Source organism: Anopheles ziemanni, chromosome 3 (assembly GCF_943734765.1).
Source record: "Anopheles ziemanni chromosome 3, idAnoZiCoDA_A2_x.2, whole genome shotgun sequence".
Lineage (NCBI taxonomy): Eukaryota > Metazoa > Arthropoda > Insecta > Diptera > Culicidae > Anopheles > Anopheles ziemanni.
The window spans coordinates 56419654-56542455 of record NC_080706.1 but is presented as its reverse complement, the minus strand read 5'-3'; the positions used below and the strand labels follow the sequence as shown (position 1 = coordinate 56542455).

Sequence of the window (122802 nt, the reverse complement as noted above, 5' to 3'; positions counted from 1 at the left end):
GGACCTTTTTCTTTTATCTTGCAGTTCTCTACCTCTACTCTCCAAACTGCACTCTCTAGTTTAGGAGCAGATAGAAAATAAAATCACATTTTCTCTACTGCACAGCAATTGCGAAAAAACTTACAAAAGTTCAGTATATTAGTTGGTTTGCTAAAAATACCTTTTGAAATAGGAGTGAAATATTTAGCATTCAAATTTCAATAATATTTTTCTACTAACTCAGCCATTTGTAGACACAAAAAGTGAAAGATTTTCCTGAAAGCTATTGAAATAAAAAAACAATCTATTATCCTGCAGGCAGGGGTGTGTTCAATTACAAGCAAAGAGATATCTTGAAGCATCAAACACTGCAATGGATGAAAACGACACAATGTGAATGCAAAAAAAAGCTTTAACACGTTTATAATAACTAAGCAAACATCAAATAAAGTTATCATTATGCGTAGCACTGGCGGTAGCATAAGTGTGGTATAAACATACATTTGGGAAATTATGATTTGTGAAAAATACATTCATGGTACGAAAGGCCGAAAATGGTTGACTGTTTTAGCAAATATAAATCATTATTTTATCTGTACTAATAGTCATTTGCCGAGTTGATTTTAGGAAATAATAGAATTAGAATAAATCGAATTATATTATATAAGGGGCAGGAGTGTGACACAAATAAAAATAATTTTTTGTTTAAACATTTTGATAATCCTTAATGTTTCGATCGGTTGCAAGTTACTCAAGCAAAATAAGGAGAAATTTTTCATGAGCCCATCAAAGCGCTAGCTAGAAACAATCATTCACACAAAGATTTGACTTTTCGATTAAATAAAACTATCTTCCAAAACTACTTAGAAGTGGAAAACAACAACGTGTTCACAGCTGTATTTTTTAAAATAGCTTGTAGCAGTTGGTTATTTTTTTGAACAATGTAATGTTGAACTATTATTATCAGTACCCTGTGTATGCAGCATTTATGTATCCTGTATTATTGGATACTGAAAGGTTTTACTTTTTAAACAGTAATAAAGGTTTATCAAAAGTATTTGAATTAATTGAAAAAAGAAGATTGGTCAGAAGTTCACAGACACATTAGAAATGGCTGCACTTACTAGTATGGGTAACCAACTATTTGGTTTGCGATCATGTATACATATTGCTAAGCTATTATCTTAAACTAAAAACTGACCAGCTAACATAAGACAGCTCTAGCTATAATCTAAAACCATCAACACCAATGCTATCGCTATGGGAAATAGTTAATAAGTAAAGTTGGTTTAAGGCGTAGTTATTTTTCTACAAACTGTCGCCAAATAAGCATACTTTTACAGGTATTTACTGGATCAGATATTCACTTAACTAACTGAAACTATTTTTAAATAAATCCATGCCATAACGCATTAAAGACGATGTTCAACAAGCGAGCACGATTGCGTAAACTATCAGATAGACAGGACAAAGTGAATATCTACTTCGTTATTAGCAGTTTTGTGACCTTTTGTACAATCAAAAAAACAATATTAATAGTAAGATATATACTTTCACAACACCATACTCAAAGGACACCTAGGGAATTATCTAGTCAACATTAAATAGCAGTTCAACGTGTAATAAGTTGATCCTACCAATAATCATGATTTTAAAAATGTAATCGACGGAAATTAAGCGGACAATTTTTCATGCACTATATAGAAATAAGTGCCATGCAACAACAAAGTGCAATTTCTCAAATAACGTGCACTAACACGAATGCTAACATCCCAATACACCTAACTTCTATCGAATCAGCAAAAAAAAAAAAACAAGTTGATTGAATTATTAATAAAAACTTTTAAACATTGAAAGAGTGTATATTCAATTGCATACTTCACGAGCTCTATTTTATAATAAAGATGGTATGGCTTTCTGAGCATGTTTTTTTTGTAAATGTCCGTGAATCGGTTTTCGTGTTAACTTGTTTGAAGAATAAATTAGTTTTTGTATAAAGAATTTTATTATAACTAATTGATACTACATCGCATTATCAAAGCATGATTTGTATAGATTTGAAGATTTGTTTTTCCTAGCCACCGAGAGAATTTTTCTGGCTTTATTCACCATTAGTTGTTGGCTGGCTTTATTCAGTCTAAAGATGTCTACTAAGATCAGGATAATGTTCCCTTGATGGTAAATCTAGGCATCTTTCGACAAATGTTGTATAGAGATCAATTCCGGGCACTTTTCGAGTATCGTCAACACAAATACATGGCCTATTCTTAATAAAGATGGTATGGCTTTCTGAGCATGTTTTTTTTGTAAATGTCCGTGAATCGGTTTTCGTGTTAACTTGTTTGAAGAATAAATTAGTTTTTGTATAAAGAATTTTATTATAACTAATTGATACTACATCGCATTATCAAAGCATGATTTGTATAGATTTGAAGATTTGTTTTTCCTAGCCACCGAGAGAATTTTTCTGGCTTTATTCACCATTAGTTGTTGGCTGGCTTTATTCAGTCTAAAGATGTCTACTAAGATCAGGATAATGTTCCCTTGATGGTAAATCTAGGCATCTTTCGACAAATGTTGTATAGAGATCAATTCCGGACACTTTTCGAGTATCGTCAACACAAATACATGGCCTATTCTTAGGATCGTTATTTTACTCAGAGAGAACATTGTAGAACATCTAAACTTTTAGCAAGGGTTGGCTTGTCCAAGGAATAAAATGGGCGAAGTAGACCATGTCCCACAGATGATTTATAATCAGTTCAATGTTTCCAGTTCGATTAATGGCCTCCGAACACCATAACACATACTCTCAACTACTGTGTTTTATAGTTGGAACAACGTTGCTCGTTATGATGATTGAGTTCGACGTTGTTGTTCATTTTTTTGGCAAAATTGCTTAATTTTGTCCGTATGAAGTCTGTATATAGTGTATAAAACAATGTGCCGACACGCCAATGGCATCAAAATGCAGCGATTTGCAAATCCCCAGTCTTCCTTATTCTTTCCTTAGAAACGAAAAATTTGCAACGTACAATTATGCAATGTTATTGTTATTTCCAAAGCACCTTCTTAAGAGTTGTAATACAAATCATATGATTCGTGATCTAGACACTTCGTTCGTCATGTTTGAGAACTCTAAGTATGGAGGACTTCATAGCTTTTCTAGCAACCACCCCCTCATACCGATAGAGTAACCACGAAAGATGTCTCTTTGCAGGGTTTAGTCTAGTTGTACCCTGGTTAATTCGACAAATTATAAGTTCCTGAGACTAAGCATGATATTTGCCACAGGGTTCATCAACTTGCCAAGTTAGGTTCCCTTCACATCACATAAAAAATATAGTTCTCTATCGGTTGCAGATGTTTGCTTAGTTTCACCGGCCATTTCACGTTAAATGATGATATAAAATTGTTACCACCATACTTTTAGATCCTTAATAACTCGAAATAATGGCTAGGTTGATACTTTGACTACTAGAACCTCACCAAACCGGTGTTTTTGGTCAAGAAACTCGGGTGTACGAATACTTTTTTGTCATCGATTTTGAGCCTTTTTTTAAGTTTCGTTAGAGCAAAGTGACCTACAAGTAACTTTTCCGAAATGTTAAGTACTCATTGGATAGAATAGAAGTTTATCTACGATATGTCGTTCAAACGGTTGTTCTAGGTCACGTAGTCGCTGAGACAACTAGGCTTAAAGTTGAAATTGGTGACTGTACGGATACTTTCTTGTCAGACTGTATGTACCGATTCCGCCAATCATAGATCTTGTAGATCCTTAATTACAGTTCGAATGCGGTTTGTTGATTGAATACCTTTGTGATTTTTGTTTCATTTTGCAGGTTAACAATAACTGAGAAAGCTGAGCTTATCATAACCTCCTGATTGCGTCAAATTTATCTTACTAATACCTTTTATCAACGGTTTGTAGGTCTCGTCAAAACACAGGACCTTTCATCAGCAGCTACAAACCAAAATCAAAACCCTTCTTATCTGCCAATGAGATGTTCCTTGAACATTAACTATGATCCTGACCTGCAGCAACTGCAATTAAAACGCATCTAATGGTTTCGCAATAATAAATCGTTTGAAATCAATTGTTTGGCAGAGCCTCTCTTCCTTTTCCATCAAAGGATGCGAATCAATGTGATATTTTCAGAAGCAAAGGAAGGAAATTGGACTAGATTTTTAATCTTGTATTTTCTACCAAAAGAACACATCACTAGTAATAAAAAATAATAAATAAAGAAAACATTGTGCAATGCTGCCAATAAAAGGGCAATACTATGTATGTGTAGAAATTTGAAATAACCTTGCTTGTTCAGAAAAAATACGACTCAAGAGCACCCTAGCACAAATTCACCTTTCCATTCCACCCAACTAGGGTCCACATACGTAAAGGAGAAGGTCTTCTAAGCCGTCTAGCTCTAAGGTATGGCCCAAAGCGATCTTTGCACCAGAAAAGAATAATTTATGGTGAATTAATAAATTTATGGTTATCGATGGGAGTAACGATAACCCATCAAACCTTCGCATCTGATTTACCAATTCAGTAATAGTCCGGTACAGGAGCACAAGCTACGCGCACAAAATCGCTATAACGGACGTGGCCACCACTCGATACATTCGCTTCACGAAAGATGTTATCCACCTATCACAAGAAAAAACACAATATTCATTATCAAGATAAGATACTTATTTCTAAAAAAATGAAACAATCTTGCTTACCTCACGGTATGAAAGACGTTCACCCCAATTCTGCAGTAAATGCCGCAGTTGTCGTGCTGGAATCGTTCCGCGACCTGCTTTATCACCAGCCTTAAAAGCTTGAATAACTTCATCTGGAAGATTTTCGACGCGCGAATGTTGATGCATCACTTCCAAAAAGTCGGCAAAACTCATGCGACCATTTTTCTTCTTCAGATACTGCGTAAGCTCTTGTATAGTAGGAGACAGACCTAGCGAGCGCATAATTACCGTTAGCTCGTCGAGCGTAGTGATGTGTCCCGAACGAGCAAATAGATAAAAGCATTCACGGAATTCTACAAAATGAAGATTGAAATTAGATTGAAAGAAAACGTTACGTTGAATCGCATTGCAAAGTCCCGTTTAATCATAAAATTGACTATCGACATACCATCAATATCTTGCTCCTTGAAATATCGTGCCTGTAATAACATAATTCAATGTAGAAAAAGACCCTGTTACACCGATGCACACATGATTTCGTTGAATAATCTCAATGGAAGTATACAAACCATTTTTTAGAAACTTTAAACAGCGCACTGTTTTGGAATGTGGAAAACACCTTTGCGCAACTTAATACTTGCTCCAAGCACCTGTTGCTTCAATACGATTCACACTTTCTATTGTACTTTTTCATCATTTAGGCATTCCCAAGATTTGTTAAGGTTAAGGTAGCCCTAACGAGTAATTTACAGTTGGCTCACTTGCGAATAGAACTGTCAAATATCATGCAAACATATATTATAATATTTCAAAACTAAAGAGTTCCTTCACGGAATTGGAGTTATGGTTTTTTCTTTTATTTTAATTTTTTTCTAGACTTTTTCTGCTTTATTTATAACACTATGATTCCTTTTCCTTTGAATGACCACACGCGAAACGCCTATATGACAACCTCAATTTACAGCAATCTTGGAAAGCTACGAATAGAAATGTCTTTTTACATTTTTTTTATCAAATGAGCTAGTTCCAACCTTCTTGACAGACTGGCGTTCTATCACATCATTCTTGAGGGGTTTTTGTTTTCTTGCAGAGTTCTCTTGCAGTCCTGAGGCAGTATTGAATACTTCTCGTAGCTGATTCATTCTAGAGCCCCCAAAAAAGTGCGGTACTTACCACTGATGTACCACTGATCAGAGAAACAAAAACAAGCGAAAAGAAAAAAAATGACGTTCTTGTAGTGGGCATTGCACACTTCACTGTTTAAGTGCGGTGCAACGAACTGGTGACAATATCTTCAAGAAGCAAACGAAGACGGTGCTGGCAATCAGTAAAGGTGCGTCCTGTGTTGGATCGCAGTCGTAAGTTACACTGGGGTTAAATATTCTATTCTAAAATTTTTCGATGATACAGTTTTAGGGGAATCTGGCAAGGAACAGGCATGCTTTCTAGAAAGAGCAAGGATAAATCCATCAAGGAAGGCGTTGTTGGGAAGTACGTCAAAAAAGATACGCCACCTGAAATTCCAAGTAAGTATTTGCTCAAGAGCTGAAGAAACTCAACTCGAGCAAAGAATGTTGCCATTTTTTAATATACACCGACGCATCTTTCTCTTTCCATCAGTAATTAACGTGTGGACTGCTGAGCAAAGTAAAAGCAAACTAGCAAAAGCTAGGCGTAGCTCACAGCAGGTAGTCTCTAACGCGGGACAGCCACCGGGGTTGCCCCTGACCGCAAATAGTAGTAATATCCAGAATATGCAAAAGTTTGGCAACTCGAAGGTAGTGACAAAAGTTGGGGGGCTTGGGCATGAAGGAAAGTACACACCAAGCAACAATATTCCAAATTTAGCTCAAAAATTCACGAACCTCAATCTAAACAACGACCAATCCCCTGGCCTTGCTTCGGTAAATGGAGGAATTAAGGGGCAAACGCAACTCCTACCAATGATAGTGACAAATGCAGGCAGTAAGCTCAGTAGCGCTGTGACCATAAATGAAGCTAGGAATAACAATAGCCATGGCAATTACGTTGATATTGATACAATCGATCAAATCTTGATGCAGCAAAGCGAGGCAACACAATTTCGTCTACAACAACAACAGCAACAGCAACTCCAGTTGCAACAACAACATCAGCATATACATCAACAGTATTTAGCCAACTTCGACAGGAAATACTCCTACAACCAACTCCATCACAATAACAATCTTCGCAATGGGTTCGATAGCTATGGTAATCTACTACGCAATGGAAGTCCTGTGGCTACATCCAGCTCAACTGGAAGCAGTCTGACGAACGATCAGACACTTTTCATTCGTCAGTATTCCACACGTCAAACCCCGCAGCCTCAGCCATCCCAGCAGCCCCAAACGAGCAGTCAACAGAATCAAGCACAGTCATCACAACAGGATCATCATTATCCCATTTACGAAAATCAATCCCAGCTTATCGCCCGTCCAGAATCGCCGATCTACAGCAATACGAACTCCGGCACCATTTACCAGAACTACAACAGTAACAACTCATCACACCAGTCGCTTTACTCTAATGTTTGCATCGCTGGGCAGCCCACAAGTTCATCAAGCACAACGAACTATTTAGCATTGGCACAACCGCAAGCACCATCACACCAGACTCAATCGCAACCTCTATATTCGAATGTGATAATTGGTACAAACGAATCCAATGGCATTACGTACGGGGAAGTTGTACTGCACGCGAACCATCACCCATCCGCAGTTGGGGCCGGCGCTGTAGTAGCGGCCCAACGGGCCATCGCGCAGAGTGCAGCTGGACAGCAATCTGCCGGTGATAGTGGCGACGAAGAATTAATGTTACCGCCCGGCTGGTCCGTAGACTATACGTTACGGGGAAGAAAGTATTACATCGATCATAACACTAAAACCACTCATTGGGCACATCCGCTGGACAGGAAGGCACTACCAACTGGGTGGCAACGGATCGAATCGGCACAGTACGGCACATACTTCAAGTAAGCTCAAACGCATTCATACCCGAACCAACGACGACTAATATCGTACTTCTATTCTTGTATTTTACTAAACACAGCTACATCACTGGACAAGCGGAGCAAAGTTTGCCATATTTGGCTTCTTGCTATCTAACACACGCTGCGCCCCTAGAAATTCCGCGTCCGATGGTGCCACATTTCCCGCGCCACAATGCTCTGGTGCCAGCAAATCCTTATAATACAGAAAAAGTACCGGAATGGCTTTTTCTTTATGCAAAATGTAAGTAAATCGTGTCAAACATTGAATGCAGAAAATGATTTAAATGTTAACCGGATGTTCTTCGATTTTTAGCTTCATCGGAGAAAGACCACATTATAAAATGGGATATGTTTCAACTACAGCAACTAGAAGATTTCTTAGGTATGATGAAGAAGTTATACCGCCAGGAATGTAATATTATTGTTGCAAAGTATGAGGTGATCAGGTAATTATTGTAGTGCCAAATTTGCAAAAACCATTTGGTTGAGTTACTAATGTTTCCGTTCTTTTTAGAATACAAATACACTCTCGGATGCAGGAGCTGCGTAGAATATGACAATCTATTTCAATTTTAGTCGCGAAACACGTTTATCCATATGTGCTTGTGCTGTTAAGAAATTGTGATATGAAACAGTTCCTTGTTCACCTATTTAACCGCACCTTTAGAATTTCAGTCCATCGATAGTGCATAATGTAATACTTAGGTCGAATTCATGGACGAAATGATAAGAATGGTTAGAGGCGTTCCTGAGATTTTCTATATTTCCAGCAGTGCCTTGATGTCCAATCATACATAGTTTCATGAATCCACATAGCTGCACTTTTATATTACAAACCTACATGCGCTCATGCAATGACGAATTGCAAATGAAGACAAAATATGCGACATTGTTCATACGTATTAATAAAGTTTAATATTTCAAACAAATTTAGACGCCTCTTAGCTTAGTTTTCTACTTTATCAGCACTCTCTGACGGGCGAATCACCTCCAAATCCTTCAGTTCATACTCGTCCTTTTTCGAAAGGCCACTAAACTTAAGCACCTTTGCATTTGGTAGATTTAACTGCTGAGCATATCGGATTGCTGGCGGAAGCTGGGCTTCCTCCTCCGTTTTGTAGCCATAAAACTTGGCCCAATCATTGCGGCCGGTGTAAACCATGTAGCACACTCCACCGAAAGCATTCCATGCCACAACGGCGTAGAATAGACTGAGCCGACGTTTCCACAGCTGGGCGCGATCCAATGGAATCGGATTAGTTTTGCGTCTAATCCACCTTCGAAGCCAACGAGGTTGTTGAAAAAGAGCCATTGGTCACCTTTTCACGGGAGAGACCGGTAGGTACAGCAAGGTACGAAAATGAAAACAACCATTATTATTAACATTTTCTATTGCATAAGTCAAGATTTGTTAAGCACAGGTGATGGTAACCAAGCGCTTTTGACAGTTTTATACAACTGTGCTGGTTAACTCGCAGAACTAGAGCAGATCTACTTCACAGCAGATTCGATGTATCGTCTTCTTCTTCTTCTTCTTTCGCTATGCGAGTCGGGGTATATCCTCCTACGCTAAGTCGAACGTTTGTTCCCTTACTCGTAATCAGAGGCGTACCGACTCTGTCCGAACTCCTATGAAGGGGCTCGTCCTTTAGGACCGGCTAATAATAGCCATATGTCCACCCGCCGGCCACGGGAGGGATAATTCCTTCCGTTGTCAGGACACAAGAACTCCCCGCTAGGCAGCTCGAAATATCGTTCTCAAAACGTCCTCCGCGCGAACAAACGTCCTCCATTTTTGTATGGGGATGAAACAAAAGGAGGACGTTTTTCGAGCAATCGTCCTCCTTGTCCTCCTCACCATACAAAACTGCTCGATGTTTGTGTCATGGAGGACGTTTTTGAGGACGATTTGCTCGAAATTGCCTAGCGGGTCGTGGTCCGCTTGATTGACTCAAACAGAACGAGATGTGCGGCAGCTAGGATTTTTCTGACCTGAGCTCCAGCTCGGCGTGACCACGCGGTCGTGCCGTAACCTTACTTTTCCGCTAACCCTTTCAGGAACTGCACTGCTAACCTCCGCTCTGATTCACTGCCGAACTGAAACTGCGATGTATCGTCAATCCTTCGAAACCGTAATAAACCAGTTAGTTAGTTAGTTAGGTAGTTAGATGATAGGAAAAAGGGCTCAGTTTTATAAATGCTTAAGTTACTCATATGCCACCATGGGTGCTTCAAACTCAATTCCCAAAAAATATTTTGCAAAATGACAAGAAAACACCTCGCATTGTGCCTCTTTGGTATAGTAGCAACAGTTTGACAGCACTGTCAAAGAAGTCATGACGATCTTTTTCAATAGATTTTGAAGAAAACCTTGTGATTGCAATCAGAAACCCGCAATGAAATTCATAGTTCATCATTTACTTTTCTTGCTTCTCCTTGGAAGTGTGGCTCTGGCTGACAATGGCGTTGAAGAGTTTGACGATGCAAACCGATATGCCATCGAGGGCAAAGTGTATCCGCCGGAGTTGTACGGTGATGCGGATCTAACTTGGCAGCTAGATACACAGATATCGATCAACAGTGGTGAATACAAGGGCTTTCTTCGGGAGGATGGCACCTTCGTTATCAGTTCGATACCTTCCGGTAGCTATGTAGTAGAAATTATTAATCCAGACTACTTTTACGAACCTGTAAGGGTAGAAATAAATCCGAAGGGGAAGTTCCGTGCTCGCAAGCTCAACTACGTGCAACCATCGCAAGTGCTTCCCGTTCCATATCCACTCAAATTGAAGGCACTTACCCGGTTCAGATATTTCCAACAGCGCGAGCAATGGAAGATTACAGACTTTTTGTTCAATCCGATGGTCTTAATGATGATTCTGCCCCTAGGCATTATGCTTATCTTGCCTAAAATAATGAGTGATCCAGAAACGAAAAAAGAAATGGAGAATCTTAACTTGGCCAAGGTAAGAACAATTAACAACGAAACAGGTACACATTCCTAGCGCATCCTAACATAATGATGCATTGATTTCTTTTGCAGATGACCAACGAAATGCCGGAATTTAGCGAAATGATAACATCGTTCTTTACTGGAGGCGCCACTGCAGCTGCCGCAGCGAATGCTGCTAAGGAAAAAGAGAAATCAAAGCCAAAGCAAAGCAAAAAGAAAAGTCAGAATTAGATGTCTGTGTTTAACCTAGTAAAAACAACACAAGATTGCTTTTAGTTGGAAATAAATTATTATCCTAATAAATTGAGTCACATCTTACATATGTTGTGCCTTCATTAATTGGATTATGCTATAAATTTGTTGTCTTTGACTTTCCTTGAACTTCAATCAAACACGGTCTTATAAATGTTAGGATAAAAATCATAGAAAAAACGAATTAAACATTTGCAGCATATATAATCTTCGTTTTATTTATTCGTTTATAATTAGATTTTCTTACGAACAGCATTGACCTATCTCTACGATATTGAAATAACTATTATGGGCACGACTACGTCGATTCAAGGTGGATTTGGACTAACAAGAACAGTTAATGCAATTAATGAATAAAATGCTGAAGAGTTTCGTTAAAATGTTTGGCCTTCTCGTCATGTGCGGATATTTTAGTGTATTTTGTCAAATTAGTAAAAATGTAAACTTGCTTCCAGGAAACCACACATCCGGAAAAACTGTCTTTTACCAAAAACCAGTAATAGCAGTAGTTATAATTCCATGTTATAGAAAAAAAAATCTTTCCATCAAAATTATAAGGAATTCATACTTCCCTACTTTACACGAAAAAGGTTAGTCAAGATAAAAGGAAATGCATAAATGCCAAAAATAAGAATGCAACCATGCAAAATTGCACTTTTGAGCTGAACAAAGAACATAATTTTCATATGTTCATTGCAACAATTGCACGTAGTTAGCTGGAAACAGTCCATACTTGTTGTTGCACCAACCTCTCCACCAGCCTTCGTCAATCTAGAAGAGAAAAAAGGGGATAAAATTTCATGGATCAAATATCAGAACAGAAACAGAAAAGATACAAACTAACCATTTCGATATGTGTTATCTTATCATCAGGATCGAAAGAAATTTCATCATCTGCTGCGGCCTGATAATCGTACAACGCTATCGCTTGAATACCAGGATTGTCGGGAGAAGGTATAAATTCTTCCACTTCTTCCGGCTCTACATCCACCGCAGCTTGATGTGTAGTTTGAGCGGGCTCTTCATATACTGTAGCTTTAGCAATCGTTACTGGTTCCGATACCGGCTCTGAAGCCGTTGCTGAGCTGTATGACGTACGAGCAATTGGCGCTGGTTCATTTGTGGATTGTACTTCCGATTCGTGTTCATATTTTTGTTCCTCTACATTAGTCACAGCGGTTGGAGTAACAGCTGTAGGAATAACATCCGGTTGAACCAGTTTACGTGGTTCTTCGGTTTTCGGCAACGTAATTGGATCTTTCTGTGTAAAATAAAAGAAAGATAAAAACGTAACGTTGAGCTTACTTCTGACAGCATATCGTATCAAACTCACCCTCGTTGATGAATCCGTAGGAGGAATTTCTTGTGGTTTGTTAAAGTTACTTATTGCATTGCTGACCCCAGTTTCTCTTCCGGTGTTGATTGGACCCTTGCGTTCAGGTTTTTTCGGTTCTGTTGATTCAGAGGAATAATTCTAGAAACGATCAAGTAGGTTATCCGTTAACAATTGCAAGAAAAACGATACTCATTCGATTACACACCACTCGTTTCGCCGCCTCTTCGCGATCCTTGCGATCCTTCTCCTCCCTTAGCCGTTTTTGCTCTTCCGCACGCTTTCGAGCTTCTTCCTCAGCAGTTGCAGCAAAGTTTTCAAATTTCGCCCTTAGATTAGACGGTTTGGCGGATCCTATGTCAGGTTTTACCTTAGTGTAGTTGGTACCAATTTTGTCTTGTTCCTGGAACCCAACAGCCGATTTATCCATTCGATCATTCTGAACACCAAATTTGCCTCCAAATCCCTAAAAGAATAAAAATAGATAAAATATGAGTTGACACATAGGAACAGCACAAAAATTGTCAGCACCATTGCAGCGATGTAACGTACTACATAGAGTAGCATTTGAAAATTATCTAGATTGCAAAAGCCTTCACCAGAAACAAAAACCCAACACCAAAAAAGCACCAGAATGAAGCCGTTTTCCAAAACCAAAAATTCACCACGTCCTTCTGGTAAAACACACAACAAATTACTCACTATTTTATGATCGAGTTGGCTTTCGTGCATTTGTGGTTTCTCAACATGGTCCCAGCCAAAGGCCGACTTGTCCTTTCGATCGGTCTGAACGCCAAATTTCCCTCCGAAGCCCTATCGGGCAAAAATCGGCACGATTAGGGAATTCCCTGGGAGTCTAGTTATTCTCTCTTATGTCTACATGAACATAAACTTACCACTTTGTGATCTAGCTGACTTTCGTGTTTTTGTGGCGCTTCCATATGATCCCAGCCGACGGCGGATTTATCCTGACGATCTTGCTGTACACCAAATTTCCCACCGAAGCCCGTTTTGTAATCCTTCTGCGATTCGTGTTTATCTACCTTCTCAACGTGATCCCAACCGTGCGCCGATTTATCGACACGATCCTTCTGCACACCAAACTTTCCCCCGAATCCCGAGGCGTAATCTTTTTGCGAAGCGTGCTTCTCCACCTTTTCAATGTGCTCGTGTCCAACGGCAGATTTGTCCATGCGATCTTTTTCTACACCAAACTTGCCTCCGTACCCGTGCGACGCTTTCGGGCCATCTTTACGCTTCTTATCAGCATCGGCCTTCTCCGTTTCCTCTCGTAACTGTTGCATATCGATTGCCGCAGCATTCCGGCCACTACCTTCGATTGTTTTCGAGCCCCACCGCTGTTCCTGTTCGCTGACATCGTTAACAAAATCTGGATCCGTTTCCCAGTCATCATCCTCAGCACTCTGGCCAACAATGTTGGCATCGATGTCACGCCCTGCTGTAGATTTCCACATAACGGAAGAGGGTTCCACGCAACACCGGTTCTGAACAATGCAGATTATAATATTTCTGCTGAACTGATATGCAGGGCGGTGGTCTCGGTTGATTTCTTATCTTTCCTTGGCTTGATGCTGACTCACCTTTTGACGATGACTTACAAATAACTGTCACGCACCCGCAAAGCTTGCACTAACGGACTGAACACACAAATGTTATGGGGAAGCAAATTTTTGCTTTGCCTCAAGCACATCAACAATCCAGAACGGTGGATTTGTTGGCAGTTTACAGTGATCGTTATGCGGAACTGCAGGTAAACCAAAACCATTTTTTTGGCATTACATTGACGGTTGCCGACAATCATAGAAATGCAACCCAGGGTCTATGGGCGAACCAGGTTTAACACGTACAGCAGAAATTCAATTCTTTTATGGCTAACGATTGCTGAAGAAAAACATAAGATCTACCGTTCCAAAAAGGACTTTTATAGAAGATTATTGAGTTTTAGTAATTACAATTTAGTCATTACTATGTTAATAAATTAATTACTGACTTTATTGTCAAAACAATAGCAGAGGATAACATAAATGTGAACAGACCTCTCGCTTGCATGGACTGGGGCAACAATCGCAAACAAAGCTTGTAGGAGCATCAAAAACCGGTCGCCATCTTAAAAATAACCAGCCACATGCATGGAATCGTCAATATCGGCGATGATTTTGTAAATTTGGAGCAAATGTTTAAGCTTATTCATTGCGCATATACTATATTCATATATTTAAGTATGTTATTTAGATGGGAAGAACTCCTTTGTGTGGAATGAGTTCAATATTATAAATGAAATCGAATGTTTCAATGTCAGGCATTAATGCTTTGAATTCAATGCCGGATCCCTGTCGGTCTGTATTCTTGAGGCTTATGTTATTGCTTCTAACTTGTTTTATTTTCGAATAATATAATATTATAATGAACTGTTGACCAGCTGATAATTGGCTTCCTCATGGATTACGTAAATACTTTTCCTACTCCACCTCAAAACTAGTTTACTAGGTTTTACTGATACCGATTATTTTTTACTCATTTTGAACAAGTTTTGAATTTTCAAATATTGTTGTAGATAAACAACGATCTATAGAATTTAGTAAATTGTACTTTACTGAGACTATTTTTAACCTTTCTGCTCATTATTTCCATATTCAGGCCTGCTTGCATTTCGTGTAAAAACTATTCGAATTTAATCTCCCATATTCAATCACACGGCTTTAACTTTAGTAACTATAGTACTACTTCAGTGCTGTTTGAACAAACGATAGGTGTGAGAAGCAATGGTATAAACAGTTGTTAATGATTCCCGTATTTTATGGTTTATCTCTTTTTCACTCCTCATTCACACCGATTGACCAACACCTGCCAACACCAGATTTACCACAAATCGTTATCAAATTCCCTACAAGATAATTCGCATACATATAAGTAAAATGTACAAGTTTGTGTTTATTACTCTTTATTAAAACCAATCTAATGATTACGCACGGTAAAACTGCTAATACAAATCGATCTTTTAAGCTTTTCTGTACATAACTGCTGTTTAACATTAAAAGAAATCTCCTATTTCTAAAATTGCATGTTTTGAAAATTATGGCCCCTCGTTTTTTATTACTTTTGATGGTCCGGGGTTGCAATCGATGTAGTTCACGTACTTGACGACATTTCTGTTGAACGCTCCCACATTTCCTGGCTCTAGAAGTTCCCTCGTTTCAACAATCGTTCCTTTCAAGGCCATAATGCTGAGTGCATCTTTTCCGTTCTTATTCACATTCGATGCAAGATACATGATGGTGGTGAGGTGTTTAATTAAATTGGCTATGTGCTCGTTCTTCACGCTGCCGTTGTTGTTCTTTTCAAAAATCTGTTCTGCCTTTTCGCGCGAATGTTCCCGCTGGTAGCTCGGAGTAATCATTGCCAACATTTCCGGATCTTGCGTCAACGTGCCGGAATACTCTCGTAATTGCTTCAGTTGCTCTTCGAGGTCACGATTCAGCTTGTCGATGGCAACCAGCAACATTGCATAGCGCTTTTTGAACTCATCTGGCAGTGGGTTGTCGTAGGATTTGTATATCTGTGCTTCAGATGTGATATTTTGCAAACGTAGTAACTTCATCTGTTTTGCGGAAAGTGTCTTTTTCGTGCGTACTATCAGTTCTAGATACTTCACAGGATAACCTCCGATGTTTGTGGCGTTACCCTCTTTTTTAACGCTTGATTTATGCGCGCTTTCTCCACTCAGCAACGGATCTCTATGCTTTCTCGGCGATTTCGCATTCGGCGAGACAAGATAAAAGGATGCGTCTTGAAAAGCTACACGGTAATCCTTTGTAATGCTGTTTACCTTGATCATCGGCAGCTTCGGTTCGCTAGAAAAGACCTCGATGTCAGGAATCAATCGAGAATCTCCACCCAATCTCTCGAATACAACCACGTAGCTTCTGGATTCGGGAATGTAGTTCTCCGCCGTTCCATTGAATACACCATCGTACGGGGTTCGCAATCGTGCAGTTACTTTCGTTCCGGGCGGTATCAACTTCGGAATATTATTGGGCAAGCCTTCCATAAATGATATGTCTCCCATACTGTTGGCTTGCAGAATGCGTATTTTCTCACGCTTTCGAGCAAGTTCCATCCGCTCCTGTGCTACAAATGCGGGAGAGAAAATTCTCGGTTTGCCAAAGGATGATCGAATTTTACGCCACTCTGCACGTGTGAGATTGTTAGCTTCAAGGTGTGGATAGTGCTTTCGCAATAATTGCTGAAATTCGTTCGGTGTTCCAAAAATGTGGCGATCGATGTCACTGTAGAAGAACTCGTAGTAGCAAAATCTGTGCGCTTTGGGAAGTATAAGAAAGTTTTTAAACTGCAGCCCGAGGCTATGGTTCCACTTTTTGTCCAATAACGACATCGGATTGACCACTTTCATGGGATTATGATTTGTATCATCGATGTCGGTTTTACGTTTTCTACCGCTTTGCTTGAGATTTGCGTAGCGAGAGGAATATTTCTTTTTGAAAACGGAGCGCGGCATCAGCTTCTGGGGGGTCATCGACAACTCACTGCGTGGTGTAGTTTGTGGGGTAGCCTTGGTACAGCTCATAGGTTTTTTTATCGGTCCTGGAGTTTTCTTCGGAGTAGCTCGCGTCGATGGCACCTTATCGTTGACGATATCATCGTCGTAGAACAATCGATTCTTTTTACGTATTCGTGCTGGCCTTCCTCGAGCATTCAATGCCTGCATGGGTGGTGCGCTTGATGTTTTGATGGGAAACTTTGTTCCCACTGGATGCAACCCGAGTGCTGCTGGCCAGAAGGTTGGTGGTGGCGAACTTTCACTCTCCATCGTCTCCACAGTTTTAATGGAACTTTAAATACCGATTGGGAAACGAAACTTGATACTTTTTATTCGATATTCGTTGAATTTTAATCACGAAGGATGCTTTTTCACCACGGCGTTGTTATTGAGTCATTGAACGGTCGAAATCTGACAGATGCCATCGCAGTAGTGTTGGCAGAATCGGGATTCGGAAGATTTGAAGATTCGATCCCTGGACGGATTCTAAAGATTCGAAACCCATCTGACAGATCCTAAAGATTTGTATCCCATTTGACGGATTCTAAAGATTTGATTCAATTATTTGAGAGTATTATGATCCAGTTCCGCGTTATTGCTCGAAAGTTTCCGCTTATTTGCTCGAATAGCAACCTGGGTATTTATACAAGTATTCCAAGGTATATAAATATATAGTTTTCAACAATTTTCGAGCACTTTGATTTTTAATCAATTTTCAAAACGATCGAGTTATTGGTGTGTTTTATACTATGGCTAAATGGCTAAATAAATCAAAGTGACTTGTCAAAATACAACGTTGATATGAAAAGTGCATCCTGAATTATCATGTAAATACCAAGATCTATAGAAGCCACATATGCCTCGGAAACATACGGTCTATAGAGATCCATCGACCAGGAGGTACTTGAAACTGCTCGACGATAACGACGCGCGTCGTTTCGTATCCGCGCATCTTCTCGACACGTAGGTGGCGTCGTTTTGGATCGTCGAGACGGCCAGCCATTTTTTCTCTTTTTTCAAAGTGTTGTTTACCTTTTGTATGGGCCAGCGTCGAGAAGTTTGTCGTTTCCGCGCTCCCAATCGTGATACCCTCAATTATTCGAATCAGATTTGATTGGTTTGGGACTTGATTTGATTCGATTTTGACTTGAAACTGTTTGAATCGAGTCACAATGATTTGAGTCGAATTAGTCACATAACTAGTCGATCTAGAGACAATGTAATTGCTTTAAGTTTACTCAAATCGAACGCTGGGTAGAATGGTTTATTGGTCATAGATTGAGTTTTTGCGCGATTTGCAAGTTACGCTCTAGAAAAATTCCTGGAACCTACTTTTGACAAAGAAATACAGTAGAATGCCCAATGGCTGGCCGTCTTGACGATCCAAAACGACGCCACCTACGTGTCGAGACGATGCGCGGAAACGAAACGACGCGGCTAGCCATTTTTTTGCTTTTTTCAAAGGTGTTGTTTACCTTTTGTATGGGACCGCGTCGAGAAATCTGACAGTTGCTGTCGTTTTCGTCCTCCCAATTAAAATACCATCATATGTTTAAAACCCAAGTGTTCCAAAGAGAAAAAGATTAGTTAACGGAATAAAATGAATCAAAATGACTAGACCTGCGCTGGTTTTGAAGAAAGCAAATATAGCTTTGGTCCAGTAATCTTGAGTTCAATAGTCCGCGTAAAAGTTGGCGAAGTAAACAGATTGAGCAGAACATTTCTAGCAATCAAAGGTAAGACATATTTAAAAAAACATAAGTATGCAATTTTACCATCAGAAAAGTATTCAAAGTAGTGCTATTGTTCCACAGGACACGCAATGAGGACGGATACACAACGCGGCATGGAGCAACAAGAGCTAGTTGATGTTGATTGTTATAGAAAGTTGGTGAAAAATTTTGTTGATTTGGTAAGTATACTTTCTTCACTTTCTATTTACGAATGTGATGAGGTTTCATTGAACATGTTCTTTACCATTTCAGCGCCGTTATCAAACGGCATTATTTTGGGCCGAAAAAGTAACTGTCCTCAGTAATAATGACCCTCTTGACGTGTACTGGGAAGCCCAGTGTATGTTTTTGTTGCGCCAGTTTCATCGAGCAGCTTATACCATTCGCAGCAGGGGGCTGGAGAAAACGAACCTACTCTGCCACTATTTGGTAGCGGAATGTTTGACCGAGGCAAAAGAGTTCCAGTCTGCACTGACTATTCTTAACTCGGTCGACTGCGAAAAGCTACCACTAGCAATGACCGGCGGGCGTGGCGAAGAAAATGAATCAATCAAAATCAAAGACGAATCTGTGGCACATGAAAGCAATGATGGTAGCATTTGTGAAGATTCGTATAAAAATGATATTCTTGCATCAGTCTATTTTCTGAAGGGAAAAGTACTTGAAGCCATGGATAATCGTGTCCTTGCAATGGATTGTTATGTGCAGGCACTGCACAAATCCGTTCACTGCACAGAAGCGCTTGATGCACTTGTGCAGCATGATATGTTGATGGCCTGGGAGGAGAAGGAGCTTATACAACACATTCCAATGGCACAGCAATGCACGGAATCGGAGAAGAAAATTATGAAGCGACTATACGAAAGTAAATTGAAGAAATACTACGAATCGATAGCGCCGGTAAGTATACAGTAATTTATCGTTTGAATGTTCCTACAGTTCATGTTGTCACTATTTTCATTTCATAAAATCCTTTCTCAGAATCCGAACCTGGAACATCCGCCCGTGCCATCCATGAATACCAGCTTGTGGCACGAGATTAAAGAGAAAATGAAAAACAGCAAAAATAATGAAACTCAAAAGCCTTCAGTCTCCAAGTACCTATCTCCGGCGGTACGGCAAAGATCAAAGCATCCACAGATCATGTCACCGGCGAACAAATTGCTCCAGGATCTTAAAACCACACCTTCGTATCTGATACATACTTCATTGACCAAGGCTTCACTTCTTGGGACGAGTGTTTCGGCAGGGTCGACGATACTTAGTTCTGGTGGGCCCAATTGCTCCCGTCAGGAAACTTCGTTCCGGATCCATCGCCCACCGGTTACACCAGGCTCCTCGTCCGTTCTCACGTTGGCGCAATCCATGAGTAAGCTAGAGCTTAGTATCGATTTGATGATTGCTCGTGCGGAGAAATACTTTTACAACTGCGACTACCGTCAGTGTATGAAAATTCTAGAAGAAATATTGAAACGAGATCCGTACCACAAGCGTTCATTAACGGTACAGATCGGTTGCTTGGCAGAAATGAAAAATTTCAACCGAATGTTTTACGTCGCTCACAAGTTGGTCGACTTCCATCCGGATGATGCAATTGCATGGTACGCCGTGGGATGCTACTATGATATAATCGGAAAGAGCGATCCCGCAAGGCGCTACCTCTCCAAGGCAACTTCACTCGATCGTCTGTACAGTCCGGCCTGGCTAGCCTACGGCCATTCGTTCGCGAAGGAGAACGAACACGACCAAGCGATGGCAGCTTACTTTAAGGCCACGCAGCTAATGCGCGGATGCCATCTGCCGTTGCTGTATATCGGGGTAGAGTGTGGACTGACGAAGAATCCGGAAATGGCGGAGAAGTTTTTCTACCAGGCAATGTCGATCGCACCGCTCGATGTGTTCGTACTGCATGAACTAGGTGTGATTAAGTTTGACTACGAGCAATACGAGAGCGCAGAGGAGATATTTCGTAGCACGCTGGATATGGTACGCACCATGGCGAAGCAGAACAACGAACAGATTACCGCTCGATGGGAACCTCTAATCAACAATCTGGGACACTGCTGTCGCAAGAATAAAAAGTATGAGGAAGCGCTAGAATTTCACCAATGGGCCCTCTCATTGAAACCCCAGAATGCCGTAACTTACACGGCTATAGGGTTTGTTCACGCCTTGATGGGAGAGTTAACATTAGCCGTTGATGCTTTCCACAAGAGCTTATCCCTCAAGCGAGACGATGTATTCACAACTACTATATTAAAATACGCCATAGAGGACTTGGCAGAGGAGCAGTCACTTCCATTCTACTCGGTGGATGACGTTGAGGTTGATGTTGACGCACCAAATATTGATGAAGCAGAGGAACCGAAGGGTGACGAAAATCTCGTCGATGACCCTTCCACGGAACGGGATATGGGTAGTGCAAACAGTGCCAACGATGATGCTCATGGAACAAGTCGGCCAACGTTACGTATGCAGTTGAACTTTGACGACTGGTACAACAAAACTCCTCCAATGAGCGACACTAGTGCTGATGATATGAGTATCGATATCTAGATGGTAGTCGATTGGTGAAATTCCATCTGTCGCTCAGCTCAAGGGAGACACAAAATCTCTGTACTGTTAGTTTTGTGATTTCAATAAAGATCCCATGTTCACCATCGAAACAATCAAAATACATGGGGTTTATTTTAAACATGACAAATTCTATTTAATCTTTAAGGATATCCATAACAGCCATCCAAAAGTGGTCGTTATCGCCACCCTCTTCAATAATTACTAAACGTATTTCAGTTCTCATTTCGTGTACCTGATGTTTTAAAAAGAAATGGTTTGTTGTATACAAGGACAAACAAAACTAAACCTACTACTTTTTATATTTTAGGATTTATCTTTGCCGTCGTTACAATGAATAATGTGTTGCAAAATGCTTAAGGCCCGAAACAAATGCTATCAGATTCTTACATCGACAATCCAGCTTCTTCGTACGATTTGAATATCTTTTCCACCGACCAGATGTACGCCGCCGTACGAACGTCCAAGCAAAGTTGGTGCTGCGAGGCTACACTCATGATACCCTTCGCGGCCGTTTCCATTACGAACTGCAGTCCGGACGTTACCACGTCCGCCTCACTTGCATGGTCAAAGTAATGCTTTAGATGTTTGCTGGGCGAAATGGTAACGCACACACCGGCACTACGCAACGATTCCTGCACTGAGGCGAGTACTTCACGCAGATTTTGTGATTCGTGGCGGAAGGAAAGCTTACCAAACGAAATATGATTAATATTCTTCAAGTATTCGAAGTAGGATGCCGTTACGCCCCCAGCATTGCAGAAAAGATCCGGTATGACAAGGACACGTCGGTCCTGGAGTATCTTGTCCGCTGCCGGAGTGGTGGGACCGTTCGCACCTTCGGCAACGATCTTCGCTTTTATCTTCTTCGCGTTCTCTGAGGTAATTGTTTTTTCCATCGCGGCCGGAATGAGAATGTCGCAATCCTCCAGCATGAGATCCCCGTTGAATTCGTTCGCCTTCGGGAATCCTTTGATAGTTTTCTGCTGGGCCTTATATCGTCCGAGTGCGATGATATCGATGCCCGATGTGCAATGCAGTGAGACATCCTTTTCGATAATTCCGACTATCTTACAGCCTGCTTTGTGAAAGTGTTCTGCTGCATGCTGTCCGACGTTTCCGAAACCCTGGACGATTACTGTTTTTCCTTCTAACCCCGGTTCGAGACCCACTTCTCGCATCCAGCCGGCTTCACGCGTAAAACATGTGGTCGCTAGATAGACCCCCTTTCCTGTGGCTTCGGTGCGACCTCGGACGCCGCCCTGGTTTAACGGTTTCCCCGTAACAACGGCCATTGTGTTGATATCGCGATGGCCGAAGGTCTTTCCATACTGGTCCGCTATCCAGGACATTTCCCGCGATGTAGTACCCATGTCAGGTGCCGGCACATCGATGCCCGGTCCGATAAAGTTCTTCTTCGCCAACTCCACCGTGTAGCGCCGAGTGACGCTTTGCAGCTCTTTCTCACTATACTTTGCCGGATCGATGATGATTCCGCCCTTGGCACCGCCGAACGGAACATTCACGCAGGCACACTTGAACGTCATCAAGGCAGAGAGTGCTTCCACTTCGTCCTTACACACATCCAACGAGTACCGGATACCTCCCTTCACCGGTAGCCGATGCAGACAGTGATGCGATCGGAACGCAGTCACCATTTCGTACTGTCCGCTATCGCGGATGAAGGGAAATCGAAACTCTAGCGTACTTGCGTTGCTCGATATGATGCCAAGGATTGCCTGGACTCGGTGAGCTCTATTCTCGGGACTCATCAGCGGGTATTTGTGCATGGATTCGATCAGCCTGGGCTCGAGAACGACACACGCTTTGTGGAAACAGTATTCTACCATCTTGGAAAATGGTGGATCCTTGTCGGTGGGAATGCTCTCAAGATGCTTCGGAATGGTATGAGCCGAGCGACGAAAACTCTTCAAAAACCCCACGTAACGTAGCATCTTCTCGATTCAAGAAAGAAAGACAGACAGACGATGGTTTCCAGCAAAATGGCAACTGCAACTAACTTTCCGCAGCTTTGGAAGATCCCAATGGTTCCTAAGATCTACTAGATCTAATTATGTTTCTTATGATCATTCAATTCACTACCATTCTGATACAACGCAAGAGGACCTCAACGAGCTGTCGTAGTAGTCAGCGCTATTTGGAATTTGAAGCTTGTGTCGTACGCAGCGATTGGGGTTGCTCTCGTGATGGCGGAGTTGACAGCATTGCCCGTATTTTTCGATGCAGCCGAAAATCTCACTGCAAAGGAACGCATTGAGCGAAAGCGACGTGAAACTGCCGAAATTATACGTTGGAAGTATCGCATCCTCAAACTAGATGCCGTCAAGCCGAGTGCAACAGCCGAAGCGTACCAGATACGATGTCTGAACAAGCGTTTGGTTCCGCTTGAACAAGAAAAAGCCGCTAAAGAGCTGTCGTTGAAGATTTCCAATGCGTCAGTCCACCGGCGGGAAGCGGAATCATCGCGGCGCCAAATTTTGCACCTCCTGGATGAGGTTGCAACTTATCAGTCGAAAATTGCGAGCGCCACAACCGATATGAACGAATTGGAATCTCAAATCAATCGTGCCTCCCTCGAGCTGGACAATTCCTCTAAGGCCGTTACCTCCGACTACAACTATGCGGAGGCACTGGTGAGATCTCACAGGCAACTGGAGGCGATGGAAGACAGGCTTCATCATGCACGAACTCTCGAGGGAAAGCTGCATGCCGAAAATCGGAAGTTTCGCCAGCATATCGAAGACATGCTAGGCGAGAGGAAACGGTACAACATGCTTTGGATGGAGTACGTGCAGCAGTTGAATCGGAATCGCAAATTTCTGCACGATATGACCGAACGCGCGACGTTGGCGTTCAACCAGGGGGAGGATCTGTGCTACCGTGTTGAGGCACTCAAAACGCAGCAGCAGCGTGAAGCTCGTTCCCGTGTGCAGGAAATGGTGGAGCTAGAGCGACAGATCGTGGGAACACGGCGTACAAACGAATTTCTTCGTACGAAAAGCTGGAATCGTCCGGTAGCCTCGCTAGATCCGTTGCTGGTTCGAAAGCGCGATCTAGTCAAACAAGAGCATCTAGATAAGCTTCACCGCTATGGAGCAGTTATCGATCATACGAAGAACTCGTTGAACGTGGAGACCATCCAGCAGGTATTATTTGAAATCGAAAAGCAACAAGAGAAGTACATGGCGCTTTTTAGGTACATTAACGTAACAAACGATAAAATCGAGGAAGCCAACCAGCTCGCTCGTGATCTCGAATTGGACAGCGAACGGTTGCAGGCTGCTGAGCGGAGGAAACGATGTTCCGATGCTCAGAAGATGAAGCGAGACTTACAGCAGTTACAGGATCGTGGGCAACAAACGGTGGCGATGGAAAAAGAACTAGCACATCAACGCGCAAGTCTCGAAATAAAGCTGACCACAGTTGAGCACGCACTTTCGCTGGTTGGCTACAGCCGTGAGAAGATCCTTTTGCTTATGGCAGGGACAAGCAGTATCGACCGATCTCGAATGACAGAAGACAACTTGAAGATGTCGCTCGCCGCAATAGAGCATAGAGTGTTGGCGATGATCCGAATGGCTGTTGCTGACAATGAGGACGGACGGGACATCGCTGTTGAAAGTTTATACGCAAGCCAACAGTGTGCTGAATGCGCCGAGGGTCAGGACGTAAACCAACACGACGAACGTATAGTTGCTCCAGTTCTGTATGACCAGCTGGTGGAAAATGTTCTGAAACGGAGTACAGCTCCAGAGATGCTCTACCGGCTTCACACACTGAGTCAGTGTAAACTGCCCCGTTCTCGGATGTTGGTAAATAAGAGATATCAATAACAAAGCCCTGGAAGTTCTTCGTTTTACAGTCTCTTTTGGTATCTGCCGTGTATAAAGTGATATGTGGGAGTCACTAACATGGGTTCGTCATTTTCGTTTTGGGATGCTTCCCTATTTTGGATACACGCCATACCCTGGACCATATCCATATGGATACGGAGGGATCGGTGCTGGTCCCATTGGTCCATAGGGGTATGGTGGCCCCATCGGGCCAGCTGGCCTCATTGGTCCCATTGGTCCACTATGGGGGAAGTAGGGGTTGTACGGTCCTGGTCCTGACGGTGGGAAATAAGGGATGCCTCCTGCTCCTGCGGGTCCGGTGGTAGGTCCAACTGCCCCAACCGTCGGAGGCCGTGGTTGGACAGGCTTGCCAGTTGCCTTGTTGTCCTTACATCGGTACATACGATTCAGTTTCTCTAGGTCGTTCCAGGAAAAACCTTCACGTTGACCCATTTGAGCGTTTCCTGTAGGTTTCTGTAAATGTTCATCGGATGGTTAGACTATAGCTCGCGCAGCTCAAAGTCATGCAATGTGTTCTATGAGATATGAGTAGTTTTATTTGTGTTTATAAAAAAAACGAGAAAGATTTGTTCGTGTCCGCTCGTCAGAGGTAGTGTGGATATCAGTTGAGCGTTCCCTGCGGAACACGGAACATTTTCAACGACGTGCGTCTTCAATAGCGTTGCTGGTTTTGTTGGAGTCTTCCTCGCCAAAGATGGACCCGATGAAATTTACGATGGCACTCGCCACCTGCGCTCCATTGCCGGGGCGATTGTTACCGGCAGGCCGGGACGGTCGCACTGGTCGCTGTGGTGTGGCGTTGCCCGTGGCGCTGCCCGTTGATGGTGACACCCCGCTGGTACCCTTGCACCCGTACATGGCGTTCAGCTTTGCCAAATCGCTAGTGGAGAATCCGCTTCGTTGGCCCATGTCACTGGCACCAGAGCGCTAGAAATAAGTGATCCAGTTTGATGTGATAAGGCGCGAGATGTGACACATTTGTGCAGGGCGGAAGATGGGGCGAGAGCCAAAGGACTGCTAGAGACATGTTAGGTTGGGATGATTGACGCACACATTGACGACACGCAGTTGCTTCCCTCTTAGCCGTCTCCTTGCAAGAGGACGGCTAGAACGATGAAATGAGCTTTATTTTAACACAAAACTGCACATTCGGAGGAACACCCGATCGGAGGACCGGGGCCGATTCGTTGGATTGATGGATATGGTTAGTTCTATGGATGGATGTGTTCGAGTCCCGAGGCCCCACCGTTCGCGTTACTTGCAATTGTACATGAGGTTAATCTTGGCAAGATCCTTGCTACTGAACTCCTTCCGCTGGCCCATCTCACCGTCGAATTGTTTCTACGAGTGAAAATCGAAAAAAGTGAGGACGATGGAGTATGAATCCGCGCGTGATGACGAGTATTGTGTCCTATGTGTATGGGCGCTGCAAAACACCTGCTCGCACTTACCTTCGCCTCGATCGTGGGCTTTCCGTTGACAGAGAACGCGTTGGCCGAATAGTGCATGATGCTGCGGTAGTCATACTCTACCCCCAAGTTGTTGGTTGAGCCCGGCTTCGCTTTCGAGAAATTGTTTTCCGTACCTTTCTTGAGATTTTCGGTCCGAATCCGCACATAGGAGTCGCGGTCCTCACGGTTCTGCTCGTGCAGGAAGCCGAGCGCGTGCATCATCTCGTGCATCACTGTTCCGACGAGCGTGGTGCAGCCAGGAATCTGCAGATTGACCGTCTGTTTGCCACCGATCATGCCCACGCTGGACCAGCACCCACTGCCGTCGCTCTCGAAGGAGACATAGTTCCACTCACCCATGCGGGGTCTGAAGCGAATGCACGTCTTCGTATGGTACTGTTCAATGGCGTCCTCGATGAGTTGCATTGCCTGGGCGTCTGTGTGGAGAGGTAAAGCAAGTATTTAGTCTGGTTAGTCTGGCTCGAGGAAATGGCACTGGCGATGGTACTTACTGAAAGCCCCGGAAATAACGAACGGCACTGCACCACCTGGCCAACGTGTGGCCGTATCTGCCAGCCCGTTGCGTCCATCCGGACGATCGATCAGCATATCGCCCTCGACATACGAGCCTAGCTCCTCCACATTGCCGGCGTCGGTTGCCGGGTTGAAGTTGGCCACCAGCTTACCGACCGCTTCGTCCGGTTCACCGTACAGTTCGGGTCCAAGGTGTGAGAGGTCGATCACGATGTCGTCGTCATCACGCATGATCACGTTCGCCAAGGATCTTCCCACAACAAGGCAACTCAGTGCTATCGTTGCAAACGTGAGGCGACGTGCGAAGATCGTCATCGTTGAAATGCGTTAAGGCTATGTATACGATCGTTGAAATGCGTTAAGGCTATGTACGGTTTACACTATGTATACGATCGTAGGTGATCTCTTCGCCTCCACGGTCGAGGTTTGTAGGAAATAGAACGAGCTGCGGGAGCAGTTGCACACTGATTAAACCTTTTCGCCGAAGGGTCTCTATTTATATTCACCTCCCTTGGTGCTCCTTCAACTTCGCCAAGGCCAACGACGGGCTGACGGGGAAGTTCTTGATGGGTCATATGGGTTGTCTTTTAGTTCGTTCTTTTTTGTCGTTATTTGTTTGTTGCTTCGTTACCAATGGTTGGGTAGGTGGGTGGATGGCATGAATCAAATTTGCGTTTCCAGTTCTGCCAGGCCGGGTGAAGGTGGTTGGTTCTGTTCTGCCATTGCCCTACCACCCAACGTTTGCTGGTTCTACCTTTCTTCCACCTTCTGCGCCGCGGTTCGATACCACGCTTTTCCGTGACCGATAAGAACGGTTGCGGTTCGTTTGACGATTGCGTTCTCGCGGTACCCTCTTGCAACGGGGCTGTAAAGAAGCGACCTGTTGTGTAAATAGATCAATCAAAAGGCGATTCCTGTAACCCCTTGCATTATGCCTACGGGAGGACAGTCGCTGCCGCAAGAATGTTTCCTTGACCTTGGACTTGATTTGGCTGAATGACATGGCAGCTAAGGTAGGAATCTTCCCCCCAAGGAGTGCAATGTGGATTTATGAGTCTGTTAATTTACTTCACCGGGGGTAAAATATTGGGACACACATTGGTTTTGAAAATCATGACAACGGGGGCACAGAATGCATCGGACTCGACCCGAATTATTGCACTGTTTCTATCGTTGGGTTTGTGTGTGTGTCGGCTAAGACGACTGTTTCGTTGACCTCATTGTTTTATGGCAATTTAATTAGAAAATGTTCCCCGGAAGCATACCTTCCCCGTACCACAGTTGTGCATTATTTTCGCACCTATTTTTACACGCGAATTTTAAACCCAATTTAAAGCTGACGTTGTAAAGGGTACCCAACCGAAACCAAACAGGTATTTTTGACAAAATATAATATCGCAACCATACTTCCCCGGCTAAGCTCTGAAACTGCCGCTGAATCATCTTTGCTCGAATGATACAAATATTGTATTTGTACGCCTAATCTACTTTAGCCTAGTTTTACTTCCAAAAGGGAAACTTATGCTTGGATGACAAACAAGCTGTTTCGCCTGACGAAAGGTTGCATATTTGGAGACGCGCTTTGATCCACGCAAACCAGCCATTACTTTTATTACCGACAGCACCAACGGACGACGCAAGTTATAAGCTCCACTATCGTACAAAATTATCGGTGTAAATGATGCAAATTGAATTAATTCGTCACTATCGGGGAAAAACTAAAAACATGTCGGTCGGCTAAAACATTGAACCGGTTTCCTTGTTATTGGCTTCATTCTATGGGGTGGCAGGGCGTTAGTGTATTACGCCATTTGACCCACGCCCATGAAGCGCATACTCAAACACAGAACCAAAGTGGATCAAATTTATGAATCAGTGAAGTTTCTTCGAGAAACTCCATTGGTTTTTAAACAAAAATAAAAAGGCTATCACAATAATGTAAGTCTTGCTAATTTTAATGTAAGCTCTGCTTGGTATCTCTGTTTTATAGTTAACTAAAATATATATTAGATACTCTCTGTCTCTCAGTACCTTTTTCTGACATTTTTATCAGTATATCTTTAGTAACGTTTTATTTAAAATGTACTTTCCACTGTTCTTCTTACCGCATGTTTCTTTCAGCAAAAACGTTGAACATTCTACTTTTTTCATGTTTGAATAATGATTTTCCGTGTTTTTATAATCTTTTCTTATGACTCACAACATTCCATTCAGGATGTTCATAGAGTTGTTTCACATGTTTATAATAATTATAAATGATAATAAAATAACAACACGGGAATAAATAAATTCAATTTCATATTTTCAAATTGCATATTGTGTGAAATACGAAAATAAGAGCAATTCTTACACAACAGATGTTCGTTTCATTTTTGTATATTTCAGATTGTTTGTTGTTCTTACACATTTTTATACTAGCGTTTAGAAAAAGGAAATAAAGTATTTTTTAACATAGTTTAAAACCATAGAGAGGTCAAGCGGAGCTAACAAAACATTGGGTGGCCCCACCTAAAGAAAAAAAAAACACAAATCACTACACTTAATAAAGTCTACCTACGGTCGGGGAGAAAGGGATGGCTGTCAAATGTTTGCTTATTGAAACTGTGCGTGGTGGTTTTGTGTGGGAGGGCGCGTTGGTTGTAAAAATAATATTAAAAATAATAATAATAAAATACATACCAATATAAACTTATCACAAAGCTTCACAAATTGCTTTAACTAACATATATTTTTATATTTATATGTATATATACTATAAAAAAACTAACTTATCTCTGCGTTATACATAAAACTGCTTATGCTTTGTCTATCCACATGAAGAATCGATATTGTATCAAAAACGAATAAAGGAAGTGCATGTCTTGCTCATTGAATTGTCCTGCAAACTTTAGGAAGAAGAATGCTACAACAACACGTTTTCTGTAGCTTCACTACTCACATGATGGTATGATGCTGCTCTCTGGAATTTGACAATTCCTAAATGAAGCTTGAACGGACAATGTGATCGTGGTAAATTTGATCATCCATTGTCGCCACCTCCCGTTTTGAAGCTTTTTAAATGTTCATTAAGTAGACGTTTTGTAAGTTTGGTTTCTTACGCTTTAAACTTTCTGGCTATGTTTCGATATTACATTTGTCACATTTCATTAATTTATTTGCACTCAGCACACCCTAGACAAACAAACTAGCCGTTCGCATAGGATTAGGAAGATTTTGTGTTGCTAGTTTTACATCTCTTAAAACCACCCCTGTAATCATTCAGACACACCTGATGCCGAGAGTGACTCTCATTTCTTCTGCTTCCCCACAACGACCGCCACAGGATTGGTACTTTGCGAACACCTTGTTTTATCGCAAGATCACTCACACTCTGGGGCAAGGGGAAGGATGGACTAATATAACTAAATAGCTTTAAGGATATTACACGAACAGTTCCTAACCCGTGGTTTAGGGACACCTTGGGGGTTCTCAAGGAACCGAGTACACATAGTTTGTAAAGCATCCTCAATTCAAATTTGTAGCAAATTGAAAAGGACCGTTTGTATGCTTACTTTTTGCCTCCTTATTCATACGGACATGTTGACTGATTTCGATTGATTTTATGCGCACGCAAATCCGTCGTATCCCGAATGCCTTTGGGATTTTCGGGGGAGAAATCTGGTCTTCCTTTTGAGCTCACACCCTCCTCGCGCGCGTATCGCTTACGGGTTTCGGCCACATGCACCCATTAGCTCAACGGTCAACGTGTGGTGGGATGTGAACATTGAGGCTTTTAACGTTGGCTTTTCCTTTGCTGCGATCGGCCAAAGTGGGAAGAGATCGAGTTGAACGAACGACAGAGCGACGATCGAGCGGGAAAGCCTGCGCCTGCAGCGTGAAGCGGCCGGCAGGTAGTGGAAGGAACGGGACAAAGCTTTGCTCGCGTGCCAACCTATTCGTCATCTTTTTTGTCCGGTTTGAGATCAACCATTTCGTGCACCTGCTTGGCAGAGTATCTGTCGGGGCGAGATGGGAAAGAAAAGAATCCTCCTGTTAGTAAGCACAAATTCACCCAACTCCGCCGGACGGAGAAGAACCTACCCGAGCAACGTTTGGAGATCGCACACGAAACGGTACACGTAGCGCTTGCCGGCCGTTTTGTGGATGATGTTCTTGTCGTAGTAGTACCGGAGGCCGCGACTAAGTTTTTCATAGTTCATTTTTGGTTTGTTCTTACGGACACCCCAACGGCGGGCAACCTTGAGTGAGGGAAGAGAAAGAAACGAGCGGTGGTTAGAGACACGTGTTTACATTACAGTTCACTTCGTACTAAAAGGGATGTGTTCGCTGAACTCTAAGGATCATCATTATAACGAAAAAGTAATACACGAATCGAAAGAAATTGTTAGACGCTACTTAGTTTATATGAATATAAACTTACCTCATCGGGATCGGTCAACTTGAACTCCCACTCGTCCCCGGTCCAGGAGATGAAGCTCTGGCAGGTTTTGTCGGTCAGCAGCTCGAGCAGAAATTGCCACAACTGGATGGGACCGGAACCGGTAAAGCACGGTGCGCCACCCTGCGTCCCGTACGATCCGAGCATCGTCTTATCGAAGCCCATCGTTGTGCCCATGTATGCCGGATGCTGAAAGTCGAGCAACGGGTGGTGCCCACCGGCATGGGGATGCTGCGCCGAATGGTGCATGCTCCACGGGTCCACTACGTGGCTACCGAGCAGGTCCCCGTTGTTGTTGTTGTTACTACTGCTCCCATTGCCGACCGCTCCGGCCCCTCCCGCACCGCCGGACGCAGCAGACCCCTGGGGCGATGTGGTATTGCTTGGCACTGTCTGGAACGGTGGCGTGTCGTAGGGCGATCCGTACTCCGGGTAGCCACTGTCCGCATGGTGCGCCGCCTGATGGTGGCTGGCGGGGTGATGGTGCGGGTTATGATGCGGATGGTGGTGTGGGTGATGATGTTGATGCTGCTGCTGTTGCTGCTGTTGGTGTTGGTGGTGTTGCTGCTGCTGCTGCTGCTGTTGCTGCTGCTGCTGCTGTTGTTGTTGAGGATGCTGCTGGTTTGCGGCGTTACCTCCTCCACCGCCTCCGCCGCCCGTCCCACCGCTACCGTGATGGTGGGGTTGATGGTACCGGCCACCTCGGCTGGTGTACGGACCCGACTTGTAGTGTGGCGGCATGTACTTCTGCTCCATCTGGATGGCTGAGTAGAACTCGGGGCTGTTTTCGAGGTATCCATGTGAGGACGTTTGCGCGTCCGGTGCCGGTAGCGAGTGGTACGGATCCGGATCGTCATAATGGCCTGGCACGACTCCGCCGTAGTTCTGCAATAGAAGGCATCGTAGGTTAGAATTTGTAAATTTGCTTCGTGGAATGTGTACACCTTACCGGTAGATCGTCGATGTTGATGAAGTTAGGCTCCTGCTCCTCCTTCATAGCTCCACCGGAACCACCGCTCTGCTGCTGGTAGCCTCCACCACCACCTCCTCCTCCTCCACCACTGCCACCGCTGGCCGCTACTCTAGACCCCAAGGCGGACAGATAAGACGTCATGGAGGGTGTGCTATTGCTTCCGTTGGTGCTACCGTTCGCTCCGCTGGACGAAATATGTGGCGGTGGTGTACGATCGTTAGCGCCACGATCATGCAGAGACCCGTAACCTGTCGAGGGAAGAGGAGCAAATTTGAATTAAAAATTGAAAAACAAGAACAAAACATCTCAAAACACACACACGTTTTACGCACGAATGACAATGCATCGTTTGAGAGTGCCATTACGGTGCCAGAGTAAAAAAAATCAATCCATTCACACACATGCACATCCGAATCCAACTTCCTCCCCCCTCTTCCCTTCCCTTTTTATCCAGTTTTCTAGATTCACCCTTCACCTCTCGTCTCGAAGCGTTTCATTACACAATGGAAGAAATTATTTTTAATAACACTTCCGTTTCCGCTGCACCGCAGCACGTGCACATAAAAATGCTATCCACCAACATCATCAAGGCGGCTCAAATCTATCCGCTGGAACCACTGGAAGCACTGGCGACCCCGGAAGCACCGTGCATCGTGCGCTCGATTATGAAAATATAAACAAATCACCCTCGCCAACACCCTCGGAAACCTTCTAATCCATATGATGAGGATCGATCGACTAGATCGCGCCGGAAGATGGGTTCGGTTTGAGGGATATACAACACCATTATGATTTGTTTGTTCGAAGAAAGTTTAACATGAAAATTTCCCTTCTGTTCCTTTACTTCCGGTACGGGCTTTAACGACAGTTCTACGATGCTGTGTTGAATCAATGAAATACTGTGAATCACATTGAGCATATTTTAGAGCTCGTTTTTAATCAAATCGATCGGCGATTGTCAACATTACATCCAGTCTAAAATCAACATAAATTAAAAATGCAACACCGTGTTTTACTCTTTTTGATGTTGCTAAAATTGAGCTCAAAATGTTTAGAATCGCTGTTTTGGGAAAAATGCATTATATCTTATTACACAGGTCTGAGTAAGAATCACTTTCCTGGCGGCATGATTATGATTAGAACATTACCGGTCGTCAAACACGTGAAGAAAGAGTTACACGGCGCAACATAACAGAGAGTGAAAACACAAAACACAAATTAACACCAAAAAACAATGGGAATCATCAAGGGACCCGGGGAAGTCCGGGACGGAGTGGCGTACACCCCACGGGAAGTTTAGTTTCCGGTTTCCGGAATAAGCTAGACAGTTTTCCCGCGACCAGAGCAGGCTTGTGCACTTGTGTTCGTGTCTGCTGCGACTGCGAACATCTTCATCATCGAAACCGACCCGGTTTGCGGCCCGGTCAGTAGTGTGATGTCGGCGGACACTAATTTGATATTCTTGGCGTTTGTTTATTGATGTACCTTTGATGGATCGACACCGTGGCACAATGGTGCGCGGGAGGGTGGTAGGGAAGATGGGTGTCGGTGGCTTCATGCAAATCTAAATATAAAAACCATCGAACATGATGTGATCAGAGCCGGCTTCTTGATGGAAGAGTGCGAGTGCTTGTTCACATTATTTTCGTTGCCTTCTGAGTGTTCTTCCAGCTCGAAGTCGTTTTATTCTTCAGTTCTTTAAATTAACCGCCCTGCCAACCAACGTCTTCCCGCCGGTCTCGGGCACCGTTTATGTGTTTATGTTAATGAGTTCTTAAGGTGATGGCAATGGGTCTTGTGCACCCAAGAGACGCATGGGGCATGGGACGAAGCGGTAACGCGTTTTGCGGCACGTGGCTGTATTTTCTTGTTGTGTTTTAACTCTCTGTGGCCCTTTTCGATCACGTTCCTTTCGATCGATCTTCTTCGGGCTTGCGTGGTGGCAAAGTTAGTGAAAAAAGTAAGAAAAATCAATTCCATGTCGGTAAATATGTCAAAACACCCATCGTCTCTGGCTCACTTCACGCCGCCCGAAGACAAATAATCGATTTGAATTGGCTTATAGTGTCGTTGTTCTTATTGCCTCGAGCAGGCGTCCGTCCGGTGAAAGGTAAGCGGACCGGAAACAGGAAGAAACAGAGCAACAAAAAAAGGCAACAAGTGAACGACCATAACCAAAAACAAACGGGAACTAAAATGAACTGAACCTCGTCTTCGCGAGGTGCTGTGCCGAACTTTCCCCATCAAGATAACCGGAAACATCTATCCGATCGGATGTTTATTGAGCCCGTTGCACCACATTCTTAGGGAGGGTTGGTGTTTATATCGTTATGTCGTTTTTTGTTTTCTTACTTACATCAATCAAGTGAAAGGTTCGATGCAACAAACAATTCATTCGTTAGTTTGAGCAGATTATTACTGTTGCGTTTTAGCGCTGCTTATTCGCATGGCTAATTGAACTCCCAAAAATAAACTCCCTGAACAGAATTAGACATCAACGTACTAATTAGTACTTATTAGCAGTTCGCAATAGGTGCCATGGCTGGAGGAGGCTTTCATGAAGCTTTTTAGAATTTTTCCGCTCACGACCATCGAAGCGTTTGGTACACGATCTTGAGACTTTCTCAGACGCCAAACCAAACCCGAGCTTCGGCACCTTGTCCCTATGTGTGCCGTGGCGTTGTTAAGTGTTTGTTTGCACTTGTTTTGCCTTTTATGAATGAGCCTTTGAGCAAGGATCGGTGCTGTGTTCCCCCGGGGTCGTTCATTCATAAAATTGCTTGTTCCGACTGTTGTTTATTCAGCGACCATCTAAAGGCTCTTTGAGTGCGTGGCGGCTTCGACGTTTGATTCGATGTTCCGAAACAGTTTGTCCAAATATTGTTCTTGTTCAAGCTCTTGGGATGTGAAGTGTTGTTTGTCGTACTATGCGCGGGCGTGTTTGACAAGGGGAAGCAAATGGGCGAGATGTGAAGATGGTTTTCCGGAACGGTACTGTGGTGTGCGGCGATTGTAGGCGGTCAGTTCGCTTCAATGAGTGAATGGTGCTACGAAGGACACATTTCGGTATGGTACGAATTTTCCAGAGACTGCTTCCAGGCAGCGTTGTCGATGCCGTGTTAGGAAATCGTACATTCACTGATTGTCCATAACAAACACTTGAAATTATGCAGTACACATTATGTTGAAGATCGATAAATCGATTACGCTTATTTCCCTGCCAAAAAGGGAACACGCTCGATCGGGAAAGACTTAGTCTGCGACCGAAACCCAAAGTAGGCGTGGTGTACGCGTCTAATCCGGTGTCCCCACCGCATCAGGGCACGATGCTCCCCCAACACCTCAATCTCAACCTTAACGCAACAAGCCGGAGACGCCACAAATACGCACACTCACACACATGTACTCCCGCCTCCAGCTCCTCTTGGGGGAGGAAATGTTGGCGCATGTGCGCGTCGCCGTCCTCGTCGTCGTATAAATTCGTGTTTCCCATCATCATTCGCGGGATTCGAATCGGAATGTGTGTATCGGAACGTTCGGATGTTGTATCGCGGCTCGCGTCGCGGCCCGAGATGATTTGTTTTCGATTTTAGATTCCGACCAATCGCAGCTGCACGGCCCGGCGGTTTGGTGACGGCAAAGGAAAAGGGGAAGACAACAAGGAAGCAGTTCCAAGCGCGCAATAGAAGAGACGCGTGGAGGAACGAGATAAACACATTCACGCTACGTTAGTTCCCTCGACGGGCCGTGAAATAGAGGTAATAACAGGATGATGTATATGATCTTCTCTTTCTCGTGGGAGATTATTCTCGCGCGATGATTTTCCACTCCATTCGTTTCGTCGCGAAGTCGATAACGACACCGGAAGGAAGCATCGGAACACGTTGATCCCGAGGATTCGCGTTTCCTCTGCAAGGTTTACGGTTTTATTTTTAGGTCAAGGAGATTATTCCAGCTTTTAGTGTGAAACGCTAGGAATCAGTGTCCGCGAAAACAATCTCAAAGAAAGAGCCCAGCGGAGATTTGTCACCTTGGCAACGAACAAACGACGCAACGCTCCATTGTTTAGTTGGAGCTTGGTTGAACCGTCACATTCGAAGCCTTGACCAATGGTCAGCGTCATAAATGAAAATTAAAATTCACCCAAGACTCATGGGAAAATGCGTGCCCCTGAAAGAAGATCTGCGTTCCAAGCAACCAATGACGACCTTGCACTCATAACGACGGTTAAGCTTTACGATAAATGGTGGTCCATTAAAAATGTAAAAATGGCGAACAGAAAATACTTTAATTGTTAGTTTCTAAATTCTACTACCCCAAAAATGATGCTGTTTGTAATGATGCGAAAACTTGCTTGTTTGTTTAGGTTTTAATTTATCAAACAAAGCTTATGTGTCCCGATTCACTGCTGTCGAATTATCTGCAATGATTCCGGGATGTTGGTTAAGATATTGTAATTTTTGAATTGTTTTATAGAAGACTGGGAACATTGGCTTTGTTAGCTAAGCTTCTTTTTCAAACGTTGATTTAAACTATTTTGTTAATTTTTTTTTGTATCTCAAATTATACAGCGATTTGGAAACATCCAAACATTGGTTAAAGCTGACTTTATCAGTTGGAAAACCAGGCTCACAAGCCTATAACGAAAAGGAAAATGCAATGGAAGGATAACTGGGCGAGAGCTAAATCTACCGAACTGATATCAGAATAGGCAAGCAGATACTGATGCCCCGTCTGCTTTTTATGGATGTAATGGAAAAATCATGCTTGCTAGCTAAAAACACGCTAGACCTGTTCCGATCTGTCATCAGCATGATGATCGTCCGCAACTTCCCGGTTTCGGCGCAGCCAAGGCTTCCGCGAGCTGCTCGAGCATAATTATGCATAACTGTCTGCAAAGGTGGTTCCGATGCTCGAGCGAGTAAGCAAGGGCTGTTGGCACGGTAGTAGAGTAGTCGATGGGTAATCGATCAGCTCTGTGTGATCGGCGAATCCGTTGATTGAGCGATCGAATTTGTCCAACTCATGCGCCTCCATTCTCCATATCGAGCAGCTTCTCTCGGTACTTTTCATCCCCATCGATTATCGGAGCTTGCACCCTCCGATGGCGTCAGCATGCTGCACCACTTCCCCTTACTTTTGCCCTTGTGGTGAATGCGCCCACCGGAGAGGCTGGTATGAAAATTAATTATAATTTTCCTTCCATAATAATAACTGTTTAGGCGACAATTTTCTCAAGCGCCCGTAGAAAAGGGGAATGGCGGTTGTGTCGAGCGCGGTGTAAACGAGTATTATGGGAATGCGTACTTTTCGTGCCATCTTTTTCCTGCCTCCAAACTGCGTGGCTCCCGCTGCACTCGTTCCTCGTCCCTGCTGTTAGATCGCGTCGAAGAAGGAGGAGGGAGAGTTGGCGGGGAAAAGTTTCAGGGTTGGCCTGCGCGCTGCTGTGGTCCGCAACAGTCGCATGGAAAATGTATAATTATCGATTTTATCGTGTTTTGCTGATCGATCCGATCCAGCCAGCACAGCTTCCCATTTTCCACCGAGTGTACACACACGCTGCACTAATGCAACGGAGTGACATTTTAAGTGCATCTTTCTCTCTCAAGTGCGCTCGTCGGACACGTGATAAACGGGCTTCAGTGGCGGTCATCACACATGCACACGCATTCATCACGCACACGAGGGGAGGGAGGGATGCGAGGGGGCTCCATAGTGGCAACGCGTTTTAAACTCTGATGATCAGTAATTTCCTGGTTTCTTTGTGTGCAATTATAAATCTGCATCACATAACTGCACCACAAAAATTCTTATGCCACATAGCACAGAGAACGTGCGGGCAAACCTTTGCTAGCGAAACCAGGGAGGCGGAGGATTGCAGTGCGCAGGGAAGGACATCGAACCAAACGAATGAAAACAAGAGAAAAGAAAACCAAAGAGGGAAAATGCGCAAAAGCGTAATGCGTAACGACGCAAGAAAGCGAAAAGGATGAATGAACAGACACAAAAGGGAGCTGGCGGCCGGCAGGTTGTGCGAAAATAAAAGCGACATGCTAAAATACCCAAAATGCAACCGAAAACAAAAACAAAAAACCATGCTGCAACAGGACCATGGGAAATTTTACTGCGTCGTGGGCATCATCGTCATCATTGCTTGACTCTCCTCTTGTTGTTCTTGTTCGCGCGAAGCCCCAATCTTCGATCCCTTCCAGCCAATATCGATGCACACCTGTTGCACTTCCGCTCGGTTCCGTTCACCGGATCCGTAACATCCGGAAAGTGTGAACGGGCGGGTTGTGCGGATGGGGGATTATTGTGAGGATGTTTTTGTTTCAAGCCGAAAGCCTCACAGGAAAAATAAAGGTTTAATGGTGTTTAAGTTTGTGTTTTTGATTTTTGGAAAGAATGACAGTTATTTCACTATCCGTTATTTAATGGCATTGTCCTACTAAATGTATAGACGTTTATCCATATATCACCAGAAAGGATTAAAATTGGGAACACATCGAGATCTCTCCTTAACTTCCGGCACATCCATCTGGTAGCTGGTATGGATGTGCTTTCCGTCATAATCCGATGAATGTACGATACAAAAATAGCTTACTTTGCTGGCCCTTTGACAAATCAGTTCAACTGAAACAATTGTCTCGAAAAACAGTACCAATCTCCCAAATGGATTGATGAAAATCGACTGAAGACCGGAGATGAAATACAAATTTGTCTCCCTCACCCCGAGTGTCTCATCGGTGTCCGTTCTTTCACCTCATCGCCTTCTGCTTCCGCTATTCTTCTTGTCACCGTGGGGACAGGAGAACAACTTGGCCTCCCTTCGGGCGCGTCGGAAATTACACCGGAAACCGGAATTCTACGGAATGAGGGCAGGGTCTCCTCGCGGGCTCTCACCACCACCCGGGTAGAGAGCGCCACTACTGTTCTGCTGCCTTTCGGCGTCCAGTGGTAGCGAGGTGGGTAATGGGAAGCATTAAATACCCCGCTTTGCGCGACCTTTCTTCTTTCCCATCTATGAGGGCAGATTTTATAGAATGTTACGTATTTTATTTACTTTTTTTTCTACTCGTCGGAGGGAAAAGCCGCCAGTAGGCAGAATGTCGCAGCTAAAGAGAAAGGGTGAGCAATCAATAAATGTCTTGCAGTGTCGGTCGGCATCGGGAAAAGCATTTCACGCATTTCGCCAGCAGGCAGTAAAGTTGGCGCAAAAATCGTTTGCAATGTCACCAAACAGGAGCAAACGTTGCGCCAAAAGATCACCAACGTCGTATTTGTACAACGGACGAGAGGCAAAGGCAGCAGAGATCGGTTGCGAAACGTTACTATGGACAATTTACTTTGATACTGAAGTAGCCGCGTATGCGCTAATTTAAGTTAGAGGTCACATTTTCAATTTTCTATCGCGCCACTTCACAACCAGACCTCCTGACGACACCCCCGTCCGAGCCTGTGTATGGGCTGACATTGAAGATTCGCTCTTATCGCTTGGAGAAAAGCAACCACCCATCACCACCACCCACCCACCCGTTGACCCCATGTGCGCTATTATTGTGGAGATTGTGCTCAGGGAGGCGGAAAAATTATGGACGATACTTTTCGTCCGTTGGTCAACGCGGATTATTTTATTTCGCCCCATCAACAACCGAAAGTGTGCTCGCAACTCGGTTGCAGCTCGGGCCACACGATCCGATCCTCTGAGCCCGCGTGAGGTCAACCGTCGTTAATGGGGTCGCGCCTCGCACGATAAAAAATGGGTTGCGCAATTCGCGTTTCCATTTTTATCGACGCGTGGCGATCGGTTTTTGCGTAAAAAGTGTCCTCGCAGCTCACTTTCCTCTACCTCGGAGTGCGCCTTCTCATTCAGTACCACATTGCGCCGAAATGTGGCGTGACCTTTGAATTCGTGTATCTCGAACAGTTAGGGACCCTCTTGCGAATGCGGTATTGCGAACGCAGCGTTTGGCATCGCAAGGAGCTTGGTGCTAACCTGCTGACTGGTGATTGACACCGCTGGAGCTGGTCCCGTTCGTGCTGTTAGATCCGGCCGTACTGCCAGTGGTGCTGGTATTGGTACTGTGGCTGTTGCTGGCACTGCTATGCGGAAGGTGATGTTGCTGGTGATGCTGGTGCAGATGATGCAGGTGGTAGAGGTCCAGGTCGGTGTAGTAGTTGGCAGGTAGCGTGCTCGGGGTGACCGAGGTGGACGTGGACGTGGTGGTGGTGGCGGCCGCTGCTGCCGCAGCCGCAGCTAGCAGGGACGAGGTGGGCGCATAGTCAGCGGCGTACGGGGACACGTTATCGCTTCCGTTCAGGGCAACATCGTAGCTTTGCAGCACCATGTTGTGGCCGCTTTCGTCGAGGTCGGCTGAGATAGACCCCGATCGTCCCGGACAGGTTGTTGTGGCGAGTTGGTAGCTGTTGCGATTCGGGACGCTGCTGTTGTTGTTGCTGTCCCCGGCCCGCGGGACGGTGGTAGTAATACTGCTAAGGTGGTGCGTGCCACTGCTGAAGTAAGTGGCACCGGGCGGATGATGAGTAATACTGGCGTGGAGCAACGCGAACTCAGGATCTTGTCCCAGGACGTGTGTGTCACTCTGGACTAGGTGCTGGAGCTGCTGCCTGTCGTCATCGTACTGATGAAACGGGGGGACGGAGGACGCAGCGCTCGAACCGGTCACTTCAGTACCGATACTACTACGAATGTGTACCGGTACGGACGGTGGAGGCCTGACCGGGACGGGAGACCCGGCTTCCAGTGCTAGACTGTCTGACGGAGGACAGTTCGCAGCATGAAGCTGCTTTTGCAGTAACGTACACACTTTGCTGCTGGTTCCTGATACCGTGGCCACCTGGGACACACACACCCAGATTCACAAAACCACACTCACAAGGGTACGCGAACTAAGTTTAACTTATTTGGGGCGAGATCATTAGTCGCCACCGCCAAATCAAATACGAACAGCACAACGATCACCGCTTACGCTTCTAGACGAGATTCCACACTGAGATCAACCGGCAGATCTCCAGCAAACAATTTTCCGGCCACGAGCACAAACATTAGCACCCTTGCAAAGACATCGTTTGCATCTTTACATGCCATGGATGAAACATATATTTTACAAATCCCACAAAACTGCTCCTGAGATCGAACCTCCCGAAGGACTTTCTCGTAAGTACACAAATGATATCACAAATAACATTATCCTCCGATGAGCGAAACACATTTCATCGGTTTGTGGATGTCGTTGTCAAACGAAAATTAATCCTTCACTTGCTCACTAGGAATTGATGAATTTGTCCACAACGCCAAAACTGAAACGATCGCTGGAAAACACACGCGGCTCGTCCGTCCAGCCAGGCGACCGCTCCACTGTCGATCCGTTCTGAGACTAGCCTGCATGTTGTTCCGAGACTTTCGAACGACGCGGATCGCGGAAACGGACCACTCACTCTCACGCCAACTGCCGGAGAGTCACTCAGAGAGCGGAACGGCGCGCTGTAACCAGTAGTTATCTCTTTCGCGCGCATGAAAAGATTGTGACAGCGTATCTCTCTTCGATTCCCACAACTGTTTCGATCGCCCTTTCTCTCTTTTCTTGCCCGAACGAGGATGAGCTTCGACATGGAAACAAGTTTAAATGGTGCGAAATTTATGGGTTTGGCAAAGGATTTATAAAACGATACAACGTTATTTTTATTCCCATCGCTATGCTTAAATGGCACAACGGCTCTCTCAAAACAGCTATTTTTTAAATAAAAATGCTCGTACTCCTGGTTAGAGTCCTCTAATAATAATTAACAACCTGATGGCATGTCGCTGCCTGCAGCCGTCGCCGGTGATCGCTAGGAACGACGCAGTGTCCGGAACGGAAATAAACGAACATTAAACTTGCGCCCCTCTTTCTCCGTCCCACACGGCCAACACTCCCTCGCAGTCTCCCTCTTTCTCGTTCACTCTAACAACAACAACAACAAGCTGCGTTCCGAAGCGTTCGCCCGTTTTCCCACACCCTGTTGAAAATGTTTGCTAACGCGGGTTCCGAGTGGTCTCGCTTTTGGTAGAACAGCTTCGTCCTGCCACGGCAACAACATTACGTGACCATGTGAAGCAATTTTCCATACCATGTTTGGTTCTTTTTCCCAGGACATACGAGGGGTGGCTGCGGCCGCCGTAGTGTGCGCTATTCCTTTTTCACTTTCCCGGGTCGTTCTGTTCGGGGGAACAAGACACCCGCGCAGCACTCATCCTTTCCCATGGGGACCCGGTTGGGCGCGTTCACACAAATTTATGTATTCACCACACGACAACCACCTGTCGTCGTTTTCCCGTCTTCTTCGTGGTGTGTTGGCTGGTGAGCGAGCGGAACTGCGCGCATATACACACACTTACACATGCACACTCGCGTAGACGCCAAAGGACACGCGGTGGCACACGGATGGAGGACGATTACTTTCCTCCCTTTCGCATTCTCTAATCTCCGTAAGATCGCATAAGATAGATGAAAACAAAGCTAAAGAGAGCTCTCGTATAAGGACGATCATCAGCAGTCGGCGCTTTGGTTTGCCGGTGTGGTTGTTGTTGGGTTGCCTTACCCTCGACGTGATTTCCGTTTGATTCCTCTACCATTCGGCCTCTCCCCTTTCTCCTCCGGTCGGACTCTCCATTCTACGGGCTTCCGTTTGCCGAAGGAACAGCACTTGTGGGTCCATGCCTTTACAAAAACATGTTAAGGATCGTTGGTTGCATATGAAATGTGATGTCTCTATTTGACTAGGCGCTTCGGCTCGTCCTGTATCGTGTTGAAGGCAGGCCATCTCATAAAAATTAAATGATTTATTTTACTCTATGTTTCCGCCAGACCTAACATGCACAGCTCCGTGCAGATCGACTTTGTTTCTCATAACTCTCAGCGACATATGATACTTGAGAAGTGGTGCCAGAAAAAAAGAAAACCACAGAACACGGCACAACAGCGGCAGCAACATTTTGTGAGGGTGCAATTTTAGCATCTCATTTACGTCCCTTTTTTAACGTTCCACGCGACAGGCAATCCTCGGACGTAAAACATAGAGACGAGCATAGAGAGAGAGAGAGAACAAGGAAAAAACGCTACCGAAAGGACACCGAACCATCCAACATGTCGCCCCCTTGACTTGGGATAGTATCTTGTTTAACGATCCCACGGCGGTCCGGCGTTGCCTGACGGAATGATCCCGCTAATGAACGAACGGATGGATGGTGGGGGAGAAAAGGTTTGGCCAAGGAAGAACGGCCACGAAAACAAACCCGATGACGTCATGTACGCACGATGAAGGCAACAGGTATAAGGAAGAGGAACCCGCCGTCTGCAAGATATTCGCCCGGCGAACCGCACCCTAATCCTCGGGTGTCCTTTGAGTGCGTCTTATTGCACTTTCGTTCCCTATCGATCGATCGTTTCCGCTCCCTTTTTATAGCCAACCGAACAAGTACAGCACACAGAGGATCAATGCAACCTGCATTCCCTGGGACAGCGTGCCGATACTCGATATCGAGATTCTATTCTGCAACAAATACTCGAGTTCCCAAAGCGTATGTGCAAAACAAACTTGTAAAATGATACATGAATGGAATGGAAAGCGTACAAAACAGGAACCCAACCGGATACTGTAGGAAATGCGGTTCAATGGTGTAGCACTACGATGCACCAGTGTCCGATAAGGGTCAACCGGAACACTACCAGCACCAGTTCTATGATCAACAAAAAGGCCCAAAGCAAACGCTTTTCGCTGTCTCCAGGCAATTGAAATACTTCAAATTCTTCAAGTGTGAGGTAATTGGTTTATCGCAAACTTCGTTCTAGACACAAGAAAAGGACAATATTCCATTTTCACATCGTGTCCTTGGATTTGTGGCGGCTACCAGCATGATCGAGAAGACGAAGATTATTTCCTGGGAAAAAAACAATTCGGTCCCTATTGCACATACAAACACGCTCCCACGATCACTATCACGTGTTCTTTTCAGTCAGGTCTACGAAAGGGAAACTGGAGGAAAAAGTCGCATAATTTTTCACCGAATTAAAAAACGAACATTCCCCATTAATTTTATGACATCAAGCGCTCCCCCTTGTGCGCACCGTTCCGTACTCGAAGCGATCGTAGTCGATCATCAGCGTCATCGCGGTTGCTGGTTGCCAGGAGTCCCTCGAGAATTGACTTACGAGCTGCCAGTTCGACCCGGCACACCTGTTTCCCGAGCTGACCCCAAACGAATGTGGTGTGGTGACTTAGAAGGACCTCGCCCTCTCACACTCCCTCGCAATGCGACACACACATACACACACGCTAACACGTACAGTTTATCTACGATCGTTAAAGGGTGGCACCATCACGCCGAGGACCGTTGATCACTGATGCGTTAAATGAATATATAGCTGGGCGCAGACCGAGGGACCGGCGCACAGGGACTTTACTCCCTCATTGTGAAATTGAACGGCGATCTGCGGGCGTTTATTATTACTATTTGGTTGTTCATTTTCCACTTTTCCACCGGTCCCTCATCGATGTAGCGAACGGCGGGGAATTACAACGGTTTGTGAGAAAAGCACCCCAAAAACTAAAAGGGCTACAATGACTTTCAGTGCCCTGCGCTCGCTCCAGGGACGGCTGGCGGTGGTCAGTGGTACGACGGTGCAAAATCACCAGCAACTCCCTCGTACCTTTGTGATCCATTATTTTTCCCCTTTGTGTTCCCTTGGAGTGGCAGTTTTCCAACCTGCACCAAAGGTGGAGCGACGTTTAATTTTTGCGTTAGCACTTCCTCAATCGATTTCGCCCCTAAGCCCTCGTTGGCCGCGAAAAGAGCTTTAATCGCACGACGAAGTGTGGAGAGTGGTTTGCTGATTTGACGGTGATCGGCCTGCGGATGTGTATGTGTGTGTGTGTGTGCGTGTGTGTATATATGTGTTTCTCTTTCTGACATTGAAGGAGAATCAAGGGGTGCCAGTTTGTGGCGGGCCGTTTTCCCACGGTTTATTTTTAATTTGAATGCTAAAATGTGATGCATTTATCTTTTTTTTCGTTTGTTTCGTTCTTCTCCCGCTTTCCTCGTGCCACCCCCCAGTTATCCATGTGCGCGACCATGTAGCGTAATGTCCTCCGAGACCCCTATGCATCGGCTGAGCAAAGCTTCCATTTTTTACCCAACGGACCCTCTCCGACGTTTCGAAATGAAGTGTCACACGCCGATATAGTAGGCTGGGTCCCATACTCTCTAGCTTCTATTTTGCGTGTTTTTACCCTATTTTGGTTTCTTTGAGCATCAGAGCTAAGGCTCCTTCGCGGGAAGGTTTTGTTTTGGAAGCAGGAGAAGTAGTAGTAGTAGTGGTAAACGTGTTGAACAATGGGAAATGTCGTCCATTTTCGCCGTCATTCACCACTGTGCGTCAGAGAGATGGTAATGGGTTGGCGTAAACAACATTTTGGCGTCACCATACCCTTTAGACATCAGCCAGGTGTGCCACACAGCGTGTCCAGCCTCTCTTCTTTACACAGGTTAGCGATTAATTTGGACGAACATTAATTAGCTTAATAGGACATCCTTTGCGCTCAGTTTGGCGCAAAGGGGTTGAAAGATAGGGCGCATCATACTAAAGAGTTTTTAGTTTCGGATGTTAAGAGGTATCGATAAGGTCAGTTCACTGTTGAGATGTGCTACAAAAGATGCTTGATGTCTTTCAAGATATGACACCATGACACCTTTTGTTGAAATTGTTTGCGAAGAAAATCTATTCTCATTCTCGGCTCTCCGATCTAGGAGGAACAAGAGCCAGTCTCTTTTCGCTAGATGCAATGGTTTCGTCTCTCTCCTTTCGCTCCGTCCCCGAAGGCTACGCCACCATTGAGAGTCAATTTCCGGTGCGGTAGACGCCCAACCGACCATCGAAGACAGGAAACAATAAAGACAGGAGATGGTAATCCAACACCACTACCATCATCGCCACCTTCCTGTCCAACGCACTGGGTTACGGCATTTTTTTTGTTTTGTTGATACCTTCTGTTACTTCTCGGTGTGCCGTGTCGTCGTCGACGGTTGATGTGGCCCCTGCGGCGGCCCTGCCCTCCCGCCCCCTTTCGGGAGGGCTTAAAAGCAAATCGCGGTCCGAGCCTCCAACCCGTCCAACAGGGGCAGTCAATTGGTGGAGACAAAAATCCAATCACTTTCCACTTTTGGCTCGTGGATTCCGTCGCTCGCTCTTGCGCGCTCTTCGAAAAAGTGGCCGGAATTGCCGAGACGCTCCAGCATCGGGTGTCCCTTTCCGACGGATTGAGATGTGACCAATTAAATCAGTGCTTCCGGTGCAAAAATCTTTCCCCCATTAGGGGACCTCTTTCGATTGAGGCAGCGCTTCATCAGTCCTGCTGTTTGTGTGTGTGTGTACGCGAGGCTGTGTGCTTGAAAGCATGCGCTATCGTAACACTGTAGGCCGTACCGGAAGTGATAGTAAAGAAGGGGTTGTTGAATGAACGGAAGATGATCGAGCGAGCGCAACCCAGCCAAGAGAACCCTTTCTTTCCGGAAGAAATGATGATGGGAAGGAAACTGATCCAATCTGATCCATCCTGTGTCGTTGCGTGTGTGATACATGATCCACAAGGATCTGCTTTCCGAGTCCTCGGCCAGCGAGTTCTGAGGGACTCCGGGTCTCGTGATGTGTCCTCCACTCATCGGCAACCGCGTTCATTCATCATCATTAAATCTCAAAAGCTCTGCGACTGTCGGCGGAAATAATGATAATGTTTCTGGCGGTTCGTCGTTAGCATTGCACCCGGGAGATGCACACCCGGTGCCTGGTCTAGGTATCTTAAAAAAAAAACATACACACAATGGCTCAAAAGCGGCACAAGACACGAAAGATGCATCCGAATGTTACAACTGCCACAGACACAATCATAAAGTGCTAATGTTCATTATTATATGTGCTTTTCCGTCATGTCTACATCATAAAAAAGCGGTTTATTATTTTACATTTTGCTAACCGTACCTTATAACGGCCACCTAAAACAACATATGCATAAAAAGCCGCAATTTTCTAAACCAAAATAAGTTGCCTAACTATGACAACGGTTGTGGGCAGAAACACAACTTTACACAATTATAATATTTTGAAAATGATATCCCATGGAAGCACAAAGTGAGGATAAATATTACTCTTTGAATTACACACATAGCAATAGTATGATGATCATTAATAATATAACCGCCTCTCAACATGTCTTCTTTTTTTTTAACGAGACATTCTCTTTTTAATTTTCCAACCCGAAGGCACTTCCGTTCCGTGGAAATACTGTCCTCATTCTCGCCCCGTCCCTTCCTCCCCCTCTCTCTTTCTCTCTCTCTCTCTGGCAGTTCTCCAGATTTAAAACACTCCCTGACCTGGAGGAGTACCTTCTTTTTCGAAGCGAGTGTCCGGGTCGCCTTTACCTTTCTCGAGCGGAAATGAAACCAGATACCTACGACCGGATGGTGCATCATAGATTTTTCAGTCCTTTCTCTCTTGCGCCTCACGTCGGCTCATCCGTTGCTCTTTCTCCCTTCGGTTAGCTACGTGCACACATACATCTTTTTTTTTCTTTAACATAACAATCTCTCAATTCTGCTTGATATTATGTGTACGGTGTACACTGCGTGTTCTGTACAACAATTTGAACACTTGCGAGCCGGAGAGGAGGTTGGGTTTTCCCTATCCTAACGAGTATGAACCATCGAAGACTTCATCGTTGTCAATTCGATCGCTTGTCGACTCAAAAGCGAGCTCAAGCGAAAACTGAAGCACGAGCATCAATTGTTCAGCAGACGAAGAAAAAGAAAAAAAAAACACACAGGGACACTTCCGCCCGCTCGAAAACGCGATTCGATGTTGCACCGGGAACACGTGCGCAAAAGGCAAGTTAGCGCCCCGTTTGCGCACGTGTTCGGCGGTGGAAGACGCACTTGGCAATCGGGATAGAAAGTCTTATCCTTTATTCAACGACAAATTCAATGGTTTGATGAAAGTGATATGATCCTCAGAGGGATAATTGCACCCGCAACCCGGGAGGATTTCAGGATCGTAAGGCCCTCTTCTCTTCAGGATATTTTCATCCGTCCCAGGTGTTTACGGTTCTTCGTTATACACACTGGAGACTATAAAAAATCAACTTCCGGCGAAAGAAATTTATAGCACACGCATTGTTCGATTTCTTGATAAAAAAAGAAAAAAATCGACAAAGATCACCTCTTTCTTTTTACAATCCCCCTCTCAATCCATAGGCTGCTTTCATTAGCCTTTTCCTTCGGAACCATATTTCCATCAATTAAGATTTGCATACTAATCCCAATCCGCCGCCAGCGACCGGACCCCGGGGGACCGGGGGAAGATTGGGAGCCTGTTTAAGAAGTCGTATTCTCCACAAACGTGATCATTTTCGCACACTCTCACACTCGATCCAATCACATCCGGTGCTGGCCGGCGAACGGTACACAACCCGATCAAACGGTACCGTTCGCTCGAAGTCCCCGAAGTCTGGAAGGAAACACTTCACGCGGCCCACCTCCGCCACACCACGAGCGGCGCCACCTTGGCAAACCCCCACCCGATTCATTCATCCATTTCATTCATTCAACTCTTCGGACCCTCGCGGCGTGTGATTCTAGTGGTAGTGATTTAGTTTCATTTCCTTTCCCATGGATTGGGCCGAAGGGGAGCCACTTTTACCTAACCGACCGGACCGAACGCCATGACAAACTATCAAGTCGGTAGTTTTATTTTTTCTTATTTTCATTGTGTTCGATTTTTTCCTGCCCAGCATTGCGGACAGGAAAAGGTAATAGGCAGTAACATAAAGAGAAAAATGAAAACGTATTTGAGAAGGAGATAGCCGGACCGATTACGAAAGGGTGCTTCGGTGACCGATGGGCAAGTTTCCTTACAGCCGATCCGAATGAAATAAGGAATACATTTTTCGCAAAAAAACCGGTAACACACATTCGAATATCTGCAGCCCGCCAGCAGTTGGCCAATTTGAAAGTATAAGCATATGACCGAGGCCATCTTAACAGGTAGCGCACTTCCTCTTCTCACGGCAGTCATAACAGATTAATGAGGCAGGGTGTTATACGGCTGCTGGCAGTCCGGGGGAGTTGCATCAGCTTCCTTTTGCCATCTGTATATCGGGGCCATCCCGCGAGTGAGACCAAGATCACAACAAAAAGAAACGAACCTTAATCACCAGCGGAAAGGTAGCGCCATAAGAAGGAGTGGTGAGGGGGGGGGGGGGGGGCGGTGGAGGAAGCGTGCAAATCGCGTCTCTGGATGCACATTCGAGCCACATCTATCGGTGGATTTTGTGCAAAGACAGCGCCAGCCCATGGTCTTTTCCCGTCAATGGCACGAGCAGCAAGCGACGCAAATCGCAAGACCACGCGTCGTTATCGAATCGTTCAATCACTTAATAAACGACTAATTAAGGCCTTTTTGAAGCAAGGAGCACAAATCGTAGGCCCACGATTATCTCGCTTATGTCCACCACAACAAATGGGGTGGCGTGTACGGGAGAGTGCATTTCCTTCCTCCTTTCGGCTGCAAAAGGAAACCGTGGCTGGGCCGTTAACAGGTTGCACTTTCTACCTTCGTGCTTGCGATCGCTTCGAGGGTTAACCTTTTTTTGTCACTTTGGTTAATCTTCGGCGGAAAGAAACTTCGATTGCATTTAAATTAACGAGATCACTTCATTATGACGAGGAACGAGGATGCCGCTCGCCCCAGTGCGGGCTGTTGCGTGAAAAATTATCATTTTCCTGTTTCTGCAAAGCAGTGAAAGTCCTAGCAGAAACAGGCGACAGCATTCGTCTCGATAGTTTTTCTTAGCTTAAAATGTTGTAAAGCTTGTTTTGTTCTTATTGTAACACATAGTTCGGTAAATTGTACCACATTATTCGCTGCTGTAGCAAATTTAACATCACTTATCGGAGTTTGATTTTGTTTTTAAATGCATTTGCACGAAATAATTGTCATGCACATAGATTATCTTCAAATTCAACAAATAATTAAAAATTCCATTAATTTGATGTTATTTTATAGACAAAAGACAACTCATTTTAACATTTGGTTTAGGTCAAAGAAAACATTCCAAGCAAAATTAATCTCGATTATGATATGTGAACGTTTCAGGGAAGAATTTGTAGTTCCACGTTATGGAAATATACGATCTACTTTAATAATTTCCACAAATTTGTTTTGTAAAACCTAAGTCCAGTTGATTGTCTTTTAAATTAATCATTTGCTTTTCGTGGGTCGCAGATGTTTTTTTAAACCAAAACACTGGAAGGTTTAAAATGAACACGTATTTAGGCATAATCTACCAGTTTGTACTAGCTTTAGCTTATGTTTGAATAAGCTTATTTCTATTTATATAGAAAACAAGCTTGGTAAATATTAATATAGACACCATTTTATTTCATGGAAGAGATTTTCTTTAAAATAACGTACCCATTTTTGGCATTCTTAATGGAATTGCAAAACATTACTTTTTAATGTTTACTGATGCTTTAAATGTATGCGGTTTAAAGCGGGATTCAGTGCGGATCTGCGTTAAAACACCATTTGAAACCTATGTGTTCCATAGAAAATCAATACACGAAGCTTCGAGCTGCCACCGTTCAACGGACAGGACAACTATTCCGCCAGCAGTAGGGCGAATCAATTCAATTCGATTAAATGGTTGTTTCTCTGCACGAGGCTGCACATGCTTGTCAGACTAGTTTTGACCGGATGCAGACATGTTTCTCCCTTTCCACCCGATTGGCACCGTCATGTGTGGTTAAACGACCGGAAGAAGGTTCAAACGGCCAGATAGCGTGAGATAGTGTTGCGAGCGAGGAACACTGGTGGGAACGCACAGACGCCACAAACTACTTCCGATCCGATCCTGGCGGACGGAATCGGTCGAGTCGATTGGTCGATCATGTCCGGCTGATGAGGCTCCGGGGAAGCGCACCTTAAACATGATGTTTGGTGACATTCATTCGGACGATCGACATATTGTATGAGCGCACCGAAAGCCGCCACTCGATCGCCAGGCTTTGCTGGCCGGGCGGAAACACGTTTTCATGCGTGTGCACACTTTACACTCCTCCTCCAATCACGCGATGTTTCACGGCTTGTTTTCGAAGCAAAGACTTGCCTGGCCTTCCCTCCCTCGTGCGAGGTTCTAGTGGAGATCTTTTCTTCCTCTTTGTTCTTTGCTTTCTGCCATCCTTGCTGCCCTCCCTTCGTTACTATGCTGGCGACGCGGTTTTGCCCGGTTCCTGCTTGAGTCGTTTCCCTTTTACCATGGGCCGCGCGATGATGATCGCGACCTATGATCTTCTTGTTTTGCCACTTTCTTCTGTTCTTTTCGTTGTCTCTCCACACTGCGCTTCCCCGTACCCTCGTGCGATCGCTCGATCGCTTACTTTATGCGGCGTTTAATTTCTAACATCCGCTCTCCGGCGAGTGCTCTTAGGGTTCTTTTTTCCTTCGCTTGCTCCAGCGCGATTGTCTCTTTCTGCTTTTCCTGTTTCGTTCTTCTCCCATTCCCTCGGCGGTACTATCCCTGTCGGATCACCTCCCTCCCCCGTCAAACGGATCCACCCAAACACACTGGCGTCTTCTCACCCGGCCTTCCTTCTGGTGCCTTTGGGACAGAACGTACCGGTTAGGAGGTAGATAAAGTGGGGGAAGTTGGAGCGAAAATGATTGTAGTTGCTAGCAAAACGCGAAGTTAAAAAAAGCGGACCAAACAAAATAGGAAGGACAAGGACAAAAACAAAAAGAACATGTTCCATCATAAGACAAAACGCACCAAACATAGGCGTGTGCACTCGCGCGCGCTCACTCCCAGGCACGCCAGGCATTACTTCTGCGACCCGCAATTTTCCTCCAGTTCCCGCTTGAAGTAAGAAGCCGATCATGGATCGATCGACCGTCTGATCGATAGGCCGGCCGCGTGTGCTGTGCCTGGTTCGGTGGAAAGAAAACCAGGCATGCCACAAAAGACACCGGGACGCGAAGAAGAGTAAACAATTTAATTGAATATTCATTATAGATAAAGCCTTCCGAGGGCGCTCGGGCTAATAGCGCTATGTGTGCGATTGTTCCGCCTCAACCTGGTTTGGGGTTTGGCGGCATGGAAAAGGAAGAAAGAACACTAGGAAGGTTGAGGAAATTAAGTGAAATGTACAGCCAACAACCACTGGTGCGACAAAATCGAAGTTCTTGTCAAACGCTTTTACAGACGGTAGACATTTGACGGCGGAAAGGGGAGCTCCAGTACTAACCCATTGATGAGTAGGTGATCGGCCACGAAGAGGAACTTGTTTTGAAAGACTGATACACACCAATATAGATGGCGTTTTGCACCATAGATGAATGAGAATATCACTCGGAAACATCAACATCTGAATAACTGTGTATCACGATGGTATCCACGAGGACCTACGATCAAAGCCTGCCTACACTATATTCAAGCTGCGTAGCTGCCGTTCTTTGATGTCGATCGCTTGCGTATCACGGAAGCGGTTGAGTAGCGATGAAAAAATGTTTCCAGAGATTTAAGAAACGAACATGATGGATGGCCGTCCGGGTTGACGTTTCAGCTATCTGATTATCTTACGATCTTGAGGAATCGGTAAACAGGATGATCTCAGCGTGGAAGCGACTGGTCGATTTAATCTAATACGAACTTCTGCAAATTCCCAGGAGGTTAAACAATCAAGTGGAACGATGCTATAGCCCGTGTTGTGCGTTTACATTTAATTGACTGTATACGCCAGGAAGACAGATAACAAAGTACACATATCGATGTGCTTAAAGAGCCGAGAGAACGAAAACAGGGAAGGTAGTACGTTATATTTCCGCAACTTGGGAACCTGGCAACATATAATTTTTTGACAGATTAACGACTGGCTTTTGAAATCGATCCGGGCGCCACTTGAGAGCGGGCAGTTGGGTCGTGTGGCTCGAACGTTGACCACCATTGGATTAGCATAATTTATCCCTGGTTCCCTCCGGTTCTTCCGTTCGGTTTGGCCTTCCTTTCGAGCCGCTTTCCTACTTATTGATTATTTCTCTTACCCATCGCGGAGGCTGCGCCGTGAGATCCGGTGAGTTTCAGGCCACGCATCAAATGCGTAGTCTTTCCAATCCGATCATTTCCGAGCCTCCGAACGGAACACGGCTTCGGACAACCAAGCACGTGAGCGTTAAGCGCACCTTGGCCGCAGCGAATGCTTATGCTTTGCCTGAACCACCGAACCACCGCCCGGAAGTATGGACCGTTATGCACGCACGCCTGCTGTAGCATATAGCGGACGGGTAAGAGTGACACACGACAGGCGCATGCTCGCTTGACCATCGCACAAGGGACGAGAGAAGAGAAGACAACAACGGCCCAGAGAAGGGGCAACGAAATTGATTGAGTCGCGTATCTCGCCATACACTGGCTCGGGTCCCGGACTTCCTTCCCGATCCGGGCCCCGATGGAGGATGGCGCTTGGGAACTGTTTAAACATGCACAGACACATTTATATTCAAATGAGTCCTGCTGCAAGCGTGCAGCGTGCTTCACCTTCCGACCTTCTACTCCTGCACGTACGTGCAACGGGCCAATCTTTGCAAGATAAAGAAAATCCTACAAAGAAGCTATGAGCTCGTCGTTTGAAAATACGCAAAAAGGAACGCGAATTGAAAATATTAATATGATGATTGACTTAAACCGTTCAATAGGGTTTACTACGCATAGTATGTTTTATCTATCTTTACTTCAACTACCATATGTTCCACTGGGGTTCTTAATGGTTTTTTTTTCAATTTTATAACCTACACCTGAAGAGCATTTTGCACGCTAAAATTCTACAACTCCATCATGGTTGATTTATTGGCAACCGAAATCGGTCACAGCATGCACCACACACTTCCGGAGTTCAATTAAATCTGCTTCATCTGTGAATGCCACCACCACGGGAGCCTCCGGGAGACGGAAAAGCCACCGGCAAACTAGCTGAAGGATAATTGAAACTATTAATGGCAACCTGGGCGTCCAGTCAGGACGTGTGGCTTCTTTTCTGAGGTCCAATGGTGCGCAGGTCGCTGCACTGCAATTATGCTAATGCGTGCGCACCACAGCCCAACACTCGCACTCACCCCTGCATCTTCCAAAGCAACCTCCTGGCGAGCGCGCGCGCCAGCATTGGTACACGTTTTTCTTCACGCTAAGAAACCATCGACAATTGCAAATACGTAGTAGTGCACTAATTCTCTTAAACGTTTAAGGCTGGTGTGGCATGTCAAACGAGGCTTTTACTGATGCCGGAACTGGAATAAAGTGTCAATGAAAACTATGTGCTGGTCCATAGTAGCTTCCGGTGGTACCGGAAATGCAATTCGATATGTAATTGTTCTCTCTGAGAGGAAGAAAAAAAGTTGATTTTCTAATTCTTACAACCATGTTAACAGTTGTACAGCCATTTAGACTGAGGAATTTGGAAAATGAATTTTCTCTCAGTTTCAGAATTCTCTATGGAATCGTTACGAAGAAAACTTCACCACATTCGATCGGGATTATTGGATATTGCATTAAGCGCACCTCTGGGAATTACAACTTGAATTCCTGGTTCGGTTACGTCTTTGGGGACAAGATCCAAACTTACTTCAACGTTTTCCAAACAGGGCATGGTTTACGGTTTGACTAAGTCAAGCTTTTGTTAGAAGACATGAAAAATTAACATAAGCATATTACGATGCATCAAACTATCGATAACGCAATACGTAGAATGAAAGAAGACATTTTTGGAACTGACTGTGCATCATAAGGTTATAAACATGCAAATTAAGTGTGCACATCTGCCCTTGCCTGTATCACACCTGCAACGGATGTGTCGCTATCGGGTTATGCCACCGGAAGTGACCTTGAAATTGTGAATTTAGGCGAAATTGCACCATACGCTTTGAAGTGGAGGATCACCAAAGCATATTTCCATAATGATTAGCCATGGATGCTTTCAGGAGCAATCGCGTCAAGCTGTTACTGCGCCCCCAGTTGGGTTGGGTTGGTTCTTAAGTCAAATGGTTGGGACACGACGATAAGCGCTACGGGATAGCACTTCTTATGTTTTTTCCGAAATGGGTGTATGTTTTTGAGTGAATGCTCACGAAAGGCGAGAATTTCGCGATTGGCCAATCCAAGGGGTGGTATTTACGTCCGAAGTGGAAGTAAAAAACAAACATTTCGATCGTAGCACAGATTTATCGCTGTTCGAACCAATCAGCGCTGGTGCTCTGTGGGGTTGATTTTTGTTTTCCATGGTGGGAGAAAGCCAAAGCCAGCAGTCGCGAGGGGCCTTGGGATTGTCTATTTGGAAAGGCGTGACATGTATCGTGCTGGGCCGATGGACGATCTCGTTCGCGAGCTCTGGCGCGGCGCAGGCGTAAATGCTGCACGACACGATCCTTGACGTAAGGTGAGCATCGGAAGGGGCCGAAAATACGAGCAAGTCTGTGCGTTTATGTGTGGGAGCTTGTATTCGCAACATCTCTACTTGGTGTGTTTTGCCAATTTTAATGTTTAATGCATTTCATTCGACACACGTATTTGCACAATTCGATGATCGTTACTTTCTGAACGATCGTCTCCTTATTACATCAGACCGCGTGTCTCATGTTTTCCGAGCGCTAAATTTATGGAACTGGCCGCGTCTACTAACCTTCACCTGCATTCCACGCCCCGGGGCGTTCGGCACTAGATTTGTAGACGCACTTCTCCTTCACGATGATGCTCATGGTCGAGGTTTTTTGATCCGCGCATCGTCGCCACGCAAGAAGGCTCCCGAGAGGGAAAACTCTCGCTCTATCGGCCATATCTGGTGCACACGAAAGCAAAAGTTCCATCTTTTTCTTTTGTCTTCCTCCTCACAGTCGGGCGCTGGAGTGTGGCGGCCGGTGAGATCTTCCAAAAATGTGAGACAACTTCAATCGAAAGCGGTACCTAACAGGCTACCGGTCAGGTTAGCCGCCTTGTAATCCGTAATCTAGAAAATTAATTATCATAAATTATGACAGCTGAGCTTCTTCCATGGCAAGTGAAGATGGCAACGTTGAAGCTGAAATAAATGTGCCTTTGAAAATCGAGAGCGAAAGTAAATTAAAAAAATAGTGTACAACAGAAATATTTTTTAGTATAAACATGTTTGTGCTTCAACTTTTTTTTTGGCGAAAAATGGAATTAATTTTAAAATGTTTTCCTTCCACCAAGACAATAATATTGAACTTCGCTTAAGTTGTCGGAGGAGCAAGGGGGTGGGGGTTCTACCAGGATAAACGTGTGAACTTGAACCTCTGCTAACGGACTTTGGTCCTTTGCACCGAGGTGAGAGAGTGTGTACGAAAATCAATTCCAAGTATGTGCGTGGCCAAGTCTCTTTCGATTTCGACACTATTGCAACCCGCGACGCGTCCAACGATGCGCGAACCGGCGGCAGCAAGTCGCTTTTGTTTTTGTTTCGGTGTTTTTTATCTGCTGGCACACATACGCACAACGGATGGGTCTTGACGAGGTGTCCGTCTCTCGGAACGCACAGAGCGACATTAGCCTACATGTGCCGTGAACCGGCAACACCGGCGCAAGGGAGACACAACACAGGTGCGATTGTTGTTGTATGCGAGGGAGGGCTCGGAACAAAAGAGGGCCCAAAACGTTGGACCCAAACGCACCGAAGGGTAACGACGCCAACGCCAACGACGACAACGACAACGTACTTGCGCAGTAGGATCCACCACGATCATGTCGTTCGTTCACACAGCAGAACGTTCTTCTGACCGTTGGGCGCCTCAGTGTGTGCCGGCATCAAATTTGGAGAGACGCCATCGGTCACGCGTGGACGTTCAACAAGTAATAGTGTCAACCGTTGGAGATCTCCGTGCCTTCGTATATTTCACTGTGGGAAGGGGTTGGAACTGTAACCCTTTATGACAGGACAATGAGTTTCGAACGAAGATTTTGCAGCAAGGGTGCGTTTTCTCGGTGTGGAAGAGCAGGCAGCAGTATAGCCACGCAATGGTGGACCCTCGGTTGGTAATGTTTTGCAGCAGAGGACCAACTAAACCAGATTTTAAGAGCAAACAATCGCCGAACACCAGCGAGATTCGAGTTGCTTCGATTTTTCAACGTTGGGTGCGGACAACGGTTTTTTTTAAAGCAATCTTTTCCTTTCCCAAAAGGGGAGGAGTATAATCGAGTTTACGGCCGAGCCTTTTGATGTCGTCATGTTTTGATGCTAATATGTTTTTTTTCTTTTCTCTGTTTATGCTTTTGTTATTGTAAGTGCCGCTCTAGAAACCTAAATGTAGAATACCGAGAGATGGGAAGGACCGGCACCGGCCAAGGCTCGAGTGGCAAAAAGGATAATGGGCAGGTAGGGACATCATTCTGGTTTTCCCCCATTTCATTTTGTCTAACAGATGGGTTCGTGCTCTTGGATCACTTACGCGACCAACAGGAATCGCAATGAGCTCTTCAATGGGACCTTCGTGCGGGAATGAACAATAACGCACCTCTGAGATGGCAAGGAAATGTGAAAGAAAATGGCAGCCATCGGGCCAACGCTAAAACTGAAACATTAACGCCATACTAAGCAAACAGCACCACACACTTATGCAAAGGAAAGGCCTCACAAGTACAGCGCCAAACGAAAGCTGATATAGTTTAGCTTCTAAGACCTGATCATGATACTTGTAGCATCAGTGATTACTGGTTACAATAAGCAGGGCAAGATAGTACATTCTCCCATGCGGTCAGGGAATGAGAAATGTCCTTGAAAACGACCATTCCATGCTTACATAAAAAAGCGCGACGAACATTACGAACAATTTATGCATCTCACACCCGTTCGTATGCGAGTATATCTCGTACGGTGCGCTTCTCGCCTTATCACGCTGGACTCGATCGAGAAGAATACACTAAATGGAGTGTGGGCCGCTCCAAGTGGCGACCAATCGTATGCCGGCCCACAGCAGGGTCGACCGTTCCCCGCCAAGAGCCGGCTTTTTCCACTTCATTCATGCTGCGGTGATTCAACTGCAGTCCCGCCGGTTGTCAGGCGTTGGCCAACAGTCAGTCAGTGCACGCTCATTCATTCCCGCGCACTCATTCATTCATCCATTCCATCCGTCGGCGGAATGGTGCTGCGGTTTGGGTCTATTAGGCCGTGGGTCCATCGTTGTATGGGAAGGGGGGGGATCGGAGGTTCGTGTTGGAGAATACGCGAAGCGGAGACTATGTAATCAACGATCGCAGCTTCCACCGCCATTAGCTTGCACTCCCGCCTGTCCTACTCATTATTCGCTCGTGCGATGTTAGTCGGCAACAGAGACCCATGCCGACACACATACGCACATCCACTTCCCAGGAGACCTTCGGTGGAGGGTGGATTCCGTGTGTCCGTTCACTTGACATTTTACGAACAGCATAATTTTGCCACCGCCAAAAAGGTCCATTTTCGAACGGCCCACTCCGTCAGGCTGGCAGCAATAACCAGCGCTCGGTGTGTGGCGGTAGAACGCCTGTGGGTCGAGGGACTCCTCGTTGGATGGGTGATTTTTCAAATATCTACACCCGACCCATACACACACACACACCCATCTACCCAGCCTGATGGAGCTTTTCGGAAACGCGACAACAATCGCAAAGTTTCGTTGGAGAAGCACCGATTTGCCCTCTCAGTCGCTCTCCGCTCCAACACCGGGATAGTCCAAGAGCCCTTTACGATCCGCGATCAAGGTGACACGCGGGCGCCAAGAAGGAAGGGGATGGATTCCATGAATGGACCAACTCGACAGTGACGCCAAACAGTTCGGAGTTCGGTGGCCACGAGGTGACCAGCAGCGAACGGCATAGTACTGGTGGCATGTTTTCTCCCAAACGCGGGAACACTCACGTACGTGTTGTAGGCACACGTGTTGCGCCTGTCAGGAGGGGAGAATGGCCATGGTGTGTGGTGCGGTCTTTGTTTTGCTACCAGCTCGAGCGTGACCACCGTTCATCGCGAATCAACTGAACGGTGGCGGGGGGAACAACGGCTGAAAAAAAGAACGCCACCAACGATCGCCGTCATCGGGGACTGCACGACGGACTCCCGCATAAGCATACCAAAACTCTCTTTGCTAACGGACATACGGGCAACGATCAGTTCGGTGCATAGGAGACTGCATGGAGGGGTGCTGCTATTTAGAAAGAGGCATTGCTGTAGCCAGCTCGTTCTGATTTGCTTGGGCTTAAATTAAGCCAAAAAGTATTTTTGAATCCACCTCAATACGTCATTGTTCTAAATTAGTGGTTCTCATCAAATTTGTGACCAAAGCTACTACTATCGGCAAAGCTGTTCGGTTTTAATCATTAAAAAGATAAGGAGCTCTTGGGACAATGTCTCGTAGCAAGCAGTAGATCCTGGTTTCATCATTTTGAATTTGGCCCAACTGCTAGGTGATTATATAGCAATCTTAGATATTATGTTATTTATTTCACACCCGCAAACATATTGGGTTCAACATTCAAAAATGTTTAATCATTTACACAAGGTTTTGCAAGGAATGTAAAGGGAAAGAAAGACTGAATTTCCTTTTGTTGCAAATGCTAGACAAAGCTAAAGTTAAGCATAGAGTCACGCACCACGAGTGCACACGTCATCGCTCCATTCTGAAAATCGGAAGCCTAAAATGGGTACAATTAAAGGTTTCCAGCAATGTGTTTTTTTCTCTCCTTCATGGTCCACGATCGGGACAGGATGAGGGGCAACACGATCAATCGATCAGACGGTATTCACGGCCGGTATTGGTTTAGATGCTTTATTAGAGGGCGCGCGCGCGCTCGTACTCCCGCGTCCATTCGGACCGTTTCCAGTACGGCAGCATGATCATAATATTTTCCACACGGCAATCAAACGAAATGGAAAACACTCTCCCTTCGCGGGTCCCCTCAACCCGCCGCCCACTGGCTGGCGGTGCGCGTTTGAAAGGGATTGTCGCTCGGAGTATTCTTTCTCGGTTTCCCCTCCAACGGCCAGCGTCTGCCGAAATTATAGACTCCCGGTCCAATATAGCCACCAATCCCGCGGCCGATCCGATTGCTGTGGCAGAAGGGGGTGACTGGCAAGGGTTGGGGAAAAAACCTTTTTTCGATATTTTCCTCCCGATAGCCACCAACCCTCCACCAGCACCCTTGTTTCCTTCTCGCCACGCATGATTACTCATTATTCCCCTTTGTCCCTCAAGCGTTACGATGCTACACAGCCTCCTTCGGGAAGGCTCCTTTTTTCCGCCTGATGTAACTAATTATATGGTGCCGTTTTCTTCCCTGCCGAAGCGTTCTCTTGCCTCTTGCGCTTGCCGGTGGTGCGTTTTAGCGACGACAAGCTTTTTGGGAGAGAATGTTCGACCAACTCCTGACGACGGCTTTGTTAGTTCCGCCGGTTTCGACAAGAAACACAACAATATTTGGCGCTAAAGTTTCCCCCGCATGTTTCGTCGATGGTAGAATTTGTCTAGCCACTCACCTCCTCCGCTCGCGTTGCTGTGATTGCTGGTGGTGTTGGTCGTGCTGCTACTGTTTGGGGTGGTCGTGCCGGGGGTGGGAGCTGACGAGCTGGTGGTAGAGGCGGGTGTGTTGCTGCTATTGTTGCTGGCGCTGTTACCGTTCGAGCCGCTGCCTCTGCCAAATTCTGACTGCTGCTGCTGCTGCTGGCCACTTAACCGTTGAAGGGCACTGTTGTACTCGTTGAGTTCGTTAACGCCGACTCCGCCCGCCGACTGTCCGCAGCCAGCATCGTACAGTCCTCCGCTGACCGACGAACCGTGCTCCAGCAGGGCCTTTTCGCAATCTACAACAGATAATGGCATACCAGATCAGAACATTGAAAAAAATAATAATTGAAAGCAAAACTGAAGTCAACTGATTAGGCACACATGCGCACGTACATACACACAGAATATACTTTCGTTTTTCTTCTTTCCCTGTTCCGGCTTTCATTGCATCTTAACCGAACGAGTGAGGTTGAAACCGTGTACCCTTTTGGTATCGGACCCCTCACCATGTCACCATTAACCCATGACTTTAGACTGGTCCTTTTGTGTGTACTTTATGTTTCGATAAATCAATCTAGTGCTGGCCCGCACGCATAGCCCGCACACTCAACCGCCCATCGCGCACGGAGAGCTATATTTATCAGTCAATCAACCAAAAATCAGCACACAACAACAACAAAAAAAGGTTTCCAGTACGGGGGGACGTGCCCATTTGATTCGATTTCCTCTACCGAATTTCCCGCGTGCGGAACCACTGCCAACGCCGCCCGAATATAAGTGTTTTCCTGAATGGGCAATATGGTTTTTCGTTTCCAAGCTTCGGTTCAGATCGCTGCGAATAGGACGTTGCAGCAACAGGACGATTTGGTGACTTTGAAATTCAATTTGTTTGTGTCTATTGACGTAGCGCAGCCGTTAGGTCAAAGATGTGTTTCTGCTCAATTTAGTTTAGCACGGGGATTGGCCAGCACCATATGTTTGTTGTGATGTCTGGCTACGAGGGGTTACGGAACTTCGTAGGAAGCGTTGATTTATTTGAATCAATCGAATTTTGACCGAATCTGGCAGAAAGTGGGATTGAGACAGGACTTTTGGACCAGGAAGGACCGACCGGAATGAACGTAAAGGAAATTTGGGAAAAATTAAGGTTTCGACGATTCAATTTCCAGATCGTGAATGGACGTGATGTGGCGCATCATCAGCGCTCAAGTGACATATTCTAAACGGGTTCACAATTTTCCGTTCCTAATGTATTTATAACCCGACGCACAAACAACTATGAAAGAGCGAAAATGGTTCGACCCATTGACGTCAGTAGTGTCACAAGGCTGGGCTTCACTATAATCGATTGACACGGCAATTGGATTGTAGCGGAAATCAGAGCAAATCTCACTGCAACACGCGATCGCATCAAAATAATTGAAACATTGGAACATGCACCCTCTACCCTTCCCGCTGCACCTCGAGCACGGCAATTATTTGTGAGCTTCCCTCGTTAACATTAACCACCCAACAATCAATTAACTCCTTGCAGTCCGAAGCCCGGATTGGGAGGGGTGTTTCGTGAACGTTAACTCAATTAACCCCAAACATAACCGATTTATGGCAATCGCGTCAATTATCCAATCTCAATCACGATCGGTTTGCCGGCATCTGCCACCATCACCATCAGCAAAGACCGCAACAGTCAGTCAGTCTGCCAGCCAGCCAGCCAGAGAAAACCCCGGAGAAAATTCCCTTTCGCTGTAACGCGTCCGCTGCCCTTGCTTGCACAGCGTTGCAATGACACTGATGGGGATGGAACAAGAAAGGAAAAATGGATACAACAGTAATGCACATGGAACTGTCTTGTTACGCATGCTTCCCAGTTGACATTGTGATCATCGGTGGCCTTTATTGACCTCAACCGGCCATAAGCATAAGTGGTTCTGGTTTCTGGAGCAGGGTAGCGAGGGAGCTCTGATGATTTATTGTGATTGCGTTCTATTGCGTGTACTCGTTAAAGAAACCGCCTCCATGCTGCGGTTCATGGCGCAGGCCGCCATTCCGAATCACACACAGGCCACACGTTTTATTGGTGTGCGCCGGATGGGGCTTGCCTTTTATTTTGAGTCGCTGCATACAGCCACACGGTGCCACACTGCCCAGTGAGTGGAAACCGTATGCAACGGTCACTCCGCAAACGAACTGAACTTTCTTGGGGGGGAGGGGGTGGAGAGGAAAGAACATGATGAAGATCACCATCAGTAGTGAGGTTGATCTATCAACGCCGTTAATCACCGATGATGAGACCTGGAGCAGGCGAAACGGTCGGCGAAACGCTGCTAAAGCGCCACCACCCTTGAAAATGGCCAGAGAGCGCGCGGAACTGTGATGAAACCCTTCAGAATTGCAAACACTACTGTTGCATCGGTGTATTGATTAAAATCGCATTACCTCTCTACTTTACCCCCTACCCATCGTTGACGTTCACACATGGTTTTATTTGCTAAGTTTTGGCACGGAAGCACCAACCATGGCGTACCGTGTCTTGCCCAATCTAGGTGCTAATGGCAACACGGAGGTAAAACAACATCAAAAGAGTGACCACATTAAACGGTGAGATATTAGATACTGTTCGGGAAATCTCTGTTTGTTCTAGGAAATCTAATCTATACTAGTAAAAATCCAGCTATCACTCTTCGTTTCTTCACACACACAGAAACTAGACAGAGAGCGTAATAGATCTTCTGCATCGTACATTGCGGGACCCTCATCACGCTTACTATGGTTATTATTTTATCATCTTCTCCGTTTGTCAAAATCAGAGGGCTCTTGACATAGCAACCATTCGAATCATTCCGAGAACACCACGAGTTGATGTAATACTCCCGCATGGGAGGGAACCTAACCGCTATGACTATGGAATGTCGAATGGTAGCGTTCGTCGTCTATTTAGTGAGCTTCTAAGCGCTTCAAAATAATGAAATAATAATAACGTTTGGAAAATCGCCTGTAACTTACCTTTCTGGAGGATCTCCAGATGCTCCCACAAGATGTCACCGGTAAACGGTGGTGCGATGGCAAGGAATCCTTCCCGCCCGAGACCGACGATATCGCGGCCACTCATCTTCTGGAACGGTTCCTTGTTGACACCTTCCAGCGAGAACTCTTTGATGGACCAGTTCAACCAAATCAACACGTGCTCCGCCGTCCATTGTCGAGGATCTGTCGATGATGAAAGATAGAGACCAAGAAGGCATTGGTGAAGGAGGTGTTTATAAGAATAAAGCTGTATGATACCAGAACAATAGCGTCAACAGAGCGGCGAAGTGCCAAATGGCAGAGAGAAACAATAGATCGTCATCAGTGATCGGTTGGTCTACCGTCCACGGCCGGAACAGTCGATCTTAGCATTGGTCAGCCAAAGGTAGTTCTTTCTCACCCTTCAAAATCAGCAGATTCTTGTCTTGTCAAGGACAGTCTATAGACCTGCTAGCGACTCGCACACAAAGGGTCATAAAATCTTAATTGTCGGTCAGTTCGATGTTCTTCCACCTGGGTGATGCTGACCAACACAAAAATGCACCGAGGCTGCTGGCAACTGCAAACAAGAGCACAGCATTTTTCACACGGAATAGTAGTGTTTTGAGGATTTTGGGGAACGTAAAAATGTTTCCTCCGACTTTGACCTTTGCATTCGTTTGCTACTCTTCCAAACCACGGCCATGAGATGGCTGTAAGTAGGTGTTACTATTACGCGGTACAGGTTGAAGGTCATCTAGGCCACTACGCAGCGAGTGGTGAGAATCAAAAGATGGCGCATCAGAATTTATTGCAATTGATTATGAGAACATATGAAGGCAAAAAAACGAACCAATCCTGAACCTGCAGTGAGTGTATGGTTGTCTTTTTTGCCTTCGCTGAGAACCCACTTACCTACAACGATTTCGCTAGTGCAGATAAACTACAATGGAAAGCCACTTCGAGAGGCGATTTTCGCCTTACATAACCGGAATTTGATTTTCGTCTCAAGATAGAGTTCGTTGCTATTACGTATATACATGCGCATACACTGATTATTATCGATACGTATGAGGTCAGTAGCGCTAGGTTTCCATACACATAGGTGAGCTACTCGACCACGGAAAATAGACAGCATTATCCACAAACAAACAAACATTGGCATCCATAGAGTGAAATCGTTGGCAAACCAAGGTTTAAAGATTACATTTCAAATTTATATCTGACTCAAAAGTAGTATGAAATCAAGGGATTCAGTAGAGTTCTATTAACGGAAATCTTCCAGACAGCTCCTCTGGGGGGCTCCTCCTGTTGCACATGTTTAGTACGACATTTAGCATTTCCTCTTCCTGTGGGAATTCTTACATTTCCTACGTGGGGAAACATAGGATAGGAAAACATTCATTCTAGTTGTGCGAAGATGAGTGGCTATACCACCCAGAATACATACCTTTGGTGATTTTGAACGTTTGCACTTCCTTCTCCCAGGAAGCAAACGATGCGTACAGAACTTCGGTGAGCTTCTTGTTAGTTCCGGGCGTCAGCGGTGGCATCTGCGTCGGGACATCTGTAATAGGAGGACATTCAGAAAACAAAAAATTACAAACAAAATCATGACCACATATCCGGCTTCGGCAAGCAAATTAATACACATATCGGTTGCGGCCGCGAATGACTCCAAAAACGGTGGCCGCACGATTGGATGACGGTGGATGAGATATTGGACACCCTTTCGAGATTAGCACACCCTTCTAAGCGCGTGTTGGCTCGTGGACTACATTCGCGGTAAAACTATCATCCACCATGCCCTCCTACATCCGGCTCTCACTGTGGACGTGGAGCGAGGTTAGCAAAGAAAAGCGGAGACCCACGTCGCGAACGATCGTCTGCATCCAGTGACACTATTTGCAGCTATTAAGTGACTTGCTCCCAGTGGAAGAGAACGGAACCAACTGAACGGAAGTATTTAATTTCACAGAACACACACAATGCCCCTCAGGCGGGCAGCGGTAAGATTTAGACCACAGCAGTTGACTGAGAAAACCCCCGAGCGCTACGAAAATACCACTCAATTCTTCCGATTCCGGCGGCAGCGTGAATTTGATCAATGAATCTTCAAAACTCTCGTTCGGAGTTTTCCTTTCGCCGTTCGCTTTCGTAAGTGCTGCTTCCTGCTGCTCGTCGTCAGTCCCAAGGCCCGTGCCTTTGCAAGGTCCCACAAGTTGAGGATGATTAAAGGTTCAACCCACGATGAGGAGGACGAATCTTGAGGGACGGACACGAGATCAAGAAGCTGTACGATCTCAGCCGAAGATTACATTCTGACGATTTGACCGTAATCTTTCGGTAGGCCCTACTTCTCGATTGGGGATAGAAAATTGAAATTTTCACGGATTATACCACACCGCCGCCGTGCTTTTCGTTTAACCACTTTTTTTACATGAGTTTTATTTTTTGTTCACTTCCTTCACTTCCCTGTTCCTTCCGTAACGCGAGGAGCTCGATATGCGGAGGGTTGATGAATTGGTAGGCATTAAATGTGATCGTGTCGTAGACAATTGGATTTTATTCTTGCTCTTGCTCTCGTGGAAGCAAAAGAACTAGTTCCGTCTTGGCGTTTGAACCGATTTAGTGTTTAGAAATCCGGACTTCCGAGCCGGCAAAAGCTCCATTCGTTACGGAGGAAGTGAACTTCATCTCGATCGATGAAGAGATGACCAATCCGATCGGCGACGTTCGATTCGTCGTGTCAATGGATAAGAGAGCTCTTAATAAAACTGAACACAAGCAAGTGACTGTTTTTTACTTTTTGTTTTAAACCAGTCCGGGAAAAAGGAAGACTTTCCCCGGTGGGTGGTGGACCCGTTGATTTGTAGTTGATTTTGTTTTCCCTTTCAGTACAATTTCCTGCCCTTCCTGGGAGGTTTGATTCTCCTCCGTTGTGGCTGTCTTTTTTAATTAGATCGGTGTAGTAAATAAAAATGCGCTACGCGCCATCAACGGTTCTTATTCTCGCGGTTTAGACCGTTGGGCGTGCTTCTACTGGCCGATGGACTGGGATAAAACATAATCACGTTCCAAGCCATCATGTGGTGTTGTGCGAGATTTTCGCTCTATGCCGGGCACATTCGTCTCCGCCCCAAGATTAAGAGCAACGGTCGCCCCCAAACTGGGACCACCTATCGCGGCGGGATCGATTCACGAGCATGCCCATCATCAGTCGAACGGTTGCCAATCCCCGCGATCAACACGCCCGGAGACCATTTGACTTTACATCGGCACTGTTTACTCGCCGTGATTGATAATCAATTTTCGTCCGTGAGTTGGTGGGCAAAGTTTGGTCGCCACTATTTCATCATCGGCCTTCTCATTTCGGCGTCGATCGATCGAGAACCCGTCGAACCGCCCCCGGGGGCCAAAGTCCGAGTAGTGGGCGGCGATGGGCGGGAAAAATAGTGCGGACTTCGGCGTCCGCAGGAGGAAAATTTCGGGAAGATAAAACACCGAAAAACGGCAAAGGAACGCGTGCGCCCTCACACATCATGCCGACGATACCACCTGTTTTGCGTGTAATTAAATTTTGTATTTCCTTTTTGAGGTCGATTGTTTTCTTTGCCGCGCATTCTCTCCGTCTATTTGTTTTATTTGTCGTCATCAGATAAACACACACACCCATGGATACTAGCTCATCTTCGCTCATGTCTTCGGTGCTTCCCAACCGCGAAGGAAGTGCGGCTGCGTCTTTACGAGCCATGTTTCTTTCCTCTTCTAAACATCAAACCGATTCGTGTGGAAACCCGGGCTGTTGTTGCCCAACTCCAATCGGTCAGAAAATCATTCGTTGACGTCGCTGTTGTCGTCCGTGGAGATCGTGAATGATGATCGTGTTACTTTTATTAGTCATTGCGTTTTTTTTCGATAGCATGCCGAACTGCCGTTTCATTTGTTTTGATGTGTACCGCTTTGACCAGATCAGCCTGAACTGCTAATAATGTAAGCCCGAAAAGGAAGATACATTTTCAATTTTGATACTTTGAATCGGCCAAATATTCGAAAAACTTTATCTTTATTCACTCGCAGATTACTTAACGAACAACAAAGCAAATTTTATATTAAAGATTTTTAAATTACTTGTATTTTTCACTCAATCGGTTGCTGTTGGAAAATGATGTCGAAATTGTTGAAGATAACAAGAAAAAATTTTTTTAGTGCGGTTTAATTCACCCACTCCGTATTTTGTGCTTTCATCCCTGTAATTACTATGGACAATTATTCGTCAAGTACTGTTCTTATCACTGTAGAACGTTAGAAGTTCCGAAGTATTATATGTCTTTTCAAGTTAAAACACGTCTGGTCATATTTTTTAAGAGAAGTTCGCTGGAGTAAGTAAATTCTGCGTATGGGCTAATTGCGTATAGTTTTAGATAAATGCGTAACGAAAAATGTAGAATCCCACCCAATATTCAAGACCCTCCTTGTATGCCTTGCCTAAATGTTTAGAACTGAAATGACGAGTCTTGATCGTTGCACAAAATATATTTCATTTCCATGTAATTGGCAACGTAAAATGTTGGTTAAAGCTTTTGCCAAGTGACCGCCAGGTACGGTGCTCAGCGCGTCTACGGTTGGTTGGATCGATGGAATCAGGCAGCCACGACTCCATCTCACACGGTTGTGCTTCAACAAGTCAGACGGTGAGCTCACTGGCAGGCACACACGAAAATTATACTAGGCTTCCAAAAACGATGACCAGCCAACCGGAACGAGGCCCCATTTAGCGGCTGCAGTGGGCTCGGTGCGTTCGTCCCTCGCAAAGAATGGAATTGTGGCTCCTTCTTAGCTTTGGGCGAAGTGCATGTTTTTGAAGCTCTGGCAAATATTCTTTCTCTACCACCAGCCGACGTTTTTGCAAATGTAAATTCATCTGAATGCATTATGGACGCAGGTTTGGCCACACGCTGAACTTTACAATTTCTTTAAAAGTGCGAAAAAGCTTCCAAGTTGCATTCGCCGATTTAATCAACAGTACGACGCTTTGATTTGATTCTGTGGTGTCGTTGCCTGCGCGGCATGAGGTGTTAAAACACACTTGATTCGAGATACACAGTGCCACCGTGCCTCCACAGTACTGCTGCCTGTTGAGGTCCAAAACAATGGCGATTTATTCCACGATTTCTGGAAAGCTTCACGGCTACGCCTGGCGCGATTTTCTTACTGAGCGAACTGAACCACCGCCCTTCGAGTGGCTGCCGAGGCGAAGAAAGGATGACCAAGGCACACCATCACCCCATGGTCAAAGCACCCAGCAAATGGGTTCAAGGTGCATCAGATGCCACCGCCATTGCGCAGTCAGCACCGATGCGCTTCGGTGGGTCACATTGTTTCGGAAAATGTTCGCCATTTTTGGTGCAGCTTTCGCTTTCTTGATCGGCTACACAATCGTAAAAATAGTTTATTATTTAATCGACCGTCGTGGTTGGTCTCATACCTGGGATTTTTATGTATTTATTTTTTGTAACATATGATTTTCGACTAAAACTTCAAAACGATTGCAAGCGATGTTTAAAAATCAATTGCCAAATGGCGCACGGTGCACGATTTTTTTTGCTAGCATGTGTGTATGTTACCTCTAGGCTTCTGAAGACCCTTCATCAATGGGTGCGACTTGAGCCCCATTCCAACAGAGGCCAGCTTGTTCAAGCTGTAGCTGTTGAGGAAGCTGTGTTGGTTGTTGTTGAGAAAGCTGACGTTGTTGTTGTTGTGGACGCCTCCTATGTTGCCTCCGCCTGCCATTAGCCCCGCTGGCCCACTGGCCAACGACGTCGTCGAGCTGTGGTGATGGTTGGCGCCTCGCAGCGGAAATCTTCCGAGAGGACCGCCGCCGCGCCCAATCCCAGGATCATTCCACTCCATCCACTCGTTCGTCATTTTCGCTCGAGGATCGAATCCTTCGAATCCTCGCAGCTCATTAATGTTCACCTTTGCCGCCACCTTTCCTTGCCTCGTCACCGGTGTTATGAGGGATTTGTATCTTCACTTTGTAACGATCTTCTTTGCTCAATTCTTAAAGTAGAAAAAGTGCCTCTTTTTCTACGGACGTTGGCGTAATCAACTGCACCGCGGTTCGGATCGTTACGAGCTAGCTGTTTTCACTACAGAATGTTTTCCCAGTGGAAGGTTTACAGCACGGATGTTTTCTTGAGTTTCACGATACCATAAATTTCACTGCATCGGAAGGAGCACTTATTTCTTTGCCGTGCTTGTCTCGCGGCTGGAGGTGATCTTTTATTTTGCACTGCTGTTTCTTCGCTTTCCGAGATGCTCTTCCAAATGTCGCCGAAGGGCAGAATCATAAATCACATTTGTATTTCATTTAGTTTATCGAATACGTGCTATGCGGTACTGGTAGGAATACGGAACACTCGTTCATTTTTTCTTGGGTAACTGCTTAACTGTGGGAAATATCGTTCAAAAACATTCACAACGTCTTGAATAAATTCGGCAGCGAAGGAGAAATTTATTCTCTGTCATTAATTTCATCGAAATCTCAACTAGTATTGTATATTCCTTTTTTCGTTATTTATCGAGTTTATTTTAAATTTAAATATTTTGATCACTGAACAAATGAGTACATCGTATGTATCGCCGTTTTCGTGAAAAACTCAAATGTATGTGACTGTACTTTGTATTGTTTCGTAAGCACATCAAAACAATCCAACAAAAGAACACCACTTTGAGAAAAGACACGAAACATTGCTGCAGCGAGAACACGACGGTGTAAGAACCCAAATAAAACCGATGGGAGGATAACGTGCCCAAATTGCCTAAGGGTAAAGCAAGTAAATAAATCATATATCACTTTGGTTTGGTTTGATTCATAATGATGCAGCAATGTGCACTGCGGTAGCTTTTAATCGGTGAGGGTGTCAGAGTTTAATTGAATGTGTCGAATTAAATTCATTACAGTACCCCCTGCAGATGGTCATCTTGGGGCAAGTTAGGAAGTCGGAATCTGATGACGGTTGATACGGACTCGTCGTTAGACGTTAGGAGAGTGTAGTTTAAACCGACCGAACGAACTCAGAGTAACATAAACACAGTGAATCAGGAAATTTTACCAGCACTGAAATGCGCACTGCGTCATAATGGGAATCGCATCAAATGTTGAGAAAAAACTGCCAATACACATATCAGCCAAGCCGGACGCTTTTAGGGCCCACATGTCGAATGACATGACATGGATATTGGGCAGGCTGGCAGCAGGATCGGACTCGTCGAAAATGTCCACTTAATTAACATAAATTATTAAATTAACATTTCATTTACTCCAATTGTCATTCAATTCCTACCAATTGATGTGTCGCAACAGCAATAGTGCTGTGAGGAGCGTTGCTAGCTCACAGAGTAGCAGGCCGTTGCTTTCTAATCTCCATTAGACTGCTTCACCATTAGAGCATTGGCAAAACCGTGTGCTGCGGCGGAAATGGTCATTCGAGGGGAAACGGTCGAAAAATAAGGGAAAAAACGCATAAACAAACAAACGCCTGTTGCAAGTACGCGCGTAAACGCTGTACAAGATAGGCTCGGCCTAAAGGGGCTAATAGACGGCATTAGCTGCTGGTACTCACTTTCTCACTATTGAAAAAACTCAAAATAAATGCTGCCATAAGTCAAACAAAATCAACATAATATGGACGTTGTGGTATGGACCAAATTCTGATATCGTTCGCAGCTCCGTCTGGTGTGTTCTCTACATGCGATGTGGACATTTCGTCGGTATTCTATGGCCAACATAGCAAAGTAAATCAATACATGCTCAAAAAGCGATAATAAACGTCCTTTGACAAGGTTTCAGGTTGAGCTAACACTTGATTGGTTGTGCTTTTTCAACTTCATACCGATTGCTTCAGAATAATAAAATGGCGCTTATACATTTATGTGCTCAATCCAAAATACCTCCCAATGCCTATAAATATAAATCAGCGGAAATCAACTAAGCATCGCTGGGCTTCCAAGAACTTAAGTAGCTGTCGGTAACACGATCAGGTTCATTTCTATTGGATTTTATAGTTTCGCTCTTCCGTAAAAGGGCGTTAGCATACAAGGAGGACCGCGATTGGGTCACAGAAAACACATGAAATCGATCGCTCTTTAAGGTGATGATAATTCTCGTAATTCCCTTGTTCTTTGGTTCAATTACGGTGCGGTCCACAGGTTATCCATCGCCGTGCGTGGTCTGGCGTGTGCGGTGGAGAGTTCGTTGTAATGTGATACCGCGCCTTGCCTCACAGGGTTTTTTTTGTCTTCGATTTCGTTGGAAGGTGCTGAAAACATGGAATCACGCCCTTACCCGAAGCTCATAACTCGGTTGTGGTTGAGGGGAAGTTAAGCGGCTGATTGAACGACCCTTGATCGGAAGTACCTGTCTAATGTTATTGATTATCCGGCTAAATGCATTTTCCACAGTGACCTTTGGTTCCTACAGGGGGAAAGGCAACTAGGAGGACTTGTTTCATAAAAAGAAGTAATCCCATATGGTGAGCTTTATATAAACTGCAATTGGGCCCTATTTCATATTAATTTTAATAGCCCTCAGTTCTTTCACCACAATTCAACAATCGTATTCTTTTCCTTCTTGGGAGGGATGATGCAGATGCGCAGGTAGAACGATCAGCCACCACACCTTGCCACCACCGGAAAACTGTGCTAGCCAATAGAGTCATTAGCGTGCGTCCCAACGAAGTCCGGATGTGTTCCGGAAATGGTAACTTCCACGCCGGTGGCACCTAATCACACACCTGCGCAAGGCCTCGCGTATATTTTTAGAAGTAATGTCGACTGCTACGGGTGGCACTGAGATTGTGGCCGATGAAGCGACCTACTGGCGAAGATGTGGCAGCAATCAACGGCAAGACGGCTAAGAAAATGAGCAGCCACTTGATGATCGTCGGTAGAAAAATCCCCCTTTTAGATCGACGCCCAGATACGGTTAGGTCGCAGCGCTGGAACTGATAGATGGATTGAAATTATGGAGCCGCAGGAGGGGTAGAGGGTTTTTCATTCAAGAAAATCTCAACATTCCCCGACCCACCCCGGCCAACACTCGACGAGCGGCAATTCACAATGAAATGGCAACGAAAATGACTTTACCCCCGATCGAACCGAGCGACGAGAAGGAACGTCACGATTATGGAGTCGCGTTGTCATCATCATTTCAGGTGCTCCCTTACTCCGTGCATCACGCGGTCACCTGGTTTTGTTGTGTTTTAACCACTTTTCGAGGAAGTTGACATTGTGTAATTACATGTGAATGTATCTCCTTCGCCAACCCCATACGGTTTCGCCAAACCCACGTCGGCACGAGAATAGCTATACTCTCTATCTCGTTTCCTTAAATGAAACCTCTGCCTAAGTACTAATGTATTTGAATTTATATTCCAGGATGCTGCATTGCGCGTGCATTTAGCTAATGCTCCACTTTATAGAATGTAATGCGGTGTGTTTTATTAAACTATTGTCACCAATGCATACACAATAACATATATTTTATACGATGGAAAAGGCAAATTTTTTTATTGCATTCAATTCGATTCGGATACAAACATGCTGTACCATGTACCATCCATAGATCACGTGGCTCCTTTGGGTGGAACTTACGCTACTGTATGTTTATAGAGGTTCAATTCGTTTCTGTGCAAAACATCAGCCATGAAAATCACAAACTTTCGTTGTTTTATCCACCATATATAACGAACAATCACTTCGTATACGAAACATTGCATCGTCACCTTGGTGGCCAAGGTCGAACCCATCTGCTCAGGATTCGAACCATGCATTTTCGAGCGGTTGGTTACCAGCTGGGCTAGAAGTTGGTGCTTGCTCGGGCGTTTCGATTTTGCTTCCATGAGTTGCACGTTGCGTAAAACGACCAACATGTGTATGCCGCCGTAGACAGCCGCCTACCCCCAAAGCAAGAGAAACAAAAAACCTGCTAGAAATCATGGCCAGTCAAGTAAACCGAAAGAAACCCGCGGCTAAGGCTTAAGGCTAAGGCGGTATCGGCTAGTGGTTGTGGTGGCGCCTTTAGCGACATATAATGATTCAATTCCGTAGAACGAAACATAAAGCCCGCCCGACGCTAGAACATACTATGTGGGACTTTCTCTTTCGCGGATGAGCTCAAACAAACAAGCATTTCGCGTTATGTGGAAAGTGGGGATGATAATCAGTAATCCTCCAACGGTCGGACTGTGGTCAAGAATATTACTTTACACTTGTCAGAGCACGAAGGCAAGGATCAAATTACTGCCAACACAGGTACGGGAATTAGTTGTGTAATGACCGAACAAATTAGATCCGATATCATCAGGCGCTAGGATTTAATGAGTGTTTATCAGATCACAAAAGGACGTTTTGAATTTTGAACAAGATGGAAAAACTGATACTCAACAATCGTCCCAAATGTTGATTATAAAAAAAATTCGAATTAGTTACGCAATCGGTTATTGAAGCAAATAAAATTAATATAAAAAATAAGCTCAGTTGATTATACAAACATGAAAAATGTTGTTGTCTTATTGATCGTGATATGATAACTCCGATTCCATCAAGGACATTACAACCTTTTTTCTATAGTTGTGACCATCCAAACAAACTATGGACACTGTATTCATGTTTCGATTGCATCCAGTTTTTCATGTATTCTTCAAACCGAAGTGGCGTATGCTGATTAAGCTTTCGATCTTTATTTTAATTTATTAACACAAATTCAAAATATGAGCAGTAAATGTTCATACATATTTCACCAAAGTCCCGTTTTCTTCGACGAGATGTGTATGAAAATTGACAGCTCGATTCGATCGGACGGTGCTCAGTGTCTTACGAATATTATATTGTACTTCGAAACGTTGATTTTCTGGCTCTCCTCGTCTAGCGTCAATACTAAAACCCGCATTGCTCAAATGAATCGTTAAACGTTCTTCTTGTAAAAGGAAATGAAGATTCTTATCACGTTCTTGGCACTATCCATATCGTGCGTAAACTATGGACAGAGAGGATCGTAAAATAAAGATATGAACTAACAGCTATAATTGGTTTCATTGAACCACACAGAGAGAAATGTGAGAGTTAATCCTCCATAAGAAACTCTTCACTGAACTTAAAATTCTTGAAATTGTTTCCTATATGCGAATACTAGTCGACTGTCCAATCTAACTGGTACTCCGTCGGACTCGAACATCTCTCCCCAATAGCCGCCATGGGGTCAGCTTGAAAAATAAAACACTTGCGCCTCTCTCGGAGGACCCACACCAATGCGCCATTAGCATAATGCGCGAATGATGATATTGCTCCACCAGGCCAGCTGAAGGAAATGCGATGTGCGGTGTGAAGTGGTGTGAAGAAGCACGATAAAAATCACTAACTCAAACGAGCCATTCCATCGTGCGACAAATGCCGCCTGATCCCCATTGCTCGCCCCACGCTCGCGGGCGTCCATTACGCGAAAGTGTGCTCAACTCGGAGCTCCTAGCCATGACGTGTGTCGCTGGTGAATGTGTGCGTTTCCCTTTGCTTCTAACGATTACGATAGGATCGGTTTATCAGTCAGCTCGTGTAGTTTTTTGCTTGTTTTTCCTGTCATGTTGGACCATGTTATCACTACTCATCGGAAAACGGGCCAGCCACTCGCGATTCGAGAGGTATGAAAATGATCTTTCCCGTGATCATTCAAACGCCATATTTGTTAGAAGGATCGTTAGAAACCACACAATTGCCTTAGAGTTAACGCTAGACTGAAATGTTTTCACTGTCGCTATTTGGAGTACAAGTGTTTCACTGTATGCTTCTTCAATTGAAAGTAACTTGAGCCACTTCAACTTCACAGAATCATTTACCGAGCGCCTCGCGTTAGCACAGTACTGCCATATTGCACATTTGATGAATGGAACGTGAAAAATCGCTCGAACCCTTTACAAATGACGTCGTGCGTTGGAAATAATATACGGCAAGGCACAAATGATACACGTCAAGTACACACCACTAACGAAAAATCGCACTGTTTACCGCGATCAGTACACGCACTAACAGTTCACACGGCGAAAGAGTAACACACACCGGGTCGGTGCAATGTATTCTTGAGCACTGAAAACGCCAAACCCTGCCGGAGAACGGACGAATGGAATAATGTGCTTAGTGTTTACGAACGCGCTATGCTTCTCGTTCACTCCAAACTACCAAGGCCTACGGTTCGGCCCGTCTATCTCTCGTGATCACTCTTTCGCTCTATCTGCTTCACTTGCTCTTCGCAGAACCATACACTTGCTATCTCTGCTCGGCCAGTCGTTTGGCTGTTGTTCCGTCTTCATCCGACCATTCGCAAGTGAAATCAATTGTGCCGAAGGGGATTCCCATTTGTGCTCTACACATATGTGTGGGCAGCGGGCACGATCGTACACATGCGTATGGTGTTCTCTTTTGCACTTCCGCGAAACAATCACAGTTGCACTCACTCTCAGAGAGAGAGAGAGTTGGCGCGATCACGCGTGAGCGCGTGAGTTACTCACGATCGCTGAGAACTCGATAAAAAAACATCGATTTTTTGCCGCGATCAACTATTTTAGTTGATCTCTTAAAATTTAGGACTTCAACAAAGCCCCATACTGTTCGAGGATCTAGAAAAACTGGTAAACACGGTCCTCTCTTCTATGGGCGTTGTAAGCGAACCTTCGTCTGCGCATTTGTATCGACCATCAACATCTTTCGATCGTTTCAAGTACGGACGGAAAAGCCAAGCCCTACCACGAAACGCACTCCTCCGTAGACGCTGCGGAACTGACTGCGCTGTTGGGAGTGTGTGCGGCTTGTAGCGAACGGAAGTGCTGATCCGATGGATGCCTTCGCTACCGAAAGGCTCGTCGCCGTGCGCGCGATGTTTAGCTTTCCTTTTCGTTCCCACCCGACCGTGATCGTCGGCAGGCGCTGGGAGGAAAAGCGAGATGGCACGGTACACCTGAACGCAGGCTACTTTTGGTTCGAACCAGCTGAACAGCATCGTAGCATGCCGGCAAGTCTGCAGAGAGTCAAGGGCGCGGAAGGAACGTACTCTTTTCTAGCTGTACGTACGCGAATGCAAGTACCGAGTAGGGCGAGTTCCGTTGCCTTGGCACAGGTAGTTCCGGTTCTTATCTTACCCTGTCATGAGGATAAGATTGCCCTTTTTTAACATAATAAAATACAAAACATTGGTCTTAACCTCAGGCAAGTGTTGGATATTGGCAATAATAACTATAGTTTGGTGGTTTTGCAGTTAAAATGATGTTTAATGAAAACCAGAAGACTGAAACGATAGAAACATTTGCTAAACGAATTCTCATTCTTATATCTCGAACATATAGTACATCCCCAACTCAAAATAGACGCTCACTTCGGCATAAACAATCATTTATCTCAATTCCCGCACGGGCGTACATCATTTCTAATCACGGTTTTGGCGAGAGAAGCTACAAACGTTGGAAGGGAATGTTTTAAACAATCGCTTACACGTGTTCTTGTGCCGGTGGATTGCGGCTCCCTCTTTTTCGCAGGGTACATTAGATCGCATCATTTTGGCGCTAGGCGAAGCCATGAATGAAACTGGCCAGAAAGGTTGCTGCAAAGCGAACGACGTAATGTCGAACTGCGTAGTATCTACTCTAGTACAATTGTACCGACCATCGTATGCCGTGTAATAGCAGCACAGCAGCAAAGAGGACAGACGTCGATAAAATAGACGATTGTACGGTTTGGCCGGAGCGGTAAATGAGGGAAAAATACGAAAAAGGTAGTTGCGGTGGCGAGCTGGCAGGCGCAGGCGAATGTGGAAGAAGCAGACTCTTTTCATGAGGCTGGAGCATAAAAGAAACCCAAACGAAAGACAAATCGGAAAACAATTTACCTTTTCCGAGCTGCAAGACGTTGCCGGTGGTGGAAGAAGCAGCAGCGATGGCAGCAGGAAAGAAGGTGCAACGTAGCTCGAAACAACCACGAGCATAATATACACGGGTTGCAAGCCAGCGGGCACAAGAAGAGGAAGAAATTCATTCATCGGACAGAGAGATCACCCGATCGGACGCGTTCGAGCGAGTGGGCCAAAGCAAGAGGACGGAAGGAAATCGCTTACCAGTGCGCCAAAGTGAGACCGTGCGGCCGGAAGCGAACGAGAAGGAACGAGACTTTCATTCATAAAACTAAACGAGCCCTATGCTGCCTCTGAACCGTTGTCACGGTACCCATTTCGATTCGTCCGTTGACGATCGGAATCCCTCTTACCGCACACGGTACGGGCCGTTTTCAGGTGGCTCGAGTGCGGTGGCGTTTTCACGATCGGTCCGAGGCTCGAGATGCTCTCTCTACCCCGACGTTCATTCACAAGTTTTGCTGTTTTGGTTGTTGACCATGCGAACACTTAAGTGAGGGGTAATAATTCGCTGTCCGGTGGTAAAATTTCCCCACCGTTAAATTCTTCGGTCGCGAGGTAGAAACACAAACAGCATCACTTCCAGAATTTGAAGGGTTTGCGATTTCAGGTTACAAGAATTCATTTTTTAATGGCAGATCAGTCAGTGACCTGTGCCTTCAACCTGCTTACCTAACGAGAACCCGGGATAAGCGTGAAAAAAAACGAATATACAAAGAGGAAAGAATCTGCAGTGAAGGGGTTTTCCGAAGCCCAAAATATTGGTAGATTTTTTTTACCCATTAGAAGTATCATTCACTAACCCCTTTCGGTATTTAATCCTGTTATTGATTGAGACTGGCCAGAAAGGTATCGAAGGTAGACAGGTCAGTGTAAACGATTTCTACCTTTTACTCACAAATAAGGACATGGCATGCGGAGAAAGGGCGAAGTAAAACTCACACAAAACATTTTCCACTGCAAAACAGCGTAGCGTCCCTAAATACCTTCAAATCCGCCACAACCTGCAGATCAAGCAAGGCTGTGTTCCCTACTCGGAACTCATTTCGAGGATTTGTGACAAATTACTGATCCTTTCTTCCGGATTCTCTATTATTTTCAAAGCATCCCGACCCTTGCAAAAAATAGCAAACCTGAAAGCAAAAGCAAAAGAAAAACCCCATTGGATTATTCCTCTCAGAGGAAGAGTCAAGAGGTTAATGAATTTCCAATCGTGGTTTCGTGCCTTTTCGCTCACACCTGTCGAAAATCTTTTCCTCTTCATCACCCCGGCCGGCTTCAACGGGCCAACAGGGGACGGACACTTTTGTTGCTCTTCTTTTAGACAACAAAGTCAACAATTTTAATCCTAATTTGCATTTTTTGCAGTCCCTCCATCATGTCCTATACGCAAGGATTTGCGACTCCGAACAACTGACACCGTCAATGGTGGTAAGCTATGAATGAGCTTCATTTTAGCAGCACAAGCGTCGTCACTTGGATCACGGGATAAAACACCTCAGCGAGACCTATTCACGCAGCCTGAAACATGGAAAAGGTTCAACAGGACCTCCGGCATTCGGGTTCGAGGAAAGGAAAGCAGCACTCTGGTGAGGGTCTTCTGTCGGATGCTGATCACCACCCGCTGGGCCACAGTGTGAACGGTGTGAATGTTTCCGGAAATAATTCGGCTTTGAAAGCCGAAATAAGCCGAGGACACACCCATACGACGGATCGGCCTGACAAGCGAGGTGTAAAAAACGGGGGTTAGAACACATACATTTTCAGTAAAATTATGCACGAAAGGATCTTGCTTTGTTCTCAGCCAATGAATTAAAAACTAAATGTTACATCTGGGCAAAGTGTAAGCAGTGGAAATGGCATTGAACAGTGATGGAAAAGGATGATAAACTGGCAATTCCTGTAGGCTCATTAGAATACTAAAGAATTTAAGTAACAAAATTGAATGACACTCTCAGGTTGAATTTCGCCAATGCTTTCCATACGATCGTTTCAAATAATGGATACACCTTACTCGTAGCGAAAACACCTGACATTAATGGGTAATGGGATCGTGAGAGTTTCGTCCGTGGCCATTCCTCAGTTTGGAAACAAGCGGCACAGAAAACACCCCTGTACAACCGAACTGCCGATGAAACGAAGATAGAACGACGAAAGGCAAAACACAAAGGCACGTAGATCGAATATCCATCTGGTCGGAGCAGCGTAGATCGTTCAATAAACCAATCGTTTATCCTCATCGACGCTTTCGGGATCCTTTTCTGCTCCGTGGAATGTCCTTGCCGGAGCGCTCGACCACCGCATCACTTCGGTACCTGCTCTTTGCGCTCTGCTTTCAAGCCAACTGCGCGGAGACCAAAGCGAAAGGCTACGTCCAAGGAAGAGCAAGGAAGTGAATGAGGAAGCGGAAGGTCAGGAGATGCACGAACGAAGGATACGCTTCGACGAGAACATCGAAAACTAAGAAGACGTGTTTACTCTCCCATGGCCACGGCGAGCCTTCGGTTACGTATGCTTGGAGTTTTTGTTCCGTTTTCCCTCGTCCTTCGGTTTCGACTGAACGGAAGTATAAAATTACACCGAAAATGGAAGAAACGAAAAGAAAAGAAGGAAAATCGCCAAAAAGCACAAACGATGGGAAATGAATAGTGGAATCCTTTTCGGGCCACCCGATCCAACCTGATCGGGCGACATGAAACGCGTTACACTCTAATCTTCCACTTTCCACAGGGTATCACTTGAAGAGTGTGTAATTGTACATTACCGACTATGATGCTGAATTCATTTAGGTACCATGGTCCTGGATGCGACGTTCGAACGATGATTTTTGCAGCAAACCTAGCCGCAGTCCGGTCCTTAGATCTCGCTTTCAGGATCTTGCTCCACTACCAACAAATCAACCATAGTAGACAACATGAGCGCGCTCGAGCAGATGTTTGTTTCTGCCACGATTTCGTTCGCTCAAGGATACAGGGATCACACGATCCAGGACAGATGAGAATTGTGAGAAAAAAGAAATGTACATACGAGGTGCGGATGTGTATGTGTGGTGTTTGTGCCTTGTATGTGTACGAAGGTATGTTTGGACACCACCAAACGTGTACATCGTACTGCCGCAAGCTTTAGCAGCGCGCGATAGCAGATCGTCTTCTGAGCGGTTTCGGCTGCGTTCGCTTTTCTGCCAGTGTCTTTCATCTTCAGGTTCTGCGCTTTCGTGCAGCAATTTTCCACCGTCGCTTAGCTTCCCACGGGCTTCGGAAAGATCGGTCGAGGGTGTGGAAGATCGTTAAACAGATGTGCGTTTTTGACTGCTGTTGCTGGTCAGCCTCGCTATGGTTGTTTACATTTGGAAAAGGGCATCCAGCATGGCCGGCTTACAGGAAGAGCACAAGCGTTGCGATCCAACATTAGATGTTGGATATTTCCCAAAGTTCTCCAAATTTACCGGTAAAGGTTGAAACTAGCGAATGCGATCTAGGGAACGTTTTATTTCCAAAAGTGAAACGCAAATTCCCCAAACATCCAGCAACACGCTTGAAAGTAAATGTTAATTTATTTCATATGAGCTTTATGCATTTGTTGCTATACGTAAAATCAATTACTCGCTCGATTTGCGATCTGAAGCCGTTCGAGCAATAACCCAGCAACTCAGAGCGAAACGCGACGGTTTGTGCCCCAAAACCTCACGCACCATCGCCGGGAAAGGGTCCCGGCAACTGCTGTGCTGCCATTGAATGAAAATACGCACGAGCATGTGTAGCAGGCGCGTATGTGGTCGTGTTTGAAAGTTGTCTTTCCGGTTGCACCAGGCCGCCCTTCTCCTTCGCCGTACGCGCGCCCAACACACAGCCGTGTGGACCGGCAAGCGAGTAGCGATGCTGCGACCCGGCGGCTCGGAGTCGTATCTTGCCGGACGGTTTTATGAATGAATTCGTCCCGTTTCGCTCACGCTGGTCGTATGCTGCGATGACGCCCTTTCGCTTCGGCTTTCGCAAACTTTGCCCCGACCGCAGAAGAGGTAGTGTAGAATAATAATGATAAAACAATAATAAACAGTGAAGAAGGAGTGTGGAAAGAAACGTTGTAGCGGCAGAAGCAGCAGCAGCAGCAAGCCGTTCTGCGCATTGCCAAGAGACTTCTTGCACCGTAATGACGAAGCCTGTTTGGCGTAGAGGAAAGAAATGGGCAGGAGGGTGGGCAATATGCTTTCGAGAAGATTATGTTCACTTAGGAGCGTGCGGCCAAGACTCGAGTATGACTGGCGCAAGGCTGCTCTTCTCCGATGTTGTGGTAAGTTGTGCTATTTTTTTTGTATTAAAACAGGTTTTTATTTTTGCCTTCTGGCGATTGCGCCAACGGTCTACGGGCAAGGAAGTTGTATAAAATTTATTCCAAAACTAGGATTAAGTAAAAAAATTGAGATAATTTAAATAAAGTTCACTTTTCCAATAGTTTATATAATTTAAGAAAATTTAAATAGCTAATAATGTTACTGATTGTGTTCATTAACTGTAAGATAAGGTTCGACCAACTAAATAGCCTCTAAAAACAATTTCATTCATAAAATCCCCAAAAGATAGGGGAAACGGTGCTAACATTATATCTTCGCGGGAAAGAAGAACAAATAGAAGGGGAAGTAAACCCTATGGCATCAGTTTGTCTGGCGTTGCTGTGGTACTGTCCGGGTTCTTGGGGCTGCACATCGTTGTGGATGCGGCAGAGTCTGCTCCAACTTCTGTACCGACGCGGTAGTTATTTTCGGAGAAATTACGCAACTCATGAATTTTATCACATATTCGATCCCGGGCTGGTGATTCCGGTTGGAGTCGTCGATGGGGTTTTCGGAGGTGGTTTCCATGCGTGTGATGCCGAGCGGGTGACGTGAATTTTGGGGGCACCTTACTTATGCTGCAGGGTACGGTGAAAAATTAGCATTGTACAGGAGGCCAAGACCAGCACTGATCTGAAGGACTATTTTTAACAAACATATTTTTAGCATTGCCCGGATATAAACGCACATAACATATGATGTCATACGCACACACACTAAGTAGGGGCCTCTTGCACCTCGCGTGCGGATAGAGAACCTCTAGTGGGGCTTGTCTAGAAGCATTGCGTACACCGTAACGATGTCGCGTTTTCCTGACTGGCGTACACACCAACTTCACTGAATATGAATGAAAAAGATCCGAGCCGCGTGGACGCGGTGGACAGCAGTCTTTTACGGTACCTTTCCGGTGCTTACTCCCTTTCCCAAGACCACGATTTGTGGTTCACGAAAATGTGACCTTCGTATTTTATGTTCCACCGAGATAGGCTTCTGCAGAAAGGCAGAAAGATCGCTTGGCACCAACTGGAGCCGGGTGACAGTGAAAGCCGATTTCCGGCTGTTTTAGATAGTGTCTTCATCGCGGCGGAGTAAAGATGATACCCGGGAGTTCGACAGGCCGGATGAAGTGACTAGTGAAGAGATGCTACGATAAACGTTCTACTATACCGTTTTGGGCTTCCTTCGGTGGATCAAGTTCACACTCTTCATGTGTGACTTGGTTTGTCAGCTTGAATGTCATTCCCGCGATAGCTTAAAATTGGATATGAGGGATCATGAAGTGTTAAAGCATTTAAACCGTAGGGTTTATCTATCAGTTACTTCCTGTGTTCAGTAAAATAGAAAACGAGGTAACAAATTATAGCCTAAGACTTGTATAGTTGTGCCTTTCAAAGACAACTTGTCTTAAGAAGAACGTTTGCCGGAATCTTCAACATGATTAATACAAAATCATGGACCAATATTTGTTTGCGTTCCTCGAATATTAGTTTTCGAAATTAAACTTTCATTTGCCACAAATCTGTGAAAAACGTGCAGTTTCCTTTTCTGGCACTGATAAAGATAAATGTTACGTGACTTCAATCACGAAGCAAATAACGACGCATATCTAAAGATTTTGCTTTGGTACCGGCGAAGTACAGCATACTTCCACGTTCCGCTATCGTTCCTAAATAAACTATTTTCCATTTGCAGGCGGAAATGTGGTACAGTTTTCACGAAGATATCTTGTGCGATGGTTTTGTTTGGTTTGCCAATCTGTGCAAACTATTTTCTATTCCCAATCGAAAGTGTGTTACAATTTCCTACCGTGTGTGCGGATTTTGGTGTTGCTTTTGTTTTCTTGTGCAATTCCGTCTCGCACACTCACAGCTTCTTGGTGGTCAAACACGGGTAGATAGACGTGCACAGGAAGCAGTGGGCGAGTCAGGACTGCACAAGACGCAGCAGAGATCAAAGCGTAAGTTGTATGGATGATCGGCGATCGGAGCATAATATTGAACAATCAAATACTGCGCACAGGAGCGGCCCCAAGAAACATCTGTACGGTTTGGCGCTTCAATGGTTGCAGACAGATTTTCCTGGACTGTTTGGTTGAGTTTTTTCAGGCATAGATATACTAACCTCCCATGCTGTACTCCACCAGCGCGGATGGCGACTTAAAAGGCCGCCATCTGTGTTTGAGGAACACGATCGTTCGTTGGTTTGTCAAACATTCCCTCAACGTCGTGTTTCCCCTGGTGGTTTTGTTTTGGCCCGGTCGGAAAGTTGGGCGTTGCGTTGCGTTCGCGATTCGATTGTTATTTATTTTACCACCTCATTACAGAAAGAATGGAGGTGTTCGGTTCAATGCGTCCGCCGGCACGTCGAAGAAGTCACGGGACAGTTTCTTTGATCTTTCTTCGCGGGACTCCGAATTCTGGCGTGCCGGCGGTGAAGACTGGCAACAAAGCGGAAGCACCGTGGCGGCATGCTTCAGACCACGGCCCAGCGGGAGTCCCACCCTAAGCTGCAAGGGCCAACGACGCTGGAAAACACGACAAGGTGCCGAATTTTACGGCACTTAATTGAGTGGTAAATGGAGACGATAATAACAGTAACAGTAAACGATAAATTTACTTCATCAGCGACGGATTTAGTCGGGGGAATCGGACCGCGGCGTTGTTATCGTAAGCGATGGTTCAACTTAAGTGTTTGGTTATTGGTTTCACAGCGGGATCGGGTGTCGATGGATTAGGCCAATGGAGCAACATAAACGAGCCCGTGGCCGTATGGAGAATTCAGAATTGCGCACGTTTTCCGCGGCTGCAAAACTTACCTGGAAAGAAATGTAAGAAAAGAAAAGTGTGGTTAATTACGAGACAAATAAAATCAAAGGGCAGGACAATAAGTGTGAGACTTTAAATAATGACATTCATGCCATATATTGTGTGAGTCTCTTAAAGTGTAATAAAAACGTAAGACAGTGATTTTAGGAAGCATAAATATGGCTTTCATTCGAAATACAAAGTAATCCGCGATTTTTTAATTTTCAAATTCTCTAGCATAAAGATGATCCAGTAGCTGCAACATGGTGGAAATATAGTAGCGGATTACAAATTATCCTAATCTTAATCGTAGTGGAAACGTTGGATGCATGTACTCTAATGCTCAATTTGTAACACAACAAACAGATCATGGGGATGTTTTTGTCTTTTTTTTCGGTAAACGTGTAGATGGGAAGGCGCTTTGCTTTGACCCATTTCACCCAAGAGTACTTCCCTTCATTTCCGAGTGCCATTACACCCGCAGGCTCGATTGCCTGGAGTGCTGTCGCAAAGTAGGAAACACCTTTCATCCTCGGGGTACGCGAAAAGCCAAACCGGACACGATTAATTATGAGTTGTGTTCTAGATTTTCGAGACCCCCTACTTCCCTCGCTTATGCCAGCCCCTACCCGAATATCGTCCCGGGAACGCGATTGGGTCATCCATTCTAAATTGCACTAATAACTTACATTCGCAACAACCCGCGGCATCCCTGGTCTTTCCGCCTAGGACCCCTAGGTACCTCGACTTCTTGCACGCCAAGCGGACGGTGAGCAAGAGAGAAGTCGCGAAAGAGAGTCAGCCAGGAGGCAAAGATATCCCCTGCTCGAGGCTGAAACGGATGGGAAAGTTCTTCGGCGAACGGCGAGCTCAGACAGGTTGTCAAGCGTGCCAAAGAGACCAACGGGAATCGGGCAAATCTCTTGCTTCTGCCGCGGCACTATCTTTCCGACTGGACTGGTGGTGGTCTGGCGCATAAGGTTCATGAAAAAGGGTCGCTAAATTTAGTCGCCGTCCCGTGTGTATGCCATCCACCTGACGGACTAGAGGTCTCCCGATGACTAGGGCTGGCCTTACGGGGCGATGCGAGCTGATCCCGACTTCGTTCTCCTAAATCGCTCCCTGCCTAACACATCCCAATCCACTCTCACATGCACTCCAGGCGTGGCCACACACCGGAGGAAGAACCGACCGGACATTCCTCTTCCGCGTTTTAATTAAACGTATCTCCGCCGCGGAAACTGCGTGTGCGCGCGCGCTCTCGCTTCCTCTCCCTTTCCTTCCTGGCCCGTCATCCGATCCGGTGTGACCGTAATGGTGGGGAATACTGGTTAAATTTAATTAAAAATTTTCATCACCATCACATCCCCGTGCGCGATCACGCAAATACACGCACCCGTCGCGAGTCGATGCCGCATTCGAACGGTTCGGCGTCACATTTTTAACAAATCAACGAGAAACGGAAGATATTTTTCGACACGTTGACGATTGGATTAAGTCAATGCGGTAAAAATGCGGTTTGCTCCGTTTGGTCGTCCGAGGGATAAACATTGGAAAACGACGATTTTACACATTTATTTACATGTAGTGTACCGCCAAAAGAATAGCGTATCCCCGCCCCGAGCCATTCTTTACCCTGCAGTACTCAAAGGGTTCGCCTCTAGTTGGAGCGAAAAGTTATTCGAAGGAATGTTGCAACCGAAGCGGAAGTGAAGTGCCGACCAATGTACTACGCCGGTGGTAGAAATGTGCTGCGTGTGGTGAGAGAAGATTTAGAAAGAGGAAATGCGTTGGTTGATCTCATTTGAGCATAGAAAACATGTTGTTTGTTTGATCGCGCAATTCAATGGTGGCGGTATGTTTTGAAGAAGCTAGTGGGAGGTTTTTCCCAATCATTCTGATCCGGTCGTATCCTGCCTCGGGAACCACCATCGTCCTCCCCTCTCCGCTCCCTTGATACTGTTGTTGCTTTTCCTGCCCCGTGGAATGGACGTTGGGGAGTTGAACCCATCTCCTTATTCGTCAGCCTGTCGTCGATGGAATTGAGCACGTTGTCTAATTAAAAACTGAAACCAGGTAATGAGCATGTTTTGCGGCATGTTCTGGCCAGTTTTGACGCGTATCGTTATTTCACGTTGTACTACTATTCCTTGCTCCCTCTCTCTCCCCCCCCCCCCCCACCCTCCGTCTGCCTCATTTCGTGCTGGCGTTAGCTTTGACGCGATTGACTGAGATGCTGCTGGCTCGTCAGGCGGAAGCTGACGGTACTGCTTCCGGATTTATTCTTCTAATTACCTTTTCACGTTCCGAGTGCTTGCTCGGCCTATCCCACCGTTGTTGTTGGTTTGTGCTATCATCGGGCGGCGGTATGGCGGGGTTTTGCACTCCGTATCGGTAAAAGACGATGTACCACAACGAACCAAATAGAACGATAGCCTCGAATTAGGCCCGTAATCAAAAGCTGATGAGATCGAGGCGTGTGTTCGATTGATGTTTCGATTTTCTTTCACCACCAATATTGAATTCGTTTCCACTCGGTTCCTGTACCAGTGAATTGTGTCACGGGGTTAATTAAAAATGGAAAATGATGTTCACTAGTCTCAATGTAGCCCTGAAGCAAATGATTCGAAAAGTTTAATTCGGAACATTTTCATTCTGCGCAGAGACAGATACCTGATAAATTATGTAAAGATAAACATAAAGAAACATCCACGAGCATTCACGGGGCAAAGCACGGGGACATGCAATTTTAGCCCTGAACCTACAAATTAGCGATTGATTTACGGTAAATATAAGGTTACCAAGGATTCATCTCGTTTCATGCTACAGCGTGTGAACATTTATCTAATGAAAGCTGTGTGTAGATGTTACCAACGCCAAACGATCGATTTGGCAGACATAAAAATCACTTCCATGACACAACGGCGGGTTGGCACAAGAGAGACCAACCACAACGCTGTGTCAATGCGCGGAAAACCCGATGGAAGGAACAGAACAAATGGAGCAGGAGTAAAAATAAAACGTTACAACATATACCAGAGGGCACCCCACACGGCACAACCAGTGTGGAGACACAGGCTTCGCTTTTGGCAATTTTTGAATCTTGGTTTTTCCAAGTCTTCTGTACGGCCATCATTGTTGTCGTCGCTGTCGTGGTGGACTCCGTTGATCGAAAACCATAAATAAACGCAAAGAAACAGAAACATAGATAAGCGGATGAAGTTTCGGATGAGGCATTTGGGGGGTTTGAGGGCTAGTATGGGGCCGAAACGCGGTGAATGGGGCGAGCGCCGCAAGATTGGAGTGCGTGCATGTGTGTGTTGCTGAAACTCGGGAAGGCGAACGAGAAGAAATCTCGGCCGTGGGAACAAAGCTGCCTTGCTGGAACGTCCCCTGGCTCCGGCTACTCCTGGGTCGATTTTAACCTTCATCTGGGAGTTACCTGGTCCGATGCCCGCTCCGGACTTAAATCATCATGATCGTCGATGCCACTGTGCTTACGGTGAGCCCGTATCGTCGTTATCATCATCAACACGATCATGATCGTTATAGCTATTAGCATCATTGTAGTCTGTACAACAAGTTTGACGAAGTTCTGACATTAAGGCAGTCCTATGTCGTGGTTGAAGGCAATTCTTTATAAACATGCGCATTTCATGACATTAAGCAGACTGTGGTCTTCAGTGGCATCGATTACCACTTAACCTGTACCCAAGGTAGGAGCAGTAGCTCTAGCAATTTTCGAAGTACTGTTTTAAACAGAGTTTCATATTCCACGGTTAACAACACGAAGCCCTATTTTATAATTAATCACCTTTTTCCTAGGTTCACACATGTAATATCACAATCCTTGGACTATAGCGTAATATTGTCGTTAAGCTTATTTTAATCGGCATCTGTTCAACAGCAGTTGTTTATGATTGTCCTTGCTGAATGCGACAGAATATTGAGAAGTACATGCGTACGCCAGCACGAACAGTGAATGAAATGTTCGGTTGTGTTCTCCCAACCATGGTTTAGGATCCGTCGGCAAATGGGACCGAGCAGTTCAGAAATGAAATTAGGCGTTTCGGTAGAGTAAAAACAAAACAGTATCCTGTCGTTACAAATGATCCACGAATTTTAGATACACAAAGGGGTTTCTCTTGTTTATCCTGTTTAGAATAGGAATAAGGATTTGTCGCCGAAATAAAAACCAATGTTGAACGAACGATTTAATATGAAGAGAAAAACGGTCTTGGTAAACAAACATCGCTGGCACACGCTAATTTAAAGCCGTGAGAATAAGAAAGATAAACGTAACAGCATCCTCCACAACGCACGTCAACGGAGGCTAGGTAATTGGAAACAAGTTTTTGCTCTTTGCACCTTCACCCAGCACGCCACACTTAATGCCGCTTGTTCCGTTTCGATTGTTTTCGTCTTCCTTTGGGTTGAGGAAAAGTTGTTCAAAATTGACATCGTTTGCTTTTGGGCCCCATGGGAAGCGTGGTTTCCACTTCTACTTATGAGCACAGAAGATCAAAGCAATAACCAAATCAATAAAAGAAGTCAAACAGTAGCTGGCGAAATGAGATGAGGGAAAGATACAAAGTCGCTATGGAAAAAACGGAATGAATGGGAAAAAAGGCGAATGAAAAATTGGGCGATTAACCGGGCCGGAATGAACGCACCGATACCAGCATCGAATCACTCGGAAATAAGCCATAAATATTATGATAATCGAATTAATTCCCGATAAAAATTGCCTTGCGTTTTGGGGATCAGTAGTTTGGGGCTTTCCTTTTCTCCAGTCGGGCAGTGTGTTCTGACAAAAACAACCGTTTACATCGTATGATTTGGGCCAGGGTTGAATTGGTATGGCTTGAATCTTAAAACTAAAATCTACAAAGGAAACGCAAGAACCGGAAACGATGTAACATGCGACCCAGACTGAATGAAAGTTTGCAATATTAAAGTGGCTAAAAGGGAAACAAAAGTTATAAATGGAAAAAACAAACAAAACTTAAAAAACGGGTCCTGCAAAATTTTCCCACTTCAGCAGCAGAAATGACAACCGATTCCGGATAGAAAACAAATGCATTCGAAAAAACTAGAATAAAGTTTTCAAATCGCATTGTGACATTAATTAATCAATAAGTTTCAAAGCAACAAATACGAAAAAATAGAGGATTAACGGTAAGAACATAGTATGAAATAATCGAATTCAATTTCTTAAATGAGTAAAGTATATCTAGAGGAAGTGAGTGGATCATAATATGAATTAACTTGAGACGTACAGTTTGAACGAAAATCAGTTTCGTTTATTCCATTCCCTTGTTTTTCTTTCCCTACTATAACATACCTTTTACCTTTCGATATAATCACTTATTGAAACGGAATCATTTCAAACCAAGATTAAATAAATACATCGAAAGTTTGAACAAATTCAAAAGTTTTCATTTTACTGTATATGTAAGCAAATAAATTGTTGTATATAATCCATACACTTTGCTTAAACCGCGTTTGCTGTTTTCAGTATACAGTTAAAGTTGTGAGCAGTGTAAGTGCAATGCGTGTCCTTGTTATTTCATTTTATTTTTCATTTTTAGTAGGAGCTTGAAATTGGGAATGCGACTTCTTCCGTTGAATGGATTTGAGAATTTGATCAACCGAACTTTTATCAAAACCCCAAACCGTGACAAGTGGACATTAATCTTCCGTTAACGGACATTAGCTGGAGTTTTTTTTTCACAATCACTTACCATCGACGGTTGGTGTCGCGATGCACTCTCACGTTCGGTGTGCGTATTAAACGGCTTGATTAACACCTCCCTTTTCCGTTGCGGCTTCGGGAGGAGCAAGGCTAAAAAATAGCCAATAAAACCTGCCGGGCGAAAAACAAGCTGGCAAGACCGGAGTTCAGGAGTTGCTCTTGCATAGGATCGTGGCAAACCAATGTTCATGCGAGCCGTCGCATGTTGCGGGAAAAGAAATAATTGCATTTTTATCGCGCCTCTTATTGAATACTGATCAAACCTCCTCAAGCGTCCCGCTGGGTGGTGGTGGTGTGCTCGCGTTCTGTTAAGTGTGACCGTAGAAGAGTATATATTGAATTACCCTGCCAATGCACCAATGCATCGGACGGTGGAACCTTGAAGATTGAAGAACGTTGCACAGGTGTCTATTTATAAACGTAAAGATGCTTGCTAGGACACCGTCGCTTTTATTGAGACTCGTTGTTTCCCACCCTGGGTTTACCTGGAACCTCGCATCAGCTGTGGCATCGTCACAGGCGTTTGCGAAAAGAGGCAACGAAATGGAAATTTTGCATGCATCCGATGCATAGACGAAAGGGAATGACGACGGAGTGATGCGTGGTAGGGACGCGTAATGCGCCATGAGAAGTTGACAAGTTATGCGCCGTCAGAGCAACTGCGGCAAGAGAGGAGAAAAATGCTATCCATGCTGCGCCATTGCGCGGCGGGACGCGTCTCCATCGGGGACGGTGGTGATGATGGCGGTCCTATTCTGATTACTAATTTCCGGTGCCACTGCGTATGTGCATCACCAGCAGCATCAGCAGCATCAGCATCATCATGATCGTCCACGCTGTAGTCATGGCCTGCATGAACGTTTGGGCAGGAGAAGCATTGCGTTTGATCTACTTTCTCTGGCGTTTTTACGGCCTCGTGACTACGGTGGTGGCCGGCAGTATGAAGCACTTCACGTGTCCAGCATGTATTACAGTACAATTTTATGCTATCGCTGATATCACGGCATCGTTGCCCTCTCAGTATCTTTTCTGATCATTGTTCTCGCCATGGCAGGTTTTAAAAGTAAAGTGATGCTGGAAGTATCCAGGTTAATTGTATTATGCCATCCATCCATCCATAATTCTGTCTTTTGCTAGTGAAATGCAATTCTGAGCTAGTAGACCATAAGATGGAAAGAAATAATGCTTGAGCAATTAAAACGCGAAGTGTAAAAAGGTAACATTTTTTCTTCCGCAATTGTTATTGAATATTGGAAACAGAGTGCAAATGTCGCTTCAGTACATAGTTTAAAGTATTACTTCTGACCTCATACTTTAGCTTACTATAAGAATTCCCCAGAGTCATCTATATTTTGATCAACACGAATGTTTATACGATCAACAGCGTACTTTCACGCGGGTTATTTTAATCCATCGTCAAGCAGTTCTTTAGATTTAACATAGTGTCATAGCGACTTCCAACCTTCAAACCATTCGAAACCGTTTCTTTTGTCGTCAACCAGTCTGAACAAGTCACGCTGGAGTTGGGCGCGTGAAAAATGATTTGACTGCTGATCAAAGCACGCATACATCAGCAGCCTTAGCTCATGAAACATGAAAAAGAAGCATGATGATCTGATGGAGCGCATTAAAGCACCATGCGTCTCCTTGTTTGCTAAGAGAAACTCATTCCCTCTGCCGAAAACAGCAAAGATTCTGCTTGTATTACTGAAAAAAAAAATCTACAGAATTTTGGGCAGGCCTTTGCTAGCTCCCATTTCCACCAGTTTCTCACCCTCAAAATGTGCCTTCATTTCGGATGGTTCATTTTTCTCTCTCTCTTAACAAACAAGACGAAAAATCACAGCGTACATCGACAGAAAGTAAATAAACAAATGAAAATAATTATCATCCGAAAGCAGGCACATCTGCTATCTGTTTAATATTTTCGGTGGTGTTTTTTTTCCCTTCTTCAGACAAGATGCCTGTTGCATCAACACACGACCACGAGGAAAAGTTTAAGCACGAACGCGGAGAAAACCCTTGTACTCGCAGCGCATTTCACTCCCACTCGCGCCATCCTGTCTATTGGGGTTGTAGAAGATCTTGTCTCGATCGTGCGGTACGGGTGGATTGAGTCACAACTCAAAACATTGCCTGTTGTGCCCGACATTCTGGCGGGTAAGAGTGAAAGCTGAGGCACGCACGATACGGTTGGAGGTAGTTACAAGAAGAAAGTAATCAAAAGAACCAACAGCATCGTTGCTGTCGATCCCCAGAGCAAGCAGGTCGTACGGTGGGTTAAAAATGTTGACTTTGTTTACGCCTTGATAGAATTTGCCAGACAGCTTGGTGTGTCTTCGCCCGTCTTCGTATCAAAGTGCCACAGAAATAGTTTTCTTCAGGAACGTGCAGTGCCGTTCGGGGCAGAACAGCGATCGGTGAAACACTCAGTGCTCTTAAAGGATACCAACTTCCGGAGTGTACATCCAACCGAAGCCCCACGCATGAGCTAGCCAATTTCTGTATGTACTTCTTTTGACCACAATTTAAAGCCAAGAAAATTGCACCGAAGCAAACGATGATCGAACCCGTAGGTTGGAGGCGAGGGGCCATGGAGCTAGAAGGAACCATTTCGAATTTATGTTCGATCCGGCACTTGGAGGCTAATTGGCAGAACGATCTTCTCGTTCATTAGCGATTATGCGGCCGCCTCCGCGTTTCGACAGTTACGCAAAGATCTGCTGGCCGATCTCCACGTGGAAGAACGAGAGCCGGCGCTCGAAAGGGAGGCAGGAGTTGAGGATTCCTTTTCGTTCCGTTCCGTGAGCCATCATCCCCGGGATTCGTTTCCATCCCGCTCCGAACCACGGGCGCACGCAAGACGCACTCGCCTGTTGATTGCTGCCGTGGCTCTGTCTCTGGCCCGATTCCCCAGAGCCCGAAAAGCTTACTTGCAGCTTCTTTCGCATACTCGTAACGCTCGTTCTGGGGCTCTCATCTTTGGTCAAATTAATGAAAATTGAAAATAATAAAAACATAATGACTTATCTCCGGTTCAAGCCCTGCGGTTCGGTCGGGTTTGGGGGCATGTTTGCGTACGTTTTTCTCCTGGGGCTCGGTTCACGGGGCTTTTGCCGTTTTTTCCCTGCCCGCCTTGTTCTTTCGGTCATCTTCGTCTTCCAGCCGCTGCCCTAAAGGCCTTCGACTTCCGTTTTACGTTTCCCTCCTCGCTTCAAATGGCCCAGCTCAGTCGGGCTCGGTGCGGACAACTGCCCTTTACACCATTCTTCGGGGGCTTCTCGTTTGCCCTCCTAGATTGACTGCTTAACGTGCGCAACCGCGGCCAGTAAGCGGTTAAGTGCGCGTGCGTTCGCTGCGCTCGAGAAAGAAAAGTACCCTTAATCGCTTCTGTTTTTCGGTGCTTGCAAATGGCAAAATTGTACACCAAACAGGTAAGAACAGTTAAGCATGCTCGCCTGATCGCGAAGTGTTACTCAATGGCCGCAGGGTTTTTTGAAAATTTGAAGCGAGAAGTGGCAGAAAAGAATTAAATATTAAAGATGAATGTATTAAGATTTTAAAAACGGGTTTTGGCTCTAGCAAAAACGACCTCTTTGTGAGTTGAAACATATTGCAGGTTTACACTTACCCTTCACGGTACGCGATGTTTGAATAGAATTAAAATTTATACGTTACAAAAATTGTACAGTCTGAAATCATGTTACTTCACACTACCTGTTTCTACTATGCTGTTAAGCTTGTGAACTTGTCAAATAAATAATAAAGTCTTCATTAAACTTGAATTATGTTCAATTTTAATTTAAATTTACAAGCCATTTGAACAAACGATGAAATTACTCTTACTCTGTGACTTATTGAATTTGTTTTTGTGAGGATACTGTTTTAAAGCGGCTATATGATTTCAATAAACAGCGTGTTCGATGTTTATTTCAAAATGTTTACAATCCATTGGACATTTCTATAAATTTGAAATATTGTTCAGCTAGTTGACATAGACGAAGCGTCAACAACGTGTATGGGCATGAGGCCCAACCACGTGTGTCCACAACAGCCGAGCGGTTACACCGGTTAGAAAATAGGCCCACGAGCTCCCTGAAGGACGACGTAGGTTCGAATCCCAACCGAGACCGGTCCGAGAGGACTGACTATCCATGTTCATATAGGGAAAAGGTCTAGTAACCCCTTAACGGGCAAGCATGACCAAGACGGTCGTTACGCCGAAGAGAAGAAGAGGAAGAATGTGTTTCATCAATCCATGTGTGGAATATTTCGTTTGATGTAATCGTAATTTTGGCAAAGATATCATTTCTTTTGAAAAAATCTGGTAGGTAAATTCATGTCATAATTCCTCCTTTTCCAATCCTTAGGACTGTGAGTAAATAATGTAATTCAAACTAAATATTATAATATGTAACCTATCAAATTCAGACAGTCAAAATCATTTGAATGATTTAGTTTAACCGGTATTTGAAGAAATCCAGGAATGCAAGTGTGCTTAAAAATAGTTTATAAAATAATCGAATTCGATTTCGCAAGGTGTAGGTTGCTCGCAGAACACGAACTTCCACCATCAAGGGCCATCTCTTACGCATCTCCATAACCTTACACGATGCTCCTCGATAATGCCTCCTTTTAAGCGCATTGACGCCAGACTCCTTGTCGATGCTGGCGGAATACGAGAGGCGATGCAGTTAGGATCGATTCGCCGCAATTCTGTGCGGTGCATCGCTAATCAGGCAATTGCAATCGAGGGAATACTGACGAGAACCGGCACGATCGTTCAACCGAGCATGCACTTGTCGATCGATTGCCTGTCGAATCGTCGCGTTGAGCACGTCACCGTTCAGGACATTATCATTAAACGTACCAGTGGAATATATTATTTTTCTTCTTCGTACTGTTCCAACCGAAATCAATTCCATTGCGGGCACTTGCGCGGAATATTCCGTCGCGATCGCCGAAAAGGATTCGCTGCACGCGAGTTGCATATACCTATCACGCACAAAGTATAATAGTACGATGGTATGCATTGGACAACGCGACGCGTGCCCCTGGAAATGGCTAATGTAATTCTGTCTGGAAAGTTGCCAAGCAGTGAACGATCCAATTTACGGAAGGGTACTTACTTTTCATTGCATTTTCTTAACAGCTCGGATCCGATTGTAAGCAAACCCTTAAATCACGCTCGGTAATTTCAATGTCACGTGCAAACACACAGATACGTTTAACGCAAGTATGCTTTAAATCTGATCACTGGATATTTACAGGTTTCTTCGAACATGCCGAAGCAAGCACTCAATAGATCTGTGTGTTGAGAATAAATGATAAGGTTTCACTTTCACGGTGTTCCATGTATCGACCATAAATCAATTGATGGGTGAGTTTGTCCCACAAGCAACACCGGGGGCATTTTTTTCTAGTAGTTTTTCGGTAGTTGTATTTTTATCGTTTAATTTGTTTATTTTGTGATGAAAATTTCTTTTTAAGATCCGTAAGTGTGATTACTGTTGTCCAACAAAATTTAGTATTTTATATTTAATTTTGTTAGTGCATTCACGTCATATCAGGTCTCCTTTTATGCATTATATTGATCTTTTCTAGTTCTGCTTTTGCTGAGGAACGCGAAGGACGATATGGCAGGGAATAATGACTTCCTCGACGGGGCTGAGTGGTAGCGACTACTGGAATTAATATTTATCGTTTTATTGAAATAATTTCCATCAATCGGTAGGATCGTACGGACCCATGTAGCTGCCCACGTATTTCTTCAGCATTATTTGATTATCCAAATGCAGAGAGAAAACGACGTCGAAGAAGGGCAAGAAACATACACGCCTGTATTCTCGGCGCTACCGGATCCTCGCCGCGATCGGTGTTTTAAATAATTTATAGAGGCCTCGGAGTGCAGCAACGGGCGATTCTGTCGAATCATCCTTGACTATTCCTCCGATAGACGAATCGGGAATGAGGCAGTCTTGCCGTGATCTCGGGCCTCCTTCCCCCGCAAGGACTGCTCAGGGCCACGGAGGATGGGCCATATTTCGACGCCGCAATAAAAGCATCACCGCCCCAACGTTTCTCATACGTTTCAATCGATTGGCCTGTTATTAGTACCTTGCGCTATCGCTTGCGCCAGATCTCGTTTTCCTTCTTTGCATACTCATGTTTCACACCGAGCTATGGAAGGAAAATTTGGCTGCTATTGAATAGAACGGCTCGTGAACACGAAACAGACATTTGGACAACCGGTTTTTGGCGTGAAATACGTCCTTATGGACGTGTCGAGCTTTTTTCCTTTCATTTGACAAATTAGTTTTTGTATAAATATCTCTACGGCAGGGCTAGTCGTATCCAATTGAATGGTAGTCCTACTGTTGTTGTGATTTAGACAACAGGTTACAGAAAACAAATATTCGAAAGATAACTGCTACTAGCCAATCGGAAGTACAACAGATTCTTAGAGAGAATAGAATTGGATAAAATGCTTTATGATGTTTTACCTTTCTATATTTGTAGCAAACAGTCAATTGAAGAGGAAACCCCTAGCTCATTTTTGTTTACCATGCATAACTCAATTTCATCAACTTCCATTCGCCTAGTCATTGGAGCCTAGCATCAGAAACAGAAATCATTGCACGATAATTGAACATAATTAATGGTTCATCGTGTATACTTTAACCTTTTTACACAACAATTTAAAATCTCTATAAATTTATTACTCCTGTGCGCACTTTTTTCTCCAACGGTGAAAGCAACGAAACGGGAGGAAGCAGCAGGAAGCCAGCTACCCTGGGCCATGTGCCGTCCCGAACGCATAATCGTACCGGTGAACTCCATGAGAAAAACAGGCTCATCCATCTATTCACCCCGATCGGCCTCAACGATCCATTCATCATTTACTCCGGGGAGGGAAATATTGATTGTGGGTAACCGCCACCGGAGAGGGGGAGGGTGCGAGGTCTCTGCGAAACGATGGGCAGGATATGGTGTGTCCATCTTTGCCTCGGCATGACTACGGCGCTACTGTGTGACTTCTAAAAGCTTCTTCACAGCTGTGGAGAACTCTCGGAAGGCACTCTGGGTCGCGTGGCCTGCGCCACTCGAAGCGTACATTAGCCCACCCCACTCTCGGTAGGGGAAGGGAAAACCGTCGGCCCAGGACAGATCGGTTGCAGTGGATAAGTATCGGTCATCCAGCCATGGCCACAGACACACGAGGAGGGCTGAGATCGAAGACTCCTTCGACACGGGAAGCTTTATTTTTTCACCATAAAATGTTATATAGCACTCCTTTCTCGGGGCCACTCGCTGGAGTCCCGCGCGATGGGAGCGCCACCAGCCGCAAGCCGACGGACCCGCTAAAAAGCATCATAAATACAGGGATGAAGATGCCGCTCGTTCGGGGGTAATTATTTTTGTAATATAATTTAAGATTTGCCTTCCTCCGCCTTCTCGCCGGGGCCGAGAAGCCGGTCCGTCAACGTCCTGATGCTGGCGGTGGATACTGGCTCGGCACCATCTCCCGAAGGGCCTTTTAATGGAAGGCCCCTCCGCCTCTTCTGCTCGCCACCTTTTTAGTGGCTGCTTCTTAATCTCCTTCCGTCGTCGGTCGTTTTGTTCTTTCCAACGCGTTTGCTACACTGAACGCCAGCTCTCTCGCTCTCTCTCTCTTTGTCCTGCTCGCACCCATCGCAAACACAAGCACACGTGTGTACCTTTTCGCGATTTCCCGCGACAGTGTGCGGAGCCAGAAGGTCCCGCTGCCTCCGACGTCGATCGGCGTAACACCGGTAGACCCGGTGAACATATCCGGCCCAATCCGTCAGTGCCCACAGCAGCACCAGTCTAATCGGCTCGAAAGCAGGGAGCAGCACCGCCATTAGGGCCGCCTAATCCATTTACACACTCGCGAATGAATTTGCTGACACAGTGCCTCCGGTGGAGGGTTTCTGAAAGCGTCGGAATTAGCGTACGAAACGGACGCTGAACTATGAGGGCCACGCTTATATTTTGATAATCAGCGGCCATGCGCAGAATGGGTTGGCGGTTTTTTAGGAGGGTGTGAAAGGAGAAATTATGTACGCTTCCATTGTACGATTCGCGTATTCCTGTAGCAAGACTGGGAACAGGGCCGTGGAATTTGTCTTAAATGGAAGAAACTGATCGGCAGCACCTGAACGTGCTCGTATAAACGCAAGCACAGCATCAAGAAACGAACATCAACATTTAAGCGCCGTGCGTTCGAAAATAGCCGCAAACGAAAACATCAAATTAAATGCACTAAATTACGAGCTGCCTGTACGCGGAGTGAAAAGAGCGGGCTAAAATCATAACACAACCCGATTCGGTGCGTGTCTGCGTGAAGACACAGCAGCACGGGATGCGCAATAGAACACGTGCTCGTACCTCGCGCCTCGTTGCGTTGGCCGTTGGGGAGGAGGGCGCTCTTACCGAAACGCGGGGTCCGCTGGAAGCGCATGAGTGAGAATCAATCCACCACCATCATCATGTGGCCGAAAGCAACACCGAAGGGAATGGATAGGGTCTGCCGCGGGAGAGGAGGGAGGGAGAGAGTTTGGAACTTCAAAACAAACAAATCATTGCCTGGAAATCAAATAAAACATTAATTATTTTATCACACCCCGAGCTGGTAGGAAGTGCGCCGAGGGCCGCACTGGTGAGGAGGGAGTGTGGCCGGAGTGAAGCGGGAAGGTGTGAGATATGACAACCCGTGGCCACAAGCACGCCCAACGCCAGCTCGCCAGGTGGGGTTCCCGTTGCACCGGCGCCAATGTTTTATTTCAAGCAAGTGCATTATTTAAGCGCGAGTTCGGCCAGAATCTAGGATCCCGCTCCGTCACGCCACCCTCGGGTAATGCACCGCACATCGCCGCATGCAAACTCATCCGGTGCGTCGGGTGGAAGGGAGCGGGACGTTCGTAAACAATCGCAACTGTCAAAATATCGACGGTCGTGCGGTCACGTGCGCTAACGTAGGCCCTACTGCGCTCCACGGGGCGGCTGGTCCGATGGGAGGCAGCTGGTTGGGAGATGCTGGTGGTGGCTAGCGCCATCTATCTTCTGGAGAAACGCTGGGCCACTTCCGGTCACTTCCCGAGCGCAAGACGAGCCGAACACGGCCCAAGTAGCCAGGCGGCCAACTGTCTACAAGTGCATTTGCCTACTGCTTCCCCGTCGGTGGATGCAGAGCTGGTATTCGATGCATTTATCTCCCTCCCTCGCCACAACACACCTCCTCACCGAGCATGGGGATTCAACGCCGCCAACGATATGCACGGACATTCCGATCCGACCAGCGAAGCGACTCCGAAGTGACAGAAAAGAACACAACATCATTAATTAATTCAATTTCAACGGACAAAGAGGCCTCGGAACGCACCAGAAGTCGCAGCCGTCGATCGCCGACGTCCAGCGTCGGATAGGTTGGTGTTTGAAAGGACATACCAACACTAACAACAAAAAATAAAAACCCGCATCTCCAAGCATCAAGCGCATTGAGGTATCTATTTAAACTAATTAGTGCTACCATCAAGCGGTCGCTAATTGAGTTATGTAAAGGCAACACGGGAAGGAGCACAATAAAAAGATTCTGCCCATCCGATGAAGCTACGTTACACGGTGTCTTTTTTTTTTTTTGTTTTGGTGTGTGCGTTCAATTCTTTTCACCGCTGTGTCCTCAACATTTTTGCAGCATCCCGTGTTTAGAGCCAGCGTGGAAAAAAAGGGAACCTCAACCGATCCACACCGGGGGAAACTTTGGGTGCAGTACACATAATGGTGATGTTCCTTCGGTTCAGAACGTTGGTTGCTTTCTTTTCCCACACACACACGTATACGGGGTCGTCTAAAACTAATCAGGACGAGTGCGAGTGTGTTCCGATGACGCGAAATTCAATTACTTCCTTCCCAGGCGGCATGATGTGCGGCGGTGACCACAACCGTGTGGTCATTCTGGCGAGCTCAAAAGTTGCTCTCTTTCGCTGGAAATTCAATTAGTTTCATCGAATTGATGGTGAAAAACGTCGAGCACGGTTTCGGGACTCTGTTTGCCTGGATTTGCATCGCTGCAAAACCCCCGGGGAGGGTGATGGTGACATCTCGAGGCCCCAGATAATTAACCTGGCACAAACCTGGTGCGGGAAATTATATTTCAGCACCAAGAGAGCAAACAAATGGTAAGGAAACAGAAAACACAAAAAATCCTCCGACTTGTGATAACGCCAAGACCGCAGAGAAATTTGAAGAACCCTCCCAAGAAATGATCCGGCGATGCGAATCCGTAGGCAATAATAAATGTAAAATTGAATTACGATTGGCCCCGGGGCGGGCGTAATTAAAAGATTTGCGACCGTATCTCGACGGCACGATGGCCGAGGGATACCGGGGCGATAGTGATTGCCGTGGAGGTTCAATGCGGATTACACATTTACAACGACGACGAGGCGTTGGCGACGAGGACGACAAGAGCGAAATGTCAATATTTAATTGGTTGGCTCATTACAATCTGTGGCAGAAACCGCATATACACTCGTCAACTGAAGGGGGCGCTGGGTGGGAGACCGTGGAAGAACCACGCCAATATGCGGCTCTTTGATGTGTCACCTGCGGCCGCCACAAACGCTTGCGGTTCAACAGCAGGCAAAAATCAACAAACTTTTCCAATGAAATTTGATGAAATTTTCCTCGAGGCGCGCTGGGACGAAGAAATGTCTGGCACGACCATTGTCGCTACCTTCAATGGCTCAAACGGTTGAACGCTGAAATTGTTCACTGCCGCCAAGCTGGGGTCCCAAATATGGAAGAAGCCTATCGAAAGTGAGTCGCTATCCGCAATCCATTGACGACCGCTCAATCGATAGACCAAAACACCATGAAGAAACGCTCTTGGCCCAGAGAGAGGTGGAGTCTCGCCGACTCATCGCCGCTTGTCACCGTTTCATTTCGGGTTTTGCATGACAAATTGTGTGTGTACGAGCGTTCGGGTGGCGTTGAAAATCCCAAATGACCGGATGTGTGCTTCGTCGCATCTCGCAACCGCAAAGCACCGCAAAGCAACCGGAGAGCGCAACCAGGCGCACAATGCGTACAGCACCGTCGCTCCTCGCTATGCTGCGATGCTGCCGGTGTATGCTGGCCGGGCTGGTGCCACCCGTGTGATTATGTCGCCATGCCCACGACACACGCTCGCTCCGAAACGACGACCCGGCCCGTTTATAGACGTTGCGCGCGTTCGTCATGTGACACCGTCGATCGCTGGGGTCCGAAAATCGTTACCCAAAAACGGCACACTCCAGTGCTTCTTAGTGGTTGGTGGCCGAGCGTGTGGGGCCGCTTGCTGCAGCGAAACAATGGACCCAGCCAGATGGAAATTGTTCGTATTTCATCGTGCTAGCTAGATTTGCATCGTTTAATTAGTTGTTATTTTTAATAGAATTCGGACCCGGTCAAGGGGGAGTTTCTTTTCTATGGTACTCCATGATGCCTTCGTCGATGGTTACACGAACACGACACTACCGTTTTTTTGCTTCGTCCTTCGAAATGCGGGTGGCCGGAGTATAAAAAATACCCGCACACGAAGCATCAAGCGGGCAACGTGCTTGGCTCAGTGGTCAAGCACTACGCATGAAAATTCTTAGACCAAAAAAGTCAATGTGAGATAAGAAATTTATTTTCACCAATTTCAGCAAAATAAATATCTCAATAATTTTGCCCGAAAACTCCGATAAAGAACTTTAAACCTGTCAAGAATAATCATTTCTAGAGAAATACAAATGAGAGTTTCGAGAAATTATAAAGCCTTTGCTAAGATTACGCACATTCGTCTATTTGCTATTTCTCCAAAAACTTGGTCTCACGTTTGCATTAAAAAAAAAATAGACAACATTTAACAACTTTTCATGCAAAAACGGAAAACGCTACCAACTTTCTGTTGAAATCAAAATAAAGAGTTGCATTTCTTTTAAATTTCGAACAAGTTTGACAACTGTATCATTTAAATTGAATCCACCGGGGCCGAAACATTACACCGTTTGATTATATGTTTAAACATCCAGCTTTATCGCGGAACACGTGACCAAAGATTACTTAAAGCCAGACGGCGACAAGTGGCAAAAGACCCTGCTACTTTATGTTGCTATTGATGCTTGTTACAGAAAATACCAAATGTTTTGGAGTACCTTATCTCCCATAGAACGCTATATCGTGGCTGCTAATCAGCTAGAAAGATTTGCATAAAGTCGCTGTTCTTTCTGTTAAGACTTACGGTTTATGGAGAAGTGTATAGTGTGCTTCCGGAATTAAGCAACTTTATCAGAAAACATCATAAAGAGTACGATCCAGTGGTTTGGACAAACCTGGAGACAGTAAATCATGCCCCAAGAGGAATGGAGGAGGAATTGAACCGGCCAAACATATTGGATATTGCCACACTGCCAACCCTCTCCTTACGCCTCTCAACTACAACCAATCGAAAAAAACATTTACAACACTTAAAGGTAGGACCTATTCCAACATTTTGTCAAGCCTTAAAGGTAGGACCTATTCCACATTAGAACAAGTCCAAACGGAGTAGCATTTGGTCATGAATGCCTCACAACAACTGGAAAACATCCTGACACGACTGGTTTTGTCGGGGTTTCCTGGCCGTCGAAATATTTTTAAAAGTACTTAACAGATGTACCTTTACAATAAAATTTCCTTCATTCAATTAGTTTGGTTAACTTTTTTCTTATCGTCGATGCAATTTTTTTTTTTTTATTTAATGCAATCGATGCTAGTTCACAAAATTCGAACATGGTAGTTTTCTTCAAAACTGAGTTTTGCTGGGAATTATTCCAAAAATAACAAACATGTGGCGAAAACTAACTCCAACCAGTATTTGGTAAAATACTTTTTTATTAATTGCAAATTCAAAAATTACATTTTACTCAGTTCTACTTTTGCTTTTGCCTATGGTTAAGACTGGACTTCTCGTGAGGAGTTAGGAAAACGTTGAGGATGAAACAATAAAAATAAGCAGCACGTTCTTTTCCATTTTAGTTGGAAAAATGTTTCAAACACACTTACTGTTCGAGCTTGAATCTGCATTGCATCTAGTGAAATTGTAATTACTTGACGTTCCCATTGCAGGAACATCTTAATATCCGCTCACTAAAGAGCAACAACGATGGTCATCCCTACATGCGTGCGGAGTTGTTCTGGCGCGCTGTCTACGGTGTCAAGGAACGAGCCACCGGCTAGACAAGTGGATTAAAAATAAACCAGGCAAATCTTGATATCATCATCATTGCCATCTCTGACGTGCGGCTCATGGCGTCGTCGTCCGGGACTTCGGGAGTCGTGTGCCTCGCAAGCGCTGGACGTCACACACCAAACCGGTTTCCATTCTCCCGAGATCCGAGAGCGATCCGCCGATCGGCAATAAAACGATGTATCGCGATCGTCACATCTGGGGTCTTCATTGACTTTTCGCCCGCTGCTCGCCCCATCGCCGTGCCATTCATGAGAAAACTTTAATCCTTACGGACACAAACACACACACACACACACACACGGTGTCGGGAGGAAAGGCCACTCTTCGCCGTCGACCCAGCAAGGATTAACGCAGCCGGAGGCGATCGCGAACAGCGTGCAAAGAGAAGAGGCAACTGGAAAGAAAGGTAGTTTCCATCTCCATCTGGGATACCCGGCTCCCAGATGCGGGGTAAGAGTCATAACAATAACAATAAATTAACCACCAACCGGAATACGGGCTCCTCCTTTCCGCGGGGCTATTGCAGCAATCAGAGCGCCGAGTGGCGTTCGCAGGGCAAAGGGCCCGTGTTTGGGCCTCGGCCAACTCCGTGCTCCGTTTTGTCGCTTCTGGTTGTTCTGCGTTCTGCCCCGACCGGATGGGGAGCCACGCGAACGCACTGCGTTCGAGGCCTCTTTGCCAGGGGGGAAGCCGTGTACAAGAGGCTCCTGAGACTCCCCTTCGCCCTCGCCCGGAACCCTGGGAAGCGCAACGGTTGCGCACTTGGCGTTTTGCGCTGCGGTCATCGCTGGACGAACGGTTTTATTATTTTAAAGCAAACCGGCCTGCCGTTTCTCTTTCCTTTCGCAGTGTGCTCAGTCTCCGCACGGAATATCATGTTTCCCGGGCGCACTTGCAACGGAACCCCACCCGACCCGCCCGGGCGCACCTGATGTTCGGCCGTTGGTTTTGCATGTGTGTTGGATGTTTTGGTGTTTCGTTTTTAATCGACATGAGAAAACGGTCGCGTGGCTGTCGTTCGCCACCGATGCATCCTCCTCCCGACGTTATCGTGCCCGTTCCGTTTCGCGCGCTCCGGGTTCCAGTTTGACCGGTCCAGTTCGGGACCGGAGCCGGGGATCGGCTTTGCTTTACTCTTTGCACCTACACCATCCATCATCGTTCGGCGGTTGAGCGTGGCAGGAAAAAGCAGCCTCCTCTTGTGCATCCTATCCCGACCCGGAGGGCGAAGAAGTGAGAGCGCAACAGGGAGAACCAGAACCGACAATCGTAGCTGGCCATCGCGAACTTGATAGCACAGTGGAGGGAAAATTTATCGCAATAAACAAAACAGAAACTGATCAATGAGACCCCGAGAGAGACGAGTGTTTGAGCTTCGGCCAGAACCCGTTTTTGCTGAAACGGAAGAGCTTCGTGCCGTCGATCTCGTTTCGTCCCGTCGGCCTTGTTTTACCTTTTTTGTTCGTCAATTCTGTATCGGAAGGATAGTCTGTCGAAGGCCCAACAACAAAGCTGGAGAGCACTCGCTCTCATCCGCGGACTAATCGGATTAGTTATGCTGAGCAATCATCGTTTGCAAATGAGCCACCTTACCCGCCGGCCTGGTGATGCCCGTCCCCGGGAAAGGAACCACTTTTCTGATGGCTTTTCTCCCGCGCGGTCGAAGGGTAATAAATTATGGCACCAAAACGTCGACGTCGCCTTCGTCGTCGTCCGACCGACCGAATGTTATCTAAAAATTTAAAATTTATTGCTATCTTCAAGGCATCGTAAATCTCGTCACAATCGACTTCTCGGTCACATGCGGTCCTCCAGCAGCCTGCCCCAGAGTTTCGAACTTCGGAACGCACTACGCAACAACACTGGGTGACATCAACCAACCATCAGGGAAGATCCACGGCCTCGCGCGGATTTGCGCCAGAGGCAATCGGCCCAACCTGCAGCCCCCGTGGGGTAAAGAGCGAGCATCAACTTGTCACCATTACCGCGGGCCAAGATTGAGGGTCTTTTTGATCACACGGTGGCCCCGGAGTGTTCACTCGTTCTCCCAGTTCCGGTGGGTCTTCCCAACCAAAAACAAAAGAAAAAAGAAAAACATTAGAACACCCATTTTCCCCGGTTGATTGAAAGGTGTGAAACTGACCCGGGTGCGAGCTGGCCGCGCTCGTGCACTGACTGACAGCCGGACTGATGGATGGTCCAGGCCATTCGTCTATCTGCCGTTGGTACTCGCCGATGGCACTACGCACCACCAGCTTGATTTATACCGAGCAACGACCCCGGCTAAGCCAGTCACGGCTCAGGTGCAGGACTCGCAGATTCTCCAAAGGGTGCTCCTCAGCTAGCAATCTGACTGTTGAGAGAGCTGGTACCAGGAAATGATAAAGCCCGAACCTGTTGGGACGGTGTACCCGATCGTGACTGTTTGGTGCGTTTCGTGGCGGTCTTATCATCGCGATTCCCTTCGGCACGCGTTTAATCCGACCCTTGCACCGGTTTCGGTTGCAAGTTAATTTTTCTATTATCCGCAAGGTGAAATATTAAGCCATGATGGATACTGATTAGTGTAGCGATAGAAATTAATAAAATTACTTCCATAAATCAACATCCCTGCCGCATGATTGTATGCTTTATTTTGGTAAAGGTTAATTTATGATCCTTGATCCTCCATTCGCCGGCCAATGCCTCGCATACACTGGAGAACACTTCGCCCGGTTTGGCGTTCGAGAAAAACGGAAGGGAACAGAGAGGAAGGGACCTAGCCTCGTTGGCAGATTGTTATCGCCCCGACGAGGGACACCACCACGGCGTCGTGGAAAGTTTATTGACTTCAGGCGCGTCCACGGAGACGGTAAGATAAAGTCTTCATCGATTTCATTCATTAATGATCCGGCGGCGAACGCACGGCGATGGCAGAAGAATAACAACGCCACGGCAAGGCAGGAACCCTTCGCCGTTCGACCGGCAACCTGTTTGGAGCCCTCATCCGCTCATTCAATCGGTTTTGGCCAGCGAGGATCGATTGCAGCACGATCGCAAAACGCGTCTTCACATGCGGGACCGGTCGGAACTTAATCTTTCCACGGCTTTCCACGATCCTTTGCCCACCGCGCTCGCCTCGGCGCAATCAGAATCGACAGCAGCAAAAGTAATATAAAACGATGAAAAATTAAAAACAAAAACGAAGGCTGCCTCCACGAATCACGATCTCGGCTCATTGTGGGACTCATTAAATTTTATGCTAATATATTCCCTTCCAACTTTCTTTGGGAAGTGTGCTTGGTTCAAGACGTGGCGTACCTTTACGCGGCTCGATTCTGAACTCTTGGTTTGGCAGGGGGATGAAGTGAGTAAAATTAAACCCGATCTATTTCCCAACCGTTGCATCCAGCTGATGAGGACGCGGTACACAAATGAACCATTTAAATCGAAGCGACAGGTTTTCGCCCCAGGTGGTGACGCCACCAAGGCACACAACACACACAAACACACGCAGAAGAACACGGCCCAAATATTGCGGCACCGAGAGGACACAAACAAAAACAACTGAACCCGAAGAGAAAAGACAAAAATGGTGAAACGGCACCGATCGAAATCGGTTGATCTCGTTTTGTTGTTACGTATTGGCGATTTCATTCATAAAGTTCAACCGCTGTCCGGTTTCCCGCGAGGTTGAGCCTGGGACCTGGGAATAGGATTGGAGCCCATCGGGCACCAGGGTCCCGAAAAAGGAAGGGAAAACACGCTCGGGGGGTGGACGAGAGCAGAACGGGAGAAAGCCAACGGCCACCAACCCTTTGTGGCTGTGGAGAGATCTTTCATTCATGACGGCGATGGGGGCCACCGTCGCAGCCCGGTTGTACGTTGGGCTAATAATAAGCTTATAATTTATTCTAATCAATGACGAGCTCGTAAAACAAAGCAAAGAAGCACGGTTCGATCGGGGAACGCAGGCGAGGGAAACATAAAGGGAGAGAATAGATGAAGAGAGCACAGCAGAAGAGGAAGAGGGGAGCTTGATTAGCATTCACATTTCGCATCGTAACCAATACGACGACGAAATTGGTCGAAGATGTTTCGTGTTTTGTCCAAAATCAATCCACCTACGAGATGGAAAATTATTCACATTACATTCGACTCATAAAGACCAAAGAGTTTAAAACCCTATTCAGAGCATTGCAAGAAGTTTACAACAGTAGTGTATAGAATTTTATTGGTTTTTGTGCAAACAATTATATTTTTTATAACTTGTTTCTATGCAATTTCATTTGAATCTTTCAATTAAAAGATTAAAAAGGTGCAATAAAATTTAAATTGATTACCTGAAGTATTACCTAACCACTTGTTTCAATAGGTTTTAGGCCAAATAGGCCAAATTTTTATAGGTTTATTGATCGGCAACATAGAGTATGTACTAACAACAAGGTAACAAGGTCCAAAGCATCTTTTTGCTGATGATTTTGCTAAAGAAAAATCTTAGAGATCGCGTCAGTTTGTATCTATGAAGAATGTGGTGTTGGTACGATATGTTTTAAATCCTACAAACCCGTTTACTTGGGGACAAAACATTACCAGATTATTATCTCAATACCAGGTTATTCAACAATCGTTGTTAAACAGTTATCGTCCAAAATGGGCAACACTTTTGAAAATTTACTATTCTATCGAAAAATATAAATCTCCACCCTTAAAAACACAAAGTCAAGCATCATCAATTGAAAAGAATACATATAAACGAACGTATAGGAAAATGAATGAAGATCGTATAGTAAAAGGAAAGGAATAAAGATAGAGTGAGGGAGGGAGAACGAGAAAAAAGTGGAAGATGTATCATAAATTTTGTGACTCTATTTACATATCTCTCCCAACCATCGGCGAGCTGACGGCAGGCGATATTGGTGGGTCCTACGGTTCGTGAAGGGTTTACGACCGGACGACAACACCCCTACCCGCCCCTCCCGATCGCCATCCCGCCTCCCGCGACCACTTCCTCCGGCTGCGCACCACTCTTTGGCCACTCTTTATCCACTTCTCTCGACACTGACAGCGTTCGGTAGCTGAAACAGCAGCCAATGCTCGATGCTATAGAGACGCGAACATAAAGCTTCGTCCGTGTACGTTTACAAGCATGTGTGTGTGTGTGTGTGTGTGTATCTGTACGATCGAGAGTGGCTTGGAGTATGTGCCCATAAAGCCACAACCCGACGCCCCAACCGTTTGGCGTCCCGTAAACCCCCCCACACACCAACTCGGCATTTACAAGGGAGCCCAACGCGGCAAAGAGGTTAAAAGCACATTGAGCGTAAAGTTGGTCCATTGAAAAGTAAAAACAGGGCGTTCATTCATTCATACATTCGCCCATTCATTCATAGACGCCTCGCGGCACCAGCAGCGGCGGTTCAGATGCACGATTTGCCGACTCCCGCTGATAAAGACAAAAAGTGCAACCCTCCTATGCAAGATCGCCAAGCGTTACTTCCGCACATTTGATTGTTTGATCTCGTGGTGTATTCTATTTTGCACGTCATGAAGACTCCCCTGCGACGGGTCGCGATGGTGGTGGAAAGCGTTTAGCATAAATTAAAGAGAAGAACGCCAAGAACGCGCCCGCCATGTGACACGCGTTATCGCCGTTGATAAATGAAGATATCGGCCGAATGAGCCGAAAAATGGATCCTCCTGGGAGAAAATGGAGGAAACCGAACCGAACCAAGCACCCGGGCGACTTGGTTCTTTGTGATCGAGATTTTATGTCCAAGCTTTAATGTTGATTGCACAACCTGATATTCCGTGATTCGTTCCCTTTCGCCCGACCGGAACCGGTTGGCACTGGCTCCGGACGGGACGGGGAGGTCTGGGAATAGGAAAATTTTATTTTCGTGAAATATCATATTAGCATTTTACGGGATACTTTACCTCCGCCCGGCTTCGAACGGGCTCTCCGGTTGGTAGGCACGGCTAGACAAAAAGCACCAAACGAGACCCTAATTGAAACTCATTCGAAAATCATGAATATTTAATCGATCGTCCTTTGTGTCGATAAAAAGACGGCTCGATTCTAGCGAGAAAAGCACAGGAGAAGTTCGAAGAAATGGCACGTATTGATACTTTGCTTTGTTTAGTATGTAAAACCATGGGGCTAGGAGACGGGTCCACGAAATGTTCAAATCTGCTACCTCTCGCACAGTTAGGATGTCTTCGAGCCCGCCAGAAGATGGGTAGCGCAGCAGAACAGCAATGAGAATTAGAAAAACACAAAAAAAAACATGGACGCCAATTTCATCCGGTTGTAAACGGTGTCGCGCCGTCGTCTACGATCGTTTTACGACCTGTTCCCAGCGTGCACGTGCAAATCGGAACCCAGCGTTCCCCGACGGCGAATACCGGGCGCTTGGTGGTCCGTCCGGTTCCGGATGGTACGGAAAGTGCGTAGCAATTCGGCGCTACCATGGCGTTACCTCCGAGCCAGCCGTATGTCGTAAAAAATGACCAAAGACAGACGCGAGCGGCAAAAGCGGTGGCTGGCAAACATGATCGGCACTTGTTTGCAACTGCACCGTGGCCGGCATAAGCAATATCGAACCAACACCTTTTGGGCGGACGTGTGGTATAATGCTCGCCATGTGAGTCAAATCAGTTGATTAATGGTGCGACGCCGTGCGGATTTTGATTCCGAATTAAGCGCCCATTAAAATGGCGACCACTCGGGGGAGAGGTGCTGTACTAAAAAGCCCTTTTTACTATCAGAATTTACATCGGAATACATTAAAAAAGAAGCACAATAAATAGCACGTGGATAGAAAACTCATGGGCAGCACAGTAACAGTCGTACGTTTACGTTTCCTGCCACAACCACCAACCGGCATACCCGCACGCCCGCTTCTGCCGTAATCCAATTAAACACCATCCGCGCGGAGCTGAACAACCAAACGTAAATCTCGACTTGTACAAGAAACAAACCACAGCAGTCATCATCGTCTCGCACGACATGGCGCTCATAAATCAATCAACAATATCGTTGAGCTTCGTCCGATTATAGATTGCCTTGCGTTGAGATCGGGTAAAAGTAACTGAAAGATGTTTATACACTCGTTACCCCATATGGTAACTAGCCTGTGCTGAGCCGAACGTCTTTTTGTTAGGAATTATACATTGATAGACGAAACATTAACAGGTCATTCAATTATGATAGACTTATTCTTATGTGAAACATCAATGCTTATGGCCATGCTTCATTCCTATTATAAGAAAAATTATATTTTCTCTAAATATTCCCTATCGACAGATCTCGTGCCATTTTTCCCCCCGAAAACTTTGTGTCGTGTGTATCCTGTCTCGAGGACAGTATTGATAAATGATAACCACCCCTATCGCGGGCAGCTACCGAATGCTGGGATGGCTCACGATAAACACCCGTCTCATTAGCATTGGCAGGCTGGCCGCGCTAGATGCAGATAAGATGCTCTGAGATTGGAACGTTTCGGGCTAATTAGCTACAAATACAGAAGGCCACCACCGTCGCAGGCGCAGAGCCCACGCTGCTGGACGCTGGAAAGCACGTCCAAGTCGTGCGCCACTCGGTGTTCATCATCACCGAACTCTCCCCGCTCGAGCTCGAGGAGGAGGTGCGGAGATGGGGAGGGAGAATTCAAACATTAGCTAGCGCCATGGGAGATATTGATTGATTTAAATGAAAATGTTCACTTTCCTCTCGCGCGCGCACGCTGCCCGACCCCCATCGTCGGAATATAATCGTTGATGCTTAACCGAATCATGCGCCTCCCAACACGAAGACCGAAGGTGAGGAGGTAGAACGGGAGAAATGGTCCAAGGAAGTTGTTGTAAACATCTTCCCCCCCCCCCCCCCCCCCCCCCCCCCCCGGGAGGAGGCGGACGAAACCGGTGGGCAGACGAACAATTAGCTGTGACCAAGGGGACGCGTACTTCGACGTACCAGACCATCGGGAAGCAGATCAGGCGTGATCGATAAGCCAAACGACGTCGATCGTTCATCGGGCTGTCGACAAACGCTGCACTCCGCACTCACACAATGCCCACAACGCCGACCCACAAGTCTAATTGATATTTCCTATGTCTTTTGCGGATCATCGGCGCAGATCCCGGCGACATTGGGCGGGCAGATAGCGAAATACGCCGTATTTACGATAGCGTGGCAGCTCCAAATCATCCTGATGGTCTCTAATGATCGTTGCTGCTGACAGCTTGGCTCCATATCGACTGGCGGGATCAACGTTTTTGGCTGTCCCCACCATCTCCATGCTGTGTGTTGTTGTAGTGTGCGAGTGGCGACTGGAGCATACTTTTGCACAGATAGATAAACTGATATGGATTGGATTGGACAATGTTTTGTCGTGATTGAGCAATCAACTAGACTCAATGCGATCGAATGCTAGCTTCATTATTGCACATACAATGTGTGCCATTTTCATTCGGGGTATTTTAGTGAAATGGTGAAATTGTACATTAAAACTATATACATCATAACAAATCACATTGAATAACGTACAAGATCCAAAGAAAACTCATCGATCGCAAGTTCCAAAATGTCAACCGGACGATTTACAGTAAAATATATTATATTCTGAATATTTTACTGACGAACAAACGTAACATGATAAACAAACTTTCAAAAACGGTTGTTTTTAATAATTAGTACTGACAGTAGTTGGAAAGGAGCCATTTTTTCTAAAGAAAAGTTAGGTTTTGTTTGGCGAGCCTTACCATGCTATGTTTTAAAGAATAATGTCTAACCATAGTCGGTGTATCCGACAAATGAAGTTGTTTGTGGCATCCATCGCATCGGTTCAATCAATTTTAGACCATTCCACTAAAGAAGCAGAACTCAAACGAAGGAAAAAAAGAAGACAAATCTAGTCTCGTTGGTCGGAGAAAAGCATCAAAACAGCTCCCGTTTCATCTTAAAGATGCCGTGGAAGAAGGAGGCCGGATAAAAACGGCGAACAACAACATTAGGTACAATTAATCCACTCAACTTGCACGTCGCATCGTAGTGAAATCAGACCACGGTTCCAACGGGAAGCGAAAGGTAGGACAACCAACGGCCAGCTGCGAACGAACCGAACGGGCGCATGAGCATCAGAAGGAAGCAACCGGAGATACAGCAAGATAGAAAAGCGCGAAGCAAAAAGTACCCTACGCACCAGCGTCATGCGAGAGTGCTGCAGTTGCAGGCAGCGCCGATTCAGCGAAGGTTAAGGCCCATTCGGAGAAGGAAAATCAACCGAGTGTGCCATCGGAGGTCGGCGATAAACCCCAAGAGCGCGATAACGCTGGCGGAAAGCCGATGCTGATGATGATGAGATCTCCTTCGGGGATCGGGGAAGGCCCCCGCTTGACACTCCCAGTTGGCTAAGTGGGAGTGCAAGTATGAATGAAGCTCCCGTAGCTCGACCGGCTCCCGTTGCGGTTGGCGCGGTTGGCAGGAGACGCAGGCAAAGTGCAGTCGGAGCGTTACATTGCAGCGGCATTGATGCTGTGGCTGATCTTTCCATTCATAAACATCAATCAAGCGTGGCAAAGCTACTTGCTAGGGGGAGTATATTCTGGCAATTGCACCGCGGCGCGAGATAAAGACGGCCAGCGGTGGTGGTCCACCGGGACGGGAGAGAGATAACGAGTCAAGATTGGATTAAGCGCGGAGAGGAAATGACGTTTCAACGTGATAGCGAAATGCGTTTGTTTAAGTGATGCACAACTAATAAAGAACACTTGCATTCACCAGTTGCTTACTTGTTTGTTTAAGGTGGTCACGTGCAACAACCTACAAAGACCTATGTAACTCACGATAACCCAAGTATTTTTATGCTCAAACCATTCGGTGTTCCTTTCAATAGAAGGCTTTGCAAAAACTTTACAAAATAAAAAAAGTCCAACTTATTTTAAATTTTAAATGATTTAACGGTTTCAAAAAAGTTAAAAATTTAAATCGAGTACCAGCAGCGCCACCTACATCTCATCATGTTCGGTTTTCGACACGTAATTCACTTCCAGGTAGCGCTAGCGGCGTTTCCCATTTCCAACCGGTTCGAACCGGGAATTCGAGTAGTACGTGTCTGTGCTCACCAGATGACGCTGGTGAGGCCACCAGATGGCGCCAGGAGTACGATTTTTCAAATCGAAAGAATCGGTTCGATCGATGACCTTGGCCGGGAGATTTATGACCTTGAAGAACCGTTTCGGCGACCGACCAATCACAGGCCTCCGTTTAATGTGTCCGTTGAACAGTTCTAAAAAATGCTTGCGGATTAAAAGTTGTAAATGTTTAATATCAAAAAGTTAAATAAACTGCTTCTCGAGCACAGTTTTTATCACAGGATTTTGGTAGATACAAGTTTACGACATCGGCATGCATTACAAGTTTTCTGACCGGCAATAGAGGAGAAAATAAAAGTGTATTTCGTCTGCCGAAATGTACAATATCAATTTAACAAATTAGACGAAAGAGTAGACGATAAAAGCGTGTGAAAGGACTTCTATTGCTACTAAAAATTAAAACATTTTACCAGCTTTAGGTTATAATTACTTCACACCCGGTGTGCTGCATGATAAATAAGAGCTACCAACCACCAAAGAGTTTGAATGTTTTGCAAAATTGTATGTAGAAAGGCAAGTTCTGGTAGATACAAATGTCAACTTGTGGTTCCTAAGAAAGAATTGGGAATATGTCTTCGTAGCACAAGCTTCTGCTTGTCGATCAAAGATAGATTCGTCCAGCTTTTGCGAAGAATGATACAAATGAACTACAGCGAAGGGAGGAAATGGAAGAGGTTATGATAATGATTGAAATTGCTTGGGTCGAAGTTGTGCCTTGGATAGGCTGCGGGAAACTGGTCTTGCTCAGACGCTCTATAATTAGCCTCTCGATCACAGCAATTGATCTAGCTCACTCAGATGGCCGAAGATGTTTTTGTAACATACCTCGCATCCAGGTTTCGTTCTCGGGATCGGCTGGAGTATCGTTCTGGCTGTACTAGCAATCGCCGTGTGTCTCAAACGCCACATTCACAGTAGCGGGATGTTTCATCATTGCATGCAATAAACCTCATGGTCGATCGCAGGACAAACTCACACCCTCGTCACGGGCACAATCAATGTCGCATAACACACATAATCGAAGCGGAAGCCCTGGAATCCGACGAGGGCTAGATAAGCCGAGTCTATCGTTTCCACACCGTCATCATCTGCGTAAGCCAAATCTTTATAACAGCTCAATCAAACTTCTCTTCCTAATGTGAGCTAGTAAAAAAAAGCCATAATAAGGACACAAGGTTGATACAGCATGATTTCCGTTTCTTAATCCCATCCATCCCAATATCTCCGGACCGGACAACTTCACGCAAAAAGCCGATAGCCGCTTATTGTGTGGCGTAATCTATACAGGTTTTACAGCTTTATGATACCAAGGGCGATACCTGGCCTAATGCAGTAGCCCCGACCGGACATACCAATGCCGTTGGACTATCGTTCGGTTTCAATCTTATCGACTCCCGGAGCCCCAATCGCAGAAAAAACCCCAAAACACTAGCGGGCGGAAAGTTTACAAGTCTTCTCGCGGACGCAACGTCGGTTCAGTTTGCCGCTAAGCCTGAAGTGAAAATGTTTGCCAAGTTTTTCCTGTTCGCCGTCCTGGCCCAGCTCGCCTGCGCCCAGCAGCCATCGTTCGATGTGCTGGTCGAGTTCGGAACGAACTTCAGTACGCTGGCGTTCGACACGCAGGAGGAAATCAACGACCTGTACGAGTTCAATGCCGATATGATTCGCGAGTTCAACCGGGAGCTGCTCCTGGAGCTCGGCCGCATGGTGCCGGCCATGCGTGAAGCCGACTCCGACTTTCAGGAGCAAATCGAGGCTGCCGACGGTATCGACGCGGAGTGCCGCGAGTACGTCCAGGAGCTGCGCGAGCTGTTCCTGCTGTTCCAGAACTGGGACATTCAGGACTGTGCCTACTACGCGCACGTGGAGCTGGAGGCCGACAGCATCAATCGTTTCCTGCCGTACGCCATCACGTTCCAGTCGGAAAACACTCGCTCCATCTCGCAGGTCGTCCAAACACTTGGCCGTCGTAACGCATATGCCGACTTCGAGGGTGTCGTCGAGGAGCTCGACGGCGAGTGGGAGTACTATCAAACTCTGGCCGTATCGTTCAGCGATTTTCTGTTCGACGAGATCCTCGCCCATGCACCGGTTGCCGATCGCGTCTACCTGCGCCTGTCAGACTGCCGCGAAACCGCTCTGGACCTGCAGCTGGCGGACCAGGAGTACATTCTGAGCTACCTGGATGATAACTGCCAGTAATTATTACAATAAAGCAGCCTTCACGATAGGGTTTTGTTAATCCACACTCTCCGTTTTGCGTCTCACACGTGTTTCATCTCCTGCGCGTTGGATAATGCCTCCCCTCGTTTCGCTTTATCTGCATTCGAAAATTGGCCACAATTTAGCTGAACCCAACCCAATTGCCTGACGTAAGTGCCGGACTCGAGTAAGAATCGCTTTGCATATTCTACCCGCTCACACACTGTCCCAATTCAATTGAAGCCAATAATGTGCGTTATTGGGCAGGCAAAGCGTGGTAACACGTAATATGCACTTACCAAGAGACGCTTCGGGGTCGGACAGATCCGAAAGGCTGGGCACCTTCTGTATATTCCGTATCGGGCCATCGTCCAGTGGCTCCTGCTTGAGCTGAATCGGTCCTGCATCGCCGTCGCAGCCCTGGGAAAGAAAGTGAACCGAATGCGAACAAAATGAGGGGTTAATTTCTATGAAAAAAGAAAGAAAAATCTCCAAAATATCTCCGCACCCAGTCAAGTCCGGATTTTTGTTTTGTTTATAAAATGATTGAGTTCTTCGGTTGCGATCGTTTCCGGTGGCTGTGGCGGTTCACCTGCAAACCGCAAGGGCATCTTAAATTACCATAATTCTAAAGAAGCGAAACAAAGCATCCACCAAATGATACCGGAGGTAAGGAAGCACCCGGCGGGGAAAAGGCAGAAACTCTCGACTCCCAACCATCGTAGATGCACAGATCACCCTTGTTCTTATCTAATTAGTAACGCTTATAGACAGTTGTAACGAGCTGTCGTTTCTCCCGTCACCCGGCACCACCGGTACTAAATAGAGACATATTAATTTTCCACCCATGTCGTCGACGGTCATGCCACCCGCAACCCACCGCACCGGAATCCAGCAAACCGGAAACGATCGCTCGGAAGTGTGCCGCGCGCAGTAGACGCGACCCAACCGAAAAGCTAGAAACGAATTGAGATATAAACCACCATAAATATGTTAACACGATAATGATTCAACGAGAACGCGCTGCTACAGGGGATGAGGATCGGGCGCCCCCTTCGTCGGTGGTAGCAGTTCCTGAGGAATTGACGGATCTTGCCAGCGAACACACTCGCGCGGAGGGATGGGTCAGGCTGTGAGTATTATCTTTATGGGTGTCGCTTCCATTCCGAGCTAGAGATTATGCGCCGGGGCATATGAAAATGCTGGTAAGCTGCTCACTTGACACCGCATGATCGAATATGTCAAGGGGCGGCCACATATGCACAGGGGTCAAGCGGATTGAGTTGTCAACGCAATAGGTCGCGGAACGCTCGAGTTCCCCCATTTACGCTCCGTGAAGCCAAATCGAGCATCGTACAACTTTCCTGCTTTAATCAAAGAGTGTTGAGAGATTAATTAGGCAGCGGTTGCGCTCTGCTTAACTTAGTTCTGGTGGCAAGGAAATTTGTTCTACGTGTTGGTTTAGTATATTTAAAAGTTACATTTACATACATAATGCCCAGTAATGTATTAAAAGTACCAATGTAACATGATTGTGCAGCCATTTCGACGATCACCTTGTTCATATAGTCGTGTTATCAATCGATGTTCCAATACAAGCGTTTTATAAATAAAACCTATGACGGACAAGGAAGATACAAAAAAATCCAGTTCAAGATGTCGCCTACTTCAAAATTTTAAATTTTCACAAAGAGATAAAATCAAATATAGCAAGAGAAATTTACGAGGACACAATTATGTAAGATCAATCAAAACATCCTAAATTAAATACTGAAACTTATTTTACTCATTGAACATGGTTTCCTTACTGTTATCTCGAAAATAATAGTTGTTTTTAGATGTTCGAATGGCAGCTATATTTCACACAATTTCAATCCTCCATCAAGCCTTCATCAAACCTTTACCAAGCCTTCACCAAACATTTACCAACTAAAAAAATACTATTACAACCTCCGCTCTCAAAGTCTTCATTGCAACTAACTTATTTCTTGGCTAACCTTTTCTATCTTATTTTACTCAGCCTTCTTTGATCATATGTTTAAACTTTCTGGCAGCGCTAACACTTACCAATTTCTAATACAGTTAGACAGAGTTAGAATAATCGAATAATATCATCCAACCCAATTAGGTGTCAGAACTTTCCTGATCCGTAATAATAAGTATAAGCTATCAAACAAAAATAACAAAAACACATTACATTGATTCAGGTTATGGACATTCCATTGGCAAGCCAAATATGTGTGTTTTTTGTGGGCCTTTTATTTTCCAAAACTTTCCAAGTCATAGAAACTTTGCCGATTTCAAAATCGGAATTTTTAATAAATTTTTAATAAATACACCTACCGTTGGCGGCAAAAAGCCAAAACTTGATCATATCCTAATCCATTCAAAGTTTATTTTATTTGTTTCAACAAAACACTAAATATATACATTTGCTATTGCCAGATGACATTGTAGTTTTGCTTTAATTTTAGTGTACAAATAAGACAAGTAGATGAATATGGAATGTTTGGTAAAACAATCCAAGAACAAAACCCCCGTTCCAACAAACACACTCACACGTCACACCAACACGCAGCCACATTACGATCGTTTGGACTTCAACTTCTCAAAACATCGCGCGCTGATCGAACCACAAACAAAAACCGGTACCGTTCGTTACCGAAAAACCTTTCTGCGTCAATATCGACCACGCTTTACAGCTAGCCAGAGCACCTCCCTCCCCCCGGAGGGTGCTAACGACAGCGGACTTTCATTCATAAAAACCAAATGCACAAAACCGTGTACCAGCGGATGCCCGACGCGTGGTCGGCTAAGCGGTGGAAGTCACGTTTTAGACACGCTCCTTCTAGCTCCAACTACATACTACCAGGGTCTGGTGTGGAGAAGTCACAAGCATAACACATACAACACACACATACACACACGCACGTGCCAGTTGCCCGGTCGAGAAACATCCTACACACCACCGTTCGAAGGCAGGTCGGTCGCCTCCACAAACCGATCAAACCCCAAGAGCCAAAGCTGGATCGACAGCTGGATAATACCAAAAGGCACCCACCACCAGTGCGTTACAGCCGGTGCCCGCTTCGGTCGCAGTTGTGCTCAGACGGTGGCGTCGATGATCCAGCGTGGAAAGCCAGCTTGTTCACTTGAGGTAAACACTCCCGCGCGCACAACGACGAGTGTCAGAAGTAGATACTTTGCATCGGCCACAAAGCTGCCCTGGAAGAGCACGATCGTGTGTACCGTTCTGCGAAACAATCGCGATCACCGACGACTGTCAACTGTTCTGGCGATCCTGGCTCCCGGGTTCCCGCCGGACGACGCCGGCGTCGTGAAGTTCACGCCGCCGTTCTATCCTTCCTCCAACCGCACGCGGCTTGGCCATCATTGGCTGACAATTTACGGGCCTGAAACCGAAACCCGGCGCGCGAAGCCGAAGCCGCGACTTCAATCTCTCCGAACGCACTCGGTGAAAGGGTTACATCCGGCCGCATCGGTTGCGGCCATAAATTTGCTGCAATATTTTGACAGCGTTCGGGCACGGGAAGACAAACTCGTCGGATGCTTAATCGCGGCGTCCCCCATCCGTTTCGAGGGGCTGGCAAACGCGCACCCCGAATCCCCAAACCAGTAGGTCTCTCCTGGGGGAACCCTGATGGCGGTCACCTGTGCCGCGGGATCAGAGGGGAAAAAACCTACAAACATCGTCGACATGTCCATTGATCATTGGCGGAACGGGCGAAACAAGAACGATGACGCTAACGCTGTTCATGGTTCGTTGTAAATAATTATCTCAAATAGCACAACAGATTAACTCTTTCGCGCGTCGGGTGTCGAAGTGTCATTTCGCCTCCTTTGGAAGAACGTTAAAAAGAACACACACAACAGAACGGCCTGGAATGTGTCACCGGCACCGAGCGCACGCACGCGAAAAATATGACACTGCGTGTCATAATGAAATGTTAAATATGCGATTATAATTCTAACAGCGAGCAGCCGATCATCACCCGATCGGGCGCTAGAACCCAGAAATCGCTGGAATGACACTTCCACCGCGTTTGACATCATCATCATCATCATCTTCATCCATCGGTAACGCCAGCGATATTTGTCCATCGATAAATCGCCCAGCACCTCAACAACAACTGGCACACAGGAGTGTTTGTAATCACCGTGAATCAATCGCTAAATGGGCGCACTGATGCATCGTTGGCCGCGCGAGGTTTATGTGTTTACAGCTTTCCCTACAACGCCTGAACCTGGTATCAGGTCATCATCTTACATTTTTCCATATCTTATCTTTGATGACGGCCAAAGTGCTATCGTTATCGGTGATAATGATGATGATGACGCTGATGATGATGATGGTGGTAGATTCGATAACAGCAAAAACACAAACCCTATTGTGCAGACTGCGATCTCGTATCAAACGTGGTCGACCGACAAACGAGCGCCGAAAAGTTTTTCAAAAACTGCCTATTCGGGCGGGACTCAATATAGTTGTTTTATTCCACCCTGGTAGTTCTGCTAGTTACTGGATGCGCGGTCGCTGCAGATTCACCAACGGATGATGAATATTTCATAATGCGTCGCCTAGGGACGATGCGTTGCGCTTCCGCCGTGAAACGCTGTAGCCATTCGAAAGCGATCATTTAGAAATCAAAAAGGTTCGCTTTTCTCCGGGTGCTACACTCCACCGCCTGGAGAAGTTAGCCCATCACGATGGACTTACTATAGACGCGTTTATTATTCGCCACACGTTTCAGTAACACCCAACCCTCGGGAATGTTGTGTGTCCAGAGGGGTTATATTATGTTATAAATATTCTAGCCCCAACGCCCCAACTACGTCCAAGTAGTGGTCGACTCCTTCCGGTCACTTACCTGCACGAACGTTGGGAGGAAGCTTACGGACTTCTTGAGCTTCTTCGGCCTCGTCAAACCACCACTGCCCGGGAGTACCAGGGCGCTCGAGTGGACACCTGCCGAAGGTACTCCCGTCGGTACCAGTGCCATGCCGGACTGGTGCTGGTGGTTGTGGTGGTGGTGGTGATGGTTTGGTTGTTGGTTGGTGTGCTGCAGACTGCTAGAATGAAGCCCCCCACCGGGATGGTTAGCCATTCCGGGGCCTACACTACCGCCACTTGTGTTCATCAGTTGCATCTTGCCCGTCAACATCGAGGTAGTTAGGGACAGATCAAACGCTGAGCCGTTTCGACGGCTACCGTGGAAGGAATGGCGTTGCTGCTGACCGTCCGGCTGCTGATGCTGGTGTTGCTGCTGCGTTTCGGGATAGAAGGTGACACCAGCCGCTGCCTCTGGAGTCGGCGCCTCGTAGAAGGGGGTCTCTTGCAGCGAATAGTCCGCCAGTATGTCGTACGCTAGGTCCGTTTCCATTGCTTGGACGTGCCTGCGGAAGAAGCGAACCAAACCAAAACACGAAATTAAACCTCTTGCGTGAATCGGGAACTAGGGACGGTTATTTTTTGTTTTGTTTTGTTTTGTTTTGGACGGTAGATCAATAAAAATGAAAACTGTTCAGACCGTTTTACGAACGAAATGATCGCGCCGGCCCTGAAGATTAAGAAAATGAAGCTAATTATTGGAGAGTCCGCTCTTACTCGCTGGCTATGACGAATTTCCAGCAGCTTCACTCGACTCGGCTACTGTAATAAAAACCTTCTCCCCAGCAATTTTGGGTGAAGGTGGCCTGCCGTGTGCTACACTCGGCACGGAAGGAACACCTTTCGAGTAAAAAACGATACTCCCTAAACACATACCACGACGCAACGGCTAAAGACAACACTGAGGTCTTTTTTTGTCCCGTCGCCAACACCATCCCCAACAAGCTGCCCTTCGGCCATCCGGCTCTTCCAGTAGCCAAATCGTTCTTCTAACCACAAGGCCTACCGACCGGGGAGTTCATAAAAACGGGTTTAATGAGTCGCCGGCCCTACCTGACCGCGGGAGACCTGGTATATTTGGAAGTAACTGTCCCTACTTGATGGCGTTGCATTTTTTCGTTCTAGCTGCGTACTTTTTTGTGTGTTCTAAGGCACTCAACCTTTTTTTCCCATCGTGCATGGAAAGTCCTCGCCTGTTTTATGAATCGCGACAAAGCAAAACCCCCCATTGGAACGTTGTTGACTTGCTTTCACGACGGCGTTACACAAGCAGTCGGGAAGATGGTAGTAGCAAAGTTGCTGACATGCTGTGTCAAACAACGAGAAATCATAGACAACAAATAGAGTCGCGTGGCACTAACCCTCAGATCCATTGAAACGGCAATTCGTTTTTGCGAATAGAACTATTTTAACTGT

The 122802-nt window shown here is 45.7% G+C and overlaps 11 protein-coding genes across 12 annotated transcripts; 4 read left to right on the top strand and 7 right to left on the bottom strand.

Moving 5' to 3' along the window:
• Positions 1-4493: 4493 nt before the first annotated feature.
• Positions 4494-5362, bottom strand: LOC131287832 (calmodulin). Its single transcript, XM_058316917.1, has 4 exons — positions 5241-5362; positions 5120-5150; positions 4711-5024; positions 4494-4633 (listed from the first exon to the last, which is right to left on the bottom strand). The coding sequence occupies exons 1-4, from the start codon at positions 5241-5243 to the stop codon at positions 4532-4534; spliced, it is 450 nt and encodes a 149-aa protein (XP_058172900.1). The 5' UTR covers positions 5244-5362; the 3' UTR covers positions 4494-4531.
• A 730-nt stretch (positions 5363-6092) lies between these two features.
• On the top strand, positions 6093-8479 carry LOC131286446 (protein salvador homolog 1). Its single transcript, XM_058315394.1, has 5 exons — positions 6093-6197; positions 6292-7663; positions 7741-7922; positions 7995-8127; positions 8196-8479. The coding sequence occupies exons 1-5, from the start codon at positions 6110-6112 to the stop codon at positions 8236-8238; spliced, it is 1818 nt and encodes a 605-aa protein (XP_058171377.1). The 5' UTR covers positions 6093-6109; the 3' UTR covers positions 8239-8479.
• Positions 8480-8539: 60 nt separating this feature from the next.
• LOC131288044 (uncharacterized) lies at positions 8540-9086 on the bottom strand. The gene has a single exon (XM_058317140.1). The coding sequence runs from the start codon at positions 8991-8993 to the stop codon at positions 8628-8630; it is 366 nt and encodes a 121-aa protein (XP_058173123.1). The 5' UTR covers positions 8994-9086; the 3' UTR covers positions 8540-8627.
• A 912-nt stretch (positions 9087-9998) lies between these two features.
• Positions 9999-10949, top strand: LOC131287393 (ER membrane protein complex subunit 7 homolog). Its single transcript, XM_058316437.1, has 2 exons — positions 9999-10647; positions 10725-10949. The coding sequence occupies exons 1-2, from the start codon at positions 10078-10080 to the stop codon at positions 10863-10865; spliced, it is 711 nt and encodes a 236-aa protein (XP_058172420.1). The 5' UTR covers positions 9999-10077; the 3' UTR covers positions 10866-10949.
• A 287-nt stretch (positions 10950-11236) lies between these two features.
• On the bottom strand, positions 11237-13962 carry LOC131286341 (src substrate cortactin). 2 transcript variants are annotated; one of them, XM_058315280.1, is made up of 6 exons: positions 13116-13962; positions 12922-13032; positions 12428-12685; positions 12220-12360; positions 11731-12147; positions 11237-11657 (listed from the first exon to the last, which is right to left on the bottom strand). In XM_058315280.1, the coding sequence occupies exons 1-6, from the start codon at positions 13692-13694 to the stop codon at positions 11577-11579; spliced, it is 1587 nt and encodes a 528-aa protein (XP_058171263.1). In that variant the 5' UTR covers positions 13695-13962; the 3' UTR covers positions 11237-11576. The 2 variants fall into 2 exon arrangements, with proteins under 2 accessions (XP_058171263.1, XP_058171264.1); XM_058315281.1 differs by lacking the exon at positions 12922-13032.
• A 1235-nt stretch (positions 13963-15197) lies between these two features.
• On the bottom strand, positions 15198-17113 carry LOC131286433 (protein lin-9 homolog). Its single transcript, XM_058315381.1, has one exon. The coding sequence runs from the start codon at positions 17066-17068 to the stop codon at positions 15314-15316; it is 1755 nt and encodes a 584-aa protein (XP_058171364.1). The 5' UTR covers positions 17069-17113; the 3' UTR covers positions 15198-15313.
• Positions 17114-18420: 1307 nt separating this feature from the next.
• On the top strand, positions 18421-21191 carry LOC131286151 (cell division cycle protein 16 homolog). Its single transcript, XM_058315043.1, has 4 exons — positions 18421-18534; positions 18613-18710; positions 18784-19431; positions 19513-21191. Exons 2-4 carry the CDS (start codon positions 18621-18623, stop codon positions 21085-21087), a joined length of 2313 nt encoding a protein of 770 aa, XP_058171026.1. The 5' UTR covers positions 18421-18534; positions 18613-18620; the 3' UTR covers positions 21088-21191.
• Positions 21192-21491: 300 nt separating this feature from the next.
• On the bottom strand, positions 21492-23060 carry LOC131289519 (glutamate dehydrogenase, mitochondrial). Its single transcript, XM_058318795.1, has one exon. It carries the CDS (start codon positions 23058-23060, stop codon positions 21492-21494), a length of 1569 nt encoding a protein of 522 aa, XP_058174778.1.
• Positions 23061-23312: 252 nt separating this feature from the next.
• LOC131289518 (cilia- and flagella-associated protein 58) lies at positions 23313-24959 on the top strand. Its single transcript, XM_058318794.1, has one exon. The coding sequence runs from the start codon at positions 23313-23315 to the stop codon at positions 24957-24959; it is 1647 nt and encodes a 548-aa protein (XP_058174777.1).
• A 111-nt stretch (positions 24960-25070) lies between these two features.
• LOC131285068 (zinc metalloproteinase nas-4) lies at positions 25071-27280 on the bottom strand. Its single transcript, XM_058313927.1, has 3 exons — positions 26944-27280; positions 26432-26868; positions 25071-25433 (listed from the first exon to the last, which is right to left on the bottom strand). The coding sequence occupies exons 1-3, from the start codon at positions 27278-27280 to the stop codon at positions 25071-25073; spliced, it is 1137 nt and encodes a 378-aa protein (XP_058169910.1).
• Positions 27281-30896: 3616 nt separating this feature from the next.
• On the bottom strand, positions 30897-121879 carry LOC131289517 (ETS-like protein pointed). The gene is made up of 10 exons (XM_058318793.1): positions 121367-121879; positions 116777-116897; positions 65473-65589; positions 64023-64226; positions 61019-61315; positions 46356-46370; positions 32353-32624; positions 31386-32288; positions 31046-31203; positions 30897-30960 (listed from the first exon to the last, which is right to left on the bottom strand). Exons 1-10 carry the CDS (start codon positions 121877-121879, stop codon positions 30897-30899), a joined length of 2664 nt encoding a protein of 887 aa, XP_058174776.1.
• Between the last annotated feature and the right edge of the window lie 923 nt (positions 121880-122802).

Bases quoted from the DNA above. Each gene is read 5' to 3' on its own strand.
- LOC131287832 (XM_058316917.1), bottom strand. The intron at 5,025-5,119 runs GTATGTCGATAG...TTCATTTTGTAG, and splicing joins CAAGGAGCAAGATATTGATG to AATTCCGTGAATGCTTTTAT. The intron at 4,634-4,710 runs GTAAGCAAGATT...TTCTTGTGATAG, and splicing joins AACGTCTTTCATACCGTGAG to GTGGATAACATCTTTCGTGA.
- LOC131286446 (XM_058315394.1), top strand. From the start codon at position 6,110: ATGCTTTCTAGAAAGAGCAAGGATAAATCCATCAAGGAAGGCGTTGTT. The intron at 6,198-6,291 runs GTAAGTATTTGC...TCTTTCCATCAG, and splicing joins TACGCCACCTGAAATTCCAA to TAATTAACGTGTGGACTGCT. The intron at 8,128-8,195 runs GTAATTATTGTA...CGTTCTTTTTAG, and splicing joins GCAAAGTATGAGGTGATCAG to AATACAAATACACTCTCGGA.
- LOC131288044 (XM_058317140.1), bottom strand. From the start codon at position 8,993: ATGGCTCTTTTTCAACAACCTCGTTGGCTTCGAAGGTGGATTAGACGC.
- LOC131287393 (XM_058316437.1), top strand. From the start codon at position 10,078: ATGAAATTCATAGTTCATCATTTACTTTTCTTGCTTCTCCTTGGAAGT. The intron at 10,648-10,724 runs GTAAGAACAATT...TTTCTTTTGCAG, and splicing joins AGAATCTTAACTTGGCCAAG to ATGACCAACGAAATGCCGGA.
- LOC131286341 (XM_058315280.1), bottom strand. From the start codon at position 13,694: ATGTGGAAATCTACAGCAGGGCGTGACATCGATGCCAACATTGTTGGC. The intron at 13,033-13,115 runs GTAAGTTTATGT...TTTGCCCGATAG, and splicing joins GTCAGCTAGATCACAAAGTG to GGCTTCGGAGGGAAATTTGG. The intron at 12,148-12,219 runs GTGAGTTTGATA...TATTTTACACAG, and splicing joins CTACGGATTCATCAACGAGG to AAAGATCCAATTACGTTGCC.
- LOC131286433 (XM_058315381.1), bottom strand. From the start codon at position 17,068: ATGGAGAGTGAAAGTTCGCCACCACCAACCTTCTGGCCAGCAGCACTC.
- LOC131286151 (XM_058315043.1), top strand. From the start codon at position 18,621: ATGAGGACGGATACACAACGCGGCATGGAGCAACAAGAGCTAGTTGAT. The intron at 18,711-18,783 runs GTAAGTATACTT...TTACCATTTCAG, and splicing joins TGAAAAATTTTGTTGATTTG to CGCCGTTATCAAACGGCATT. The intron at 19,432-19,512 runs GTAAGTATACAG...ATCCTTTCTCAG, and splicing joins ACTACGAATCGATAGCGCCG to AATCCGAACCTGGAACATCC.
- LOC131289519 (XM_058318795.1), bottom strand. From the start codon at position 23,060: ATGCTACGTTACGTGGGGTTTTTGAAGAGTTTTCGTCGCTCGGCTCAT.
- LOC131289518 (XM_058318794.1), top strand. From the start codon at position 23,313: ATGGCGGAGTTGACAGCATTGCCCGTATTTTTCGATGCAGCCGAAAAT.
- LOC131285068 (XM_058313927.1), bottom strand. From the start codon at position 27,280: ATGACGATCTTCGCACGTCGCCTCACGTTTGCAACGATAGCACTGAGT. The intron at 26,869-26,943 runs GTAAGTACCATC...CTCTCCACACAG, and splicing joins CGTTATTTCCGGGGCTTTCA to ACGCCCAGGCAATGCAACTC. The intron at 25,434-26,431 runs GTAAGTGCGAGC...GAACATTTACAG, and splicing joins AGCCCACGATCGAGGCGAAG to AAACCTACAGGAAACGCTCA.
- LOC131289517 (XM_058318793.1), bottom strand. From the start codon at position 121,879: ATGGAAACGGACCTAGCGTACGACATACTGGCGGACTATTCGCTGCAA. The intron at 65,590-116,776 runs GTAAGTGCATAT...CTCCTATTACAG, and splicing joins CGACCCCGAAGCGTCTCTTG to ATGTCCCGACGCAGATGCCA. The intron at 64,227-65,472 runs GTATGTATTCTG...CATCATCGACAG, and splicing joins AACGTTCAAAATCACCAAAG to ATCCTCGACAATGGACGGCG.